We start from the raw sequence: 144,179 nt of genomic DNA on the forward strand, positions 1-144,179 counted from the left end.
TTCTAGTTTGAAAGACTGATGAACACGGATGTCATTAACTACTGCAGAGTGGTATCTGGGGCCTGGGTGCACCAGTTTGTTTAACCATTCACCTGCTGAGCAGTCTCCAGGTTGTTTCCAGTTTCTAGCCTTTATAAATAATGCTGCTATGAACAGATACATATAGGCTTTTGTGTCAACATAAGTCTTCATTTCTCTGGGATAACTGCCCATGAATGTGAGTGCTGCCTCCTATGGCAATTGCACATTGAGTTTTTTAAGAAACTGTCAAGCTGTTTTCCAGAATGGCTGTACCGTCTTCCATTCCCACCAGCCAAGTGTGAGTGATCCCATTTCCCTGCGTCCTCAGCAGCATTGGTCTTGTTACTACTTTTTATTTTAGGCATTCTGATAGGTGTATAGTGACGTGGCTTTAGTGTGCATTTTTCTGATTGCTCATGATGTTGAACAGCTTTTCATGTGCTTATATGTTATCTGAAATGTCTCTTCAGGTCTTTTATTCATTTTCAAACTAGATGATTCAGTTTCACTGCTGAATTTTGATAGTTCTTTATATATTATAGATATGAGGCCTTTATCAGACATGTGGTTTGCAAATAGTTTCTCCCAGTCTCTAGCTCCTCTTTTCATCTTTATTTTGCATTTTACATTTTAGTCCATGATCCATTTTGAGTTAATTTTTGTACGAGGTATGAGGTTTAGAGCAGAGTTCAGGTTTTTTTCCTATGAATAATCAGGTAGCCAGTAACTTTTTTTAAGAGACAAGGTCTCACTCTGTCACCCAGGCTGCAATGCAATGACAAGATCAGAGCTCACTGCAGCCTTGACTCCTGGGCTCAAGTTATCCTCCCGCCTCAGCCTCCTGGAGTAGCTGGGACCACAGGCAGGTGCCACCATGACCAGTTAATTTTTTTAGTTTTTGTAGAGACAGGGTCTTGTGCCATGTTACCCAGGCTGGTGTGGAACTCCTAGGCTCAAGTCATCATCCCACTTATATGGGGCCAGGCAGTGGCACATGCCTGTAATCACAGCACTTTGGGAGGATGAAGCAGGAGAATCACTTGAATCCAGGAATCCCAGACCAGCCTGAGCAACAGAGGGAGGCCCTGTCTCTGCAAAAAATTTTAAACATTAGCTGGGCATGGTGTTGTACACCTGTGGTCCCAGCTACTTGGGAGGCTGAGGTGGGAGGATCTCTCAAGCCTATGAGGCTGAGGCTGCAGTGAGCCATGATCGCACCACTACACTCCAGCCTGGGAGAAAGTGAGACCCTGTCTCAAAAAAAAAAAAAAAGAAAAGAAAAGAAAAGAAAAGCTAGAGCATCACCCATATTAAAGACAGGTATTGTCTTTTTGATAATTTAATTACAGTTATATAATGGACATGTAAAATATCCAGTTTGGAAGTTTGAAAAATACATAACTTTAAGTATTCTTACCTTAAAATTCTGATTCCTACCTAAGATATCTCATACTGTTTACATAAGTATCACAATGCCGGGACAACAACTAAAAATGTGTACGAGGGAGAAAACTGAGCATGTATGCCTATTAATTAAGGTATATTCCCCCTTATTACATAAAAAGGTCATCACGGCAAATCCCTGTGACTGTATCTAAGGCAAGCCTACAGTTTTACTTCTCTGTATTATAAAATGCAAGGCTAAAATTCAAATACTAAACATTTCCTGAAGCCAAGGGTAGTTTACTTAAAATAAATGCCTAGGGTCTATATAAAAAATATGAAAAAGCTAGCTACTTCATAGCCATTCCAATCTAAGTTCAGTTTTTTCTTTTTTAATTGACACATAATTGCGTACTGTACATATGTATGTAGTACACATGGTGATGTTATAATACATGTATTGTAGGTGATCAGCATAATTAGCATATCCACCATCTGAAACATTTATCATTTCTTTGTGTTGGTAACGTTCAATACCCTTCCTCCAGTTATCTGGAACTATATATATATATATATATATATATATATTTTTTTTTTTTTTTTTTTTTTTTTGAGACAAAGTCTTCCTCTGTTGCCCAGGCTACAGGGCAGTGGTGTGATCACAGCTCACTGCAACATCTGCTTCCCAGGTTCAAGCTATTCTCCTGCCTCGGCCTCCCTGGTAGCTGGGATTACACAGGCACTCACCACTATGCCCAGGTAATTTTTGTATTTTTAGTAGAGACGGGGTTTCACCACGTTGGCCAGGCTTGTCTCAAACTCCTGACCTCAGGTGATCCACCCACCTCAGCCTCCCAAAGTGCTAGGATTACAGGCATGAGCCACCGCTCCCAGTCTGAAACTATATATTCTTGTTAACTATAGTCATCCTATGTTATAGAACACTAGAACTTATTCCTATCCAGCTATAATTTTGTATCCTTTAACAAATTTCTCCCTATCTCCCTCTTCCCCCACCCTTCTCACCCTCTAGGATCCGCTGTCTACTTTCAACTTCCATGAGATCCACTCTTTTTTGCCTTCCACATAAAAGAACATGTGCTGTGTAACTTTCTGTCCCTGGTTTATTTCATAATATCTTCCAGTTCCATCCACGTTGCTGAGAATAACAGGACTTCATCCTGTGTTATGGCTGAATAGTATGCTACTGTGTATAAAGACCACATTTTCTCTATCCATCATCTGCTGTTGGACACCGAGGCTGATTCCATATCTTGGCTATGGTGAACAGTGCTGTAGGAAACGGAGGTGTGGATGCCCCTCCGACACTGATTTCCTTTTCTTTGGGTATCTACACTGTAATGGGACTGCTGGATCACACTGTAATTTCATTTGCAGTTTTCTGAGGAGCCTCCATACTGTTTGCCATAGTGGGTGCCTTAGCTTACTCTTACTCTTTCTCTTTTTTCCCTTCGAGACAGAGTCTCACTGTTGCCCAGGCTGGAGTATAGTAGTGTAATCTCGGCTTGCACACTGTAGCATCTGCCTCCCGGGTTCCAGTGGTTCTCATGCCTCAGCCACCTGAGTAGCTGGGATTACGGGCACCCGCCACTGCACCTGGCAAATTTTTGTATTTTTTAGTAGAGATGGGGTTTCACCACATTGGCCAGGCTGGTCTTGAACTCCTGGCCTCAAGTGACCCACCCACCTCAGCCGCCCAACAGTGCTGGGATTACAGGTGTGATCCACCGCTCCCAGCTAATTTTTGTGTTTTTAGTAGAGATGGGGTTTCACCATGTTGGCCAGGCTGGTTTCAAACTCCTGACCTCAGGTGATCTGCCCGCCTCCGCCTCCCAAAGTGCTGGGATGTCACCGTGCGCCCCGCGCCCAGCCAGCTGCTCTAGTGTACACCCCCCTAGAGTGTGTAAGAGCTCCCTTGTCTCCATATCCTCACCGGCACTTGTTATTTTTTGTCTTTTTGGTAATACTCATCCTGACAGGTGAGATGATACCTCACTGTGGTTTTGATTTGCATTTCTCTGATTATAAGTGATACTGAGCATTTTTCTCACATATTTTTTGGCCATTTGTATGTCTTCTTTAAACAAATGTCTATTCTGTTGGGTGTGGTGACACAAACCTGTAAGCCCAGTACTCAGAACGCTAAGGCAGGAGGACAGCTTGAGCCTAGACCAGCCTAGGCAGCATAGCGAAATCCTAGCTCAAAAAAAAAAAAAAAAAAAAAAAGAAGAAGTAGAAGAAAAAAGAAATAGCGTTGTCTGTTCAGCTTTTTGACCTCCAAAAATTAAGAGCCCATTTTGGAATCCGATGACCTGCCTGATTCAGAGACAATCTGTGTTTGGTTCTACTCTGCTACTTCCTATGTGACTTTGGGAAGTTCCCTTAGCCACTTTGAGCTCAACTTCCTCAACATTAACCAGGAATAAGTGCCACCTGCCTCTGCTGGTTAACGCTGAGGACTGAAAGGAGGACCTCCACAACGCCACTTGACAATGCCACCTGGCGGAAGCCCCTCAATGCGGGGCTGGTAGGATCATCTGAAGCTAAGTACAACTTTCCTTTCCACTTTCCCAGGCTCATTCTGCATACGATTAGCAAGGAATAGCGAATAAAGGAAACCAAAATACTTGCTTAATTTTTTATAAGAAATTTTTAAAAAGTGGGGGTGGTAGAAAAATAGGAGGGAGACGAGGGGAAGGAAAAGCAGCCGGTCACAAGTTCTAGTCCAGGGCTCATCCCTGGCCTCCTCACTCAGGCAATCACCAGTCCCCACCTCCTGGAGGGGGGGGTACTTTCTCGGCGGGCTTCACCCACATGGAAGGCACTGCCACAGGTGTTCAGAAACCAGGAGCACCTTGAAATGGGCAATGTGCTTTGGGTAGGAGACCTACAATTTCCTCAAAGAAACCACGGCACAAAAGTGACCCACATAGGAGGTAACCAACGGCTGTAAATACTTGGTGGCAAAAACTGATGTCATACCTTCTGTACAGGAGACACACACCCAAATAAAACTTGCCAAAATAGCAGAGAAAAAAATACAGCAGACATCCAGTGCCATTCTGTTACAGAAATATTTATATCCCAAAGCCAGGAACCTCTCTGGAACACTGTTTATTTCCATGTTTCATGGAAGATGTTTGAGTGCACTCACGTGTGTCTCAACAAACTTCCAGTCTCTGTTCTAAACCCTGTGGCTCCTCAGCAAAACCCAAAAACAAGTATCAGTTTTCCTTCCAAATGGGAAATTTCCTGACCTAGCGAAACCAGCATCAAATCCACTTATTATGAGATAGCTGATTACAGGCGCAGCCCTCTAGTCCCAGGATGACTCCCCTCCTGCAGGAGCGGGAAGGATGGGCATAGCACTGGCCTGCCAGACCACATCTCCAGGCAGTTCGAAACCATTGCTGCTCAGGTGAACCATGATAAAAATCGAAACCAAGTATCTCTGAAAAGTGTACATGTCAAGAGCCACACCTCGAACCAGACTCAGCAGAAATGGACGTTGCAAGGTTTGTTCAGAGACCTCCTCTCCATGCCCCCTCTCCCCGGCACCTCCCTCCTTGCACTAGGGGCCCAGGGCCAATGGACCGCTCCCTTACCTCTAGCCCAGTGCATTTTCAGGAACAGCTCCCAGACTCTACCAGACCCTGAAATGTATTCACTGAATGCACTATTTCTTCAAATGATCATAAATCACCTGACTATAACAACAATTGTTTTAAAAGTGTTCTCTCTCTCTGTTGGGAATCGTGCCATGAGTTTGAGCAAGCAGCTTTGCTTCTCTCTACTGCAATCCTATCATTTGCAAAATGTTAACAATTACTGCGTTCACCCATAGCATTGTTGTAAAAAGCCTTAAGATCCACTTCATGTAGTCTGCCTGGAGCACAGACCCTGTCACATGGCAAACGTCCACTGAAGGTGAGTTGTCTGTAGCTATTAGTACCTAGCAGTCCAGCGAACAAAAGGAGTCGATCAGGTCTCATCGTATCACCATGAAAGGATGTCCATGTAGACTGCGCCGTGGGAGTAGGGGGACTCAGTGTTTATCAGGTACTATTTTGTGTTTTACAAAGTGTACATATATATTTGTAGGTACACTGGAAAAGATCTGGAAGGAAATACACCCAGTGTTAATAATGACTACCCCAAAGACACATTCATCCAAACACACAACAGAAAAACACTCCCTATCTTTCTGTCTTCCATATCATTTGAACTATTTTCAATAAGCATCCATGGCTTTTGTAAAGTTTTTGAAAGGAATTTGTTTCAATTTTTTCCCGGAGAAACAAGCAAGAGGATGAAAAAGGTGGAAACAGAAGGTAAAATGGAATGGGACTCAATGGAATTGAGTCCAAGCCAGGCTCAGCAGGCACACGAACCACGCACCTCTCACTACAACTCAACACCAGCTCTCTCTTCTCTTGATCCAATGGCCAAAGACTTAGAGATAAAATGTTTATTGTGATCACATCAATCACACCACGGAGCTTGGAACCACCCTTCCAAACTCCTCTGGTTCTGTGTACCTGCCCGGGTCTGTTAGCTTTCCTCCTGTGTCTTTGGCTGGCCTGTAATCCCCTAGTGGTGGAAATGCACCCTGACACTTAGCCATCATCCCCACAACACTCAGCCCCGCATAGAGACCAGGGCAGTGATGTCCACTCGGACTGTGATTCTACTTATAAAGCAAAGGACTAGGGACCAGATGCGACTTGTCTTTGGTAACTCACCAGCTGTTGCTTGAACCAGAACAAACTCAGGTCTCCTGATGCCCAGAAAAGAACTAGTGCCTCTCCCACTAGAAAAGTGATGAAAATGTTTTGCTTGCTGTGAAAAGATGCACTCCTGGAGAAGATGGGTGCAAGTTCTCATGGAGGCACTCAGCCCAGATGACCAGGAAACAGGGCTGCCAGATGAGACACTCGGCCCAGATCACCAGGAAACAGGGCTGCCAGATGAGACACTCGGCCCAGATCACCAGGAAACAGGGCTGCCAGATGAGACACGGGGCCCAGATCACCAGGAAACAGGGCTGCCGGATGAGACACTCGGCCCAAGTCACCAGGAAACAGGGCTGCTGGATGAGACACTCGGCCCAGGTCATTAGGAAACAGGGCTGCCGGATGAGACACTCCGCCCAGATCACCAGGAAACAGGGCTGCTGGATGAGACACTCGGCCCAGATCACCAGGAAACAGGGCTGCTGGATGAGACACTCGGCCCAGGTCACCAGGAAACGGGGCTGCCAGATGAGACATTCGGCCCAGGTCACTAGGAAACAGGGCTGCCGGATGAGACACTAAGCCCGTCCACCGGAAAGGAAATCTGGCTGGGCAGTGGAGGGAAATTCACACAGCCCAAGGACAGCAACAGCATGAACAAAACAAGAAATACCTGACTGGAAAGCCATAGCCGGGCTAGCAAATTCAAAACAGAGCCACAATCCTAGCAGCACACATCACTGCAACACAGAGCTTCAGTCAGTGTGCGCACACTTTAAGTAGAAATGTAAAATGTCCATGTTTTTGGAACAAGTGGGCTATTTTTGTGTGTATGTGATGTCAAAGAAAACAGCTGAGAAGAAACTGTTGGCAAGGAAATAGAAATAGGCGCCCTTACACATTGACAGTAAGATAACGGTATGGCCCTAACGGAAGGGAATCCGGCAACACCCATCAATATTTAAAATGCGCAGAACCCTGGATCCCACAATTCCATTTCTAGCAATGCATCCTATGAACATATTCACGCAAATATGCAAGAATTATGTACAACTCAGCATTGATTAATCCAAACGGTTGGGAACAACCTAAATACTTACCAGTGGGGAACTGGTGGAGAACCGTGTTTATCTTATGCCAACATCTGTGTTTTTAAAAACAAGACACATATGCTGGGCACAGTGGCTCATGCGTGTAATCCCAGCACTTTGAGAGGCTGAGGCAGGTGGATCACGAGGCCAAGATATCCAAACCATCCTGGCCAACATGGTGAAACCTCGTCTATACTGAAAACACAAAAATTATCTGGGCGTGGTGGAGCACATCTGTAGTCCCAGCTACACAGGAGGTTGAGGCAGGAGAATCGCTTGAACCCGGGAGGCGGAGGTTGCAGTGAGCCGAGATCACGCCAGCCTGGTGACAGAGCAAGACTCTGCCTTGGAAAAACAAACAAACAAACAAAAACTGGCAACAGTGGTCACAGGGCAGTGATGGGAGTAGGACTGCCTTTCACTCTCCAGTACGTTTTGAATGTCGCTCATATTACATATTCAAAATATATGACTACAGCAAATATTTTCAAAGTAACTATGAAAAACTGGGAAAATAATATCTAACACACAGAACTGCTGTATAATTAAAGGATGAAAAACAGGCACTATCAGAGTTCAAAGGAAGAAAGATTAATTCTAGCTTGGATGTCAGAGCGGGGATCATGTAAAGGAAGTGAGTATTTCAAGTCTTGAAGGATGGAGAAGATTTAAAGAGGCAGAAGTGTGGAGATGATGTCCCAGATGGAGATAAGAACATAGGCGAAGACGATGTCCCAGATGGAGATAAGAACATAGGCAAAGACGATATCCCAGATGGAGATAAGAACATAGGCGAAGACCATGGCCCAGATGGAGATAAGAACATAGGCGAAGACGATGAAGAGATGAGAAGGTATAAATTCTAAGTGCAGCTCTCAGGCTGGGCTTCAGAACAGGGCTTAGGCAACAAGCTGGAGTGCAAGGCTGATGGCGGGAATGGAACCACTGAAACCCAAACTTGCATATCACGCCCTGATCATGAGCCTTGAATGCCAAGCCAGGGAACCCGTCCTTGATCTTAACAATGAAAAATCACTGGGCCGGGTGTGGCGGCTCATGCCTGTAATCCAGTGCTTTGAGAGGCTGAGCGAGAGGACTGCTTGAGGCCAGGAGTTTGAAACCACTCTGGACAACACGGCAAGACTTTGTCCTTACAAAAAATTTAAAAATTAGCTAGGCAGGATAGCACACCTGTAGTCCCAGCTACTCAGGAGGCTGAGGCGGGAGGATCACTTGAGCCCAGGAATTTAGGGTTACAGTGAGCTGTCATGGCACGCCTGCATTCCAGCCTGAGCAACAGAGCAAGGGCATGTCTCAAAAATCAAATAAAATGAAATAAAATCACTACAAGTTTGTACAGACATAAAGTATAAAATCATACCATATATGATTTAATCCAGCTATATAATATAAATTAGAAGGGGAAAAGAGAAATTAGGAAGCTATTATAAGAAAACAAGACTCAACTAAGACATGAGCAAAGGCCCTGGGCTCACAGCGTTATCTTTATATAAAGAAATGAACTACCACATTTATTTTCATGGCATCACCAACTCAGATACAGGCTACAGTATTCTGGAACCATCTCTGTATCAGTCAAATCAGATGGCCATAATACCGTAGGCAAATACCATCAAAAACACCATAGGCTGTGTGGTTTAAACATTAGTTTATTTCTCACAGCTCTGGAGGCTGGAAGTCCAAGATCAAAGTGTCGGCCAACTCAGTTCCAGGACAGGGACCTCTTCCTGGCTTGCAGACAGCCACCTTTCTTCTTGTTTCCTCACACCAGGGCAGTGCAAGCTCTCTGCTTTCTCTTTTTATTTTTGAGAAAGTATCTCACTCTGTCACCAGGCTGGAGTGCAGTGGCACAATCTCAGCTCACTACAACCTCCGACTCCCTGGTTCGAGCAACTCTCCTGCCTCAGCCTCCCCAGGAGCTGGGATTACAGGCACATGCCACCACACCCAACTAATTTTTGTATTTTTAGTAGAAACAGGATTTCAGGATGGTCTCAATCTCCTGACCTCATGATCTGCCCACCTCGGACTCCCAAAGTGCTGGGATTACAGGTGTGAGCCACCACACCCGGCCTGGTTTCTCTTCTTCTAAGGGCACTAATCCTGTCAGACCAGGGCCCATGCTCATGACCTCATCTAACCCTAATCACCTCCCAAAGGTCCTACCCCCTAATACCATCACACAGGCAGTTAGAGCTCCAGTACAAGAATCTGGGGGAGACATAAACATTCAGTTTATAACAATGTCTTTTCAATCCTGTTGAAAAAAACAACCAAATGAGTAGGCGACAAAGTACCTTATATGTAAACAAGTCAGGACTTTTCATATTTCTGCTAACACATTTAGGTCAATTTAAAATGTCTGATAACAAGAGTCAGAAGCAGAGATAAATGAAAGTTAGTTACTCTGCATTTTAGGCCCACATTGAGCTGTCTTCCAATGACATTGTGGCACAAAGAACACTGCTTTCTATTCCTGGTTTTGCCACCAAAAAAGCTGGAACATTTCCCTGTATTTCCGTTTATCTCTAAAATCACTTGGTTGACTTAGCAGACCTCCAAGGTCCCTTCCATTCACAAATTCCACAAATAACTTCCTATCAACAGAGGCTACACAAATAAACTACACTGATGAAGGGGAAAGGTAACACTAGCAAACAATGAAATACACACAAGGTAAGACGTATAGAGAACTGGATCAACCACAAACTGGTGGACGATGAGCCGGCGGTGCATAAAAACACATTCCCTAACGATGGACAGAGAGGCAATGGCGCCGAGGTAGTATTGTTGAAGATTTCCTCTTTTAAATCTTCAAGATAAATAGCCCCATTGTTTATATTCATTCTGACTCAATGTGAATGTGAAAACTTCCTCCAGGGGACACAGACATCTAAAATCTTCCCAATGTATCCAATTTGTCACTTGATATTTTTACTGACAAGAAAAATGAGGGACTGAATATACAAACAGACCATGCCTGATCATATGTATAAAGACAGAACTCAGATCACAACCTGTAGCTGCCCACCCAGGAAACCAATCCCCTATCTACAGTCAACAGCCAGGAGGCCAGCCAGGCTAGCACATCAGACAGGAAGCCAGACTGCTCTCTCTCCACAACCCAGAAACTAAACCACAACTCTGTCCCAGGTGACCAGGACTTGACTCAAAACTGACAGCCACCCTAATTTTGGCACAGTGTTTCCAGTTAGGATCATTCAGAGAAAGTCAAATATGCCCCTACCCAATCACATAGGACACCCCACTTCTGTACAGCCGCCTCCAACCCCCACAACAGCCTCCACTGGGGGCCGTTCTTTCCATCCTGAAGCTTCCTCACTCCTCATCCGCCACTCACTTGCATGTCAGTCTCTGCCACACGCAAGTGACGGTGCCGACTCTCTTGCCACAGCAACTCTGAGAAAGTCGCCTCTGCCTGTCTCATGTGGGCGGCTTTCCTTCATTTTCCCCAAAGAATAAGTCTTAAATGAGGGGCTTCTTTCTATATGGTCAAGTTATACAATTCAGAAGCCCAGCATGGCAGATTCCAAGCCTGGAAAGACCATACACCCCTCAGGTCCTCTTTCCACAAAACACAGCTTCCTTGAGTTCTTCAGTCACTCCGACCAACCAGGGAAGGAACCACGTGTTATGGAAAGATCAAGGGCCTTGAAGTCAAACTTCTGAGTTCATCCAGTACTTCATCTTTCAACTTAAGAAATTACATGGCCTTGGCCAGGCGTGGTGGCTCGCATCTGTAATCCCAGCACTTGGGCAGGCTGAGTTGGGTGGATCACCCAAGGATGGGAGTTCAAGGCCAGCGTAACCAACACGGAAAAACCCCATCCCTACTAAAAATACAAAATCAGCGTGGCGTGGTGGCGCATGCCTGTCATCCCAGCTACTCGGGAGGCTGAGGCAGGAGAATCACTTGAACCTGGGAAGCAGAGGTTGTGGTGAGCCGAGATCGCACCATTGCACTCCAGCCTGGGCAAGAACAGCAAAACTGTCTCAAAAACAAAACGAAACAAAACAAATGATGTGACCTTGAACAATTTTCTTAACTTCTCTAAGCCTCTATCTTCATCTTCAATAACATAATTTTACCTCCAAGATTGCATTAAATGGAATCCCACATGTAAGCCAGCTGACAAATATTAGGGGCCCTACAGCTGTGCGCTGCTACTGCCGCCCCACTTTACCCCAAGGGAGAAGCGCAAGATGTCCAGAAAAAGCCTGTTGATCCCTGCACCTCAGCATCCTGTGTTCACACAAGGCGCAGTGACATCCAGACTTACCGGGGTCACCCAAATACAAGACACGGTTTGATTTTTCAACTTAGGTACACATGGCTTCTAAAGTTCACCATATATGATCCATAATTTAGAAGAGATTTTCCTACACTACCCTGTGGTTCTATTTTAGTAGACTTAGATGTGCCATAATAGCTCACTCTCTTAAGCCCTCTTCAGTATCAAAAACAAAACTTTCATCTGTAACACAGTTATCAGCAGTGAAAGTGGAAAAGGTACCTAGGAGTCAAAATGATCCTCTGCCCCGCCCTGCCCCACCCTACAAAAAGCTGTTCAGGAGTATTTGGGCTGCTTATGAGAATGCTGTCTGTATTCCCAGGGACAGACAAACGCCTACCCTGGTTAGAAGCTGCGCTGCTCAGCCTCCGGGGTAGAAAGCTCCACACACCCTCTACCCAAGGAGAAGAGAAGCAAATGGGGTGGCCAGGCTCCAGGATGTGGACTGTTTAGTGTGGTTTCTGCAGTCCAGGTCACCGCCATGGGTGAAGCTCTTCCTTCCTTCTTTTCCACCCAAGTGGCCAATGTCCTACGGCTGCTGTAGGGCCTCTTCCCTGTGAGTCAGCCCAGGCATTCCCTTTCCCCTTCCTTCTGTTTTTTTGAGATGAAGTCTCGCTCTGTCACCCAAGCTGGAGTGCAGTGGCATAATCTTAGCTCACTGCCACCTCTGCATCCCGGGTTCAAGCAATTCTCTTGCCTCAGCCTCCCAAGTACCTGGGATTACAGGCACCCGCCAAAACGCCCAGCTAATTTTCATATTTTTAGTAGAGACATACTTTCAACTTGTTGGTCAGGCTGCTCTCGAACTCCCGACCTCAGGTGATCCACCTGTCTCGGCCTCCCAAAGTGCTGGGATTACAGGCATGAGCCACTGCATCTGGCCGAGTCAGCCCAGCCATCCTGACTTTTTGTTCTGGTAAAATTACTCTCTTCTACATCTACCTTCCAAGTAGCTAAATCAGAGATCTGGCCCTTGGGACAGGCTTGAAGAATCCCTGTTTTTGGTCCTCAAGAGGTCCTACCAGGGTCTGGGACAATTCCAAGACTTGTGTTCTTAAAGAGGAAAGAAACCTCACATACACGGCTCTCGCAGAGCTCAGGCAGAGCTCAGGCAAGGCTTGGGAGGCGGCCCTAAGGTTTGGGTGTGCCATCTACGATAACAGCTAAGAGATCTGAAGCCAGCTGTCTGGGTTCAAACCTCAATTCCAACAGCACTGGCTGTGTGATGTTAGACGACGTCCCCAGCCTCTCTGTGGTTCAGTTTCCTCACTGTAAAAGGGCCACAATAAGAGAGCTGCTCTAAAAATTAAGTCAATTGGTGCATATAAGGTATTCAGAATAATGCTTGGCACATGGGGGACTTCAATAGACACGTACTGGACAGAGTAACTTAGCAATTACTAAATATACTCATGCAGGCCAGGCGCGGTGGCTTACACCTGTAATTCCAAAACTTTGGGAGGTTGAGGCGAGAGGGTCACTTGAGCCCAGGAGTTTGAGACTAGCATGGGCAACAGAGCAATATTCCACCTCTAAAACTGTGTGTAACATACATGTCTATATACACTCAAATGTTCACAGTGTATTTATAGTATACAAAATAGCTGGAATACAGACTTAACTATTCACAATGGTTACTTCTAGAGAAGGGGGAATGCAAATTTCAGCTTTTTAGCCCACACATATATTCTTGTATCATCTGAAATATTTAAGCAAATTGTATGTATAAATTTGCCCCGAAACACATAGCAGAACAATGTAGTTTTCACTCAAAAATCTTCAAATCATGATGGAATTGTCCTGTGAAAGTAAAGTTAGAGAGGTGAAAAGTCTCCCTCCAGCCTAAATGCTCTTTCATATGACCTATATTACACAAACCAATGCAGACGCCCCAATCCTTTCCCCACTGTCATAAGAATTTTTCGGTGAACTTACAAACTAGATGATAGAGTTACCAGGCAAGAACGTGGATCCAGTTCTGCTTTTTCAAAGGCCAGTATTTCTCACATAATAGTAATGCATTCTTCAACCGGTCAACTGCCCCCAACACCTGAGCTCTCTGTTGTACACAACTCAGCGAGGCCTGGGAGAAAACAGTGCAAATTTCACTTAGTAACAACACATCCCGCCTGATTCCTCTGCTAGGTTAGTTCTCAAGTCGTCTTTTTCTAAGCTTTCATTCGGCTCTGCCACACGTACCTAGGCTGGGTAAAACACTTGACCAGGTTTTTTTCTTCGAGACGGAGTTTCACTCAGTCGCCCACGCTGGAGTGCAGTGACGCCATCTCGGCTCAGAAGCCAGCGCCCGGGTCCATGCAGCCCCCTCCGTGGCAGATGCGGGGAGCCGGGGAGCAGTGGGGACCGGCCCCTACCGGCAGGACGACCGGGACCCCCGCGCGGGCCCACGCGGTATCGTAGCAGGCGCGAAGCCCCCGGTACCACCCGAGGCCGAGACAAAGCCCAGGCGCAAGGACCCCGGATCCCGACCTCGGACCCTGCGGAACCCAGCTCGGAGCCGCCTCGCCCGGGGCAGAGACCCCCACCCGGTCCGGAGACCTCGTTGCCCGTTCTCACCTCAGGCCGCCGCCTCGGAGCGCTCGCTCCTCGCCGCGGCGCCTGGGCCGACTGGAGCGCAGCTGAGCAGCCGACAGAGCCGAGGCAGCCTCAACCACGGAGCCCCGGGGCGGGGCCGCTGCCGCCGCTTCAGCCCGTGTTCCACGCTCAGGATCCGGCTCGGATCAAGGAGCTGCAGCTGGCGCCGGGCTGCGGCCGGAAAACACATCATGCAGGTGCACAGGGCCCCGCCTGCCGCCCGCTACCCCGCCCCCAGCGGAGCCGGGCGCCCAGGGCCCGCCCCCCGGCCAATGGGGAGCGAGCCGCGCGGAGAGGGCGGGGCCTAGGGGAACAAATGGAGGCTGGGCGGGGCGGTGCTGGGATTGGGCGTACAGGTTTCCGCGGGAGGACGGTACCCAAGAGCTGGCCGGATCCTGGCCTCCTAGAAGACCCAGCTCTACGTCCACCTGCAGTCTGGTCTACAGGACGCGCTCATCTCAAGCCCAGAACTCAGGCTTTTAGGGCAGAGAGCGAGAGACAGGCTTGCTTTACAAAAAGTGAAACTGAGGTCCAAGGAATAGGATTGCCTGCTGCCCGAAGTCACGTAGTCCCATTCACTCGTTCACTTTGTGATTCACCAAACATTTGAAAGCACGTATGGTGGGCTTTAGGAGTGAAGTAGGGCCGGGCACGGTGGCTCGCGCCTGTAATCCCAGTACTTTGTGGGGCCGAGGCAGGTGGGTCACTTGAGGCCAGGAGTTCGAAACCGGCCTGGCCAACAAGATGAAACCCCATCTCTGCTAAAAATACAAAAACTTAGCCGATCGTGGTGGCGCGTACTTGTGGTCCCAGCTACTGGGACCTGTGTAAAACAGGACCTGCACCCTGAAGGCACTCACTCAGGGATACTGCTGGGATGGGTGGATGCACAGTTAAGGTTTTCATGGTGGCTGAGGCTGACCTCATCCCCATCGCTCTTCCCACACACACCTGAACACTCATCACTCCCACGCTCACACCCACCACTGAAAGCCTGGCCCCTAATCTGATTTGCCTAACAAGGTCTCCAGATGAACAACACATGCTTCCCTACCTCTCCCCTGCTAGGGCCCCACCGTGTTCTGGGATGTACTCAGGGATCAGGAGAACAAACCCTCAGGGAGTGAAAGGACATTCCAGGGTGCAGGCCTCTGCATCCCCCAGCATGCCCTCACCCCTGCCTGACACACCCTCACCCCGTACCTGGCCAGCTCCTACCAACCCTTAAATTCTCACCAAGTTCAGTGGTGGCAGCCACACCCTAAAGTGGCTGACCCCCCAATAACCTATGTCCTTGTATAGTCTTCCTGACCTTGGGTACGAGCAAAACCGGTGACTGGCTTCTAACCCATAGAGCCTGGCAAAAGCAATGGGATGTCACTGTCACAGTGCATCACCTTCGCAGACTTGAGAGAAAGGTTCCGCCTGCAGGGGCTGCCAGAGGGAGATGATGTGCTGAGAAAAGACCTTTGGAGGGGCCCCGTAGGCAAGGAAGCAAAAAGCTGGGCCCTTGCCAAGCGGGTCCGAGGAAATGAATTCTGCCAGTAACCTCAGCGGATGTGGAAATGCATTCTGCCCTGGTGGAGCCTCAGATGAGGATGCAGCCCAGCTGCTTAGCGTGAGATCCCAAGCACAGGACCCGCTAAAATGCGCTCAACTCTTAGCTTGCCAAAATTGGCTTAAAAGTGTGTGTTGTTTTAAGCTTCTAAGTTTATAGTTATCGCCTGTGAAAGTGTTAAAATATGAGACAATAACTTAGGTCCCTTCCCCATCACACACATTCTTCTTTCTGGCATTCATCACAATTATAGTTATTGATTGAAAATCTCCCTCTTGACTGGGTGCAGTGGCTCAGGAGTTCCAGACCAGCCTGGCCAACATGGTGAAACCCCATTTCTACTAAAAATACAAAAATTAGCTAGACATGGTGGTGCAATCCTGTAATCCCAGGTACTCGGAAGGCTGAGGCAGGAGAATTGCTTGAATCTAGAAGGCAGAGGTTGCAGCGAGCCGAGATGACAACATTGCACTCCAGCCTGAGTGACAAGAACAAAACTCCGTCTCAAAAAAAAAAAAAAAAAATTGTCTCTTGCCACTAGCTTGAAGGTCCCATGAGAAGAAAAATGGAAACTCTTGCTCATAACAGTGTCCCAAATGCCCAGCACGGTGTAGTTCTAGGGCAGTGGGTCGATGGTGGAAGCTTCTGGTTGAAGGGCCCAGCTGGCCCTCTCAGCTGCCTTCTCCCTGGTGGGGTTCCATTATAGAGAACAGAATAGTTTCTTGCCTTTCCAGAGTCCCTCTTAGTGGGGATTGGCCAAGTGACATTGTCCTGCCCCGGGACATATAAGTGGAAGTTGGCTGAAAGATTTCTAGCCATGGTGTGCTGGGGCGATTGGAACCAGGACATGAGAGCTGACTATCCATTGTTCGGGAATTCTGCAAGTTGGTTGTTCAACACATTCAGTACTTCAAAATATTAAATAATATAAACTCGCAAATTAAAAAATGCATTAGACCAGATGCAGTGGCCCACGTCTAACACATTGGAAGCATGAGGCAGGAAGATCATTTGAGCCCAGGAGTTCAAGACCAGCTTAGGCAAAAAAGGAAGACCCTGTCTCCACAAAAAATTTTAAAATTAGCTAGGCATGGTGGTGTGTGCATCCAATCCTAGCCACTCAGGAGGCTGAGGTGGGAGGATCGCTTGAGCCATCTGTTCAAGGCTCCAATGAGCTATGATAGTGCCACTGCACTCCAGCCTGGGTGACAGAGCCAGAGCCTATCTCAGAAATAAGCATATTTCATACATCAATAAATTTATAATAAATGTATATTTATATATACATTTATGTATTACAATTATATATTTAGACGTAAATATATATTTCTTGTTTTATTTATTTATTTATTTTGAGACGGAGTTTAACCTTTGTCACCCAGGCTGGAGTGCAATGATGCAATCTGGGCTCACCACACCCTCCACCTTCCGGGTTCAAGTGATTTTCCTGCCTCAGTCTCCTGAGTAGCTGCGATTACAGGCACGCACCACCATGCCTGTCTAATTTTTGTATCTTTAGTAGAGATAGAGTTTCTCCATGTTGGTCAGGCTAGTCTCGAACTCCTGACCTCAAGTGATCTGCCCACCTCGGACTCCCAAATTGCTGGGATTACAGGTGTAAGCCACTGTGCCCAGCCTATATGTTATATTTATATATTATAATTATGTATATTAATTTTATATAATTATATATAAATATAAAAACTTTCCTTGCCTTCTCTTGTTTCTACCTACAGTCAGTCCCATGACTTCAAATACTATCTACATGTAATAATTTTAAATGTATATATTTTATATATATATATATTTTTTTTTTTTTTTGAGACGGAGTCTCGCCCTGTAGCCAGGCTGGAGTGCAATGATGCAGTCTCAGATCACTGCAACCTCTGACTCCTGGGTTCAAGCGATTCTCCTGCCTCAGCTTCCCAAGTAGCTGGGCTTATAGGCCCCCAGCACCACGTCCAACTAATTTTTGTATTTTTAGTAGAGACAGGGTTTTGCCATGTTGGCTGGGTGGGTTTCGAACTCCTGACTTTAATTTATCTCCCGCCTCGGCCTCGTAAGGTGCTGGGAATACAGTGCTGGTCAAAATATTTTTCTGTTTCCAAGCACTTTACATGAGAGGAAAGCGGAGAATAAATCATCTGACACTCTACTGTAAAAAAAAATCTTTGTGCCTCTCTTCTTTTCATCTTTCCTAAGTGTACATATTACCAAAATGTCTTTAGGTTGAGGTCCCCACGTGAAAACTTTACAGGGTGTTGAGTTCTCAAACACCCTCCTGTCTTTTCCTAGTCCTGGTATATTAGAACTGTCTGGGGATGACCCAGGATACCCACAGTGGCCATGTCTGTTGGAGGGTCTAGTGAGTATCAGCCCCGGGGTCACCTCATCGCCAAGGACAGCCTGAGGTAGGGGGTAGAGTCTCTCAGGGGAGTAGCTGGATGCTCTTGGCCTTAGAGGAATCTCCTGGTATAGTTTCATCTAAAATGGTGACCCCTTAGGGTTATTAAAATTTTAGGACATTAAAATGAATGGACAATACAACGTAATGTGATTAAAGCTAGGTCATTAAAACTGTTCTTCCAGCCGGAGTTTTTATTCCTCGGAGACACATTGATGGTCTGCCAACGGGATGCTGATATTGAGAGGAAAAGGCAGAAATGGTTTCTGCTCTCTAGATTGTCACAGACTTGTGAAGAGAGAAAAACTGTCCCAAAGGACAAGGAAAACCCACCCCAGAGAGGATGTGCAACAACCTGAACATGAAAATGCACTGAAGGCGCACAGAAGGACAAAGAGCAGTGCCAGTGCCTCCTAGGTGGTCACTGAGCGCTTTACTGAACAGGATGGGTGTCCCGAGGGATAGAATGGCCTGCCGTGACACTTAGAAAGGTGTTGGAGTCTGCACTGCCTCTCCCTGAATTTGTTACCTTGAAAAGGCTTCTCCACTTATTTGAGTTTCAGTTTTTCATTGACTGTAAGATACATTTTATCTGTACAGCTTGAAAGATAAACATACTATTTCCAAAGAGGCAAGGTAAAATGATGTATTTTATTTGCTAAAAATTCGTATTTATTTCTTCCCCAGAGTGAGTGTAGTAAGTTTTAAAGGTCTGTTCTTTTCAAAGGTAATTTCAAATGGAATTGTAGGACTTAGCTTTGTCAATGCTACCGCTGAAATAAAAGTGTGATAGATAAATTGATGATTTACAAAGATTCACCAAAATGTCAGTTTCCCTCTTGCAGCATGGTGAAGAATTTATGACAGTGGACACATCTGTATCCTCTTATCTGGATACCTGAGGGTTTTTTTTTTTTTTTTTGGAGACACTGTCTTGCTCTGTAGCCCGACTGGAGTGCAGTGGCGCCATCTCTGCTTACTGCAACCTCCGCCTCCCGGGTTCAAGTGATTCTCCTGTGTCAGCCTCCTGAGTAACTGGGATTATAGGCACCCACTACCACACCCAGCTAATTTTTGAGTTTTTAGTAAACATGGGGTATTAGGCCTGGCACAGTGGCTCAGGCCTGTAATCCCAGCACTTTGGGAGGCCAAGGTGGGCGGATCATGAGGTCAGGAGTTCCAAAGCAGCCTGACCAACATGATGAAAACCTGTGTCTATTAAAAATACAAAAAAATTAGCTGAGCCTCATGGCAGGCACCTGTAATCCCAGCTACTCGGGAGGCTGAGGCAAGAGAATTGCTTGAACCCGGGAGGTGGAGGTTGCAGTGAGCCAAGATATTGCCACTGCACCCCAGCCCAAGCGACAATGTGAGACTCCGTCTCAAAAAACAAACAAACAAACAAACAACAAAACGACAGGGTTTTGTTATGTTGGTCAGGCTGGTCTCAAACTCCTGACCACAGGTGATTGCCCTCCTCAACCTCCCAAGCTGCTGGGATGACAGGCGTGAGCCACCATGCCCTGCCCACTCTATTTTCTTTTTATTCCCTAAATTTTAATATGTTTGAGTTTGTCTGTTCCTTTGTTACTGTTTTCTTACATAAAAGAAATTCTGCCTAATCCTTCGTTAAAAAAAAAAAATCTTCCTGTGACTTCTGAAAGTGTTCTGGTTTTATCTTTCACATTTGAATATATAATAAGTTGATTATGGTTCATGGAATAGAGAAGAATACAATGCATTTTCCCAAGTAGATGCCAGCCTGGTTTGTCTCATATTTTAAAATGCATGTGATTTCTTTTTCTATTCTACAGTGCCTACTCTATCATTCATCAACTTTCCATATAAATGCTGGGTCATTAACACTTTTTTTTCCCTTTGATCTGCTTGCTCATCTCTCTGCTAATACTGTGCTGTCCTGAATATTTTCGTTTGAAAATCTTAGAAGTATGTTAGACAAGCCATCAGTCTTTTTTTAGATGACTAAAAATCATTAGACATTTGTCATTTTTACTACGTAAGAAAAAGTAGTTTTTCTTGCCCAAAAACAACCTGAGTTGGGAATTTTTGTGATTTCATAGGAATAACATCTGGAAGTGGTGATATAAATGTCATTTTAAAAAACATGTGTCGCATTTCCTCTTATTCCTTTCTACCTTGATATTGTGCAATAGAAATTTTTAAAATTGTGGCATTAGTATTACCAAATATCAATTATTGGTTTTATTTACTACTCAGTTAAATCTAATGAGCCTACTCTGTCTTGGTGTAATCACATGGCATGGGCTCAACTCCTCAGTTAACAAGTGACAGCATTTGTAAAATATTGTCTACCAGGGAAACTCATTGAACACTTAGTGTTCAGACTGTGTTTTGGTGTCTGGTTCCCTAAGCACCACTGCAGTGACACAAAATAATAGACCTTCAGCAGAAAAAGTTTTGGCAAATGTAAGCCATTTAGATGCAGTGAGTCATTCTTATTACTTGGGTTGGTGGAATCCTTTTCAAAATGTAAGTTACTAATACAAACAAAGATGGAACTTTGTGAGCAGGCGTTTTTAAGAATAAGTAGTCTCAGGACTGATAATATTAACTCTCTTATGCACATCAGGTAGGACTTTATTATGACAGATACTAGAAATGTACAAAGGGAAGTTAAATGGTAACTCCTAGCAGCACATCTTACTCCCTGGATTCTCTAATAAGATGGGAGTTTCTACTTTGCTGTTGCCTTTTTGAATAGTTCAATTCTAGCATTCGTACTGCTGTGTGGGAGGGAGTATGTGTGAACAGAGTAAGAGTTGTGACAATCAAGTCACAGAATAAATGCTTGAAATTTTAGAATCATGTAAACAGCGTATGGATTGAGTATAGATTCCCAGTGCTGTCAGTCCCACCCATCCTTCTATCCACATGTGTGGGATGTTCTAGGACCCCGTGGCTTTTGAGGATGTGGCTGTGAACTTTACCCAGGAGGAATGGGCTTTGCTAGATTCTTCTCAGAAGATTCTCTGCAGAGAAGTGATGCAGGAAACCTGCAGGAACCTGGCTTCTGTAGGTGAGAATGACAACACATTTCACTTAATTACAGAAGTATTTCCCTATCATCAGTGCTATTTGTGATTTGGAATGTGGCAAGGGAATGATTTGGTGAAGAAATCAGGCATGGGCACTCTGTACAATGAACATGAAATCTAGTAATGTTTCTATAGTTTGTAATAATTTATGATAATTTTGTGGGTCTGTATTTTAGGAAACAAATGGAAAGGCCAGAATATTGAAGATCACTTTGAAAAATCTGGGAAAGAGATAAGATAATTTGCACTGAGAAGAGGAAATAAAGTCCTCTGAAGGAATCTTAGCTAGTCATGAACTTAAAAACAAGCGATCAAAACAAATAAGAGTCACTTGAAATTTATTTCTTTTTAGAAAAATTTCACCCAAAATGTAATGTGCTTCAGTGTAGCAGTCAGTGTTTGGAAAACAGTTTACTTGAAAATAGTACTACAAAATTGTGTACATGAATGTTACTAATTTGGTCATAGCCATGCAGGTGGTAGCTGTGTTTTCAGTAGTAACCCATTTACTTTCAAATAATTCAGTCATGGCAAAAAAAAAAAAAAAAAGCATTTTCCTTGGTATTGGTAGCAGTGTAAGTCAAAGACCTATTAATAAGTAGAAAGTTATTAAACCAACCAATAATAATGTGCTTGTCATTTTTTTTTTTTTTTTTTTTACAGAATTCATATGATACAGAGACTGTGTGAAAGCAAAGACGGTAGTCAGTATGGACAGTTGTCAGCCAAATTCCAAAGCTTGATCTGAATGAGAACATTTCTGCTGGATTAAAACAATGTGAATGAAGTATTTGTGGAAAAGTCTTTGTACGTCATTCCCTCCTTAATAGGCACATCCTAGCTCACTCAGGATACAAACCATATGGAGAGAAGCAATATAAATGTGAACAGTGTGGGAAACTCTTCGTTTCTGTTCCAGGTGTTAGAAGACACATGATAATGCACAGCGGAACTCCAGTTATAAATGTACGATATGTGGGAAAGCTTTTTATGTTCTCAATTCAATTGAAAGACATCAGAGAACTCACACAGGAGAAAAACCCTATAAATGTAAACAATGTGGTAAAGCGTTCACTGTTTCCGGTTCTTGTCTAATACATGAACAAACTCACACTAGAGAGAAACCCTACGAATGTAAGGAATGTAGAAAAACATTCAGATTTTCTTGTTCCTTTAAGATGCATGAAAGGACTCACACGGGAGAAAGACCCTATAAATGTACCAAATGTGATAAAGCCTTCAGCTGTTCCACTTCCCTTGGTTACTATGGAGGCATTCATACTGGAGAGAGACCCTATGAATGTAAACAATGTGGCAAAGCCTTTAGTCATTTGAGTTCCCTTTGTAACCATAGAAGTACTCATACTGGAGAGAAAGCCTATGAATGTAAACAATGTGACCAAGCCTTCAGTCGCCTCAGTTCCCTTCACCTCCATGAAAGAATTCATACTGAAGAAAAACTCTATGAATGTCAGAGATGCGGTAAAGCCTACATTCGTTCTAGTCACCTTACTCGCCATGAAAGAAGACATGATATAGAGGCTGGGTGTAGTGACTCAGCCTATAATCCCAGCACTTTGGGAGGCCAAGGAGTGTGTATTGCTTGAGCCCAGGAGTTTATAACCAGCATGGATTAAAACAATGTGAAACAACCTGGGCATCATGGTGAAACCCTGTCTCTACAAAAAATAAAATAATGCCAGGCGCGGTGGCTCACGCCAGCTACTCGGGAGGCTGAGGCAGGAGAAGGGCGTGAACCCAGGAGGCGGAGCTTGCAGTGAGCCGAGATCGCACCACTGCACGCCAGCCTGGGCGACACAGCGAGGCTCCGTCTCAAAACAAATAAATAAATAAAAATAATTAGCTGGGTATGGTGGCACATTTCAGTGGTCTTAGTTCTTTTTCAAGGACATAAAAAGCAATGTGGGGTTGGGGGAAAGCCCTGTGCATGCAGATCACAAGGTCAGGAGATCGAGACCATCCTGGCCAACATGGTGAAACCTCGTCTCTACTAAAAATGCAAAAATTAGCTGGTGTGGTAGCATATGGTTGTAATCCCAGCTACTCAGGAGGCTGAGGCAGGAGAATCACTTGAACCCAGGAGGCGGAGGTTTCAGTGACCCGAGATTGTGCCACTGCACTCCAGCCTGGTGACAGAGTGAGACTCCATTTCTAAATAAATAAATCAATAAACAAATAAATAAATAAAGCCCCTTGAATGTAAGAAATGTGGTTAAACATTTCCTCTTTCCCATTCTCTCATAAACATGAAAAGGCTCACACTGCAGAGAAACCTTAAGAATGTAGGAAATGTGGTCAAACCTTCAGATTTTCCTGTTTTTGAAGATTTGGGAGGCCTCAGACTGGAGAAAAGCCTTTTGAATTTAAATTTGTGGTAAGGCCTTCAGTTGTGGTAGTTTCATTTGAAGACATCAGCTCAGTCCTGAGAAAAACCCTATGAATGTCCAGAATGTGGGAATGTTTCATTTCTCTCATACTCACTCAAGGACATATGAAAATGCACACTGTCGCTGGCTGGACCTTGTAAATACAAGAACGTACACAGGATTAAGACTCTAATAGTTTAGAAACTGCAAGAATATTTTCAGTTTTCACATTTACTTGAAAAGTCATGTGAAAACTCCCATGGGAAAGAAGCTCTATAAGTGAAGCTTTTCTAATTTGGAAAGCCTGATGCAAATTAATTATCGTGCAGTGTTTGAAAAAAGTGTATGAAATGTTACACAAGTTACAAGTATATTGTTTTTATCAGTGACTCATTCTTAAAGAGTCTTGAGTATGCATTTCACGTTGTTTTGCAGGGAAACCTTGAGGTGAGAGCTCTGTAAATGCTCTTTAAGCAGTAGTACTTGAGTTTCATAGATAATGATATTAAGTTTGTTGGTAGAATTTTTGTCTATTCATTTGATAATTTGCTGGATTCATGGTTGAATTTTGATGTTTTTCTAATATGTAGGTAAGTTCAATTTTTTTATTTCATTATTATCTTTTTTTGAAATAGAGTCTCACTCTGTTGCCCAGGCTGGAGTGCAGTGGTGCGATCTCGGCTCACTGCAACCTCCACCTCCTAGGTTTAAGCGATTCTCCTGCCTCAGCCTCCTGAGTACTTGAGACTACAAGCGCCTGCCACTACATCCAGCTAATTCTTTGTATTTTTAGTAGAGACAGGATTTCGCCATGTTGGCTAGGCTGGTCTTGAACTCCTGAGCTCATGATTTGCCTGCCTCGGCCTCCCAACGTGCTGGGATTACAGACATGAGCCACCGTGCCCGGCCAGGTAAGTTTCATTTGTATGTATTGCCTTGTGATTAATGGACCAGTGAATAATGATTGTGAATTGTCGAGATAGTCTTACTAGCCTCATTTGGTAAACTTTGATTATACCTTGTTCATTATACACATTCCACCTTTCTTTATTAAAGGTAAAATTACTCTTGATGTAAAGATGTTTCTGTTTTGCTAATACTGAGTTGGTATTAATTCCTAAGTACATAAAGTTTATCATAGAGTATCATCTCGTGAGTTCTTTGCATCTGTTGCCCTTTATTCTTTATTATTTCTGTCTGTTATTTGGATCGTTCACTTTGAATGAAGGAGAGAGGACTGTGATAGGACGATACGTTGTAACCAATCTGAGGGAGGAAGCATTCAGTCTCTCAGTCACATATGATAGCGTTGGGCTTTTCATCGATCCCTTTGGTATTGTAGTAGATCGTATTACACCATTAAGGTATGATAGTTTATATATTGTATTTTAGAGTATTACAGTCTTACCAGTCAGTGTCACATGATTCAGTTCCCTACCAGCCAACAGACAAACCAATCACGTTCTCCTGTAGGAACAAAGGAACATCCTCAGCCGGGCACAGTGACTCACGGCTGTAATTCCAGCACTTAGGGAGGTCGAGGCGGGCGGATCACGAGGTCAGGAGATTGAGACCATCCTGGCTAACACGGTGAAACCCCGTCTCTACTAAAACTACAAAAAATCAGCCACGCATGGTGGTGGGCACCTGTAGTCCCAGCTTCTAGGGAGGCTGAGGCAGGAGAATGGCATGAACATGGGAGACGGAGCTTGCAGTGAGCCGAGATCACACCACTGCACTCCAGCAAGGGTGATAGAGCGAGATTCTGTCTCAAAAAAAAGGAAAAAAAAAAAGGAACATCCTCACTTTTTTAATGTGATACCACTCCCTGCTCCCAAGTTAATCCCTGTTTGGGCCTGTGGGAGCTTACGCCATCTTCCTGTATGTAATTAATAACTGATGTCTGGCTTATCTGTTTAGTAATAGATATTATGTGTTTAACGGTGCCAGTAAACTTAGGGTGCTCATTTCTTCCTCACCAGTGGGGTGCATGAGACGCTATTGAAACAATTGGCAATGCAACACGAATGGAATGGACCAGCCCTCATGCAGGACACCTGCTCAACTTGACCTACCTGCTGTCGGCTGATGGTTCCGTAACACATCAGCAGTCACCTGAGTCAGAACCCTGAGCTGACGATGGGCCTTCCCTTTGTTCTGCACAGTGTTTTGTGGTCTTCAGGTGTTGTCATCTTCTCCCACACTAAAATGCTCTCATCTCCTAGACATGAATGTTTAATTGCACCCCAGCATGACATTTGACCTGTGCTTAACAGGCAGTTTTGAGGCCCTGGATTATTAATGCACAGAAGTGCAGCACATAAGCCGACACTTAAGTCCTAATTAGCAAGAATCAGGCTGTATCTCTGTAGTCCCTGCATCTACTCTGGTCACCATCTCTGTATGTTTAGGGCAGCCATGTGAACATTATTAATTACTGTACACTCCAAGACAATAGTAATTATGTAGGCAGAAGTAGTGGCCTTGTTTGTTTCTTGTGCTGCTGCTCCCCTTGCCGCTGTCCCCTACACCCTCCTGATGAGGTGTACATCCATGGTGCCTCATGGTTCAAGAGAACTAGTAGATGGCTCACAAGAACACTCTGTCGCTACTGTCTGTGCCTCTGTCACAACAAATATCCTGATCCTTCAGTTTTAAGGGTGCAGGGCCATTTTCCTCCCTTTCTTACTGGTAGTTCTCAAGATAACTGTATGATATGCTGGGAATGCAATATCCTAATAATCAGGTGACATTGGTCAGAACAGCCCAGGCTCTGTTAGAGTCCCTGCTCGAAACAGAGTGGCCTTTAACGTTTGTGTCCAGCAAACCACATCGTGGGAGAAAACCCAAGGTGGGCTGCTTTCTGGGGTCCCTCGGTTGTAGTGCAAGTGAAGCGTTTACAGTCAAAACTCCATCCATCTGCTCTGGGTAGCCTTCCTGATCTTGTGGTAGCGGTTCATATTGAATCCTAGGCTTCTGTTGTCTTTTGTTTGCTATTTGTAAGTAATAAATTCACTTTATGGAATTTATGTATGGATGTGTTTGGTCTCATTGTACTCAGAAAAGTTGGTAGCCATTGCACAGTGAACCCGCTTCATAATTGGTGAAAACACCTATGCCCCCCTTGTGCCTCAGCAAGGAGATTAATTCAGCCAAACATAAACTTCATGTTCCTAAAACCCTGTAGCACAATTATTACCATGTGGGAGGCCTTTAACAATGGTGATGCTGATTTGAAGAACTCTGAAGGAAGAAATTTACACAAATAGGTTGGGTACACGGGAGTCCCTCCTAACTTAAAGCAAACCTTACTCCACTCTGCGTAAAAGGAGTAGAGAGGGCAGGCACGGTGGCTCAGGCCTGTAATCCGAGCACTTTGGGAGGCCGAGGTGGGCAGATCACAAGATGAGGGGTTCAAGACCATCCTGACCAACATGGGGAAGCCACATCTCTACTAAAAATACAAAAATTAGGCGGGTGTGGTGGTGGGCACCTGTAATCCCAGCTACTTGGGAGGCTGAGGCAGGAGAATTGCTTGAACCTGGGAGGTGGAGGTTGAAGTGAATCAAGACCATGCCACTGCACTCCAGTCTGGGTGAGAGGGCAAGACTCCGTCCCAGGGAAAAAAAAAAAAAGTGGATAAGAACTGAAACAGGTTTAAAATTTCACCTAATTGGAAATGCAAAGTTTACAAAAATAATATTTAAAATAAAATGCTAAATGAGCGCTCATTGAATTTTATGCCTCCACAAAGTAGGTTGTGAATTAACTTCCACATCTGTTGAAAGCCACCAAATTTGGGAAGCCTCCGTGTCTGAAATTCACATGTGGCTCAAATAAGAATTATACCTGGGGATACCCCAAAGTTTAAATATGGTATCCCCTGTGATATTATGAGGAATTACTGTACATAAAACAGGTTGTCTTCCTTTAACTCTGAAAATCATATTATCTTGCCTAAATTCTCCAAAACGCATCGCTCTGCAGTATCCTATAGAGGACATAGGTTTCCTGACCAATGAGCAGTAAAAGTAAGTGTGTGCGACTCACCTATGTTCTTATCAAAATGGAAATCCCCGAATCCCACCAGTTAGAATAACATGACAGAATGTCAGGTTTTTGGAATACACAGGTTTTCTGTAAGGTTATTAGGTATTGATTCCATTTTTAAAGTAGATATCAATATTTTTAGATTACCTATTTCTCCTATGTTTTAGTATTAATAGATTGTGTCTTTTAATTCATCCAGTTGGTCTAATTTACCAAGTTTGTGGGTTATGGAGATTGTAATATTCTTTATTATTTTATCATCCATGGGCTCTCTAATATAAAGGCCTCTTTTAATTCTTCTATTATTAGGTTGGTGCCAAAGTAATTGTGGTTTTGGACTGTGAATTTTAAATTTTTATAACTAGGCTGCAACACATGTTTATTAATCAAAATAGAACCCATTACAATGGACTGGGCACAGTGGCTTACACCTGTAATCCCAGCACTTTGGGAGACTAAGTCGGGTGAATCAGGAGGTCAGGAGTTTGAGACCAGCCGGACCAATGTGGTGAAATCCCGTCTCTACTAAAAATACAAAAAGTAGCCAGTGTGGTGGCAAGTGCCTGTAATCCCAGCTACTCAAGAGGCTGAGGCAGAAGAATCTCTTGAACCCAGGAGGCAGAGGTTGCAGTGAGCCAAGATTGCACCTTTGCACTCTGGCCTGGGCGACAGAGTGAGACTAGGTCTTAAAAAAAAAAAAAAAAAAAAAGAAACCATTACTTTGAACACATTTTTGCCAATGAGAAATAAACTTGTTTATTCCATGCTTTCAGGGTTCGATGAACTCTTGGAAAGCATTTTCTGCATCCTGATGGTTGTGTAAGTGTTTTCCCTGCAAAAAGTTGTCAAGATGCTTAAAGAAGTGGTAGTTGGTTGGCGAGAATTCAGGTGAATATGGCAGATGAGACAAAACTTCATAGCTCAGTTTATTGAACTTTTGAAGTCCTGGTTGTATGACATGTGGTCATGCGTTGTGGAGAACTGGGCCCTTCATGTTGACCAGTGCCAGCTCCAGGTGCTGCAGTTTTCCATGCATCTCATCGATTAACTTGGCATACTTCTCAGATGTAATGATTTCACCAGGATTCAAAAAGTGTAGTGGATCAGAAGACCGGCAGCTGACCACCAAACAGTGACCATGACCTTTTTTTGGTACAAGTTTGACTTTGGGAAGTGGTTTGGAGCTTCTTCTCAGTCCAACCAGTGAGCTGGCTGTTGTATGAAATCCACTATTCATGGCATGTCACAATCTGATCAAGAAATGGTTCATTGTTGTTTCATAGAATAAGAGAAGATGACACTTCAAAAGGATGATTTTTAAAATATTTGGTCAGCTCATGAGGCACCCACTTATCAAGATTTTTCAACTTTCCAATTGGCTTCAAATGCTGGATGACCATAGAATGGTCGACATTCAGTTTTTCGCCAACTTCTCGTGTAGCTGTAAGAGGATCGAATTCAGTGGTTGCTCTCAATTAGTCATTATCAAATTCCGGCCCAGAGCCTGGGGCTGAGGCTGCCATGACCACCCTGTTCTCTACTTTCTGTTGCACTTGGGCCCAGAGGCTGGGGCTGAGGCTGCCATGACCACCCTGTTCTCTTCCTTCTGGGGTCCCCAGGAAGCTCCCAGGACTGAATGATCCCCACAAATACAGTGGGCAGGATGGGAGGGCTGGAGGTCAACTACCCCCACCCCGCCACCACAACCAAGAGGCCCCCAAGGTGTTTGGCCCCGAGATGTGGGTCCCTGCGGAATGCAGGCTCCCACGGATACTTCAGGGGATGAGCACGGGTCCTCCTGGCTGACAGGACCTGGTGGGCACTGGGTGTGCGGGGCCTGTACAGGTGGGTTGGACAGAACTGGGCCTAACCAGGGAGCCGGAGACTGGTGTGTCTTCCAGATTTCCTATGAGATCCCCTATCTGGTCATAGATGATGGTGATTGCTCTGAATCCCTGTAAGGTGTTAGGCGCTCCATTCTTACCAAGTTTATTTTGTTACCTGGTAGAACTTGGCTCATAAAGAAGAAAATGGTGAAGAGGAGGACAGGAATCCTCATGGCTGAAGAAAGAAGAAAGTTTGGCTTCATTTCCACGAGGCAGAGAAAACTTCCGTCCGTGGCTCTCTAGCACCAGTGGAATGTCTCTGTTTGGATAAGAAGAGCCTTTCTGTACCTCATTAGGGATATTCATAGATAGAGGTGTTCTATGCATGCAAAATTGCTTTGATGGGAGGACTGATGTAGATGCACAGTTTTGGCCAGAAAACCTTGTTAAATGGGAACATAAGCTACAAACATTTTGGCAAAAGATGAAAGTTTATGAACAAACAACCATTTATATTGTTACAATAAATTAGACTGTGTTGAGAAACCAGTTGCTTTCGTTAATGACCAGACATTTTGTTAGTGAACACTTCCCAGACTTTACTAGCCCTGCTAAGAATTAATCACCCCACTTGCTCCTGGTCTGAAACCCCAAAGTGTTTGTTGATGTTACAGTGCTTATGCCTCGTATGTTAGATTAGTGAATGTATATTTGCCTCTTCCACTACTGTATGAGCTTCTTGCTTGCTAGGACAAGGCTATATTCCTCAGAGCAGAGGAGGGAGTTGAATCATGCGCCCATTTATTCTCAAATCCTCTTCACCAAGTGGAACAAAACAGAACAGCGAAAGACCACTGCACATGGAAGCAGGAGGTCTGGATTTGGGTTCTAGATCTCTAGATCGATTACTAACTGGAGGTATGGATATAGTCAGGAAAATTGTCTTCCTTAGGTGCTTCCTTGATAGCACCTATAAAGGTTGAGATCTGTTGGATCTAGATCAGGGGATTCTCAATCATTACTATGCATAAAATCAACTGGGACAGTTGCTTTGTAATACACATGCTTAGTTCCATCTCATGATATTTTTACTGTTTCTTAAAATTGATCTAGTATTTTTCATTAAATAATGTAAACTTTCTTTTTTTTTTTTTTTTTTTTTTTTGAGACGGAGTCTCACGCTGTTGCCCAGGTTGGAGTGCAGTGGCGCGATCTGGGCTCACTGCAAGCTCCACCTCCCGGGTTCCCGCCATTCTCCTGCCTCAGCCTCCTGAGTAGCTAGGACTACAGGCGCCCGCCACCGCGCCCGGCTAATTTTTTGTATTTTTTTAGTAGAGACGGGGTTTCACTGTGGTCTCGATCTCTTGACCTTGTGATCCGCCCGCCTCGGCCTCCCAAAGTGCTGGGATTACAGGCTTGAGCCACCGCGCCCGGCCTTTAAATAATGTAAACTTTCTTAGTCTACCTCTAATAAAACTCCCACCGGCATACAAATACATTGAATGATATTGGCAGCAGAATCTTTAAATAAAGTAACCATATACAACTATTAAACCACCTTTTTTCATTACTTATTATTTCATGCTGTTTGTCATCATTGTCATCATAATCAGCATCATCCTACATTGCTGAACAGCCATTATGAACCATATGGCATAAACATTTTTCCTACTCACAAGGAGCATATATTCTCTATATGCATATGAAATTAATGTCTGAACAAAGTGGCTTAAACAAGGCAGAAGTTTATTTCTTTCTCACTTAAATCTATAGTTACACCTATCATGGCTGGTACAGATGCTTGCCAAATTCATTAGGGACGCAGGCCCCTTCCAGCTGTCTGCTCTGCTGTGCTTTAGAAGAGGCTCCAGTTTGGCTGCTAAATGCCCACCTATCATTTTTTAATTCCAGGCAGCAGGAAAGAAAATAGCCAAGAGAGAAAAACAAGGGAACATCTACCCCTCCTTTTAAATTTTTTAACCAACCACCTCTGTTTTTTTTAACCCAATTTTTTGAGCTATGATTACATTTAAAAAGCTGTCCATGTCTAAGGTATGCATCTCAGTGAGTCTGGGGATAAGTATACATCATGAACACCACTACCCTTAAGATTATAGACATATCCTTCACCTCCCAAAGTCCCCCCCAATTATTATTATTATTATTATTACTGGTAAGAAATTTTGGTAAGAACACAAAATCCACCCTTTTAGCAAATTTTAAGTATGCAATACAGTATTCTTTTTTTTTTTTTTTTTTTTTTTTTTTTTTTTTTTTTTTTTGAGACGGAGTCTCACTCTGCCGCCCAGGCTGGAGTGCAGTGGCCAGATCTCAGCTCACTGCAAGCTCCGCCTCCCGGGTTCATGCCATTCTCCTGCCTCAGCCTCCCGAGTAGCTGGGACTACAGGCGCCCGCCACCTCGCCCGGCTAGTTTTTTGTATTTTTTAGTAGAGACGGGGTTTCACCGTGTCAGCCAGGATGGTCTCGATCTCCTGACCTCGTGATCCGCCCGTCTCGGCCTCCCAAAGTGCTGGGATTACAGGCTTGAGCCACCGCGCCCGGCCGCAATACAGTATTCTTAGCTATAAGCACTATGCTGTAAATGAGACCTCCAGAACTTACTTATATGGTATATCTGAAACTTTGTGCTCTAACCACATGTATCCATTTCCCCTGCACCACGGCCCCAGGAAACCACCATTCTACTCTCTGCTTTTGTGAGTTTGTCTATTTTAGATTTCAAATGCAAGTGAAATCATATAGTAATTGTCATTCTGTGGCTGGCCTATTTCATATAACGTAATGCCCTCGAAGTCCACCCATGTTGTCACAAATGACAGGGTTTCATTATTGTGTAACACTGAATACTATTCACATGCATATATGTATTACCCATTTATCCTGACACTCTCCCTCCACCTGCCTCCCAACAGGCCCCAGTATGTGTTGTTCCCCTCTCAGTATCCATGTGTTCTCATTGTTCTGCTTCCACTTGTATGTGAGAACATGCAGTGTTTGATTTTCTGTTCCCAGGTTAGTTTGCTGAGGATAATGGCTTCCAGCTCCATCTATGTCCATACAAAGGACATGATTTCATTCCCGTTTATGGCTGCATAGTATTTCATGGTGTATATGTACCACATTTTCTTTATCCAGTCTATCATTGATGGACATTTGGGTTGATTCCATGTCTTTGCTATTGTGACTAGTGCTGCAATGAACATGTGTGTGCATGTATCTTTATAACAGAATGATTTATATTCTGTGGGGAAAAGAAAGAGATCAGCCTGTTACTGTGTCTATATAGAAAGAAGTAGACATAAGAGACTCCATTTTGTTCTGTATTTGAGATGCTGTTAGTCTGTGACCCTACCCCCAACCTTGTCCTTGCAAGAGACATGTGCTGTGGTAACTCAAGGTTTAATGGATTTTGGGCGTGCAGGGTGTGACTTTGTTCCTAGATAAGCTAGGTATTGTCTAAGGTTTCTCCCCATGTGATAGACTGAAACTATGCTGCCAAAAGGTTTATGGAGATGTTTGCATATGCATCTCAAGGCACAGCATTGTCCTTTGAACTTATTCATGTCACAGAGGTTTTTGTTCATATGTCTTACTGCCGATTTCCTCTTTTTTTTGTTTAACCCTATTGTCCTGCCACTCCCCTGTCTTTAAGATGGTAAAGATAATTATCAATAAATACTAAGGGAACTCAGAGACCGGGGCCGGCGTGGGTCCTCTGTAAGCTGAGCGCCGGTCTCCTGGGCCCCGCTTTTCTTTCTCTATACTTTGTCTCTGTGTCTTATTTCTTTTCTCAAGTCTCTCGTTCCACCTTACGAGAAACACCCACAGGTGTGGAGGGGCAGGCCACCCCTTCATCTGGTGCCCAACGTGGAAGCTTTTCTCTAAGGTGAAGGTACGCTGGAGCGTGGTCATTGAGGACAAGTCGACGAGAGACTCCCGAGTACGTCTACAGTCAGCCTTGCGGTAAGCTTGTGCGCTCGGAAGAACCTAGGGTAACAATGGGGCAAACTAAGAGTAAATATGCCTCTTATCGCAGCTTTATTAAAATTCTCTTAAAAAGAGGGGGAGTTAAAGTCTCTACCAAAAATCTAATTACGCTATTTCAAACAATAGAGCAGTTTTGTCCATGGTTTCCGGAACAGGGAACTTTAGATCTAAAAGATTGGGAAAAAATTGGCAAAGAATTAAAACAAGCAAGCAGGGAAGGTAAAATCATTCCGCTCACAGTATGGAATGATTGGGTCATTATTAAAGTAGCTTTAGAACCATTTCAAACAGAAGAAGATAGCGTTCCAATTTCTGATGTCCCTAAAAGCTGTGCAGTAGATTGTGAAAAAGAGGCAGGGATAGAATCCCGGAAAGGAAAGGAAAGTTCACACTGTGAATGTGTATCAGAGCCGGCTATGGCTCGGTCAACGCAAAATGTTGACAATAATCAATTACAGGAGGTAGTATATCCTGAAACGTTAAAATTAGAAGAAAAAAATCCAGAATTAGCAGAGCCATCAGAGTCTAAACCACGATGGCCAACTGCTCTTCCAGCAGCTCAAATGCCTGTAACTTTACAACCTCAAATGCAGGTTAAACAAGTACAAACTCCAAAAGAAGATCAAATAGAAAAAGATAGAGTCTCTGTCATGGCAATGCCATTCCAAATACAGTGTCCACAATATCAGCCGGTAGAAGATAAGACCCAGCCGCCAGTAGCCTATCAATACTGGCCGCCAGCCGAACTGCAGTATCGGTTGCCCCCAGAAAATCCGTGTGGACAGCCAGGAACATTTCTAGCGCCACAGGGCAGGGCGCCATATCCTCAACCGCCCACCATGAGACTTAATCCTACAGCACCGCCTAGTACACAGGGTAGTGCGTTACATAAAATTATTGATGAGGCAAGAAAACAAGGAGATACTGAGGCGTGGCAATTCCCAGTAATATTAGAAGCAAGACCACCTGGAGAAGGGGCCCAAGAGGGAGAGTTTCCCGTAGCTGAAGCCAGATATAAGTCTTTTTCTATAAAAATGCTAAAAGAAATGAAAGAGGGAGTAAAACAGTATGGACCCAACTCTCCTTACATGAGAACATTATTAGATTCCATTGCTCATGGACATAGACTCATTCCTTATGATTGGGAGATTCTGGCAAAATCCTCACTCTCACCCTCTCAATTTTTATAATTTAAGACTTGGTGGATTGATGGGGCACAAGTACAGGTCCGAAAAAATAGGACTGCCAATCCTCCAATTGACATAGATGCAGATCAACTATTAGGAATAGGTCAAAATTGGAGCACTGTTGACCAACAAGTAATAATGCCAAATGAGGCCATTGAGCAAATTAGGGCTATCTGCCTTAGGGCCTGGGAGAAAATCCAAGACCCAGGAACCGCCTGCCCCTCCTTTAATACAATAAGACAAGGCTCTAAAGAGCCCTACCCTGATTTTGTAGCAAGACTTCAAGATGCTGCTCAAAAGTCAATTACCGATGAGAATGCCCGTAAGGTCATAGTGGAGTTGATGGCATATGAAAACGCCAATCCTGAATGTCAATCAGCCATTAAACCTTGAGTTACCACAGCACATGTCTCTTGCAAGGACAAGGTTGGGGGTAGGGTCACAGACTAACAGCATCTCAAATACAGAACAAAATGGAGTCTCTTATGTCTACTTCTTTCTATATAGACACAGTAACAGGCTGATCTCTTTCTTTTCCCCACATTTCCCCCTTTTCTTTGTTTAACTAACTGAGTTTTGAGTGTTCTATTAGTTCTTTCAACTATGGCCTGTCCTTGGGAATTATAAGGAATTCCTGTTGTATGTGTAATATTCCACTGATTTAAGAATTTTTGGAAAGCTTTACTACAATAACCTGGTCCATTGTCAGTTTTAATTTTTTCTGGAACTCCCATTACAGCAAAACAAGATAATAAATGTTTTTTAACATGGGAAGTACTTTCTTCATTATCTGGTCCTAAACAATGTAAAATCATTGTACTTTCGTACACTTCTGAAGCTGTGCCTACGCCGACAAGTCTTGTAACAGGCTTTTGTTTAGGCCAATTTTTTGGCCATTGATTTAAAGCAATGACAGAGATATCTGCTCCAGTGTCTACCAACCCTTCAAACTGTTTTCCTTGAATAATGGCCTTACACACAGGTCTGCTCTCAGAGACCAGATTTGCCCAATATGCGGCCTTTCCTGCCGGATCAGTGCTTCCGAACCCTCCTGTTCTTTTTATCTCACTGTTTCCAACTTTAATATAAGGTAGGAGTAATAATTGAGCAATCCTGTCTCCTGGACTGGCACTCCAAGGAATTGAGGAACTAATAACCAATTGAATTTCGCCTTTAAAGTCTGAATCAACCACACCAGTATGAATTTGAACTCCTTTTAGATTTAAACTTGATCTTCCTAAGATTAGTCCTACAGTCCCCTCAGGCAATGGGCCATATACCCCTGTGGGGATTTTTCGAGGAGGCTCCCCTGGAAGCAGAGAGACTGCTTGTATGGTGCATAAATCTACTGCTGCACTGCCGCTTGTGGCGGGGGATAATTGCTGTATTGTGATAACTGGCTTATTCCCTGAGACACTTGTGGCAGTGGGGGTTGTTGTTCCTGAAAACCCTGAGGAACAAAGGGCTGAATTTGGAATGCCCCAGTTTGTTGCGGGGCCTGAGGCTGGCCCCTCCTCTCGTTTCCCGACAGTGGTTGCCCATTTTTATCAAATTTAGAACGACATTGATCACCCCAATGTTTTCCCTTTTTACATCTTGGACATAGGCCAGGTGGCTCTTTATCTGTTCTTGTAGTAGCTTGAGTAGTTACATTTTGTTTATTTGAGACTAGGCAATTCTTTTTTAGATGACCAATTTGACCACAATTATAACATCTTCCCCCAAATGTTCTAACCTGTCCTCCTAAAGCAACTCCTGTGATTGCTTGAGCCATAAGCATAGCTTTATGCATAGCTCCTCCAATTCCATCGCAGGCCTTAACGTACTCTGAGATTACATCTGATCCTGCGGGAACCTTTCCTTTTAATGGCTTAATTTTTCTATTTTCTATCTGCATCCCTAAATAATGAAAAGGAGCAGAGGTTTGGATCTTATCCGATGCTATTGTTAGTCCTGCGTTGGCAACCTCTGCTTGCAGAAATGTGTAACAGTCAATTAATGTTTCTCTTGTTTCTGCAGCACATAAAATATCATCAATATAGTGAATGATATAACAATCTGAAAATTTGTCTCTAACTGGTTGAAGGACTTGACCTACGAAAGTTTGACAAATAGTTGGACTATTAAGCATTCCCTGAGGTAGTACTTTCCACTGGAACCTGGTGGCTGGTTCTTTATTATTTATGGCTGGTATAGTAAAGGCAAATTTTTCACAATCTTGCTCTGCCAGAGGAATGGTAAAAAAGCAATCCTTAAGATCAATTATAATTAAAGGCCAGTCTTTTGGGATCATGGCCGGAGAGGGCAATCCGGGTTGAAGAGGCCCCATGGGTTGAATTACAGCATTTACGGCTCTTAAGTCCATTAACATACGCCATTTGCCTGATTTTTTCTGAATTACAAATACAGGAGAATTCCAGGGTGAGAATGAAGGCTCAATGTGTCCTTTTTTTAATTGTTCCTTTGCTAATGAATGTAAAGCCTCCAGTTTTTGCTTCGGTAGCAGCCACTGATTTACCCATACCGGTTTTTCTGTTTTCCAAGTTAATGGAATGGGTTTAGGAGGCGCTACAGTGGCCGCCGCTAAAAAGGATACCCTATTCCTTTTCTTTCTTTCTTTTTTTTTTTTTTTTGAGACAGAGTCTCGCTCTGTCGCCCAGGCTGGAGTGCAGTGGCGCGATCTCGGCTCACTGCAAGCTCCGCCTCCTGGGTTTACGCCATTCTCCTGCCTCAGCCTCCTGAGTAGCTGGGACTACAGGCGCCCGCCACCGCGCCCGGCTAATTTTTTGTATTTTTAGTAGAGACGGGGTTTCACCGTGGTCTCGATCTCCTGACCTTGTGATCCACCCGCCTCGGCCTCCCAAAGTGCTGGGATTACAGGCGTGAGCCACCGCGCCCGGCCTCCTTTTCTTTCTTGATTTTTCTTAGTCTCAATTGGGACTTTAATGCCATTTTCATTTTTTCCTAACCCCTTTCCTGGTATATATCCCATCTTAGTCATGATTTTTTGACTCGTGGGGCTGTATAATGGAGCAGGCATAATGATTTCCGCACCCCATTGCTGTAATAAATCTCGACCCCATAGATTAACAGGAATTGAAGTAATCATTGGCTGAAAAGTACTTTCTCCTGTCTGGCATGTTGCCCATATGAAATGTGAATAAGTATCAACTGTTACATGAACATATGATAATTTTCCAAATGAAGGTACATGGGTAACATCCATTTGCCATAATGCATTAGGACACAGACCTCTGGGATTCACTCCTGCCTCTTGAGTGGGCAGGTGTAGTACTTGACACTGGGTGCAATGTTGTACAATATCTTTTGCCTGTTTCCATGTGACATCAAATTTGTTTTTTAACCCTGCTGCATTTACATGAGTCAAAGCATGAAGTTCTTGTGCTTTTATGAATGCAGAGGATACCAGTAAGTCAGCTTGTTCATTTGCTATAGTTAAAGGTCCTGGCAAATTAGTGTGTGCTCGAATATGAGTAATATAAAATGGGAAATTTCTTTTTCTTACAGTTTGTTGTAATAAATTAAACAACTGGTTTAACTGATCATCCATGCTATATTTAATTAGAGCTGTCTCAACATCCCTTGTAGTCTGTACTACATATGCAGAATCTGATATAATATTAACAGGTTGATTAAAATCTTGTAACACTGTAATGACTGCAACCAACTCTGCTCTTTGAGCTGATTGATACTGAGTTTTGATTACTCGCTCTTTTGGTCCTGTGTAAGCCGCTTTTCCATTGCTGGAACCATCAGTAAATACTGTCAGAGCATTTTCTAAAGGCTCATGTCTGGTGATTTTAGGTAAAATCCAAGTAGTCAATTTTAAAAACTGGAAGATTTTTGTTTTTGGGTAATGATTATCAATAACTCCCACAAAATTAGCAAGGCCAATCTGCCATGCACCAGAATTGATAAAGGCTTGCCTAACTTGTTCCTTGGTTAAAGGAACAACTATTTTGTCTGGGTCATTACCACACAATTTTATTATCCGTAGTCTTGCCTGACCAATTAATGTAGCTATTTGATCCAAGTACAATGTAAAAGTCTTAATTGTACTGTGAGATAGAAATGACCACTCCACAAGATCAGTGTTTTGAATAATGATGCCTGTTGGAGAATGTGCAGTAGCAAAAATCAAAAGTTGGAGGGGTGGCCTGCCCCTCCACACCTGTGGGTGTTTCTCGTTAGGTGGAACGAGAGACTTGAGAAAAGAAATAAGACACAGAGACAAAGTATAGAGAAAGAAAAGCGGGGCCCAGGGGACCGGCGCTCAGCTTACAGAGGACCCAAGCCGGCCCCGGTCTCTGAGTTCCCTTAGTATTTATTGATAATTATCTTTACCATCTTAAAGACAGGGGAGTGGCAGGACAATATAAACAAAGAAAAAAGAGGAAAAGGGAGGGAGAACGTTGCGGGAAGTCAGGGACCTTGAACGCAGGGACTGGCTGAAGCCACAGCAGAAAAACATAAAATGTGAAGATTTCATGGACATTTATTAGTTCTCCAAAATTAATACTTTTGTAATCTCTTATGTCTTTAATCTCTTAATTCTATCATCTTCTTTGTAAACTGAGGAGGATATATGTCACCTCAGGACCCTGTGATGATAGCCTTAACTGCACAAATTGTTTATGGAGCATGTGTGTTTGAACAATATGAAATCTGGGCATCTTGGAGAAAGAACAGGATAACAGCAATGTTCAGGGAACAAGGGAGGCAACCTTGAACTGGCCGCCGGTGAGCCGGACGGAACAGAGCCATATTTCTTCTCTTTTCATTATGCAAATAGGAGAAATATCGCTGAATTCTTTTTCTCAGCAAGGAACATCCCTGAGAAAGAGAATGCGCTCTGAGGGTAGGCCTATAAACGACCCCCTTGGAGGCGTGCCGCCTTTTACGGTTGAAGCCGAAGGGATGAAATAAGCCCCGGCCTCCTGTAGCGCTCCCAGGCTTATTAGGACGAGGAAATTCCCACCTAATAAATTTTGGTCAGACAGGTTGTCTGCTCTCAAACCCTGTTTTCTGATAAGATGTTATCCATGACTATGCATGCCCAAAAATTTTAATTTTAACACCATCCTGTGATCTCATCCTGCCTCCACTTGCTTTGTGATATTCTATTACTTTGTGTCATGATGACAGTGGTGGTTTTGTTGAAAAGAAAAGGGGGAAATGTGGGGAAAAGAAAGAGATCAGCCTGTTACTGTGTCTATATAGAAAGAAGTAGACATAAGAGACTCCATTTTGTTCTGTATTTGAGATGCTGTTAGTCTGTGACCCTACCCCCAACCTTGTCCTTGCAAGAGACATGTGCTGTGGTAACTCAAGGTTTAATGGATTTTGGGCGTGCAGGGTGTGACTTTGTTCCTAGATAAGCTAGGTATTGTCTAAGGTTTCTCCCCATGTGATAGACTGAAACTATGCTGCCAAAAGGTTTATGGAGATGTTTGCATATGCATCTCAAGGCACAGCATTGTCCTTTGAACTTATTCATGTCACAGAGGTTTTTGTTCATATGTCTTACTGCCGATTTCCTCTTTTTTTTGTTTAACCCTATTGTCCTGCCACTCCCCTGTCTTTAAGATGGTAAAGATAATTATCAATAAATACTAAGGGAACTCAGAGACCGGGGCCGGCGTGGGTCCTCTGTAAGCTGAGCGCCGGTCCCCTGGGCCCCGCTTTTCTTTCTCTATACTTTGTCTCTGTGTCTTATTTCTTTTCTCAAGACTCTCGTTCCACCTTACGAGAAACACCCACAGGTGTGGAGGGGCAGGCCACCCCTTCATATTCCTTTGGGTTTATACACAGTAATGAGATTGCTGGGTCAAGTGATATTTCTGGTTCTAGGTCTTTGAGGAATCACCATACTGTCTTCCACAATGGTTGAACTAATTTACATTCCACTAACAGTGTAAAAGTGTTCCTATATCTCAACAGCCTCGTCAGCAGGTAGTATTATTTAAAAAATTTTTGAGAAACCTTCATACTATTATACTAAATGGCCATAGTAGTTTGTATTTCCACCACGAGTATACAAGGGTTATCTTTTATCCACATCCTCACTAATACTTGCTAGTCATCTTTTCGATAACAGCTATTCTAAGAGGTGTCAGGTGACATTTCATGGTGGTTTTTATTTGCATCCCCCTGACAATTAGAGATGGTAAGAATTTTGTCATATATTTGTTGACAATTTGTATCTCTTCTTCTGGGAAACGTCTATTCAGATCTTCACCTATTTAAAAAAAAATTCAACTTTTATTTTAGATTCAGTGAATGCATGTGCAGGGTTTTACATTGGCACATTGTGTGATGCTGATGCTTGGAGTATGAATGATCTTGTAACCCAGGTAGAAAACATAGTATTTCATGGTGTAAATGTTTTTCAGGTCTTGGTCCCCACCTTCCCTTCCCCTTCTTGCAATCCCCAGTATCCATTGTTCCCATCTTTACATCCATGTGTAATCAGTGCTTTGTTCTTACTTATAACTAAGAACACATGGTATTTGGTTTTTTATTCCTGCATTATTTTAGAATAATGGCCTCTAGCTGCATCCATGTTGGTGCAAAGGACATAATTTTTTAATGGTTGCATAGTATTCCATGGTGTACATATACTACATTTTCTCTATCCAATGATAGAGAAAATATTCATGTATTTGCTATTGCAAATAATGCTATAATAAATATATGAGTGCACATGTCTTTATGGTAGAACAATTTATTTTCTTTTGGATACAAGGGTCAGTCCCCATGGCTGCTGTCAAGGGCTAGCGTTGAGTGCCTGCAGCTTTTCCAGGCTCAGGGTGCAAGCTGTCAGTGGATCTATCATTCTGGGGTCTGGAGGATGGTGGCCGTCTTCTCAGAGCTCCACTAGGCAGTGCCCCAGTGGGGACTCTGTCGGGGCTCCTACCCCATATTCTCCCTCTGCACTGCTATAGTAGACATTTGCCATGAGGTCTCCACCCCGGCAGGCTTCTACTGGACATACAGGCTTTTCCATACATCTTTTGAAATCCAGGTGAAGGCTTCTGATAGGGTTTGGCTCTGTGTCCCCCTCCCCCAAATCTCACCTCAAATTGTACTCCCACAATTCCCACATGTTGTGGGGGGACCCAGTGGGAAATAATTGAATCATGGGGGCAGTTTCTCCCGTATCGTTCTCGTGGTAGTGAATAAGTCTTACGAGTTCTGATGGTTTGATAAGGCGAAACCAGTTTTGCTTGGCTCTCGTTCTCTCACTTCCCTGCTGTGTTGTAAGACCTGCCTTTCGCCTTCTGCCTCCCCCCAGCCATGTGGAACTGTAAGTCTAATTAAACCTCTTTCTTTTGAAAATTGCCCAGTCTCGGGTATGTCTTTATCAGCAGCGCACTCCTGTACTTTGTGCAACTGCAGGTTTAATATCCCATGGAAATTGCCAAGGCTTATGGCTTGCACCCTCAAAGCAGTGACCCAAACTGTGTCTGGGGCCTTTTTAGCCGTGGCTGGAGCTGGAGTGGTTGGGAGGTAGAATGCTGTGAGCACTGTCCTGCACTTGCCCTGGGTGGTTCAGCCCTAGGCCCAGCCCACAAAACCAGTCTTCCCTTATAGGCCTCCAGACCTTTGAAGGGAGGGGCTGCCACCAGCCAAGGTCTCTGAAATGCCTTTCAGGCTCTTTCTTCATTGTCTTCTATAAGCATCTGCTTTCCTTTTAGTTATGCAAATGTCTTCAGCCTGCTTGAATTTCAGAGGATACTAATGGCCTTAAAAGTACCACATGGGCCGGGCGCGGTGGCTCACGCCTGTAATCCCAGCACTTTGGGAGGCCAAGACGGGCGGATCATGAGGTCAGGAGATCGAGACCACCCTGGCTAACACGGTGAAACCCCGTCTCTACTAAAAATACAAAAAATTAGCCGGGCGTGGTGGCGGGCGCCTGTAGTCCCACCTACTGGGGAGGCTGAGCCAGGAGAATGGCGTGAACCCAGGAGGCGGAACTTGCAGTGAGCCGAGATTGCGCCACTGCACTCCAGCCTGGGCGACAGAGCGAAACTCCGCGCCCCTCCGCCAAAAAAAAAAAAAGTACCATATGACCCCTAACACTTCCTGACTTCATTTCTGCAATGTATTTTAATTTTTTACATCATCATGAATATTGAAACTTTTTATATCTATTCACTTTCCATTTGTTTTCAAGTCCAGTTTACTTCCAAATAATTTTAGAATATAGAGTCTCCATAAGACTCTATTTTGTCTGGTTTCTTGCTGTACCCCATGACTATGAATGCTTTCTAGTACATATAATACACTCAAAAGTACTTACGAGGCTGCATGCGGTGGCCCACGCCTGTAATCCTAGCACTTTGGGAGGCCGAGGTGGGCGGATCACGAGGTCAGGAGATCGAGACCAACCCGGCTAACATGGGTGAAACCCCGTCTCTACTGAAAAAAAAAAAAAATAGCCGGACGTGGTATCGGGCGCCTGTAGTCCCAATTACTCGGGAGGCTGAGGCAGGAGAACGGCGTGAACCCGGGAGACGGAGCTTGCAGAGAGCCGAGATGGTACTACTACTGCGCTCTAGCCTGGGCGACAGAGCAAGACTCCATCTCAAAAAAAAAAAAAAAAAGTACTTATGAATGAAAAAAGGAATGAATCTTCTTATTTTTCCTTCAAAATAGCCTTAACTCTTTGGTTTCCAAGTTTACGTGGGGTTTTTAGTACTTGTCTCAAAAATCCAATCAAATTGAACCGGGTGTGTCTCCAGAATGAAGTTTTGATGAAGTTCAGTATCTGTGCAATCAGGGCATGTCTCTTGGAATGTAGTGCTGATTAGGTTTATTAATTGTTTTTTCCTATATAAGGGGAAGCCAATCAGAGGATGCGTTTTCCCAGAGAAGGAGCATCAGAAGAGTTTAAGACCTTTGGGGAAGAGAGTCTTGCTGCTTGCTTGTGGGACTTGCCTTGGAAGGTAGATAAGTTCACAGCATCCTCCAACTTTTTATTTTTGGTGAGTTCTCGGAGCACTGAGATGTGAACTGGCCTCATTCCCTTACAATGATACTGTTACCAGTAGAAGAGATTCGAGTTACTGGCAGCATATCTGCATGGGTCCATAAGCAACTTCAGTCCTTGCCTCCTCAGAAGAAAGAATTCGACTGAGGGGCATACAGCCGAAAAAGAGACTAAGTTTCAGAGCAGGAGAGGAAGTTTATTTAAAAAGGCTTTAGAACAGAAAGGAAAGGAAAATTCTCTTGGAAGAGACCCAAGTGGATGCCTGAGGGTCCAAGAGAGAAAAGAGAAGGGCCTCTAACCTTGATCCTGGGATGGGCTTGCCTCTTTCCCATGATTCTTCCTTTAGGGAGAGTTTCCGGCATGAACAGTGCTTTCCTTATCCTTTGGAATTGAGCATGCACGGTGTGTTTAGGGAGTTATGTGCATGTCCATCCGAAGTTTTCTTTCCTTTTCCAGTGGAGTGTGTCCCCAGAAGATTATACTTTGTCATTTTTGTCTCTTAACATGAATGCCCAAGAAGTTGCTTCTTCCTGGGGTCTGCATTTAGTTAACATTTTTGATGTTAACAGGTGTAGACCACCATGAAATGGCCTCTCTCTGGTGCTGCCTAATTATCATTGTTAGAGAGGCAAAGTGATCATTAACAGGCCATCACCTGACATTTCTAGTGGGTAGGGGAAGAGCCCTCTCCTGCCCTGCTCCTGCTCTTCTACCTGTAACAAGACAAGCCTTGCATATCATCAGACATGTGTCCCATCAAGGCAGCACCTCATTATTAAACTTTACTGTGTGAATTGTTACTTCACATTCTCATATTCTGTGTTCACTATTTGTGTGCCTTTTCCATTTTTGTTTTGACCATATCTCATTATTTTAACTGCCTTCTCCAAGACTCTAGATCTGCATTGACCAATAGAGTAACTACTAGTCACATGTGGCTATAAACTGTAAATTAATTATAATTAAATAACTAAATGGCATATCCTTAGTAGTAATAGCCAAATTTGTGGCCAAACTAGAAATTCTGTAACTACATATGTGTGGTAGTTACTGCATTGGACAATGTAGATACAAAGAATTTCTTTCATCACAGAAAATCATGTTGGGCATGTTGGCTGCCACTTATTTTTATTTTATTTTTATTTTTTATTTCTTTGAGACAGAGTTTTGCTCTTGTTGCCCAGGCTGGAGTGCAATGGCGTGATCTCAGCTCATCGCAACCTCCGCCTCCCAGGTTCAAGCGATTCTCCTGCCTAAGCTTCCCTAGTAGCTGGGATTACAGGCATGCGCCACCACGCCTGCCTGTTGTTTTTTTTTTTTTATTTTTAGTAGAGACCGGGTTTTTCCATGTTGGTCAGGCTGGTCTCAAACTCCTCATCTCAGGTGATCCGCCTGCCTCAGCCACCCAAAGTGCTGGAATTACAGGTATGAGCCACTGCGCCCGGCCTTACTTTTAAATTCTATTTGTGTGCTTTATAGTTAAATTATATTCTGCTTCCCTACATTCATTTCCTTTCACAGATTTTCTCAGGCAATTTTTAAATTTCATTCATTTACCTTCTTGAGGAAAGTACTTAGATCATTTTTTAAAAATAATGTACAGCAAATAATTTTTCCACGGATATTGTTTTAGCTTTATTGTGTTGGTACTTTTACATACTATATTCAGGTATTACTATTTTTCATAACTTACTTTAAAAATTGTGCCAAGTTTATTTAAAAGAGATTTCTCCCTTGACTTTTGTAGGTCAGATTGTGTCTTCCATTACTGTTATTTTAGTTTAATTTTATTTTATTATATGTAAATATGTTGCATATTCCTTTTTTTAAAATGTGAGATTTTTTCTCTCTCTTGTTACACAAACTTTGTATGCAGTGTTCATTATGCACTTTAAAAATATTTTGTTTCAGGGCATGGTGCTTTCACACATGCAACCTTAGAATAATTTTAAATTCCATTCCACTTTCACCATTCCTGAACTGCTTTGAATATATTGGATGTTGGAAGCCATGAGAGGTTTTGACTTGCAATCCAGTCAAGATAATAGGATTTTCCATTTATAGTGTAATGTGATACATATTCGTTTTGGTTTCATACTTTTAAAGAACCTATTCTCTTTTACTCTGTGGTGATCTTTGCTTTTCTATTTGTGCATTGCTAGAATGTCAGCTGCTGTTTCCCTGGCACCTGAGACGTTACTCAACACTGTATAGCGCTGGTGTTGAGAATTGAGAGAATCTACTAAATAATAGCATTTTTTTGAGACCGCAGTTCTGAATTAAAAGGAAGGGAAAGGACAGGCAAAAGAATATAGACATCAGCTATTTTTACTGAAGATCTGTTGGAGAACATGGCTTTGGTGTCCAGGAACTTGAGACCGAATACTGCATTCCTAATACTTCACTAAGATGTGCCTAAATAGCCCTGAAGGGGTTAGGAAGTCATAAGTCAGCTTCTTAATTGTTATGGGTGTCCTTAAAATATTAAGGTAATATTGAGAATGCAGAATGGCTCCTTCCTCATGACTTTTTAAGAGATCTGGGCCGGGCGCTGTGGCTCACGCCTGTAATCCCAGCACTTTGAGAGGCTGAGGCAGGTGGATCACCTGAGGTCAGGAGTTCCAGACCAGCCTGACCAAAATGGAGAAACCCCATCTCGACTGAAAATACAAAATCAGCCAAGCGTGGTGGTGCACGCCTGTCATCCCAGCTACTTGGAAGGCTGAGGCAGGAGAATAGCTTGAACCTGGGAGGTGGAGGTTGCAGTGAGCTGAGATTTCACCATTGCACTCCAGCCTGAGCAACAAAAGCGAAACTCTGTCAAAAAACAAAAAAGGAGAGAGAGAGAGAGAGAGAGAGAGAGAGAGAGAGAGAGATCTGGAGGGAGATACTAAGCTGTGCATGCTCTCATCTTGAAGTCACCAAATACGTAAGTTGCTATTCCTGCTCTGGTGAGAAGTTTGTCAATACATTTTTTCCATGAATTAATGAAAATTTTAGACCCATAACATAAATTTTAAAAAATTTATCCTAAAGATTGCTTGTGTATGTGTGTGTTTTGAAATATATTTAATCTCTACATATTGAAATAGTTTTTATAGATTCCACACAAGAGTCCTTTAGGAAAAAAGTGTGCTTTAATTTTCTTATAATATTTGTCCTTTTTTGCCCCTGACACAGTCTGTATATGACCATTTAAATTACTTTTAGTTCATGTTTGGGTTATAATCACACACAAATATTCTCTAAAGTCCAAATCTTATTTTGATATTTGAGGAAGAGTTTACATGGTAATAATATTAAGGGTTACAGCTGGTTTCACTGAAGCTTTGTAGGCATTCTCTAATACCTTATTGTTTTGAAGGAATATCTGTTCTGCTTGAATTATAGACTACATAATACATGTACTGTCAGGTACATTCATGGAAGGGACAGGCAGATGGAGTCATATGTTACTGGAGTCTCGATGAACAGATGTAGGAAATAGTCCAAGGAATAAGAAAAAAGTTGATACTGAAAAGTGCTTGTTGAAGTCTGTAAATGTGCATTAAAATGTGGCAGTAAAAATAGACACAGTGAAGTTTGGGAACTGGGGTCTAAATCCTGGAGTCCCCAGAATCATAGAGAACCTTGGTTAGGGGAGTAATTTTGTAAAAAAGCAAGAAGAGACAGTGACAAGGCAGAATATAATTAAAAGTATTGCTGTGTCATTTTCTAATTTTGTAATTTTGTCATATTTTTCAAACTCTGTTGATCATTTATTAAACTGGTAAATAAACTATAATCAACAGGGTTATTATAAGAGTTAAATAAGGAAATTTATGTATATCTATAAGCACAATGTCATAATTAATACAAAGCTACCCTTTTTATTTTTCCTGGACTTCATGTACAAATGGGTCAGTTAATTTTTTGTTTATAACACATAATTATCATTTGTACATAAAATATATTTAATTATTTTTATATTTTTAGCAGGGAAATAATACATGCATGTTTTCCCCCGTCTCAAACACATGCGTTCATATAAACATATCCATCTATATACCTACATATCTATGTATGAATATACACATGGATATCAGTATTTCTCAGCAAGTATGCATCATGATAATCAGAGATATTGCAACTAACAAACACTAATATAAACCATGATTGCAAGAATTTTAGATACCACCTTAGTAAAATATCAGATTGAGCTGCTAAATTTCTCTCAGCCCTAAGTCATTTTGTATTTTCTGAGCATCCTAGAGGATTGTGACTGTATACACAGGACAGAAACACCATGACGCAGGGTACTGCTGCGAATTTCTGATGCAGGGGATTTTAAGGGCTAGATCAGCAGGATGGGAGTGTTGACCCTCCAAGTGAAATAAATTCCTGAATTGATTATCTCCATCCTAAAACAAACTTTTTTTTTTTTTTTTTTTTTTTTTTTTTTTTTTTTTTGGTGATACAGAGTCTTGCTCTGTCACCCTGGCTGGAGTGCAGTGTTAGGATCTCGGCTCACTGTAATTGCCTCCTGGGTTCAAGCAATTCTCCTGCTTCAGCCTCCTGAGTAGCTGGGATTACAGGCAAGCACCACCATGCCCAGCTAATTTGTGTATTTGTAGTAGAAATAGGGTTTCACCATTTTGGCCAGGCTGGTCTCGAACTCCTGACCTCAGGTGATCCACCTGCCTTGGCCTCCCAAAATGCTGGGATTACAGGTGAGAGAAACCGCACTTGACCCTAAAACAGCTTCTTACTTGATTGATTTCCGAGTTCCAAGGGAAAATACAAAAGTCGAAATTGAGAGAAAGTAAAAGTGGAGTAAGGCCTCAGAAGGCTGTGATTGGTGTTGGAGAAACACTACTAGGGCATAAAGCTGGGATAATAAAATCTGAGAAATCCCACAGTGTTTATCTACAGGTGGAAATCGTATTCCACATGTGGGCGGAGTCAGGGATCCCTGTGTTTTAAAATCAGTGAGGGAATTGAATATCTGGACTTGTGTCAATTAACATACAAAACTCAGTGCTTTTGATGTTCTCATTCACAAGATATCTGTGTTCCTTCTTTGTCAGAAACCATAGTCATAGGCTTCCTAATTTTGACCTTGGGAAAAGAGGAGAGGCCTCTGTGTGTTTGTGACTGTTGGTCAGGCTGTGGTGCAGGGGGTGTCACCCTTCAGTGAAGGTCTGGCTTTTCATCACAGGTTGGTCTGAAAATTATGTACAAGGCTGGTGTCTCAGGTGTTCTTTCTCCAACCTCAGCTTTTCTTAGTGCCTGAAGTGTCTGCAAGTGGAAATCCAGAAGAAGACAGAGAGAAACTGAGTTCTTGACAATGCATTCACTAGTGAGTGGGGGATGGCTCTTTCTACTGAAATTATACCCATATTGCTGGCAAATGGGCAGTTTTCTCCAGTTTGCATGGGTGTTTCATTTTTATTCTTTTTTTGTTTGTTTTTATGATGCAAAATCCACCCAGCCTGGGTGTTCCAAATGCAATCAGGAGACTTTCAGGTATCTGGCCTCCAATTAAGTTTTCTCAGGACTCTAGGTTGGGTATCATGTGTCAATGATTCCTAAATTATCAATATAATTTCTAATATTACACTACTTTATTCCGGCCCCTATGCAGGCTATTTACAAAAAAAGACATGAGAGGTCTCATTTATGTATTTCTTTTTCTTCTATCCATCCTATAACCTCATAGGGAAATAATTGACCCATTAACTGTACCATTGGCTGACATAGACTTAGGATTGTGATGAATGCAGGCAATAGAGATGCGTGAAGAGCAGAAGATCACAGCCCAATAATGAGGCTGATGTTCTAGCAGCTGAGTTCAATAAATCCCATGTGATAGGCCTTGGGCAAGAGCTGCACAGTGCTGAGGAAAAAGGAGAGTTTGATAAAATATATTTATGCTTTTAAAAACTTTGCAAAAGGACAACTAAAGAAGTCATTATTATTCTTATCCCCATTCATTTTACCTTTTGGTAATTAACCTTTTTGCCTTCTGGTAACTGAAAGTAACATATAAGAAATACAATTACTTAATTATGGTTGCACACTCAGGAGAAGGAATATAGTAGATATAGTACAATTTAGGGTTCTGTGGAAATGCTCTATAAGGGCTGGTTAGAAAAAAACAAAACAGTAAAGAGGCCTTTTTATCCTTGAACAAGCCAAGTGACAAGGTAAAGTTAAAAGAGAGGCAGTGATAACTGATGTTTGGGTTGACCAGAGAAAGTTGAGAACAGGAGGCTTCATATCACAGGAATCATCAGACTAAGACTTCCTCAGTATAGCAGCCTCAGCGGTCTTGTCTTGTGCGGCTGGACTGTCTTTAAGCCTTGTCATGAACACCTGAATTACATAACATTAGAGTGACTCTATGTATGAATTGAGTCCTATATTCTGTGTAAAACTTGTTCAGTTCTGAAGAATGCTGGAGTCTGGTTCATTGCTTTCTACCTTTTTAATGAATAAGGGACAAATGACCTGTATTTAGTAAATATTTGCTGGATAGGAAACATGTTTTCTATTACTTCTTTAGATTATTCAAAACACATAATAGGTCTTTTAACCATTTGATTGGTGAGAAACCTGTGGTTTATCTAGAGAAATAATTCATTTAATCACGGTCATGTTTAAAAAGTAGTAAATCATGGTTATTTGCCTTGTGACAAATCTGTAATTTACTTGAAATTCATGGTAAATTTGTTTTATTTATGAAGGTTCAAGTGAAAATTTTATAATCAGTTATGTACAGGTGATTAACACATTACTGAAAAATATCTGGGCTATATTATGCCACATCTCATGCGATATTTCTTCATAGGAAAGTTTAATGGATTAAGAGTGGGTATGTCTCTGTGAGTGAATTTGAAAGGCAGATACCAGTTTAGTGTTGAGAATGAACTGGCTGGAACCTAAAACACTGAGTGTTCTGCATACCCAGATCCTACCTATGTCATCTCAGCCTTCCTCCTCTGGACATTAAAAGGGATTCTCTGTCTAAACTAAAATGTCTGATGTTTTAGAACAAAGTGACTTTTGAAAATGTAGCTATTGACTTCACCCAGGAAGAGTGGGCCATGACGGACACATCCAAGAGAAAGCTGTACAGAGATGTAATGCTGGAAAACGTGTGTCAACTGGTGTCCCTCGGTGAGTCCCTCAACATTCACATACGTATGTAGACACACATTGACTCATTCATTCAATAAGTGTTGGAACAGCTTCCCCATATCTCACTCTAATCTCTGATTCTCTCGCAGATCTTATCTGAAAAAAAATTTGAGCTCTCTAAATCTGTCTGAAAGAAATATCTTTATTTTATTTTATTTTATTTAGTTTGTCACTCAATTAGAATGTAATCTTGACAAGGATGTCATGGTTTCCTTGGTACTCAGTCTCTAATACTCAGAACAGACCTGAGAACATAATGAATATTTTCAATGTATTAAATTAAATATTTTCTAAATAACTCTTCTGCTTTAGTCGCTATGCTTATGCTGAGACCAATTAGTGAAAACAATAGCAATATCTTTTTTGTGTAGAACACCAATTATTTCTGTAAATCGAATTGTTTTTCTGTTCTGTATGAGAATAATAATAAACATATTGTGCAGAGATTTAATTAATCTCTTTCTGAAAAGACTGTGTATTACGCGTTGTGTCTTGGAACTTAGGCATGGACTCAGCATTCATAGGTCCTGACTGTTTTGAATTTCCTTTTCCTGATGGACCTTTTGTTTGAATTTATTTTCTAGTCTCACGTTGGGTCAGAAAAATCCTGGGGAGTTTTCTGTGTTCTAGGTCTTGTGGCCTGAGCTGACCTTCACTGTTTTTATTCTTCCTTGATAGCCTGCCTTACAGTTGGTGATAATGCACATTTATTGACAGTGAACTCAAAACACATGTACTGTTTCCACTAACAGGGTGCCAGATAAGCAAATCCTATGTAACTTTGCAGCTGGAGCAAGGAAAAGAGCTCTGGCGGGAAGGAAGAGAATTTCTCCAAGGCTAGAATCTGGTTAAGCAACAGGGTCCTGTGCTCTAATAGGAGGAGGTGCTTCGTCAGTGAATAATATCAGTCAAATATTAATTAGCGGTTTTATTAAATGAGTGGTAATTTCTAAAATGTAGGTTAAGTTACTGGAGCAGAATTCCTTAGATGTTATTATCATTTTGTTCATATGTCAGATGCTACTCTTGTGTCCTCTTGCCTTTTCTTTTACTTTCGGGAAAAGGATAATTCATGTACTTGTTGGGGTTAAACTGTCACATGCTGACCCTTTTCCCGATACCCCTGTGAAGACTATCCCTCTATTTACCTGCCTGATATCTCATTTCCATTTTAACTCTTTTCACGTTTTAATTTTAAAACTCTTTTCTAATTGCTGACGCTGTACAATCTGTTTCTTCTATTGAAGTATTTTCTTCAATTGAAGTATTTTCTTCATTTGACACATTTGCCACATCTAAGTGTCAATTTTTGAAAAAAGTAAACGGGCCTTGGGGTTTTTCAAACAATTTTATTACCATAATAGCAAGGTAACAATTTATTTTTCAATTATTTCAGACAAGGAAAGTGCCCTTAAGAAAAAACACACGATATTCATGCATCCTATCAGAAAAGATGCATCCACTGGTATGACAATGGTGAGTTTTATAGCTGTGTACACCAGCCATCTAAGTTAAAGACCTGGTAATGGGTTAAGTTAGTAATGACACACAGTCACCTGAGTGTAATTAGGCTGGCATTAAGTGGTTTCTAAGCAAAAAAAATTTGATAGTTTGAATTCAGTGAATAAAGTGACCTGTGTTCTAAACCATAACATGAGATCTTTAAAATAGAACAAGTGCGTGTACATTGCTCATGCTCAGACTTTGAAAGATATTGATATCATCACAATTAATAGAATAACTCTATAGTTGGGATCTTATAAAAGAGAAAATATCTGTGTCTGCAGGAGACAATGTGTATGCAAGTGTCAATCGAGAAAAATGACGAGACAAGTCTCAATCATTGTAGGAGATTTATTTGCCAGAGTTAAGGACATGCACCTGGGGGACAGGTGTATGCCTTTCTCCAAAGATGATTTTCTCTAAATTTAAAGGGGGAAAGGGTGGGATATTGAGAAGTACACAATTTTCATGTAAAAGGTGGGTAGAAAAAAATAGTAATTCGTACATTTTTCTGGCTCAGTGAATCTGGATTGTTTTTACATGAGATGACATAAACAAATGAGGCAGAGGAATAATGCAGGAGAGCTGCATTTTATATAAGACAACGTAGGCAAAATGGGGCAGGGAAACAATCAGATATGTATTTGTGTCTGGTGAACTGGGGATGACTGCGCCTGTAAAGACAAGCTATCAGTTTGCATTGCCATGGTGTAACTTTAACAGCTCATGAGGAATTTCCTTGTGGGCAAAATACGGGGGAGGCAAGTAGCTTTTCATCTTGTAGCCATATTATTTAGGAACCAGAAGGGGGAGGCAAGTTTGTGTGACCCTGTTCTCAGCTTGATTTTTCCCTTTGGTTAAATGAGTTTGGGGTGCCAACATTTAATTTCCTTTCACACAAGTAACATTGGAAAGATTTCAACTGGACTCTACTACTGAATGGTTGGTCTAGGATTCAAAGGTGGTGAAATGAACGTATAGATGTATGTCGGTAAATCAATAAGAGCTTTTAATCTTTGTCCCTAAAGGAGAACTCTCTCACTCTGGAGGATCCCTTTGAATGTAATGATTTGAGAGAAGATTGCACTCACAGTTCCACAATGACTCAGCGTTTGTTAACTCAGAGTGGAAAGAAACCCTACATCAGCAAACAGTGTGGAAAATCCCTTAGTAATCAGTTATTCCCTAAACCACATAAACAAATTCATACTAAAGGTAAATCATATCAATGTAATATATGTGAAAAGGCCTATACTAATTGCTTTCACCTTAGATGGCACAAGATGACTCACACTGGAGAGAGGCCATATGCATGTCAGCTATGTGGAAAATCCTTCACTCTGTGTTCTCACCTTAGAAGACATGAGAAAACTCACACGGGAGAGAGACCGTATAAGTGTCATCAGTGTGGGAAAGGTTTTATTCAATCCTTTAACCTTCGAAGACGTGAGAGAACTCACCTTGAATAAAAGCGTTATGAATGTGATAAAAGTGGGAAAGTCTTTAGTCAAAGCTCTGGCTTTAGAGGACACACAAGAATTCACACTGAAGAGAAACCACATACTTGTCTTCTATGTGGGAAAGACTTTAGTCTATCTTCTGACCTTAGATGATATGAGAGAACATGCACTGGAGAAAAGCCATATGAATGCCATTTATGTGGGAAAGCCTTCAGCCAGTGTACTAATCTTAAATAACATCAGAAAAGTCACCCTGGAGAGAAAATGATAAATGTCTTCAGAACATATTCTGACTTTAGATGACATGGTGTTAGGAATGACGAATGTAAGGAATATGGAAGAGACTTCAGCTGTAGTTGTAACATCTAAAAATGACAAAGGACTCACATTTTGAAGAATTACTATAATCAACATGGACGTTACTTCAGTTACCTTTATTCTTCAGTCCTCATCAATAAATTCATATGGAAGAGAAATTGTACGACATGTATGTACCAAAGACTTGTTAGTGATCTGATCATAAATGACACGAGAGAGCTGAAACTGTCAACATAATAAACTAAAAGTCTTCAGCAACAGTTTTAATAACTTAAAACGTGGGACTTTCAGGTAGAGAATCTCTAGCTCTGCATTCAGTGTGAAAATGTTTTTATGTGCAATTTGTTGTCAACTAACATAAGAAAACTTTACTTGGATGAACCCTTTATTTGTATTTTCTGTGAATAAACATTCAGCCAAGCACTAGGCTTGATGTTCACAAGAAAACACAGTGATAAAATGCTGCTAAAATGGAAAATAAGAGAGGAAATCCTTTATAAGCTAAATAAGAAGGGAAAGTCTTTCCAAGGGCAATGAATTCTCTTGGAATACCAAACACTTCTTACTGGAGAAGTTATGTCTTGAAAAATCATGAGAAATCCTTTCTTCACAGAGTAACGCTTGTGGCACATGTGAGATTTCACACTGGACAAAACACAGTTAGCATCTTGAAAGGAGAAGATTCTTAAGTGGTAATTCATTTCTTAGTTAACATTAAGTTTCTCACATTGAGAAGCTATCAAACTTGAAAATCACCGTGGAGAAACCTGATAGATTTCTCATCAGAAAAGTGAGTCAAGAAGGTGGACCTCTAGAAAAAACTCTTAACACATAGTTTAGCAAAATAATTCAGAAATTTGAGAAAATGTCTATTCATAAAAATGCAGCACATAAATGTATAATAGCAAAGTGACCTGGGCATACATTGAATGCAGAATTGTATAAGAAATCTCATTAAACATTTCCAAAAGATCAATACTTACAAATATTGAAAGAATACAATCGGATGTTGAAAAAATTTAGTGTGTTGGTGAAGTCCTTCTTTCATTTATGCAGCCCCAACAAATCGATTTGCATCTGCAATCCTCGGCTTATGGGCCGAGATTCTACCCCAACTTCTGAGTCTCCCCAGTCTTCAACGGCTCTTTCCTCACAGCTCACCTCCCTTTACTTCCATGTTCACTAAAACCACTTGTTTCCATCCAACCCTGGAACTGACACATCAGGGATCTTCGGCCCCACTTGCCAGATTTATCAGTGTGTCATTGCATAGATTTAGCAAGGAAACGGAGGCTGGATCAAAGACACCTAGTATATGCATTTGGGTGTCCCCAGCCCTTTCCTCTGTCTCTGAGTAGTTACCTGGGATCAGAGAATAAGGCAGCCCTACTCTTCTATCCCTCAGAAATGTCTTGAAATTTTGTCCCTGAAGCCTCTCTAAGTGGAGGTAGCAGTTCATCTCATGACACCCCAGAGTTTACTCAGGTAAGTCCTGAGTTATTACACAGAGACAGACACAGCTGTGTTCCTTTTACTTCTGTCCAGAAGATAAAACACCAGCATGATAAAACAGCCGAACCTGTCAGCCACCATGCAAGCCTTTCCTATATTTGATTCAATGTACTTTTCCAGAAGCAAAATGAAAGTTCTCACAGATGGGGCCTCCTCTGCCTTGTCCTCAGAATTGGAAAATGTATTGTCCATCAAGGAGCCTCAGTACTGAACCTAAAACTCAAGAGAAAACGTTTCCTGAATAATAAGTGGGATGACGACTTGAAATTTTGCAAAACAGGCACAATCTTAATACGATAGGCCTTACTAAGGCTAAATGGCCTTATCCATGGTTGAAATTGACACATCATTATATTAAAAAATCTCCACAAGTGATTGATTTTACTCAGCAGCCAGGGTTTATGTCAAGAGTGAGGATAATGAGCAAGAAATTCAAGCCCTTGGCAAACTGGTTGGAGAGGCAAGGATTGTGTCCAGGTAGAGCTCATAACATTATTTATTGTTTAATCTATTTAATTAAATATGTAATTTACCCTCAAACTGTGGCTGACATTATATGTAGTCCTGAGCCACATTAAGATGTACTATTTGTGCTGTGAAATTCTACGAGATTTGACAAATGCATGGTGGCAGATCTCCAGCATTAAAGCATAACACAGGATGCTTCTCTTATTGAAGCTCTTCTTCCCTTCACATAGAGGGAATCAATCGACTTTTGTATACTAACTTTCGAATTTGTTTCTTTATTCCCATCTTCTTTAATTAAAGCACAAGATATCGTACTCAATTTCCATTTGATCTTCCAAAAGAAAGGTACTGAATAATCCATACCTGAATTTCAGTGATTCAGATTCAGGTCCACCGCTAAGCAGTAAAGGCCAAACGTCCTGTGCTGCCACCTCATGGCCGGCAAAGGGCAATGAAATCCATCGTTCCGGCCATGCAGGGCGCATGCGCGGTCTGCTTCCCGCAGCGAGCCGGATCTCCAGGGAGGACCTGAGTTTTTTTTACCCAGGGTGAGGGAGGCGCCGCCGCCCTGGCTTTGGGGCTGGGGCCTCCGGGGAGGTTCCGGGTGGGGGCGTTGAAGAGGCAGCTCTTTTTGCAAGGCCCAAGATGGCGGGCCCTGCACAGGCCGCGCTGTTCCGCGCCCTCAGGGCGTCAGTATCCCATTGGGGCCGGATGCCCCCGCTGGGCCCGGAGCATCCTTGGCCCTGCCCTCGCAGAGCCGCACTGAGGCTGAGGTGGCGCGGGGGCCTGGGTTCCGCGAGGAGTGGCGGCAGCGAGGGCTGGAGGACCCGGGCTCCGGGGCTCCGGGGCGTCTGGCCTGGATGGGACTGAGCCCATCCAGGGACTGGGACTCCCGGGTTCTGGTGCGGGTGGATCCTGGGCAGGCTCAGGACCAAGTCCCTCTCCTTCCACCAAGGAGCGCCCAGAGGCCAGCGGGAGCTCCAGGTTCACCTCCTCCTCCTTCAGGTGTTTACTTTTCCTTTATTTCTGTAAGGCCAGAAATTGGCGCCATCCTTCACATCGGTGAATCGGGACCCTAACACCCGTTACCTCAGGTTTATTGTTATTGCCATTAACAGTGTTGGTGGCATTATCACTAAGATCATCATTGTTGTTATTGTCATTCATGATTATTAGCAGGTGGGTTCATCATTTTGTCTCACTATGCATTTTTTTTTTTTTTTTTTTTGTGATTGGTTTTATATGATGTTGAATTGAACTTCTCTAATCTTGACTAGTGTTGTCAGATTCCTGAAGAGCATTCCGGAGGACAACCCCTGCCTTTAGTGCAGCCACAGAATTTCGTGGGCACAGGAGAGCACCTAGAATATTCCCCTTTCATTGCACAGCAGCTTTGGGAAATGGTGGCTGCCTGGCTCTGAGATGAGGTGGAAAAGACCGGACACTGGGGCAAGTGATAGCACCTCCACTGGTGTTTTTATGAAGCCAGTGCACTGTCTCCCACGTAGACTTAGAATAAAATCTGATGGCTCTAAAAGGCCGTGTTTGCCCTTCCTGGACTTCCTGGGAGCCTTTAAACCTTGTGTGGTTCCTAGAGTGGCTAGGTTGCCATATCTGTGCCTCGTATGGCAGCACCAGTCTTTTCTGGGCCAACAAGGGCACTTAGAATGTTTCCAGAAGCTCAGGCATGCTGTCTCTGTTCCTCCCTTCTGTTCAATGGCAATTCACTGGGTCCCTGGCTGACATAGAACATCCTGCAGAGGGATGGGCTTGGGTGACTTCCTGGCCAGCCTTTCCAGGCAGTTATCTTTGAAAAACTTGAAGAGACTCACAGAGGCCATTCACTGGTATTTCATGACTGCAAGTGGGGTTTCTGGTTCCTTGAGTTTACTTAGAATATCTGAATGGCTCTGAATGGCCAAGAAACCCTCTCTGGTCTTGGAAGCTGCCAAAAGCTATTACTGGGCCTTGGAAGAGTCTTTAAAATTTTTCCAGGTACAGCTGAGAATAGGAAACTTTTCCAGGTCTAGCCCAACCAGCTCAGGTCGAGTCCTGAAAAACTGGTGGGTATTGGGGGAGCTCATCTTATGAAAGAGCAATTGGTGGCAAAGCTGGGTCTCCAGGACAGCTGTGTGTGTATATGTCTGCAGAGCATGCCTTGTAGTCATCTTTAGTAACTGAACACCATTTGTGAATGGATAAACTATATTCCTTGCTGTACAATAGTGAAAAATTCATATTAACAATGGTAATAATAAAAATATTGATGAATATTAACAGGAATGACGATCATCATGATACTAGTACCAATGGTTATAATACTGATAATAATACTAACCCTATGGACTTGGGACATACGAGTTTTCCCTAAGTGGATAATAGGCATAAATATTTGGTGGTGTAGGGTTATTTCAAGTCCCAGAAAGCAAGGATGAACATCTAGAACGAGAAGAAAAACAATCTGGAGGTTGGCAAGTGCACACCTGGGGACTCCTGTGTTAACTTCTGGTGTTTCAGCCTAAGAGGGAATGTTAATATAACCCTGGTCCTGTAACACCATGCTGACCAACATCTACCAGTTTTCAGGAGATAAGATAGCTGGCTGATGGAACAGGGATCCAGAGAAGTTACGTGTCCAGACCAGTACATGTTGCCCAGTGGCAGAGTTCATGACAAGCAATAAACCCCAGGATAATGTCATTCCCAGCCAGCTGACTGTCATCTGCTCTTTCATGGCCCCTCTCTACTGGTACCTCTAGGCACTGGCATGTCCTCCAGAGGCTGTAGGAGGGCATCATACTCAGTACTCACCCACCTGCAGGAGGCAAGAAAGATGGAAAGAGCTAAATACCATGGTTTCTGGATTCTTTTTGGTGGGCATGGCATATTTCGCATTTGCTTTACTAATGGTGGAACCCAGTCAACGGTTTGCAATACAGCTCTGGATGACTCTGGACACCTGTAGAGATTTTGACAATTTCCAGAAGGTCACAAGTTCTTGGAGGACTTTTTCATGAGTTCTTTGACTGAAAAGGTGGTTCAAAAAACTACTGTTCTGACTTAGAAAATGTTGCAGAGGCTGGGCGCGGTGGCTCATGCCTGTAATACCAGCACTTTGGGAGGCCGAGGCAGGCAGTTCTCGAGGTCAGGAGTTTGAGACCAGCCTGAAACCCCATCTCTACTAAAAATACAAAAATGAGGGGGGCGTGGTGGCATGCACCTGTAACCCAGCTACTCAGGAGGCTGAGGCGGGAGAATCGCTTAAACCTGGGAGTCGGAAGTTGCAGTGAGCCAAGATTGTGCCACTGGACTCCAGCCTGGGCGACAGTGCGAGACTCTATCACAAGAAAAAAAAAAAAGAAGAAGAAGAAAAAGAAAATGTTGCAGAGACTCTGGTGAACAGGTAGTCCCTCTCCTGCCACTCCAGGTAAAAGTTTCTTGGCCACAAACCTGATTTAGCAGTATCCCTTCATCTTAGGTGGGTAACAGAAAGCCATTCATGACCTATCCAAGCATGGAGGGGGAATTTGACTTAGAAAACTTTTAGGTGGACTAGTTGGTGAAAGAAAGTGCATTCTAGGGCTCACAGGCCTACACATAGAGTTGCTAGCACATAAAGCATATGTATGAATTCTTTCTGAGCCCATGGCAAGACCAGGGTGCACTTCATCCATCTACTATGCTGGTATGAATAGGTACTTGCCCGAAAAAGAAAAGAATAACTCAGGAAGCCCATTCTTCTACAGGACACCAGGTGGTACAGTAGGAGTCTTGGGGTTGCTGTGGTATGTATGTTTTAAGGTTGTCTTTTAATCATCTTCAGCAAATTCAACAGTCTTCAGAACATAAAAAAAAATTATTCAACATTGCATAATAACTACCACAAATCTATCCATGATAAAGAACTGTACCCACATAATAATAACATTAATAGCAATCACAATGGTGTGATATAAATGTCATTTTAAAGAAGAGAATAATAAAAGAGCAGATATTTAAGAGCATATTCCTGTAAGCCTGTGACATTGTTCCCATATGAGCCCTCGTGTTATTGATTACAGGGAGAGGCTTGGGGCTGCATCTTGAAATATCTTCTGTGATGGCAAAGAAGAGTGGCAGTAGGGAGAATAATTCTGAGCCACACGAGGGCTTGGGCAAAAGTGGAGATGCCTGTGCCACGTGGAAATACATTACAAATGGACTATGGAAAAGGGTCTGGCCAGAGTCCTGCCTGACACAGGTCATACAAAAGCTTTCAGTAGTTCGCCCCAAGAAATGGCTGGTCCAGGCTGTAGATGAGAAGCACTGGGCAGACAGATCCACACCCGCTTCCTGAGTCTCAGAAGTCTGGTGTGCATCGAACATTAAGCCCCCAAGCCTACTGAGACTTCACCTCCTGGCTGGTCTTCTACCATCTGATTCTTGAGCCCCATCACGTAAGTGCCATCTCCATCCTGGAATTGCTGACAATGTCTGATGGAGGGTTTCACCCTGGGTACTCAGTACCAGCAATGGATGAAATACCGGAAGGGAGGCTCCAGGGCTTCCATAGAAGACACATTCTAAAGTTGCTCGGGTGATCAAATGGTCATCTCATAGATTTTCAGCAGAACTGCAGCATTTTGTGAATACCTGAGTGAATGCAGAAAGTATCCAGACGCATGGGCATTCTAGGAAGCTCCCTGTGTAAATCAAATACAAGGAATATCTACTTCTGGGCTCAAAAGCTAACTTAGATTGCAGGGGCCTTTAAAAACAGTATGCTGAGAATAGATAGGGCTCAAGGACAGTATCTCCAATTGAACTTTTAATGAACTCCCGTAGGCGCCAAGAAGGCGGGCAGATAAGGAAGAGCATAGAAACAAGGAACTGAGTAGAAGGTTACATCTGGGAAAAGAAAGTTTGTTTTACATTGCATTCTTTCTGCTGACGTGGGGTTTATGGAGTATAAATAAAGTGAGGCGGAGGCTCTGAGCGCGGCCGCCATGTTCTCTGTGTGTCTTTGTCTTTTGTGTGTTCTTTCATTCTCCACCACCCCCGACACGGACCCCAACATTAGATAATAAAAAAAGTGAGATGCTGGCAGAAGGCAAATAACTCCACTTCAGTTCTTGAGAGAAAAATGGTTCTGTAACCTCTGAGTTTATTTAGAAAATGTTTGGAGCCTCAGGAAGACCAAGTATATCATTCCTGATGTTTCCAGGGCAGATTGGACTGCTTGGGCCTCTGGGACTATTCTAAGTCCCCTCAGATTTCCATGGGAAACCGTATCTCTACTCCTAGAGCTCACACCACCCCTGAGCAAGCTCATTGTTTTCTAAATATTCCAAGGAAGTCCATCCAGGGTATGCCTGTATTGGTGAGTTTCACCTTGGACTGGCAGGAGAACTCTGAGAATGATACATCCTGACTTCACTTGATAAAGGTAGGGGAGCCAAGAAGTCCAGATCTGGAGAGCACCTGAAACACCAGATGGCAGAAGGACAGTAAGGAGGTGAAGTCAGCTATGGAGGTGGAGCTTCATGTTTAAAGCATGTAGGATTCTGAGTTCCAGGACTGATGGGCTGGTGGGGATGAGATACATGTCTTCTTTGCAGGGAGCCAGGCCAAACCAGCCATCTGGTTGCACTACTGAAAGCTTTTGTGTGCCCAGTGGTAGGTAAGACACAAGCCAAACTCTCTTCACCTCTGGCTGGTAGTCCTTGACTAGAGAGGTTTGCACACAAGTGGTCCTATTAGCCCATGCTCTCCTGTGGCTTGCTTTCCTTTCACCTGTTTCTCATGTTTGCCGTCATGGAACACATTTCATAGTGAAATTCTTTGACTCTGACTCCAAATTACACAAGGAGGACCCAATTTGTCAACTTTTCATATATTTAGGAGAATCTCCACATTGATTTTTGTATCCTTATGTTCATATTGTCACCAGTATTAAAATTCTTACTATTTAGGTCATTGCGTTCACTATCATAATTATTAAATATTTTTCATTTATCATTTATTTTTATTGGTTAATTTTTTGTGGCAGCTGTTATATAACAATCACTAGAGTTTCTCTATTCATGAAAGATGTCCACGTTAATGGAGGTAACTAGGAGTGTTACTTTACAGGTATGTAAACACAGATAATCTTGGCTGAACTGTGGCTATATTGTCTGGTGTCCCTTTGAAGGTGAAGCCTCTTGTCTTATTCTAAGTGACCTCTGGAGACAGAAACTGTCTCATAATTGCAGAGACGACTTGAGAAGGCATCCTGAGCCTATGCAGAAATGCAGAAGCACTTCCATGATCTAAGCAACCTATGTGAAGGCCTGAAAGCCAAAGCAAAGCTGTCCAACAAAAAGTTTTCCTAGTAACACTGGAGGTCCATCAGTCACTCCTCCTGGTCTGGAAATGCCAGAAATGTCCTCCGTGGTTCTTGTGAGGGTCCAGATCTTTTCAAAATCACCTCAGAAGCCATAGAACCACTCCATCCTACCTGAAATTGTAGAATGACTCTTCTTTTGACCAGAGTCTCAAAAATATATTCATTGATAGTTTTGGTTCCTGGGAGCCGCCATTGCTTGCAAAAGATGTGCCAGAGACTAGACATTTTCTGTTTCCTCACTTGTCCGGAAAAGACTGAAGTTTTTCTGGAACACAGAAATGGGAATCTGACCCTCTGAGCAGCCTCAGAATTTTCTAAGTCTTCCAAGCAGAGTGGAAGTTCTGGTGAGGACCCTTTGTACCCCCGATGGTCTGGAATCACATAGGATGATGCGTTCAAACAACTCTAGGTGGAGATATATTTTCTGAGATATTCCAAGGAGGAGGGACACAACTGGACCAGATGTTAAAAGGGCAGCTGAGCATTAAGTGCCTGTGTAGTGTTTGCAGCTTAATGTCCCATGCAGAAGGGGACTCTGGGCTCTTGTGTTAGAATTCAATGTAATTCTGGGGTCCTGCTTTTCTTCCAGGAAATCCCACTTCCATCTGGATGTCTGGATGAACCACTGAAAGCCACTGAGTGTCCTGCAGTAGGTGAACTGTGGCCAGAGCCCAAGGATGAAGGGGGCTCCTTCTGTCTGTGACTGTGAAGAGGAAGCCTGAGGTATAGCAGACTCAGGCCCCAGAAGGATGGAAAAAATGAGGTGGGGAGTGAGGGGACCTCAGAGGAAGACTGAGGTCTGCAGAATCCCAGGGTCAAGGAGACAGTGCGGTGTCCTGGTGGTGTCCTTGATGTTCCAAGAGGGGTGATAATCCATCTCCTGAGTAAAAGCTTCATATGGGGTGAGGAGGGGAGAAGTAAACAGAGAGGAAGCAGGGAAGGCCAAGACAGCGACCAGCCTTAGAGCGATTTTAACCAGAAATGGACACAGACCCTGGACCCCATCGCGGGGTTGCAGGCCAAGGACCGTCTCTAGGCGATGCATAGCTCCCTTGTGGGGTTAGTGGGAGTAGGCATTGTGACGTCTGCAGGGGTGTGGAAGGCTGGGCGACGGGAGCAGCTTACAGGGCTGGACCAGAAATACTGAACTTCTTTTCCATCAGTGAAATCCACTTCCGAGTCAGAAAAAACTGCAAGTTCTGGAGGGGCAGGGCCTAGGAGGAGGTCAGGGCCTGAGCCTTCCTGCTTTGACCCCCCCTACCCCCCGTGTTTCTGGGTCTGTCCTCACTTCCACCCAGCGGATCTTGAGTATCCTCCTTTGAGTCCCCACGAGTGTGTTGTGTGCAGTGGGGCCAGGCTGCTTCATCCACTGCACGTTCAATGTTTCCAATACTTTCTGGCCAAAGTTTAGAGTTGTCAGACCACTGACTTTGAATGTTGACCTGGTTCCTTTTGAACAGAGTAAAATCTATTGAAGTTTAAGGTCACCTCTTTTCATGGATGGTGAAGAGGCAGGCTGTTCAGGCGCAACTGCCCTCAGGTCTGGAGGGCGGCGGAGGTCACTGTGGGTGGTGGGTGAAGCCGGAACCTCTGTGGCTCTAGACTTTCAAATATTTCATTTTTTCTTTTGTAGTTTGTGTTTGTTGCTTGCTTTTTTTTACAATGGGAACTGGAATGTAAGATGCCAAACTAGCCTGTGGGGGACATGGATTTTCACAACAGTAACCACAGAGTGTAGTTTCCATTTCTATTCCCTGTTCATGTGGGAGGCAGAGAAGGAAATCAGGCGCTCAGTTCTAGGGACATCACAGGACTAGGACATGTACAGTGAGGGTGGAAGGCAGAGGCATTGCTTTAGGAGAATAAAATTACTGCATGCACACACATATGTATGTATATGGATGTATGTACACAAATATGCATATTTATAGATTCTGTTCTTCCTCTCTCTATATAATTTTCTTTATTTCACACTTGATATGATTTTTTTTATTATACTTTGTGTTCTAGGGTACATGTGCACAATGTATAGGTTTGTTACATATATATACATGTGCCATGTTGGTGTGCTGCACCCATTAACTCATCATTTACATTAGGTATATCTCCTAATGCTATCCCTCCCCCCTCCCCCCACCCTACATCAGGCCCCAGTGTGTGACGTTCCCCTTACTGTGTCCAAGTGATCTCATTGTTCAGTTACCACCTATGAGTGAGGACATGCGGTGTTTGGTTTTCTGTTCTTGTGATAGTTTGCTGAGAATGATGGTTTCCGGCTACATCCATGTCCCTACAAAGGATGCAAACTCATCCTTTTTTATGGCTGCATGGTATTCCATGGTGTATATGTGGCACATTTTCTTAATCCAGTCTGTCATTATAGGCATTTGGGTTGGTTCCAAGTCTCTGCTATTGTGAATAGTGCTGCAGTAAACATACATGAGCATGTGTCTTTATAGCAGCATGATTTATAATCCTTTGGGGATATACCCAGTAATAGGATGGCTGGGTCAAATGGTATTTCAAGTTCTACATCCTTGAGGAATCGCCACACTGTCTTTCACAGTGGTTGAACTAGTTTACAGTCCCACCAACAGTGTAAAAGCGTTCCTATTTCTCCACATCCTCTCCAGCACCTGTTGTTTCCTGACTTTTTAATAATTGCCATTCTAACTGGTGTGAGATGGCATCTTATTGTGGTTTTGATTTGCATTTCTCTGATGGCTAGTGATGATGAGTATTTTTTCATGTGTCTGTTGGCTGCATAAATGTCTTCTTTTGAGAAGTGTCTGTTCTTATCCTTTGCCCACTTTTGGATGGGGTTGTTTGTTTTTTTCTTGTAAATTTGTTTGAGTTCTTTGTCGGTTCTGGATATTAGCCCTTTGTCAGATGAGTAGATTGCCACAATTTTCTCCCATTCTGTAGGTTGTCTGTTCACTCTGATGGTAGTTTCTTTTGCTGTGCAGAAGCTCTTTAGTTTAATTAGATCCCATTTGTCTATTTTGGCTTTTGTTGCCATTGCTTTTGGTGTTGTAGATATGAAGTCCTTGCCCATGCCTATGTCCTGAATGGTATTGCCTAGGTTTTCTTCTAGGGGTTTTATGGTTTTAGGTCTAATATTTAAGTCTCTAATCCCTCTTGAATTAATTTTTGTGTAAGGAGTAAGGAAGGGATCCAGTTTCAGCTTTTTATTTATGGCTAGCCAGTTTTCCCAGCAGCATTTATTAAATAGGGAATCCTTTCCCCATTTCTTATTTTTGTCAGGTTTGTCAAAGATCAGATGGTTGTAGAAGTGTGGTATTATTTCTGAGGGCTCTATTCTGTTCCATTGGTCTATAGCTCTGTTTTCATAGCAGTATCATGCTGTTTTGGTTACTGTAGCCTTGCTGTATAGTTTGAAGTCAGGTAGCGTGATGCCTCCAGCTTTGTTCTTTTGACTAGGATTGTCTTGACAATGCGGGCTCTTTTTTGGTTCCATATGAACTTTAAAGTAGTTTTTTTCCAATTCTGTAAAGGAAGTCATTGGTAGCTTAATGGGGATGGCATTGAATCTATAAATTACCTTGGACAGTATGACCATTTTCACGATATTGATTCTTCCTGTTCATGAGCATGGAATGTTCTTCCATTTGTTTGTGTCCTCCTTTATTTCATTGAGCAGTGGTTTGTAGTTCTCCTGAAGAGGTCCTTCACATCTGTTGTAAGTTGGATTCCTAGGTATTTTATTCTCTTTGAAGCAATTGTGAATGGGAGTTCATTCATGATTTGGCTCTCTGTTTGTCTGTTATTGGTGTATAAGAATGCTTGTGATTGTTGCACATTAATTTTGTATCCTGAGACTTTGCTAAAGTTGCTTATCAGTTTGAGGAGATTTTGGGCTGAGACGATGGGGTTTTCTAAATAGACAAGCATGTTATCTGCAAACAGGGACAATTTGACTTCTTCTTTTCCTAATGAAATACTCTTTATTTATTTCTCTTGCCTGATTGCCCTAGCCAGAACTTCCAACACTATGTTGAATAGGAGTGGTGTGAGAGGGCATCCCTGTCTTGTGCCAGTTTTTAAGGGGAATGCTTCCAGTTTTTGCCCATTCGGTATGATACTGGCTGTGGGTTTGTCATGAATAGCTCTTATTATTTTGAGATACGTTCCATCAATACTGAATTTATTGAGAGTTTTTAGCATGAAGGGTTGTTGAATTTTGTCAAAGGCCTTTTCTGCATCTATTGAGATAATCATGTGGTTTTTGTCTTTGGTTCTGTTTATATGTTGGATTACGTTTATTGATTTGCGTATGTTGAACCAGCCTTGCATCCCAGGGATGAAGCCCACTTGATCATGGTGGATAAGCTTTTTGATGTGCTTCTGGATTCGGTTAGCCAGTATTTTATTGAGGATTTTTCTGTCAATGTTCATCAGGGATATTGGTCTAAAATTCTCTTGTTTTGGTGTGTCTCTGCCAGGCTTTGGTATCAGGATGATACTGGCCTCATAAAATGAGTTAGAGAGGATTCCCTGTTTTTCTATTGATTGGAATCGTTTCAGAAGGAATAGTACCAGCTCCACTTTGTACCTCTGGTAGAATTCAGCTGTGAATCTGTCTGGTCCTGGACTTTTTTTGGTTAGTAGGCTATTAATTATTACCTCAATTTCAGAGCCTGTTATTGGTCTCTTCAGGGATTCAACTTCTTCCTGGTTTAGTCTTGGGAGAGTGTATGTGTCCAGGAATGTATCCATTTCTTCTAAGTTTTCTAGTTTATTTGCGTAGAGGTTTTTATAGTATTCTCTGATGGTAGTTTGTATTTCTGTGGGGTCGGTGGTGATATCCCTTTATCATTTTTTATTGCATCTATTTGATTCTTCTCTCTTTTCTTCTTTATTGCTCTTGCTAGTGGTCTATCAATTTTGTTGATCTTTTCAAAAAACTAGCTTCTGGATTCAATGATTTTTTGAAGGGTTTTTTGTGTCTCTGTCTCCTTCAGTTCTGCTCTGATCTTAGTTATTTCTTGCCTTCTGCTAGCTTTTGAATGTGTTTGCTCTTGCTTCTCTAGTTCTTTTAATTGTGATGTTAGGGTGTCAATTTTAGATCTTTCCTGCTTTCTCTTGTGAGAATTTAGTGCTATAAATTTCCCTCTACACACTGCTTTAAATGTGTCCCAGAGATCCTGGTATGTTGTATCTTTGTTCTCATTGGTTTCAAAGAACATCTTTATTTCTGCCTTCATTTCGTTATGTACCCAGTAGTCATTCAAGAGCAAGTTGTTCAGTTTCCATGTAGTTGAGTGGTTTTGATTGAGTTTCTTAATCCTGAGTTCTTGTTTGATTGCACTGTGGTCTGAGAGACAGTTTGTTATAATTTCTGTTCTTTTACACTTACTGAGGGGTGCTTTACTTCAAACTATGTGGTCAATTTTGGAATAAGTACAATGTGGTGCTGAGAAGAATGTGTATTCTGTTGATTTGGGGTGGAGAGTTCTGTAGAAGTCTATTAGGTCCGCTTGGTGCAGAGTTGAGTTCAATTCCTGGATATCCTTATTGACTTTCTGTCTCGTTGATCTGTCCAATGTTGACAGTGGGGGGTTAAATTCTCCCACTATTATTGTGTGGGAGTCTAACTCTCTTTGTAAGTCTCTAAGGCCTTGTTTTATGAATCTGGGTGCTCCTGTATTGGGTGCATATATATTTAGGGTAGTTAACTCTTCTTGTTGAATTGATCCCTTTATCATTATGTAATGACCTTGTTTGTCTCTTTTGATCTTTGTGGTTTAATGTCTGTGTTATCAGAGACTAGGATTGTAACCCCTGACATTTTTTTTGTTTTCCATTTGCGTGGTAGATCTTGTTCCATCCCTTTATTTTGAGCCTATGTGTGTCTCTGCACGTGAGATGAGTCTCCTGAATACAGCAAACTGATGGGTCTTGACTCTTTATTCAATTTGCCAGTCTGTGCTTTTAATTGGAGCATTTAACCCATTTACATTTAAGGTTAATATTGTTATGTGTGAACTTGATCCTGTTGTTATGATGTTAGCTGGTTATTTTGCTCGTTAGTTGATGCAGTTTCTTCCTAGCATCGATGGTCTTTACATGTTGGCATGTTTTTGCAATGGTTAGTACTGTTTGTTCCTTTCCATGTTTAGTACTTCCTTCAGGAACTCTTGTAGGGCAGGCCTGGTGGTGACAGAATCTCTCAGCATTTGCTTGTCTATAAAAGATTTTATTTCTCCTTCACTTATGAAACTTAGTTGACTGGATATGAAATTCTGGTTTGAAAATTCTTTAAGAATGTTGACTATCGGCCCCCACTCTCTTCTGGCTTGTAGAGTTTCTGCCAAGATATCTGCTGTTAGTCTGATGGGCTTCCCTTTGTGGGTAATGTAACCTTTCTCTCTGACTGCCCGTAACATTTTTTCCTTCTTTTCAACTTTGGTGAATCTGACAATTATGTGTTTTGAAGTTGCTCTTCTTGAGGAGTATCTTTGTGGCATCCTCTGTATTTCCCGAATTTGAATGTTGGCCTGCCTTGCTGGGTTAGGGAAGTTCTCCTGGATGATATCCTGCAGAGTATTTTCCAACTTGGTTCCATTCTCCCCATCACTTTCAGGTACACCAATCAGATGTAGATTTGGTCTTTTCACATAATCCCATATTTCTTGGAGGCTTTGTTCATTTCTTTTTACTCTTTCTTCTCTAAATTTCTCTTCTTGCTTCATTTGATTCATTTGATCTTCAATCTCTGATACTCTTTCTTCCAATTGATCAGGTCGGTTACTGAAGCTTGTGCATTTGTCATGTAGTTCTTGCGTCATGGTTTTCATCTCTATCAGGTTGTTTATGGACTTCTCTGCATTGGTTATTCTAGTTATCCATTCGTCAAATCTTTTTTCAAGGTTTTTAGTTTCTTTGTGCTGGGTTTGTAGTTCCTCCTTTAGCTCTGAGAAGTTTGATCAACTGAAGCCTTCCTCTCTCAACTTGTCAAAGTCATTCTCCATCCATCTTTGTTCTGTTGCTGGTGAGGAGCTGCGTTCCTTTGGAGGGGGAGAGGTGCTCTGATTTTTTGAATTTTGAGCTTTTCTGCACTGCTTTTTCCCCCTGTTTGTGGTTTTATCTACCTTTGGTCTTTGATGATGGTGATATATGGGTGAGGTTTTGGTGTGGATGTCCTTTCTGCTTGTTAGTTTTCCTTCTAACAGTCGGGACCCTCAGCTTCAGGTCTGTTGGAGTTTGCTTGAGGTTCACTCCAGGTAGGCTCCTCCCAGTTAGGCTCTCCAGTTAGGCTACTCGGGGGTCAGGGACCCACTTGAGCAGGCAGTCTGTCAGTTCTCAGATCCCAACCTCCATGCTGGGAGAATCACTACTCTCTTCGAAGCTGTCACACAGGGACATTTACATCTGCAGAGGTTTCTGCTGCTTTTTGTTTAGCTATGCCCTGTCCCCAGAGGTGGAGTCTACAGAGGCAGGCAGGCCTCCTTGAGCTGCAGTGGGCTACACCCAGTTCGAGCTTCCTGGCTGCTTTGTTTACCTACTTAAGCCTCAGCAATGGTGGGCACCCCTCCCCCAGCCTCACTGCCACCTTGCAGTTAGATCTCAGACTGCTGTGCTAGCAATGAGAGAGGCTCTGTGGGCTTAGGACCCTCCGAGCCAGGTGTGGGATATAATCTCCTGGTGTGCTGTTTGCTAAGACCCTTGGTAAAGCACAGTATTGGATGGGAGTGACCCAATTTTCCAGTGTTCTGTGTCACAGTTTCCCTTCGCTAAGAAAAGGAATTCCCTTCCCCCTTGCACTTCCTAGGTGAGGCGATGACTTGCCCTGCTTCGGCTCTCACTCGTTGGGCTGCGCCCACTGTCCTGCACCAACTGTCCAACATGCCCCAGTGAGATGAACCTGGTACCTCAATTGGAAATGCAGAAATCACCCATCTTCGGTGTTGCTCACGCTGGCAGCTGGAGGCTGGAGCTGTTCCTATTTGGCCATTGTGGCACCAACCTCACTTGATATGATTTCTAAATTTAAATGCCTTTGAGACAAACATGAATTGTGAAGGGATTTAAAAATGTCAGTGAAAAATCGAATTAAAAATAAAAATATAAGTATCAACTTTATTTCTCAATATAATCTCTACTGAGGTCAAGACACTGCATTAAGGGATGATCCCAACCATTCAGTCCATTGCTAAAGAACTGAGGGTCATGGGAATTTAACCATGTCAATGCAATCTTCTACTATTAACTGAAGAAAAATGGGTGCCCTTTACAGTTATTTTAAGATTAGGAAAAATAAGGTCAGAAGAAACCAAATCAGGACTGTAATGTTGATGCCTAATAATTTCTCATGAAAACTCTTTCAAAATTACCGGTGTTTGACGAGAGGAAGGAACAGAAGTGTTGTTGTGGTGCAGAGGGACTCTCTAGTGAAGCTTTACAGGGCACTTTTCTGCAAAAGTATTTGCTAATTTTCTCTAAGAACTCTCCTACTAAGCAAATATTATGGTGCTTTGATCCTACAGAATGTCAACAAGCAAAATGCCTTGAGCATCCCCAAAACCTCTATGGCTTTTGCTTTTGAGAAGTTTGCTTTTGCTTTGACTGGACCACTTCTACTTCTTGGTAGCCATTGTTTTAATTGTGCTTTGCCTTCAGGATCCTTTTGATAAAGTCAGTTTCACTCCCTGTTATAATTCTTCAAAATAATGATTCAGGATCTTGATTCTGCTTGTTCAAAATAGTCACTAATAGCTCTACTTTTGTCCATAGCTGATCTAGGCACAAGGGTATTTGGGACTCATCAAATGTAAAGTTTCTCAACTTTCACGTTATAGTCAGTATTGTGTAAGCTGAACCAATTGAGATGTCTGTGGTGTTGGCTATAATATCTCTCGTTAATTGTCAGTCCTCCTCAATTAGGGCATAGAAACAATTTTTTTTCTCTCAAAAATTGGAATGGATGCCCCTCCTCTGTGGGCTTCATCTTCAACATTGTCTTATCTCTTCTTAGAATCAGGTATCCCTTTGTAAACGACTGATCCTTCAGGTCATTTTTCCCATAGACTTTTCTTAAAGAATAATTTATTTCACCGTTTTTTGTACCCCAGCTTCACCATAAATTTGATGTTTGTTCTTGTTTCAGGTTTGGCAGAATTCAAGTTTGGCAGAATTCATGTGGTTCTTTTCAGACTGATGTTTTAAATCCTATTCACATATGTTAAAACACGGCCGGGCATGGTGGCTCACGCCTGTAATCCCTGCACTTTGGGAGGTTGGGAAACATGGCAAAACCCTGCCTCGACAGAAAATACAAAAATTAGCCTCTACAAAAAATACAAAAATTAACCAGACAAGGTCCCAGCTACTTGGAAGGCTGAGGCAGGAGAATCGCTTCAGCCTGGAAGCAGAGGTTACTTTGAGCCAAGATTGCTCCACTGCACTGCAACCTCGGTGAGAGGAGTGAAACCCTGTCTCAAAAATAAGAAAAAGTTAAAATAAACTAGTATATGTGTGTTTTGATGCAAAAGCTAAAAGTTCACGCATAGTTTTTTCATAATTGTTATTTTGCATGAACTTATGAAGCCCCCTATTATTTGCCATAATTTTCTCATCTTATTAATTTCTGTATACATACAGAATTTCCAATTTGTGTAAACCTTTCTTCCCAGTTACTGAACAATTATTTTAAATTGGAAAAATATGAGCTATTTTAATCTATATTTTTGTTTTCTACTTCTGAATATTTTAGAGAAAAAATGGATAATGAGACTTGTAAGATGGAGATGTTTGGAAGTTTCTATTACCAATGACAAATTAATTTTTAAATAATTTCAGGAAAATTTAGGTGAATGTCTGTACTTTCATATGAACATTCATAGTAAAACAGATTTTTTAATTTCTACCCTTGATAAACTTTAGTATAAAATATGTGAGTAAATGTGTACTTTTCCGTTCCTCATGAACATTCTCAAGTTTATGCTATCTGGATTTTCTCAGGATGAATTACAAGCTGTATATGCTGCTGAAGTGTCTCAAAGATTATGTCCCAAAGAGAGTGCCCTACTGTTTTTCCAATATTAATTTCTAAGTTTTACCAAGTTACAAGTTTTTTTTTTCATAAAATATAAAACATAACTTTCCTGTGGTAAGGGGTACAAAGGAAGCTTGGATTTGTTCTGAGAAAGGGAGAGGGTACTTCTGCCCATTGCCATGCACATCTGATTTTAGAGCTGAATGCCTTTCTGAGCTTGGCTCACTCCTCTCAAACTTGCTGGTAAATAGACACAAATTAAAGAGAAATAATTGTACACCATTTGGGATCAACGAATCCAGATATCTGAACCATTGTTTATTATTTGCCCCTCCCACCCTCTCACCCTCCCAGATCTCTAGTGTCTATCATTCCACTTCTATGTCCAAGTGTACAATTATTTAACTCACACTTACAAATGAGAACTTCATGTGTTCATTTGTACAGATTCTCTTCCACCTAGCTACCTCTGAGACTGCAAGAACAATCACTCCTCCCTCTCCTCCTTCTCAGCCTACTCAAACAGAAGACCAGGAGCATTATCTATCTATCTATCTATCTATCTATCTATCTATCTATCTATGCACACACACACACGTACACATATATATACACACACAAATATATATACACACATATGTGTACACATACACACACACTCATAAAGAATTTGCATTTTAAAGAATGGCAGAACCATAGTTGTTCAAAAATCAACTATATAATGCTATATATGATAAATGTCTACTAGAAAATTCACGTTGAAAATTGCAAACACGACATAGAAAAAATAAAGTTTAAAAAAATTTTTTTTAATTTCATTTTAATTTCCAGGATACATGTGCAGGACGTGCAGGTTTGCTACATAGGTAAGTGTGTGCGATGGTGGTTTGCTGTACCTATCAACCCGTAACCTAGGTATTCAGCCCCACATGGATTAGCTATTTATTCTGACGCACTCCCTCCTCACTCACCCCCAGACAGGCTCCAGTGTATGTTGTTCCCCTCCCTGTGTCTATGTTTTCTCATTGTTCATCTGCCACTTATAAGTGAGAACATGTGTATTTGGTTTTCTGTTCCTGCATTAGTTTGCTGAGAATAATGGCTCCCAGCTTCATCCATGTCCTTGCAAAGGACATGATCTCATTCCTTTTTATGGCTGTATAGTATTCCATGGTGTATATGTATCACATTTTCTGTATCCAGTCTGTCACAGATGGGCATTTGGGTTGATTCCATGTCTTTGCTATTGTGAAGAGTGTGGCAACGAACATATGCATACAAGTATCTTTATAAAACAAGAATTTATATTCCTTTGGGTATATACCCAGTAATGGCATTGCTGGATCAAATGGTATTTCTGATTCTAGGTCTTTGAAAAATCACCACACTGTCTTCCACAGCGTTTGAATTTACATTCACTCCAACAGTGTAAAAGTGTTCCTGTTTCCCCACAGTCTCACCAGCATCTGTTGTTTCTTGACTTTTTAATAATCACCATTCTGACTGGCATGAGATGACATCTCACTGTGGTTTTGATTTGTATTTCTCTAATGATCAGTAACGTTGGGCTTTTTTTTTTTTTTCATATGTTTGTTGGCTGCATAAGTGTCTGTTCATATCCTTTGCCCACTTTTTAAAATATTTTTATTTTCACTTTTTAAGACAGAGTCTTGCTGTGTCACCCAGGGTGGAGTTCAGTGGCACAATCTCGGGTCACTGCAACCTCTACCTCCCAGATTCAGGTGGTTCTTCTGTCTCAGCCTCCTGAGTAGTTGGGATTACAGGCACCTGCCACCACATCTGGCTAATTTATTGTATTTTGAGTAGAGACTGAGTTTCACCAGGTTGGCCAGGCTGATCTTGAACTCCTGGCCTCAAGTTATCTGCCCACCTCACCTTCCCAGACTTCTGGGATTACAGGTATGAGCTACTGCACCCAGTTTTTGCCCACTTTTATATGGGGTTGGATTTTTATAGTTTTGGGTTTTACATTTAAATCTTTAATCCATTTTCAGTTCACTTTTGCATAAGGTATAAGGAAGGGGTCCAGTTTCAGTTTTCTGCATATGTCTAGATAGTTTTTCCAGCACCATTTATTATTAAATAGGGAATCCTTTCCCCATTGTTTGTTTTCATCCAAAATAAAATGGTTGTAGATGTGCAGTCTTATTTCTGATATCTCTATTCCATTCCATTGGTCTATGTGTCTGTTTTGTACCACTACCATGCTGTTTGGGTTACTGTACCCTTGTAATATGGTTTGAAGTCAGGTAACAGGATGCCTCCAGCTTTGTTATTTTTACTTAGGATTGTCCCAGGTATATGGACTCTTTTTTCGTTTCATATGAATTCTGAAGTAGTTTTTTCTAATTTTGTAAAGAATGTCCATGGTAGTTTATGGGAATAGCATTGAATCTATGAATTACTTTGGGAAGTATGGCCATTTTCATGATATTGATTCTTCTTACCCATGAGCATGGAATGTTTTTCCATCTGTTTGTGTCCTCTCTTATTTCCTTGAGTAGTGGTTTGTAGTTCTCCTTGAAGAGGTCCTTCACTTGCCTTGTTAGCTGTATTCCTAGGTAGGTATTTTATACTCTTTGTAGCAATTGTAAATGTGAATTAATTTGTGATTTGGCTCTCTTCTTGTCTATTGTTGGTGTATAAGAGTGCTTGAGACTTTTGCACACTGATTTTGTATCTTGAGACTTTGCTGAAGTTGCTTGTAGCTTAAGAATCTTTTGGGCTGAGGTGATGAGATCTTATAGATATAGGATCATGTCATCTGCAAGAAAAGAAAGTCCGACTTCCGCTTTTCCTGTTTGAATATGCTTTATTCTTTCTCTTGCCTGATTGCCTTGGCCAGAACTTCCAACACTATATTGAATAGGAGTGGTGAGAGGGCATCCTTGCCTTGTGCCAAATTTCAAATGGAATACTTCCAGCTTTTGCCTGTTCAATATGATAATGACTGTGGGTTTGTCATAAATGGCTCTTATTATTTTGAGGCAAGCTCCATCAATACCTAGTTTCATAAGAGTTTTTAGCATAAAGGAATGTTGAATTTTATCAAAGACCTTTTCTGAGTCAACTGAAATAATCATGGGGTTTTTGTCTTTAGTTCTGTTTATGTGGTGAATTACATTTATTGATTTGCATATGTTGAACCAGCCTTGCACCCAAGGGATGAGGCCGATTTAATCTTGGTGGATAAGCTTTTTGATGTGTTGCTGGATTTGGTTTGCCACTATTATATTGAGAATTTTGCAACAAAGTTTATCAGAAATATTAAGCTAAAGTGTAGTAAATACATTGAAAATAATAACAGACTGATTAAAAGACTAAATAATATGAATCCTAAGTGTTTTCACAACTGATTTATAGAGTAAAAGCATTGCCAAACTAAATGAGCTTGGCCAAAGACTGTACAGGGTCTGAGATGTTGTCTCAACTTCTATTACTCATTGTGAGGTGGACCTACAGTAACTATATTTGATGCAAAATTTCATGTTGATGGAAGCTGAGATGTCCTGCAGTCTCAGAGGGACAGTATTCTGGTGTGTCTCCCTTTGCCCTGTCAGGAATAAAGATCTAGACTCTACAGGTTTTGTCAAAATATACAATATGTAGGAAATGGGGCAGGGTTTAGGTTGTGAGGCAAAGCCTAGAGATATAAAGAAACAGCTTCTGACCCAGGGCTCATGAAGTCAGGTTAGTTTCAGAGATGATGGTGGAGTGAGCATAGTACAGTCTTTGGAACCATTCCTTCCCCTTATTTGTTCATAGGCCAGATGTGCTCAACTAGGGGGCATCTCAGGTCTGATGAACAGAGTCCTGGAGAGACAAAGGGGCAATCCTGAGGAAGAGGCTCAACAGGGAGGAAGGAGCCACCATTTTCTCTCCTGAGAAAAATCCTTCTCCCTAGGAAACCATAGGATTTTCTTTGGTCCCAGTGAGACTTTTTCTGAGTGAAGAGAGCAGAGAGAGCAAGGGACTGATGTGTTATCTGTTTCCACCTCCTGCAGTGATTCTGAAACCATGGGGGACAGAATTATCTTCAGAATCATGAGCAATCCAGATGCCATGGTTTCACACAAGACACTGGAAGTTCTTATCTCTGGGGGGTAGGCACTGGTCACTGATACTCTTTAAAGCTCATTCACTGATTACAAAGTGAGCCAAATTAATAATCTACTGCAAGTTTTACTAAACTCACTTTACTCGACACACAATTCACACACATTGTTAATATACACATTTTGATGCTTGGACAGGGTTGGACCCAAGATTCTGTACTTCTATGGAGCCCTGTGTTCTGCCCAGGTGTAATTTACTCTCAGGTAAGTAAACTGATCACATAACTAACAAGAGATTGATCTGTGATGATTAGAAATGAGAAGATCTGTTGGTTATGTTTTATTGGGATGGATTCTATTAACATTTAAATACAGTTTAAAAACACAGCTTTACAATGAAAAGTAAGAAGCAAATATAAAAAGTGAAGGGGCTATTCCCCAAAGTAGTTTCTACTGAAATACCACCAGAGAAAAACAACTCTCAGGACAGGGATACTGCTTCAAAGACACAGATTTCACGGCTGGATGGTTGATCTAGAATTTCCGAAAATTCCATCCATTACTCATGAAATGCAGTTTATTTAAGAACTTTCTAATTTGACTGTAGTTTCATACTCACACACTTCAGTGTGTTGTGTATTATTCCATTGATGATAAGAATAACTTATTTGGAAATGAATTACATACTGGTGAGGAAATTTTCCCTTTAAATTAAACTTAAACTCACACCATAAAATTAGCAGCATCTGTTTGTCTGTTCCAAGAATTAAATAGGTTCTACCCAGGGCACCTGAGGTCAGTTGAAAACAAAAGCAAAAAAAGTTGGAATAAAAAGTAAGAACACCCTTCCAATGTAACAAATGCATCCCAGTCTCAATTATTCACATTCACGAGAATGATTCACCTATATCCCACTTTAGCAAAATTTCACCTACTCTCGACTACCAATTGACTAATCAAAACAAACCAAGACAGAATAATAAATTCAAATTCATCCAGTACACTGAGGGGAAAACCTACACCTCAAAATGTAGTATACAGATATTCACACAGGATGTCATCTACTGTGAAAACACGTGCACAGAGACAGTCCCTTCACATGATCAGAATACTCACAACTCCACAAGAATATATTAGATATAGGATCATCTTGAAATGCGGCCATCACTAACCAGTTGTCCCTTTTACATAGACAAAAACCTGAGGACCACATTATGTTATGTAGGAATGACTGTACACTTGTGTGCGTGTGTGTGTGTGTAGGGATCCGGGGAATCCAATAGACATTCCAGTGATAACCTTTTCATGTTCAGCCTCTTGATTCTATATCCGAGTGAAATGACTTGCCAGTGGGGAACAAGATAAGTCTTTGCAGGAAGTGCTCTGGTGGGAGCTAGATACCCAAATCATAAAGCATCGAGTGTTGGAAACATGCACTGAAGTTAGACGAAATACTCCACGCACAATTTAGACGGTGAAAGACTTTCGGGTAATCATGCAGTCACCGAGAGGCTGATTGATGACATTCCCCGAATTTATGATTGCAAGAAGAGACAAATATTCATGACATTCTATTTCCGGTGGTTGGGGACATACGATGGCAATTTAAGAAATCATGAAATCAAGAAACTTGAGTAATCGGAAGGTATGCCAACTAAAACCTTCGATTCCTTTAACAAAGGATGAAAACAAAAACCACATATCACACAGCATGGGAGATGACATTTTCATATGTATGTGATAATGGATCAACATTTGAGAGAGATGCAATAAAAAGTTGTAAATTTGAGGGGGGGCGGAGCAAGATGGCCGAATAGGAGCAGCTCCAGTCTCCAACTCCCAGCGCGAGCGACACAGAAGACCGGTGATTTCTGCATTTTCAACTGAGGTACTGGGTTCATCTCACTGGGGAGTGCCGGACGATCGGTGCTGGTCAGCTGCTGCAGCCCGACCAGCGAGAGCTGAAGCAGGGCGAGGCATCGCCTCACCTGGGAAGCACAAGGGGGAAGGGAATCCCTTTTCCTAGCCAGGAGAACTGAGACACACAACACCTGGAAAATCGGCTAACTCACACCCCAATACTGCGCTTTAAGCAAACAGGCACACCAGGAGATCATATCCCACACCTGGCCGGGAGGGTCCCACACCCACGGAGCCTCCCTCATTGCTAGCACAGCAGTCTGTGAACTACCGGCAAGGCAGCAGCGAGGCTGGGGGAGGGGTGCCCGCCATTGCTGAGGCTTAAGTAGGTAAACAAAGCTGCTGGAAAGCTCGAACTGGGTGGAGCTCACAGCAGCTCAAGGAAACCTGCCTGTCTCTGTAGACTCCACCTCTGGGGACAGGGCAATAACAAACGCAGCCTAAACCTCTGCAGACGCAAACGACTCTGTCTGACAGCTTTGAAGAGAGCAGTGGATCTCCCAACACGGAGGTTGAGATCTGAGAATGGACAGACTCCCTGCTCAAGTGGGTCCCTGACCCCTGAGTAGCCTAACTGGGAGACATCCCCCACTAGGGGCAGTCTGACACCCCACACCTCACAGGGTGGAGTACACCCCTGAGAGGAAGCTTCCAAAGCAAGAATCAGACAGGTACACTCACTGTTCAGAAATATTCTATCTTCTGCAGCCTCTGCTTCTGATACCCAGGTAAACAGGGTCTGGAGTGGACCTCAAGCAATCTCCAACAGACCTACAGCTCAGGGTCCTGACTGTTAGAAGGAAAACTATCAAACAGGAAGGACACCTACACCAAAACCTCATCAGTACATCACCATCATCAAAGACCAGAGGCAGACAAAACCACAAAGATGGGGGAAAAGCAGGGCAGAAAAGCTGGAAATTCAAAAAAGAAGAGCGCATCTCCCCCTCCAAAGGAGCGCAGCTCATCGCCAGCAATGGATCAAAGCTGGATGGAGAATGACTTTGACGAGATGAGAGAAGAAGGCTTCAGTCCATCAAATTTCTCAGAGCTAAAGGAGGAATTACGTACCCAGCGCAAAGAAACTAAAAATCTTGAAAAAAAAGTGGAAGAATTGATGGCTAGAGTAATTAATGCAGAGAAGGTCATAAACGAAATGAAAGAGATGAAAACCATGACACGAGAAATACGTGACAAATGCACAAGCTTCAGTAACTGACTCGATCAAATGGAAGAAAGAGTATCTGCGATTGAGGATCAAATGAATGAAATGAAGCAAGAAGAGAAACCAAAAGAAAAAAGAAAAAGAAATGAACAAAGCCTGCAAGAAGTATGGGATTATGTAAAAAGACCAAATCTACGTCACTATTTTCAGGAGCATGATCCCCAGAAGCATGAGAAATCCAGATGCCGTGGCTTTACACAGAATGCTGGAGTTTCTTTCCTCTGGATCCGGGAACTTGGCCTCGGTGTTCTGTAATGCCCATAGCTGATTTTGAGGTGAGTCCACTTGATAACCTGTCTGCGTGTCATGCTCATTACACCGCAATTCACACACACGTCACACCGAAACACTCTGAATGAGCATATTTATGTGCTTGAACAGTGTTGCGCCCAAGATTCTGTGATTCTACAGAGTCCTGAGTTCTGTCCTGGACATCTCTACTCTTGGGTAGGTCAACTTTGATCACTATACCTAATTATAAATGTACCATTAAATCTAATCAGCAAATACACTAAAGGAAGGGGCCATTCTCCACAATTGTTTCACTCTGGTTGATCAACTTTAATAACTGTACCTAAGAAGAAATGGATCTGTGATGATTCCACATCAAAGAACCTGTTGATTTTTTGCCATTTGAATGAATTGTGTTAACATTTAAATAGAGTTTAAAACCCCAGATTTCCCATGAAATCTAATCAGCCATGAAATCTAATCAGCAGATACACAAAAGGAAGGGGCCATTCCCCAAAATCGTTTCCACTGAAACACCACCACCAATAAACAAGTCTCATTGCAGGAAAGGGATCCTGCTTCCAAGATCCAGTTTGCACAGTTGGACGATTGACCCAGAATCTCCCCTAATGCCATTTTTTTACACCCCAAGTGAGATTTATTTCTGGGTTTTTAAATTTTATTTCAGCTGAATACACACACTCCTGTGTTTCAATTTCTTTCAAACACCTTTTAATAATGAAGTACCTTGCTGCTTCACCCCTTATATAACTAATGCCCACCCACCGGTTCCACTACATTTACCCATCAATTACCCAATTTACCAATGAAATGTCAGCAGTCAATTAAGTTTTGTGTCTTAGGTTGTATCCTTTTGCATTCCTCAGGGAATTTAATGGACACAGCTTAAATTGTGATTATAGAACAGCTGAATCAGATTTACTAATCAGTGTTATGGGCAAATATGATAGGAGTGGAACTGGGTTAAGACAGTGGCTACACATTTGCCTTACTTCATGTAAAACAATGCCAGTTAACAATTGTGTACATATTAAACAGTTTGTGTCTGTGTGTGTATTTGTATCTTTGTGTCTGGATGTGAGTGTGTGTGTGTGTGTGTTGAGAAGTACTTCCAAGCGTGTGCATCTGGGAGATAAGATCATTCTTTCCGTGATAGAACAACAAGAAGTTGGGACTACACTTTCTGATTTGAGAATGTGCAGTGATGTTATGTAATTAACACAGCATATTCTGTCTTAATTAAAATGGAGAGATCAATGGAGTCAAATTGACATTCCAGAGATAACCTTCCCATTTTTGACCGATTGATTCTATATCATGTTGCAATGATCTGGCTGTGGGGACAAGACAAGTCTTTGCATGAAATGGTCTTGTGGAAGCAATATATGCAAATAATAAAACATCAAAAGGGACTATGCCTTCAATTTGTAGAAATATTCACTTAAGTTTGATGAAATTCTCAATGCCCAAAATAGACTGCAGAACACTTTCAAGAAAACATGCTATAACCCAGAGATTAATTGATGACATCCACCGAAGTTATGAGTGCAAGAAAAGAGAAATATTCATGGAATTTTATATCCAAGGGTTTCTTGTATATGACAGCATATTTTGAAAAGTCAAAATCAGAAAAACTTGACAAACAGGAAGATATCTAAGCTAAAACCTTTTGTTCATTAAAGGAGCGATGAGAGGCAGTTCCAAGATGGCCGAATAGGAACCGATCCAGCCTCCAGCTCCCAGCGTGAGCAACACAGGAGACAGGTGATTTCTGCATTTCCAACTGAGGTACCGGGTTCATCTCACTGGGGCTTGTTGGACAGTGTGGGCAGGACAGTGAATGCAGCACACAGAGCAACAACCGAAGCAGGGCGAGCCATCACCCCACCCAGGAAGTGCAAGGGGGAAGGGAATTCTCTTTCCTAGCCAAGGGAAACCGTGATACATAGCACCTGGAAAATTGGGTTACTCTCACCCTAACACTGTCCTTTATCAAGGGTCTCAGCTAACGTCACACTAGGAGATTATATCCCACATCTGGCTTGGAGAGTCCCACACCCACAGAGCCTCCCTCATTGCTAGCACAGTAGTCCAAGATCTAACTGCAAGGAGGCTGCAAGGCTGGGGGAGGGGCGCTCGCCATTGCTGAGGCTTGAGTAGGTAAACAAAGTGGTGGGGAAGCTCGAACTGGGTGGAGCCCACCACAGCTCAAAGAGGCCTGCCTGCCTCTGTAGACTCCACCTCTGGGGAGAGGGCATAGCCAAACAAAAGGCAGCAGAAACCTCTGCAGATTTAAATGTCCCTGTCTGACAGCTTTGAAGAGAGTAGTGGTTCTCCCAGCATGGAGTTTGAGATCTGAGAACAGACAGACTGCCTGCTCAAGTGGGTCCCTGACCCTGGAGTAGCCTAACTGGGAGACACCCCCACTAGGGTCAGATTGACACCTCACACCTCACACAACCGGGTACCCATCTGAGACGAAGCTTCCAGAGGATTAATCAGGCAGAAACATTTGCTGTTCAACAATATTCACTCTTCTGCAGCCTCCGCTGCTGCCACCCAGGCAAACAGGGTCTGAAGTGGACCTTGAGCAAACTCCAACAGACCTGCAGTTGAGGGTCATGACTATTAGAAAGAAAGCTAACAAACACACAGAAAGGACATCCACACCAAAACCCCATCTGTACATCAACATCATCAAAGACCAAAGGTAGATAAAACCACAAAGATGGGGAAAAAGAAGTGCAGAAAAACTGAAAATTCTAAAAATCTGAGCACCACTCCCCCTCCAAAGGAATGCAGCTCCTCTCCAGCAATGGAACAAAGCTGAACAGACAATGACTTTGACGAGTTGAGAGAAGAAGGCTTCAGACGATCAAACTTCTCCGAGCTAAAGGAGGAAGTTCGAACCCATAGCAAAGAAGCTAAAAACCTTGAAAAAAGATTTCCTGAATGGCTAACTAGAATAACCAATGTAAAGAAGTCCTTAAATGACCTGAGAGAGCTGAAAACCATGACATGCGAACTACATGACAAATGTGCAAGCTTCAGTAACCGACTCGGTCAACTGGAAGAAAGGGCGTCAGTGATTGAAGACCAAATGAATAAAATGAAGTGAGAAGAGAAGTTTAGAGAAAAAAGAGTAAAAAGAAATGAACAAAGCCTCCAAGAAATATGGGAATATGGGAAAAGGCAAAATCTACGTCTGATTTGTGAACCTGAAAGTGAGGGGGAGAATGGAACCAAGTTGGAAAACATTCTGCAGGATATCATCCAGGAGAACTCTCCCAATCTAGCAAGGCAGGCTGACATTCAAATTCAGGAAATACAGAGAACGCCACAAATATACTCCTCTAGAAGAGCAACTCCAAGACACATAATTGTCAGATTCACCAAAGTTGAAATGAAGGAAAAAATGTTAAGGGCAGCCAGAAAGAAAGGTCGGGTTACCCACAAAGGGAAGCCCATTAGACTAACAGTGGATCTCTCGGCAGAAACTCTACAAGCCAGAAGGGAGGGGTGGGGCAATATTCAACATTCTTAAAGAAAAGAATTTTCAACCCAGAATTTCACATCCAACCAAATTAAGTTTCATAAGTGAGGGAGAAGTAAAATCCTTACAGACAAGCAAAGGCAGAGAGATTTTGTCACCACCAGGCCTGCCCTACAAGAGCTCCTGAAGGAAGCACTAAACATGGAAATGAACAACCGGTACCAGCCACTGCAAAAACATGCCAAAATGTAAAGACCATCGATGCTAGGAAGAAACTGCATCATCTAATGAGCAAAATAACCAGCCAACATCATAATGACAGGATCAAGTTCACGTGTAACAATATTAACCTAAATGTAAATGGGATAAATGTTCCAATTAAAAGACACAGACTGGCAAGTTGGATAAAGAGTCAGGAGCTCTTGTAGGGCAGGCCTGGTGGTGACAAGACCCATCAGTTTGCTGTATTCAGGAGACCCATCTCACGTGCAGAGACACACATAGGCTCAAAATAAAGGGATGGAGGAAGATCTACCAAGCAAATGGAAAACAAAAAATGGCAGGGGGTGCAATCCTAGTCGCTGATAAAACAGAGTTTAAACCAAGAAAGATCAAAAGAGACAAAGAAGGCCATTACACAATCGTAAAGGGATCAATTCAACAAGAAGAGCTAACTATCCTAAATATATATGCACCCAATTCAGGAGCACCCAGATTCATAAAGCAAGTCCTTAGAGACTTACAAAGAGACTTAGACTCCCACACAATGATAATGGGAGACTTTAATACCCCACTGTCAACATTAGACAGATCAACGAGACAGAAAGTTAAGGATATACAGAAATTGAACCCAACTCTGCACCAAGCAGACCTAATAGACATCTACAGAACTCTCCACTCCAAACCAACAGAATATACATTCTTCTCAACACCACATCGCACTTATTCCAAAATTGACCACATAGTTGGAAGTAAAGCACTCCTCAGGAAATATAAAAGAACAGAAACTGTAACAAACTGTCTCTCAGACCACAGTGCAATCAAACAAGAACTCAGGATTAAGAAACTCAATCAAAACTGCTCAACTAAATGGAAACTAAACAACCTGCTCCTGAATGACTACTGGTTACATAACGAAATGAAGGTGGAAATAAAGATGTTCTTTGAAACCAATGAGAACAAAGATACATCATACCAGAATCTCTGGACACATTTAAAGCAGTGTGTAGAGCAAAATTTATACCAATAAATGCCCACAAGAGAAAGCAGGAAAGATCTAAAATTGACATCCTAATATCACAACTAAAAGAACTAGAGAAGCAAGAGCAAACACATTCAAAAGCTAGCAGAAGGTAAGAAATAACTAAGATCAGAGCAGAACTGAAGGAGACAGAGACACAAAAAACCCTCCAAAAAGTCAATGAATCCAGAAGCTGGTTTTTTGAAAAGATTAACAAAATTGATAGACAGCTAGCAAGACTAATAAAGAAGAAAAGAGAGAAGAATCAAATAGATGCAATAAAAAATGATAAAGGGGATATCACCACTGACCCCACAGAAATACAAAGTACCATCAGAGAATACTAAAAACACCTCTACATAAATAAGCTAGAAAACCTAGAGTAAATGGATAAATTCCTGGACACATACATTCTCCCAAGACTAAACCAGGAAGAAGTTGAATCCCTGAAGAGACCAATAACAGGCTCTGAAATTGAGGCAATAATTAATAGCCTACTAACCAAAAAAGTCCAGGACCAGAAAGATTCATAGCCGAATTCTACCAGAGGTACAAGGAGGAGCTGGTACCATTTCTTCTGAAAGTATTCTAATCAATAGAAAAAGAGGGAATCCTCCCTAACTCATTTTATAAGACCAACATCATCCTGATACCGAAGCCTGGCAGAGACACAACAAAAAAAAGAGAGAATTTTAGACCAATATCCCTGATGAACATCCATGCAAAAATCCTCAATAAAATACTGGTAAACCAAATCCACAGCACTTCAAAAAGCTTATCCACCATGATCAAGTGGGCTTCATCCCTGGGATGCAAGACTGGTTGAACATACACAAATCAATAAACGTAATCCAGCATATAAACAGAACCAAAGACAAAAACCACATGATTATCTCAATAGATGCAGAAAAGGCCTTTGACAAAATTCAACGGCTCTTCATGTTAAAAACTTAATAAATCCAGAATTGATGGAACCTATCTCAAAATAATAAGAGCTATTTATGACAAACCCACAGCCTATATCATATTGAATAGGCAAAAACTGGAAGCATTCCCCTTGAAAGCTAGCACAAGACAGGGATGCCCTCTTTCACCACTCCTATTCAACATAGTGTTGAACTTCCGGCCAGGGCAACCAGGCAAGAGAAAGAAATAAAGGGTATTCAATTAGGAAAAGAGGAAGTCAAATTGTCCCTGTTTGCAGATGACATGATTGTATATTTAGAAAACCTCATCCTCTCAGCCCAAAATCTCCTTAAGCTGATAAGCAACTTCAGCAAAGTCTCAGGATACAAAATCAATTTGCAAAAATCACAAGCATTCTTATACACCAATGACAGACAAACAGAGAACCAAATCGTAAGTGAACTCCCATTCACAATTGCTTCAAAGAGAATAAAATATCTAGGAATCCAACTTACAAGGGATGTGAAGGACCTCTTCAAGGAGAACTACAAACCACTGCTCAATGAAATAAAAGAGGACAGAAACAAATGGGAGAACATTCCATACATGCCATGCTCATGGATAGGAAGAATCAATATAGTGAAAGTGGCCATACTGTGCAAGGTAATTTATAGATTCAATGCCATCCCCATTAAGTTACCAGTGACTTTCTTCACAGAATTGGAAAAAACTACTTTAAAGTTCATATGGAACCAAAAAAGAGCCCGCATTGCCAAGACAATCCTAAGTCAAAAGAACAAAGCTGGAGTCATCACACTACCTGACTTCAAACTATACTACAAGGCTATGGTAACCAAAACAGCATGGTACTGGTACCAAAACAGAGCTATAGACCAACGGAACAGAACAGAGCCCTCAGAAATAATACCATACTTCTACAACTATCTGATCTTTGACAAACCTGACAAAAACAAGAAATGGAGAAAGGATTCCCTATTTAATAAATACTGCTGGGAAAACTGGCTAGCCATAAGTAGAAAGCTGAAACTGTATCCTTTCCTTACACCTTATACAAAAATTAATTCAAGATGGATTAGAGACTTAAATGTTAGACCTAAAACCATAAAAACCCTAGAAGAAAACCTAGGCGATACCATTCAGGACACAAGCGTGGGCAAGGACTTCATGTCTAAAATAACAAAAGCAATGGCAACAAAAGCCAAAATTGACAAATGGGATCTAATTAAACTAAAGAGCTTCTGCACAGCAGAAGAAACTACCATCAGAATAAACAGGCAACCTACAGAATGGGAGAAAAATTTTGCAATCTACTCATCTGACAAAGGGCTAATATCCGGAACCTACAAAGAACTCAAAGAAATTTACAAGAAAAAAACAAAAACAAAAACAATCCCATCAAAAAGTGGGCAAAGGATATGAACAGACACTTCTCAAAAGAAGACATTTATGCAGTCAACAGACACACGAAAAAATGCTCATCATCACTAGCCATCAAAGAAATGCAAATCAAGACCACAATGGGATACCGTCTCACACCCTTTAGAATGGTGATCATTAAAAAGTCAGGAAACAACAGGTGCTGGAGAGGATGTGGAGAAATAGGAACACTTTTACACTGTTGGTGGAACTGTCAACTAGTTCAACCATTGTGGAAAACAGCATGGCAATTCCTTAAGGATCTAGAACTAGAAATACCATTTGACCCAGACATCCCATTACTGGCTATATCCCCAAAGGATTATAAATCATGCTGCTATAAAGACACATGCACACATATGTTTATTGCGTCACTATTCACAACAGTAAAGACTTGGAACCAACCCAAATGTTCATCAATGATAGACTGGATTAAGAAAATGTGGGCACATATACACCATGGAATACTATGCAGCCATAAAAGAGGATGAGTTCATGTCCTTTGTAGGGACATGGATGCAGCTGAAAACCATCATTCTCAGCAAACTACTGCAAGAACAGAAAACCAAACACCACATGTTCTCACTCATGGATGGGAATTGAACAATGAGAACACCTGGACACAGGAAGGGGAATATCACACACCAGGGCCTGTTGTGGGGTGGGGGGAGGAGGGAAGGATAGCATTAGGAGATACACCTAATATATATGACGAGTTAATGGGTGCAGAACACCAACATGGCACATGTATACATATGTAACAAACCTGCACTTTGTGCATATATTCCCTAGAATATAAACTATAATAAAATAAAATAATAAAATAAAAAAGTGACGATGAAAATAAATGAAATGTAACACACAGCATGTGAGATAATGTTTTAATACATATCTAAAAATGCCTTAAAATTCAATAGAAATTAAATAAAATCTTCTAAAACTTGACAAAAGGAAACAACAAAAATTACAGACTGGAAAAGCCTGGCTGACTGGAGTGATGTCCTGTCTCAAGAAAGAACAAACAAACACACAAACAAGCAAAGGATTCTGAAAGCAGAGAATCAAACAGATATTTGTACACCGTTCTTCCTTCTTCCTACTAGCACTCTTCATAGTAGGAAAAGGCAAAAACAACCCAAATGTGTCACGAATTGCTTCATCAGTTTTTTAGGATCTGAAATACTGCCTCAATTTTCAGTTTCTCATTGTGGGGTGGACCTGCAGTTACCACATTTGGTCCAAAATTTTATGCTGATGAAGGTAGACCTGTCCTGCATTTTCAGAGGGACAGAATTCTGGTGTTTCTCCAGGTTACCAGGAATGAAGATCTGGGAAGAATGTGTGTGTGTGTGTATGTGTGTATGTATGTCCATAAGTATTTCCTGTTTTTAAATTTAAAAAATGCGGGATACATGTGCAGAACATACAGGTTTGTTATGTAGGTATCCTTTGCCATGATGGTTTGTTGCACCTATTGACTCATCCTCTAAGTTCTCTTCCCTCATCCCCAGTCCTCAGCGGGCCGTGTTGTGTGTTGTTCCCCTCACTGTGTCCTTGTTTTCTCAATGTTCAACTTTCACTTATTAGTGAGAACATGCGGTGTTTGATTTTTTTGTTACTGTGTTAGTTTGCTCAGTATGATGGCTTCATCCATGTGCCTGCAAAAGACATGATCTCATTCCTTTTTATGACTGCATAGTATTTTATGGTGTATAGGTACCACGTTTTCTTTATCCAGTCTAGCACTGAAGCGCATTTGGGTTGGTTTCATGTCTTTGGTATTGTATATAATGCTGCAATAAACTTACATGTGCATGTGTCTTTAGAGTGGAATGATTTATATTCCTTTGGGTATATAGCCACTAATGGGATTACTGGGTCAAATGGTGTTTCTGGTTCTAGATCCTTGAGGAATCACCATACTGTCTTCCACAATGGTTGAACTAATTTACAGTTTCCCCAACAGTGTAAAAGCGTTCCTCTTTCTTCTCAGCCTCACCAGCATCTATTGTTTCTTAACTTTTTAATAATCACCATTCTGATGGGTGTGAGATGGTATCTCATTGTAGTTTTGATTTTCACTTCTCTGATGATCAGTATTGTTGAGCTTTTAAAAATATATTTGTTGGTTAGATAAATGTCTTCTTTTGATAAGTTTCTGTTCATATCCTTTGCTCACTTTTGATGGGGTTGTTTTTTTTTTTTGCTTGTAAATATGTTTAAGTTCCTTGTCAATTTTTGTTATTAGACCTTTGTCAGATGGGTAGATTGCAATAACTTTCTCCCATCCTGTAGGTTAATTGCTCATGCTGATGATAGTTTCTTTGCTGTGCAGAAGGTCTTTAGTTTAATTAGATCCGATTTGTCAATTTTGGCTTTTGTTGCAATTGCTTTTGACATTTTTGTCATGAAATCTTTGTCCTTGCCTGTGTCCTGAATGATATTGCCTAGGTTTTCTTCTAGGGTTTTTATGGTTTTGGATTTTACATTTAAATCTTTAATCCAGCTTGAGTTAATTATTGTATAAGGTGTAAGGAAGGGGTCAAGTTTTGGTTTTCTGTATATGGCAAGCTAGTTTTCCCAACATCATTTACTGAATAGGAGATCCTTTCTCCCTTGCTTGTTTTTGTCAGGTTTGTCAAAGATCAGGTGGTCATAGATGTGTGGTGTTATTTCTGAGGTCTTTGCTCTGCTCCATTGGTCTATATGTCTGTTTTGGCAGCAGTAGCCTGCTGTTTTGGTACCATAGCCTTCTAGTACAGTTTGAAGTTAGCGTAATGCCTCCAGCTTTGTTATTTTTGTTTATGATTGTCTTGGCTATATGGGGTATTCTTTGATTCCATATGACATTTCAAATAGTTCTTTCTAATTCTGTGAAAAATGTCAACGGTATTTTGATGGGTATAGCATTGAATCTATAATGTTTGGGCAGTATGGCCATTTTCACAATGTTGATTCTTCCTATTCATGAGGATGGAATGTTTTTCCATTCGTCTGTATCCTCTCTTATTACCTTGAGCAGTGGTTTGCCGTTGTCCTTGAAGAGGTCCTTCACATCCGTTGTACTCCTAGTTGTATTCCTAGGTATTTTACTCTCTTTGTAGCAATTGTGAATGGGAGTTCATTCTTGATTTGGCTCTCTGCTTGACTATTGTTGGTGTAATGGAATGCTTGTGATTTTTGCACAATGATTTTGTATCTTGAGACCTTGGTGAAGTTGCTTATCAGTTCAAGAAGTTTTTCAGTTGAGATGATGGGGTTTTCTAAATAGGAAGTCATGTCATCTGCAAACAGAGACAAGTTGACTTTCTCTCTTCCTATTGGAATACCCTTTATTTCTTTCTATTGCCTGATTGCCCTGGCGAGAACTTCCAATACTATGTTGAATAGAAGTGGTTACAAAGGGCTTCCTTGTCTTGTACCGGTTTTCAAATGGAATGCTTCCAGCTTTTGCCTATTCTTTATGATATTGGCTGTATGAAATAGCTCTTATTATTTTAAGGTATGTTCCATCAATACGTAGTTTATTGAGAGTTTTTAACAGGAAGGGATGTTGAATTTTATCAGAGGCATTTTTGCGTGTATCAAAATAATTGTCTGGTGTTTGCCTTTGGTTCTGTTTATGTGATCAATTACATTTATTGATTTGTGTATGTTGAATCAGCCTTTCACCCCAAAGATGCAGCCCACTTGATCGTGGTGGATAAGGTTTTTGATGTGCTGCTGGATTCGGTTTGCCAGTATTTTATTGAGAATTTTTGCATTGATGTTCATCAGGGATAATGGCCTGAATTGAGCAGGTGTGTGTGTCTGTGTGTGCTTTTACCTCGGTTTGCCAGTAGGTTGATCTGTGTGTGTGATGTGTGTGTGTGTGTGTGTGTGTGAGAATGTGTGATAGAGAGCCAAATTAGGGCAGAGGAGGCTCCCCGGCCTGTCATGACATTGAATGTTCTGAATTCAAGATGCTCTAATGGACTGTGTCAGTTGGCCTTCAGCCAGGAGGTGGTGCTTGCAAAAGACCGCCAGCTGTGGTGGTAGTGGTGAGATTTGGACTTGCCTTATGTTACCCATGGGAGGTACTCTGGTGTCTCAGGGAACGGGTAGAGCCAAAGGGCTTCTAAAAGTTTCTTCTGTTATTTGTGTTAATCTACCAGGGTAGGTGGTTGAGCAAAACCAGGTGGGAACTAGGTCAGGTAAAGTGATGCTCTGGCTCTCTATGTGTGGGACAAGCAGTGGCTCCAGTGGGAATTGGAAGGCAGTTCTTAGGCCACTGGGGTAATTTTCCAGAGAGAAGTGAAGCTGCCTCTGCCTCTGTGCAAGGAGAGTCCATATGAAGAATGGGGAGTAGCTTGGCAGTAAGCCCCATCCAGCTCCCACACCCTTGGCGAGGCAGGTCTCACACCCACAGTGTTCCACTGGGAGTAGTTAGCTAAGTTTCAAGAAGTCTAAACTCAGAGCTCAAAACTGACCCGTACCATAAGCCTCTCCTATTGAGACAGTAACTGCAACCTTCAGGCCAAACCCCTCCTGATCCACCTGCAGAGCAGGGGCATCCAGCTCCCGTGCTTGCTGCTGCATCACACGTCCCACTCGCCTCTCAGTTCTGGCCTGGGGAGTTTGTCCCCACAGAAAATTATATCAAACATTTCAGTTGGGAGGTTCTCTCAACCTGTGACCACCATTTGAGTTAGCTGGCAGACTTCTGGGAGGTCCTCTCTGAGGTAGAATCAGAAATGGCTTCCCTCCATCCTGCCAGAAACTGGGAACGTGCTGGAGACTCAAAGCACATCCCAATGCCACTCCTCATATACTCATCACTCTTCACTGAATCAACTCCAGCCCTGAGTACGATTAAGGCCTTCCCCCATGGCCTAGATTGATAGGTTTCCCAATGGAAGTGTATATCTTACAGTCAGTTTATCCCCATCTCACACCCTGGAAACTCAAAATTTTCTGCCTAGCTTATGGTGTAAGCTGCATCCTGCTGCTTCTTTCAAATGGTCTGTGGCTTATTTCAATTTTCCTGTTAAGTTCCTGTGTTGCTTCTTGAAAGAAAGTTCAGTGTGAATCTCTACACACCATTTTGTCTTTCCAAGTGCAAGAGGCAGGCTAACAATGCCTTCAATCCACCATCTTGGAAAACAAAAGTAACAGTTTTCTCATTTTTAAAGGTTTTGTTAAGATCTGTTAATGACTCACAAAGAAATAGTATTGGGTATATTTGAAATTAGTATTTATTCATTTATGTTGATAAGTGAAAACACAAGATGGTTATCAAGATGGAAGTACTTAATATGTATATTTCAATATTCTTAGATGCAAATAACTTCACTTTTGATGTATTTTTATTTTACATCAGTTTCATTTCAACTTAGGTTTAAGGGGTTCTTGATAATCTGACATGATAAGTGGTGTTGGAATTGGCATTAAAATCCACCATGCTCTACAGCACTTCATCCTTCTTCGGCAGGCACCGATTTGATCTTCTACTACTTTGCAGACATCTCTTCTGCAAACACCAGACCAATTGAGACAATGACCTTCAGCAGCACCCAAACCACCTCTCACTGCAGGAAAGAAGATCCAGTGAGATAGTCCACAAATGGAATGTAAATCCATAAACACTCTTCAGTAACAGAATACATTTAGTATGAGCATTTCTATGTGGGAGCTTTTGAAATGGTTGCTGCTCATATGTCAGTGACACATGCAGATTAAGAAAGGTAGTAGTTCCGATCCTGGTTTGGCACAACAGTCACGGTATTTTTGGTGGGGGAAAAGGGATGTGGGAGGGGATGGTACATCTTCATCTTTTCCTCTGGGTTTTCTCTCAGAAATGGCTGTTGCTTACTGCGGGGCAAAAATGCCAGTGAGGGTTACTGAGGGCCATAGTGGTTCCACCTTGTGGCTGATACTGATAGTCCCTTTCTGCTTTTTTCGTTCCTAGCCAGAAAAGATGTTTCTGCTGTCTCAGGTATGCCGATTTCAGGAGTTGTTTTTTCTATATGGCTATTCATTTTTGTTTTTTTGTTTTTTTGTTTTTTCTTTCACTCTTTCTCTCTCTCTCTCTTTTTTCTTTCTTTTTTTTTTTTTTTTTTTTGGCTTCACTGTGTTGCTGTAGTTTCTTAAGTGGTCCCTTGAACCCTCCCAGCGCTATTTTGGTTTGTACATAGCTATCTATAAATTTTTTCTTGGGGGAAGTGTAGAGTTAAAGGCTGGTATGTCCTGCTTTTGCTCCCCCGAGTGATTTTATTCCCCCAAGCTAATATTTCAGGCTTTCAATTTATTCGTGCTTTCATCTGTTCAAACAAGTGGAAATTACTTTTTCTCTCCACATTTAGATTTGCTCTCTCTACTTTAATTGCTAATAGTGTCTTAGTCATAGGATAGATTAGTTAGAAAAAAGTATATTTTTGACATTATAAATGATCCTTTCAATTTGTGTCTAAAACTGGAAAATATTAGAAAACTTGACATTTATTATTGTGTCCAGACCAGTATTTCCTCCAGATAACGTTTATTAAAACAAAGATAATTTAATGAAGATCTCTCTAATGGTAAAGCTGGTGGCTTTGTGCTATTATAATATCCTTAAAGTGACAGTCTGGTGGAAAGACCAACTAAAGCAAGGGTTAGGAGAAAAACAGTTATTACTTTCATTTTGGTCTCACTCTGCATTAAGAGTTTTCATTGTGTCAAAGATTTATTATTCATTAAGTAGCCTAATGTTCATTTAATAATAAATGGATCCTATTAAATATGATTTTTAAAATTATAATCACATTACTTTTATTCACATCTGTCTACTGATGCCATTCACAGATGAGAATGGTATAACGTTATTTTATTTTTTTCATTTTGCCACATCTTTATTTACTTAGGTTTATGCTGTATCGAACAATGTATGTGTGGGAGTAATGGGTGATTCAGGAATGCATGAGGGGGAGGTTTAAGCTCTTTAACTTTGAACAATTAAAATTAGCAATATAATGTTGAAATACATGCATAACACTCAAGTGATACTTTCAAAATAGTGTATATTTCCTCTGTTTATTTGTAGCTTTTAAACCCAGCTAGAAGTATTCTATTTCTTTTAGGCACCATAAGTCTGAAAGTCTGTAGTGAAAGCTATGAGTAGTAAATGATGCTAATTCATGTACTCCCACCTGTGGAAGAATTGAATGTCTTAGATAAAAAAAGATGGTGCAATTGGTGTACCAAGTATCTTAGAATATAATTTGGTGGTGGTTTTTCTGTTTCTGTAGCAGAGTAACATATATACTATATCCACGTCATCAAGTTATTTAAATATGCCTTTAAACAGGGAGAACTGAAAATAATACTGTGAATCCTGGTAAGCATTTAAAAATAATGAGGAGAATATTGCCTTTATAAAGTCAAAATTTATCTGAATACAACCCATATAGCAATTTCATAGCAAAACACTTCCTTTAATCCTATTTAAGTCAGAAGGAAAAGAATTCCCACTGTCAATGCTGTATTGATATAGTTCTAAAAGTTTTGAACAATGAAACATATTGTAAGAAGAGAAGTCAGAGGGGATTTGAGCCCATTGTTTTTCCTCTCCTTCTATACCTCCCAACATACCATTGGAATGTTGTAACATTTTGAAGAATCTATAGTAGTTTCGCAAATCATAGAATACTATGAATGCATCTGAATCTGAGATATCCCCAAAAGATACAAAATAGGTGTGACTAGAATGAAAGAAAGATTTAGGCTTTTGGCCATGACTGCAAGTGAGCTGCTCTCAAGTGACTGCTGCTATAGAACATATATATAGTAGAGGATCTCTTTGAAACATTTCTATCCCTGAAAATGGTTAGGCAAGTTCTTAAAATATCTCCTCTTTCAAACACAAAAATAGTCTGTGAACTGGAGCTTGAGCAGTGGGCACTTTGTATTGGATAACTGATGGAGGGGGGTGAGGGTTTCCCAGATCTTCTGGGATGATCTGCTATGATCAGTAATGCTAATGATGGTACTACTGACTCTGGGGCCATCAGAAGTTCCAGTTTGTTAATGCTGAAACTTCTATATTGAGTTAAAGCATTGGGTCGGCTTCACAGAGGAAGTCTGGATAATAGCATTCTCATTTCAGACCATAAAATGATGTCAGGTTAAGGATGAACAATGAGTTCAGTATTAAAAATGATCAGGTAAGCAAGACACCATGAATAAAAGTTAATGAAATGAATAGCATATCTAGACCCTTTAAAACTAGATGTATTGAAATCGTCAATGTGGAGAAATAATTAAGCAGGTATGTATCAATTGTTTAAAGAAACAATCTACTATTACAAAGATGTAAAAACAATAGTAAGACAATATAGATGATAGAAAAAACGGGCAGGTCTGGCTGGGCGTGGTGGCTCATGCCTGTAATCCCAGCATTTTGGGAGGCCAAGATGGGTGGATCACGAGGTCAGGAGTTCAAGACCAGCATGCCCAAGATGGTGAAACCTTGTCTCTACTAAAAAATATATATATAAAAATTAGCCGAACATGGTGGCAGGTGCCTGTAGTCCCAGCTACTCAGGAGGCTGAGATAGAAGAATCGCTTGAACCCGGGAGTTGGAGGTTGCAGTGAGCCAAGATCGCACCACTGCACTCCAGCCTGGGCAACAGAGCGAGACTCCACCTCCAAAAAAAAAAAAAAAAAAAAAAAAAAAAAAAGGCAGGTCTGAAACAAAAAATAATTTAAAAATAAATGCAAGTTATTAATGATATATTAGACACAGGTAAGAGGATAACTAGTGAAGAAAAAAATGTTTAAATGATATACCCAGAATGTAGCATGGAAACACAAGGTCTAACATTTATTTAATTCAAATATGGGGGGAGAGAAGTGTAAAAGGATTCACCATTTCAAGAGATTCTCAAAAAGAAATTAAGAAAAGGTATAAATCCATTGATTCAAACAATATATTTCTAACAGATGATATAAAAATAAACTCACTTTAGTTAAATTATAAAACATTAAAACCAAACACCAGACCATACAAACATTGAAAAAAGGATAATTTATAATGAAATAATATTTATCTGATTATTATAGTAAAGCAAAAACTAAAAATGAGTAAACTAGTATCAACAAATGTCGAGAGCAAATAACTGTTAATATAGAATTGGGTACTCAGTAATGCCGTCTTTCCAGATCAAAAATCACAATATGAAATTGACAGAGAAAAATGAAAATTGTTCACTACCAAGAGATCCGCAGCAAATAAAATTTCAAAGGCTACATATCAGAAAGAAAGAATTTAACCCAAAAGCTGATATTAGAGTCAACTTGGAATTCCATAAATATCACTGAACTGATGATAATAGTAACACTTTCTGACACATGGGGATTCTGAAAAGAAGTGAACTTTTACTTTTGTTTAGAATTTAGAAAGTTATAGAAAAATGCTCTTGCCCTGACAAAGAGAATAAGCTGGATAAACTATAGATCATAGATTTCATTTTAAAACACAGTACTGAGGTCTCAAAAAAAGCTAATTAACTTAAATTCAGAGCGATGAAGCCCTGCTGAAAAAAGAACGGATCCACAGATGCTTTGTGCCTAGCTGAGTTGCAGCAGCAGAAGCAGGAGGAAGCTGCCCTTGGTGGAGATAACAAGGAAACAAGTGAATCTCCAGCAAATGTTGAAAGGCTGAGTGTGGGCTTGTGATAGTTTAGCATCATCAGTAGGGGCCCAAACACACTCACTCTCACTCACTCTCCCTCACTAATGCTTTCTTTCTTTCTTTCTTTCTTTTTTCTTTCTTCTTTCTTTCTTTCTTTCTTTCTTTCTTTCTTTCTTTCTTTCTTTCTTTCTTTCTTTCTTTCTTTCTTTCTTTCTTTTCTTTCTTTCTCTTTCTTTCTTTCTCTCTCCTTCCTTCCTTCCTTCCTTCCTTCCTTCCTTCCTTCCTTCCTTCCTTCCTTCCTTCTTTCCTTCCTTCCTCCCTCCCTCCCTTCCTTCCTGTCTGTCTGTCTCTCTCTCTCTCTTTCTTTGGAGTCTCACTCTGTCGCCTAGGCTGGAGTGCAATGGCGCGATCTTGTCTCACTGCAACCTCTGCAAATATAATAATAAATGCTGCTGAAATTCAATCCTGTCAGATCTAACTGCCTGCATATAAATTTCCAGGTCCCACAAAGACATCTCATTGAGGTCACATTCTGTTGTATTCTTACTTTGTATCTTGAGATGCCTTGGTGGGACATGGAAATTTATATGTAGGCAGTTTGATCTGACAGGATTGAATTTCAGCAGCATCCATTATTATATACACTCACTAGATCAAAAAACATGGATGGAATCTTATCAACAGGAGCTACTGCTAAATGAGTCTCTTTTCTATTTTTCCCTATTATTATCCTAGTGAAGCTGTAAATATTAGGTTCTTGAACTCACAGGACTGATTCTAGGATCTTGTCTGTCCAGGGATATAGCCTTCTAATCTGCAGAACCTTGTAGTAATCAGCTACTAACTTACCTGAGGATAAAAGAATTGAAAAAAGAAGGAGAATAAGAAGAAGCAAATGGAGTCTCATGGCTGAAGGGCCAGCATCTATGTAGGTTGAGCCTGGAGTCTCTGGACATCGTGGGTCTGGGCCTTTTTATGATGCTGTCTGAGTCTGTGATTTGTTCTTGGTTAGTAGAGCCTAACGAAAAGAGAATAACTAAATCTCCCACAAGAAACTTCCAGGGACACACAAGTACATAAATGTGGTGATATCTCAATGGATGAGAAAGCAGGTGAATGCTGTTTATTTCCAAAAGACTCAGGATGTCTTATTGTCACCTGCTTTCTTTATTATTTTCAACATACACATGCAATAGTCATTGCTCTTACTTTAAGTATAAAGTATTGTTTGCCAGGCAATATAGTAGGAACTGAAGTAAAATTGTTATACAAAAACTGTACGTAATTAATGGATATAGTTTGGCAAATTTGCACATAGATATTACTCTTGTTACCACAACCAATATCCAGGTAATAATATATCCATCACCTCCAGGTGTTTCCTACGTCCCTTTATTGTTGTTGTTGTTGTCAGAACCCCTAAGATCGACCCTTTTAACAAATTGTTAAATACAAAATACCTCAGTAATAACTATAGGTACTATGTTTTAGAGCCTATCTTTGTAATTGACAAATTTTGCATAGCTTTAACCCTTGAACAATAACTCCCCATATTGCTCTTTCCCACTCAATAAAATACCAAACTTTTTAAAAGCACATTCTATGTAATCCACTTTATGAAGCTTTTTCTAACATTCTTTTGTCTGCTCCCCCTCAGTAAAGGGAACAACTAATATAACAATTACCTATTTTGGATTTTTGTGTCTCTTACATATATTCCTGCATGAACCCATGTAACACTTTATCTCCCATTATCTTAATATGAAGTAAAATAAAACTTGAAATGATTTTAAAAATGAAATCACAGAAGGGCTTTGTAAAAGTATGATGTACCATTGCTTAGTTGTAAGAATTCAAGTGACATTAGGGGTTTTAAAACATCTTTTGTTTTGATTTGTTCTTTGCTTGTAAACCTTGTGTCTTGCATATTGTGGGCACAGTGTCTTTCCCAGCTATTTGCTTGGGGAAGATCAGTTAGAGTTACAATGAACATCAAAGGCTATCTTGTCTAGTGACTTACCTTCCAGATGAGGAAATGAGCTGAGGGAAAGGAAGAAACTTGCCCAAGATCACCCAGTGATCAAGTGAGGAAGGTGATAGGGACAGCACTAACGCTTGGTATTCTGAGCCTCATTCTAGTTTCCACTCTTTCCCCTTCTCTGTTTCCTCCTCTCTTCCCCAGCCTTCTAAAGAAAACTTTGCAGTTCTGCTGCAATGTCTACCTAAGGACATCCTGAGGAGACCCCACTTTTCATTAGACTGCTTTTTTAAGCACTGTCCTGCATTTTCTTCTTCAGTCTTGTTGTATCCCATTTTTGGCGATAAGTAATGCTTCTGCTGTGCTGTTCTATCCAATTAGTTTTTTACTATTTTCATTGAGTGAAAATTAAAACAACAAAAAACATGAGTTTATCTAAATTTGAAAGTTTTAAAACTTGATTAAAATTTCCTGGAGATATGGATGTAAGACATATATTTTAAAATATTTTTCATTTTCAAAATTAAAAATCAAACCTATATATTTAGCCAGGGTGACTACTTGATAACTACTAATCAGATAGGTCTTCAGTAATGCCACAAGGTTAATACACTTATAAATCAATTCCCTGGTGTTTTGTGCTACTGAGTTAATACAATTTGATACGGTATCACCTTTAACCAGGCTTTGAGGAGTCACACAAAGGAACAGCACAACAGAACCATAGGGTAGGATGTGTGGGAAAAACGAGATGTAAAACACAGCCTTGACTCTGACATTTACTCCACTGTTGGGAAAAGTACTTCAATTCCCAGGGCCTTAATATTTTCCTGTATAAAACAGGAAAAATGGAGCCATCTTTAACGTTTTGTCAAATCTTGTTGCTGAGTGATTTTATAGTGTCTGCAGCTATCCTCTCTGCTAATCACAACAAGGTTAACTAACTGTTCTTTTGTTTAGGTAAAGATATTTCTGCATTTGTTTACAAATACTTATTCCTCCCTTCCCAAGAAAGGAAACATTTTAAAGATAATTTATAAGATGTTCAGAGTCTCTTACATATCAACCCTTCACAATGTGGTAGAGTAGCTTAACCCCGTCCCTAAGAGTATAGATTCAGATCAGCCTGTTTGTAATTAACCCCCAAACCTATGGGGAGTGTGGTATAGATAATATATTTCAAATACATGAAAAGGCGCATGTGCACACACACACACACACACGCACGCACGCACACACACAGACAGTATTACTAAGGCAGAGGTGCAGATGAAAATATTGGATAGACAGCTCAAAACTCTTAGTACTAAAATAATCCTAATAATAACTTTCCTTCCAAAGTCATCACCGACAATCAGATCTCTTAAAGGTTGGTGCCTTAGGTTTTTGAACTTTGTGTAACTTTTGGCTTTCTTATTTGGTTGTATGCTATTTATCTCATAGAAAGAATCTTCTTCTTCATCCTATGCCAGTGCTGTATTGTAGGGGCTTGTGAACGTTTTTCTGGTCTATAGCCATCCAGGTTACTGGCCTCTGGCTTCTTAGGAGCAAGGCCATCACATGCTTTTGTTCTTTGCTTGCTTCCTTGTAAGGGCCCGACATACTTAACAAATATTTGATCAACTGAACTCATTTTCCACCTCCGTTCTCTCCCACTTCAATCTCTCCCTTTTACTTCTTCCAGATTAGTTTTCCTACAGCAAAATGAGAATTGTCCAAAAACTTCCCTTCATCTTTACAACTTGAAGGATTCATTACCCTAAGCAGTCTTTCGAAACTGACTATCACAGACTAGATAAAAAGTCTGGGTTCACCAAGAATAGGCATGTGTGCCATTATATTTTCTGTTGAAAGCTTTGGAAAGTGTCTTTTAGCAAACAACATAAAGCATAGAATTTAACCGTTCCTGACAATGTAAAAGGATCATCCACATTCTCACATGTCCATGGCTACTTTCCCACTCCTTCCCCAACCTTGAAATCCTGAATTCAAAAGAAAACATAAGAAAATAGTATGCCTCATGTAAGGCAACAGGTTGCTTAATCTTTCTTGCCTATACACATTCAAGAGCTCCAGAAAAATTTCTGAGCTACTTAGGATGTCTGATCCTCTTCTTGGGTAAAAGCAGTAAGTCCTACATGTAGTCACCAAAATCATGTCTGTTCAAGGGGTCTTATACCTGTGATTCATGATTGCATGCTAAATGTAGAAGGATATGCTCTGTTGCAGGGCCATGTCTGGTCATTGTTTAAGTTCTACTTTGGAGGACTAGTTGCTGAGAAAGAAGAGGAAATGATAATATTATAAATTGGAATAAAACTTAAGGGGAAAAATCAAGTACAAGGGACCAACAGTACTGAGGGGCAATAGGTTGAAGATTTCTTCGATTATTGTAATATTTTCAAGGAGACCCCCATGAATCCTTCCTGGCTGACCCCAACATAGCTTTGGCATAGCCCTTATGCCAAGTGTCTTAGGCTAACTAGCTTTTCCTAAAGAAAATAGAGGAGTTATGGAGAACAATATTTAGTAGAATAATGCCTGATTCTCTTGCTTTTGAGGTCTAGTAACTGCTAGTAAACTTGCCTAATTAATTCACATTAAGAGGTAGAGTAATGAGGGTTTCAAGTACTTGAACCACCACTGACTTCATTTCACGTGAGAGTTCTTATGGAGAGCTAATGAACTATGAGGCTACAGGTCTCTCGGCCAATAAGTCTTCTAGATTTCCTGTGACTCCGTTTTCTGGTCATAGGTGATTTTGCTTTTGCTTTGAGTATTATAGCACCATAAGGTGTCAGACACTCTGCTCTTACCAAGGCTTACACAAAGTTTATCTTGTTATTTGGTAGAGTTTTGCCCATTCAAAAAAAAGAGAGAGAGAGAATGATAAAGAGGAGGACAGCAATCCTCACTGCTGAAGGAAGAAGAAAGCTTGCCTTTATTTCCAGTAGGCAGAAAAAACTTCTGTCTGTAGCTCTCTAGCACCAGTGGAATGTCTTTGTTTGGATAATAAATGTCCTTCCATACCTCATTATGCATATTCACAGACAGAGATGTATTATGCACGCAAAATCACCTTCATGGGATGACTGAAAGTCCATGTTTTATTGGACACTAAGTTCATTAGAAAGATGTGGGTGCACAGTTTTGACCAGAAAACCTTGTTAAATGGGAACATAAGCTACAAATATTTTGGCAAAAGGTTAAGGTTTATGAACAACCAACAATTTATATTAAGTTACAATTAATTAGGCCATGTTGAGAAACCATTTGGTTTAGTTAATGATTAGACATTTTGTTAGTGAACACTTCCCAGACTTTACTAGCCCTGCTAATCCCTGCTTTGCTCCTGGTCTGAACCCCCACAGTGCCTTGTTTATGGTACAGTGCCTACTGCTTGTATGCTAGATTAGTGAATGTCTATTTGCCTCCTCTACTACTGTGTGAGCTTCTTGTTTGCCAGGACAGGGCTATATTCCTCAGAGCTGAGGAGAGAGTTGAATCATGTGGTCACAACAAAACAACTATGTATAGCTATTAAACCACTTTGTTTCACTGCTTTTTATTTTCTTTTATTTATCACCATTGTTTTATTTATAAACATTGTTTCTGCTCATAAGGAGTATGTATTCTCTACATGTTTATAAAATTAATGCCTGAATGAAGTTGCCTAAACAAGACAGAAGTTGATTTCTTCGTCACTTAAAATTAACCTGTAGTTACACCATTCAGGGCTAGTACAGATACTTTCTAATATCATTAGGGATGCAGGTCCCTTCCAGGTATCTGCTCTGCTATACTTTAGAAAATACCCCAGATTGGCTGCTAAATTCCCACCTATTATTTCTGAATTCTAGACAGCAGGAAGAAAAAAGGTGTAGGAGAAGGGCAAAGGAACATCTACCCTTCCTTTTTAAATTTTTTAACCAACCTCCCTTAAAAACACTTTGTTGAGATATGATTACATTCAAAAAGCTGTACCTATTTAATGTGTATATCTCAGTGAGTTTGAGGATAAGGATACATTGTGAAAGCATCACTACTATCAAGATTATAAACATAATCATCACCTCCTGAAGTTCTCCCTCCCATTCTAATTATTATTTCTATTAGTAAGAACAATTAACATAAAATTCACCCTCCTATTATATTTTAAGTATGCAATACAGCATTCATAACTATAAGCACTATGCTGTAGATTAGACCTCCTGAACTTATTTATGTTTGTATATCTAAAACTTTGTACTATAATCACACCTACTCATTTGCCTGCACCAGAGCTCCTGGCAACCTCCAGTCAACTCTCTGCTTCTGAGTTTATTTGAGATTTCAAATACAAGTGAAATCATACAATATTTGTCATTCTGTGTTTGGTTTATTTCACATGACTTCATGCCCTTCAGATCCACCGATGCTGTCACAAATGACAGGGTTTCATTATTATATAATACTGAATAATATTCCATTGTGCGTACATATATATATAAAACGTTAATTCATCCGTCCGTGAATGAATGATAACATGTGTGTCTTCTTCATATATCTTGATTATTGTGAACAGAGCTGAAAGGAACATATGAGTGCAGATATCTCTTTCACATAATGATTTCAATGACTTCATATATATATTATATGTTATATATATATATATATATATATAAATAAATGGGATTGCTGGAACAAAATGGTATTTTTATTGTTAATTTTTTGAGAAACCTCCATACTATTTTCCAAGATGGCCATACTAATTTACATTCCCACCACCAGTATACAAAGGCTCCCTTTTCTCCACATCCTTACCAACACTTGTTATCATCCATCTTTTTGATAATAGTTATTCTAACAGGTGTGAGGTGATATTTCATGGTAGTTTTCATTTGCATTCCCGTGATGACTAGAGAGGGTAAGAATTGTTTATATATATATCGTCCATTTGTATCTCTTCTTTTGAGAAATTCCTACTCATATCTGTTAGTTCATTTTAGTTTTTTAATTTTAATTTTATACACAGAGGATACATGTGCAGGTTTGTTCCATGGATGTCTTGTGTGACGCTGAGGTTTAGAGTATGAATGATCTCATCACACACATAGTGAACATAATACCCAATAGACAGTTTTTAAGGCCTTGTACCCAACCCTCCCTCCTCCCTCTAAGAATCTCCGGTGTCTATTGTTTCCATATAAGTGAGAGCTAAGCAATGTATAACCCAATGTTTAGCTCTCACTTATAACGGTGAATATGTAGTATTTGGTTTTCTGTTCCTGCACACAATACCACACTGGGCTAATTTTTGTATTTTTGGTAAAGACGGAGTAGCTTCAGCATGTTGGCCAGTCTGGTCTCAAAATCCTGAGCTCATGTGATCCACCCACCTCACAAAGTGCTGGCGTAACAGGCATGAGCCACTGTACCTGGCTTTTCTGAATTTTTTTTAGCTTATATTAGGTTTGTCTGTTCTAGAATTTTGTGCACATTTATTTATATTATAGGACACTTTTTAGCTTAGCTTTCCCCACTCAGGGTGAGAAAGATTATATTGATCCAAGATGTTGATTAATAGAGTTGATCATCCCCCTTTATTGCCCAATATTACTCTATAATATGCGTATAATTTGTTTATCGATTTCCTCTCGGTAGACATTTGAGTTGTTCCCAGATTTTAGCTATTGTTAATAGAACTCAAGGACATTTTTTAAAATAAAAAAATTCAATCCAAAATGTCCTTTCCTTTTGACTCTCCAATATTGTGTCAGGGTTACATTTTTGTTGTCATGAAAATCCAATTACATTGAACAAGATGTGTTTCCAGAATCAAGATTCAGTATATGTGTGGTCTAGCTGTGTCCCAAGAATGTAGCCCTTATTAGTTTTATTAAGCATTTTCCTATATAAATTGAAATCAAGTAGAAGATGCGTTTTTCCACAGTAGGAGACATAGAACAGTTTAGGACTTTGGAGAGATAGCAACTTGCTGCTTGCCTGTGCAACCCACCTCAAAAGATACAACTCCTCCAACTTTTGGTTTCTGGTGACTTGTCCAAACAATTAGATGTGAACTGACCTTATTCCTTACAATACTACAAGTCGGTCTTCTGCACCTGGCCAAATACAGTATAAAATTGATGGGCATACGTTTCTTTTGTTTTCATGCTTTCTATTTAAAGCTATTCTCTTTGGCTGGGCACTATGGCTCATGCTTATAATCCCAGCACTTTGGAAGGTCGAGGTGCAGGGATCACTTGAGACCAGGGGTTTGAGACCAGCCTGGCCAACATAATGAAAGCCGTCTTTCTGAAAAATACAAAAGTTTTCTGGGCATGGTGGCACATGCCTGTAATCCCAGCTACTCAGGAGGCTGAGGCAGGAGAATCGCTTGAACCCAGGAGGCAGAGGTTGCAGTGAGCTGAGATTGCGCCTCTGCATTCCATCCTGGGTGATAGAATTAACCTTCATCTCAAAAAAACAAAAAGCTAATCTGTACTTTTCTTTTGGTGCATAACTATTGTGGGTATGTGAATGTGTATCTGTAGCACCTAGAATAGTGCCTAGCCCATCACTTGTGTTGAAAATTGAGAAAACCTTCTTAATATAACTTTTCCACACTCTAGTTCTGAATTTAAAGACAGAAAAAGATAGGTTAGCAAATATACGTATCAGTTATTTCTATTGACAGATCATTTGGAGAACACGTTTTTGGATGTGGGAGAATAAAGGTCCCTAACTCTCCACCCCAGAAATAATTTTGCTGATACAAAAATCAGTCAGACATGGTGGCACATGCTTATAATCCTAGCTACTTAGGAGGATGAGGTGGGAAAATCACTTGAACCCAGGAGGCAGAGATTGCAGTGAGCCAAGAGTGCCCCATTCCACTCCAGCCTAGGCAACAGAAAAAGACTCTGTCTGAAAGAAAAAAAAAAAGTTGTTACTATATAGGAGACAATTTTATTGTCATCTCATTTAAAATTGAAGAGTACATTTGGGTCGAATTCTTATGCCTGCAGAGACATTTGCCTCTGGCTTAAAATCACTGGCTCCAGGAGGAAACTCCACCAGAGGGCATCGTAAGGATTTCATAGTGTCTAAGTCATCTTGGTAATTCTTCAAATAATTCCTGGCAATTCTGTTAGGTCTTGAACTTCACTTACTTCTTATATGTTTAATAAAAAGAAGTTCAAAACCTTGCCATGGCTGTTGAATTCCCACAGGCTTGTCTTCCCCTTAAAATTCATTACATGGTTTGTACTCTTTTGCGAATATAATACATAAGTTTGGAGGTGGATGCTTTCAGCCATTAAGTTCAAAAGTACTGCTACATGGGCCGGGCATAGTGGCTCATACCTCTAATCCTAACCCTTTGGGAGGCCAAGGGGTGCAGATCACAAGATCAGGAGATCGAGACCATCCTAGCCAACATGGTGAAACCACATCTCTACTAAAAATACAAAAATTAGCTGAGTGTGGTGGTGCGCAAGTAGTCCCAGCTACTTGGGAGGCTGAGGCAGGACGATTTCTTGAACCAAGGAGGCGGAGGTTGCAGTGAGCTGAGATCACACTATTGCACCCCAGCCTGGTTATAGATCAAGATTATGTCTAAAAAAAAAAAATACTGCTACATGGACATCCATCATTCCGGCATCTCTGCCATAACAGCTGAGTATCGACAATGTCTCTTAGTTTCTTTAACTCCAAATTTGTGTTGTGTCCCTTGGTCTCCTGTCGTACCATAAAGTGTATTATTTACAAAAAGGACAATTTATCTATTGTTATTTCCTCTCAGTATGCTACATCCTTTTAGAATTTAAACATAGTGTCTCCCAACCTGAAATTTGATTTTTAAAAAACCAGAAAAATGTTTTTGGACATCTTTTATTTCCAGCTGTTTTCATCTTCATCTCCTCTCCTGAAGTCAACTGAGGGTAAAGTTCATTCGTCAAAATTTCTCCTCAACTCACAACAACTTCATCCCACTCCAATATGATTTTTGTCCCCATGAATTGATGCACATAATTTTTGCTGGCAGTGGTAATGTCCTAATAAAAAAAATCATGAGATGGCATCAGACTTTACCTTATGTTCTAGCTCAGCAGAATTTGATCCCTGTCTGATAAGGAAACCATATTTTCCCTAGAAACTTTTCACTTTTGTCACAGGTTTGGTTCCCAGGGAGCTGGATATAGATGAAGTTTAGTGTGCAGGATGTTTATTAGGAAGTAATGTCAGGATCCACATCTGTAGAAAGGATTAGAGGGAAGCCTTCTGTGCAAAGGGACAAGTCTAATGGCAACGCAGCCTGACTTTGTCAACTGGCCGCACAGACAGAGCTGTTCAGCTAAGAAGGCCTCCCCTATTTGTCCCAATTGAATCAAATGGCAAAGTCTATGCATCCCTTGCCTCCATTAATAATTGTGTGCTTGCCACTTGTGGAGGGTGAGACTTTGAAGCAGGTGGCTTTCTGTGGCTGAAGAAAACCTTAAATGTGCTGGCAAAGTTTTCCAAAGAGACAGAGAATGGCATCTGCCATGTATGTTGCCCCTTTCCAAAGAGGAAGCAACAAGGATAAAGTCCTCCAATGGCGCTGTATGCAGATGGGTGGACAGTAATATCTGTCCCTCCTGTGACCTAAGAAGAACAAGTGGCAGACATGCAGCCAGGTAGTTAGAGGTGCCACAGTGTTAGGAGATAAACATCTGTCATAAGCAGTGCTTCTTTGAATCAGGTGTGACACAAGTCTTGCATCCCTTGCATGGACTCCTTCCCCGTTATCCTGCTGTCCTACCTCATGAAGGTGAGTGGGGGCTAGGTGGTGGGCAGTCCCAGGATGAGGTACACTTTGCCTGCAGTGTTCCCACATGAGTTCCAAGGTAGCCCAGGTGATCATCCATGAACTTTGTATTTTCCTTATGCTTCTTGTCTTTGCCTTTGAGGAACAAGTTTCATTGGACTCTGAGTCCAAACAACTCATGTATCCCTATATCTTCACATTGTCCTTCACCTAAGGGAATCTCTAATCTCTAATGCCTTTGTTTTATTATTACTATCAATATTATAATAATTAACATTGTCGTTATTAACTCCATTGTTGGTTTTCAGTTATTTTTATTCATGGAGTTAATATGAATTATTCTTTTGTGGCTACTTACACCAAGATGAAGATAATGTATTAGTTCAGGAAGAATCTGCATTCTGAAGGTGAATAGAAGTTCACACTACAGATGGGCAGACACATGCCCTCCCAATTCCTGATGGACCTCCTAGTGCCTCCTAGACCTAAGGGGTCTCCTGCAATGCTCCAAGATGCCACCAAGGCAGGGATCTGCTTGTGCATGCCTGAGAGCATTCAGGATGAAGTGAGGCTCTGGAAAAATGCACGAGTTTCCACATAATCCCCAAAAACCTTACAGGTGAACTGGATGCCACAGAAACAGGAGTGGTCATTGACACAACAAAGTCACCAAAATTGTTTTGAAGTCAATTAGGAAACCCAGGAATCACTCTTGCTGCCATTAAGTGGAAGAACAGGAGCCTGTGAATGGCATCCTTGTCCTGCCTGAAACTCCACAGATATTTCTATGTGGCCTCAGGTACCAGGAATCTCCGTGATTTTCAGAAAGGCAGGGACAGCTTATGCCAGCCCATCCCTCTGCAGAATGTGCCCCAGCGGATCAGAGGATGGAACCATCATGGACTGCACAAAGGCTCAAGGCCAGCTTCCCAGACCTGCCTGTGACTCTAGGTAAGTTCTGAGTCCACGTGGGTGCCAAGGAAAGGTTAATGATGACCTGGAAAGATGGGACAAGCAGACACCACCCCTAAACAATCTACAGGATTCTAACTTCAGCAGGAAGCCAAAGACCAGCTCATACCACACTAGTGCACCTTGAAAACCCCTGAATGCAATGCCGCTCTGCAGAGAATTCAACAAAGAAGTTTTTGCATTCTAGGCTGCATTTTACAGTGCTTCTGGACACGTGATCAGAAATTGAACATTGGTATATCTAACTCTGACATTTTTCACAAAATAGTTTTTTTAAATGAGGTAATATAGACAAAATATAATATAACCATATGTATTATATGCCAAAATATGCTTCACTGGCATCAAGTAGACTCACTTTGAAATACAATCTAGGACAACCTCCATTTTCAGAGTATTTTCTTTTCGAAAGTGAAACTCTCCCACCAAAAACCAACAACATCACAGGCTTTTGCCTCCAACAAACCGACAAAAAACCAATACATTTATTCTACCACTGTGAAATGGACTGCGGTGCAACACATACGTGTGAAACCCCACATGTGGCATCGCCGTGAGCCAAATGGGGACTCGTGGTGTAAGCAACACTCCTCACGTGTTAGTGTGCGTGAGATTCACTTGGCGGAATTTGACTAGGTGCGTGTTGGTAGAGTGGGGCTGAGGTTCTCTTGCCCCTGTGGATGCTTCAGAAGTCACAGGTCCTGCGAAGACCTGCGGTCCCCTCAATCAACTCTGTTTCGGAGACAAAATGACTTGGATTGCTGACAAGTCAAGAAATTTTCAAGCCCTTGGAAAATCAGTTACACACAAACACGGAATGAAAGTCAAAAGAGAGTACGTCATCTTTTTGAGAATTTTATTCACTTCAAAACAAATTAAACACACCTATTTCCAATGGCATTCCAGAGCCCAATTTTCGAGGCTGAGGAAACACCCCAGGAACGCTTTGTGCAGAACGCTTCACAGCGTCCAAAACACTGCTGTCAGGGCGGGGCACAGCTGAAGGCCTGCATCTCTCAGGGTTCCCTAACTGTTCCCTGATTCAGTCATCTAGAGAGCAAATGCACAGTCATTCCCCAGTTTCCTACTGACATCACAGCGGAAGTCTGACTCCCACGCGTCACCGTCACCCAGTTTCTGAGGCAACGAATCATTGGCACAGATGCTTCTGGTGGCGGGTTTCCGGAGCGCCCTGCGAACTACAATGTCCCTCACCAGAATTCGATGAGGCAGAGTCTCTGCATGTGGTCCCTGCCTGGCCTGGGCTCCAACATCCCCAGAAGCACCACAGCTGGGGAGTTTGGGAGTCACCACACACAGTCTGCTCTCTGCTCTGTGCTCCTTAGTCCCACAGACCCCTCCAAATCACGGGAGCTGGATGCAATGGAGCCCTGGCCACCTGTAGTCTCACTCCAGGTCAGAATCGCTGTCCTCTGAGGAGGAGGAAACCTGAAGGTCCTCATAGAGGACACTCAGGGGGACAGGAACACAGGGAGCCTCAGACTTCTCTGAGACATGACGGCTGTGAGCGAGGAAGGCTCCCGGCTTCTCAGGAGAGGGAAACAAGGGAGCTGTCAGGAGGCTGGAGCTCCACCATCCGTTTTCCAGTCTCCAGAAGAGCATTCTGAGAGGCTGGGCCCCATCGTGGCTGGCCGCTGGGTGATGGGACATGGTGCAGGCCTGGGCAGTAGGCAGGCAAGGTCTGCTGTGCGGAGGCTGCCGGTCGCTGCTGGGCACCTGGGCGGGTGTCCTCCTGCTCATCTGGGGCGACGGACTTGGTCTGAGTTCGGTTGCAGCTGGCGGAGGTTGGAGAGTCTCCGGGGCCCCCAGCTCACCTCCCTGGATGGCATTTTCGGGCATCTGGAAGGGACCCATTCTCGGTTTCTTGGGGAAGTTCAGGCAAGCCTGAGTCGGAGCCTGGGCAGGTCTCTTGGCTCCTGGCCTGAAACTGAGATTGGAGCCGAGGCCCAAGCTGTGTGTGTCGGCTGGTGGGCAGGGCTGTGAGGTCACCGCAGGACGTTTGTCTTGTGCCTGGGGGCTGATGACCCGGATCAGGCCGTGGGGCTTGGAGGCAGCCTGGGGAACTTCTCGACGGCCACCCTGAGGCCTGCTGTGTGTCGGCTTCCTCACGACGAGAGGCTCCGGGCCCTGCTGCCTGACTCCAGGCTGAGGGATGTCGGCCACAGCCCCTGTCTGTCGTTCCTTTGGTCGGAGACTTGACGAGGAGCTCAGACTGGCTTTTCTGAGGGGAGACAGTGAAGCCAAGATGGATACCGTGTCAGACATTTTCGTAGCTGAGCCATCAGTGAGGGCACGGTCCACGCGTGGCCTCTTATTAGTTGCTTGGACCGGCATTGGCCTGCTTGCAACCTGAAAGAAAGGAGACCACACACGTTAGAAGTTCCTCGGCATCGAGCCAACATGGAAATCAACCACATCCAAAGACAAGGTGTACACAGCAGGAAATTCTTAATACGGTAAGTACAGGCGGTCCTTGGAAGTAGGGACAGATCCTCAAGGTGAGTGCTGATCGGGGCAAGACCCATGAAAAATGCACTCTCGAGCTATGATCTGAGAATACCATTTTTCTAAAGACTGTGTCTTGGGCATTCACTGGATCAAAGCGCCTCCACTCAGCCTTCCATGAAGTGGGACGGACTAATGCCCTTCTGAAGGCAGGTCGGTGGCTCAAGGGTTCCCAGGACGTCTTTTCTGAAAACATGCATGTTCCTGGGGTGAGCCGCCTCCATGTTTGGGGCCCCTGAGGGACTAATTTCCTCACGCCGCTAGGAAGACGTTGTTGGCAGGCTTGCCATCATTGCACAGAGAGAAAGCAACAGGAAATACGGCATCTTCAGATGCCTTCATCTGGAATCAAATGGACCTGGAAGGATCATGGAGTCCCTGACCCCAAGAAGGCAGGAAGAAGGGTTCCCCGATCCCCTCACACACACGGGAACCTGAAAGGAAATCAACCAGGGTGACCCAGAGGAGAAAAAGACCAGGGGCCCAGGGTGACACTCACCCTCAGATAATCACAAGATTCCATGGATTCTTTTCGATTTGGCGGCAGCTTCTCCGGAGGTGTCCCGGAAAAGATCTGCAGGAGAGCCTTCCTCTGCAGGTCTTGTTGCCTGCAGAAGAGAAAAAGTTCAGGCCCTGCCCCCTGGTTCTCCCCAGGAGACAGGGAGAACCCTGTCTGGGGCCCAGTCCCGTTCTGTGTTTTGTGATACATAAATGGAACTTTTGCGCCCTTTCCGCCTCTGCACCTTCCCTCATGTGCCAACCTTCCCATCCTGCTGGTGGCCCTCTAGGCTTCCCAAGTAAGTACTGTCATTTGGATTCCGTTGCTTTTCCCCCTGTCATGGGGAACCCGCACGAAGCGCCCCCGCCTCTCCACCGTCCCTGAATCTCCCAGAGCCAAAGGAGCTCCCGGATGGGGAACCCGGGAGGACACGGAGCTCTGGTCTGTTTCTCTGCAGCGTTCCTTCCCTGTCCCAGAGACGGAAAGGCACACGGTGTGCGGGTGCAGAGACACTGTGTCCTTAGGTGGCAGTACCCTAAGGGTGGTGAAAACCCCTCCCACTGCTCACCTTGGTCTCGCTTCCTTCTCTCCCTTTTCCTTGTTCAAGGGCCCAGGGTTCCTTCGAACCTGGGGCTTCCATGGTTTCCGGTTTTCCTTCCCTTCCTTTCTCCCAAAGGTCTGGGGAACCAGGGCTCCGTTCCAGCACTTCATGGGGCACCTGGTACTTCTGGCCGTGTGGCCAAAGGCCCGCAGTTTTTGCACTTGACCTGTGGGTGGAAAGGAAGTGATGCCAGTGAATGAGCTGAAGCCACAGGCAGTGATCCAATGTCAACATTGAGACGGATTGTGAATTCAGAACTGAGTGAGGATTCCAAAGCGGGGACACCGGCATGGGGGCCCTTAAGTGGCGGGAGGGTTCGGTTACGATGTTCCCTCCCAAAGCCCATGTGACGGAGGAACTCTCAAAGGAAGGACTCAGGGTTCTAGCGGGGACGATCATGAACCCGATGTCCACAACACAGCCCAACCTGGCTACACAGGATTCTGAGTGGAAAGGGAGGTTACTCCCAAGAGTCTCTCCAGGGACCTGTCGGGCCGGGGAGGAGGTCCCAAGCCAGGCCCACCTTGGATGGGAAAAGCAACCCGGGTGGTGCTGGCAGAACTCTTTGGAATCCAACCCAGTCTCTGAGGACCGTGTGACACTCGCCCCCTCCTCCCCCCTCGATACCCAAAAGATTCCAAGGCTAGACATACCCTGGGATCTTCTTCATCGGGTGGGGGAGCCCTTGGCCCAACTGGGGCCCTCTGCTGCTTCTGGAGGGTCTGGGCTCTCACGAGTCCGTTTGCCCCACTTTTGGGGTCACGACGTGCCATCTTCTTCGTCTCCTGGGCGTTTTATGGCCGCCTTTTTCAGGGGTTGATGGTTGGGTCACCTGAATCACACACAAACACACACAAAGCGATGGTTAGGCACATTGGATATTCACACACCCACAAGAAACCCTCAGCTAATTCCATGACGGTGTGGTCATGAGGAGACCTCACCACCCGTCGGTCAAATCTGTGGATCACAATGTGGTGTGTGCATCCTCAGATATTGTGTGTTCCTCTGCCGTGACTACCTGGTCCAAGAGTAAACTTTGCCTGCCACATGGCCCACGGCCTAGGTATGTGGAGTTGGAGTTGAGATTTCAATCCCAACCAAACAACTGATTCTGGAGACTGGACTTAGGTCTATCACCATTCACTCCAGTAGAAGACACAATGATTCTCTCTCCCCTGAGGGACAAAAGAATAGAAGCTACAGGGCATGGCCGATGTCACCCCTTGGCAGGTCTGCTTGAAGGCAGGGATAAGGGATGCTTCCTATCAGAACTCAAATCACTACTCTTGCCGTTTCATTAGGCAACTTCCAAACACAAATTCATCGAGAGAAGTTATCTCCCTCTCTACCACACTAGCAGGTGATGGTCTTTCCTGCTCTGTCTTTTTGGCTTTAGCTCCAGCCCCTCTTTATTTATTTTTCTGGTATTTTACACACGCCATACGAATTCATCTAAACAAACGCTGAACAAGTGGCATATGAATTTCTTACATGGCTAAAGGGCAAACCACCCCTTTTCCAAAGTTCTTTTTCCATTTACCCACCAATTCAGCATGCTGGAATAAATTTCTTTTTGCATTTCCATCTGGCTCTTATCCCAGGCACGGAGATGGAAATGTTTTCTCGCTTTCTGTTCCAAGAATTACGGGTAAGGAGAACACATCCTACCACATCAGCGAGCCCCATTGTGATCTGTTTCTTTCACTCTCCTTTGTCTCTTTTCCCCCAACCCCTCAGGGATTGCGTGAAACAACCAGTCGTTCAGGGAAACTAACCTGAAATTACAGGTCTACTTTCTTTCCTCGGCTGGCGCTCAGATGGACAGGTGAGCTGGCGCTCAGATGGGCAGGTGCTGGAGCAGCCCTGCTGGAAGCGGTGCAGCCTTCAGGAAGCCGGAGGAACGGTCAGAGAGGGACCTTTGCTTTCCAGGTTGCCTTTTATACTGCCTCTGGACCCCTGACGCGAAACGGACCCTAACCTAATCAACTTAATCCAATTACATGACCTGGAAAGGTCTATTTGCCCAGCCCACTCTAAGATGATGTTCACTATGGACAGACATTCTAATACCTACCTGTACAGCTGCAAGCTTTGAAGAATAGATGTTTCCCGTCAGGTATGTAGCACTGGTGCAAGTACCCCTGTCTGGTTTTACATCTTTTTTTTTTTTTTTTTTTAAACAAGGTGCTAAAATAGACACAGTGTAATTGGACCATATTTACTCTATTTCAACGTAGGCCACAGTGTCATCAAGAAGGTACACCTTGACATGCAATCTCGGTCGTTATCCATCTTCAGAGCTTCTCCTTCTTCCCCACAGTAAGTGCGTCAGCAGAAAACCCTGACCACACCCTCACGTGTTTTCTCCTCCAGGAGGCCCTTGGAAACCACCGTGAATTGGACTGTACTGGGAAACCCAGATGAAGAAAGTCAACACCGCTTTGTCCTTCGGTGCCTGGCTCCTTTTTCAGCTCGTCCTGCGGCTCCAGGCATTATGCCTGAAGAGTCTCCAGGACACCGGTGCGGCTCTATTTCCTTGGGTCCCGTTGCCATTTCTCTGGATTTGCGAAGATCCAGCGGACTTTCTGTGGAACTCTCTTGTCGGGGAACGTGGGTGCCACGTCCCCTCATTCTGCCCGTCGTCATCTGCACCTGCACGAGTTAGGGTCCAAGTTCCCTGGACGAGAAGAGACAGGCAGGAGTCGGAATGGTGAACCAGCACACTGGGGGCATTTTCTCACTTGGTCCAAGTGACCCCATGGTCTTCTAGAGCTTTGGAACCAGTCGCGTCCCACTTGACACTACACCCGACTCTCAGTTGCTGAATGTTGTTGGCCCTCTGGCGATCTCCTGTTGGATGAGTTGCACCTGCTGAAACTCGATTTCCCCTGGATTTGCGCTTCATTAATTATTCATGATTCAGGTGGGAACGCCTGCTTACATCCCCCTGTGGCTGTTCTCTGAGCTTTCCGGTCACATCGTTTCCTGCCATGCTCTTTGGTTCATTTTGGTCATGCTCCTTCTGCTGTCAGAGGAGCAGAGAGTTGATCTTGTTGATTCTGGATACTGATAGTTTCTAGGTGATCTGGATAACCAGGGTACGACCCTCAACGGCGGCGGAAAGGGAGCAGCCATTTGGCGTTGCTCAGAAAATCCCACTCAGTTCCCAGGCCTCCTAGATGTGGAATCCTGGTCAGAGTTGTTCCCAGGTCAGAGAACGGAGATAGCCTGTGCATGGTGGGATATCTTTACCTAGAGCTTTCAGTGAGTCTCGACCTCAGCTACTCTTAGGATCGGGGGAGAAGCATGGAAAGGCCCTGTGCTCAGGCATCTGGAAAGAAGACGGGATGAATATTCTACCTCTGAAGTACGTCCCAAATCTGGGAGTTTACTTCCCAGATTAATAGTGTCATCGATAATTATTAAAATTGGTCATTAGTGTTTAATAATTAATCATATTATTACTCCTAATACCGCAGGGTGTGTACACCTACCTTTGATGTCATTCCTAATATCCAGGGAGGGAGAGCATGGTTTTAGTTTTAATATCGCAATAAGCGCACACTCACCCTGTGACACAAATCCTAATATCCAGTGTGGTAGAGTATGACATGACTCCCAACATAGCAATGAATAGACAGCCACCCGGTGATATGGCTCCTTATATTCACGGAAGATGAGTATGATATTAGTCCCAATATCGCAGGGAGGGTACAGGTCTTCTGTGTTATGATTTCTAATATCCAGAGGAGGAGAGGATGATAATAATCCCAGTGTCGTAGGCTGTGTTCACCGGCCCTGTGACATTGTTATTAATATCTTCGAAGGGAGAGGATATTACTCCCAATGTGGCAGGGGGTGTACATCCACCCTGTGATATTCTTTATATTCCAAGGCCGAGAGGTTGATATTACTCCTAGTATCACAGACACTGTACACCCCCGTGTTTTTAATCCCTGCAATATTCGGAGTAGTATCATCCTCTCTTGGGTGGAAATTGGGAACAGTATCACCGGGGGCGTGTACACACCCTGCGATATTGAAAGTAATATCATCCTCTTCCCTCCTGGATCATGGAAACAACATCACTGTGGGGGTGTACACTTTCTGCGATATTGGGAGTAACATTATCTTCTGTGCCTTGGATTATTAAGGATAATATCACGGGGGCATGTGTACATCTTCTGCAATATTGGGAATAATATTATCCTCTCTCCCCCTGCATATTAGGAAAGATATCACAGAGTGGGTGTTCACCTCCTTCGATATGGGGATTAAAACCATCTTCTCCTGTTCCGGATATCAGGAGGAATATCACACGGGGATGTACAGTGTCTGTGATACTGGGAGTAATATCAACCTCTCGGCCTAGGAATATTAAGAAGAGTATCACAGGGTGGATGTATACCCCCTGTCATATTGGAAGTAACATTAGCCTCTCCCCCCCATGGATATTAGGAACAATATCCCAGACTGGGTGTATGCCTCCTGCTCTACGGGGAGTAATATCATCCTCTCCCTTCTATGATATAAATAACAATATCACAGGGCAGGTGAACACAGCCTGCGATACTGGAATTATTATCATCCTCTCCCCCTCTGGATACTAGGAACCATATCACAGATGAGTTGTACCCTCCCTGCGATATTGGGAGAGATATTATACGCTTCTTCCGTGAATATTAGGAGCAATATCACTGGGCGGCTGTCCATTCATTGCTATGTTGGAAGTCATGTCATACTCTACCCCCTAGATATTAGCATCACTGCACAGGGTGAGTGCACACCTACTGCGATATTAAAACTAAAATCATGCTCTCCGTCCCTGGATATTAGGAACAACATCACAGGTAGGTGTACACCCCCTGTGGTATTAGGAGTAATAATATGATTAATTATTAAACATCTTTGGTCGATTTTAATAATTATCAATGACACAATTAATAGGATACCATTATTAGCTATGGATAATTATTTTAAATATACGATTATGTACTCTTGAAAATAATTAGTAATATTAATGTCATTTAACAATATTATTAGTTCTTAATATTAATAATTATTTTATTACCAACATCACTTAGTATTGATTTAAGTAACATTAATTGCTGATATCATTATTTTATTAATAGTGATATTATGATTAATTGTTATACTAATCATTAACATTTTTTACCAGTATTAATTTATACTATCTTTATTGTGATTATTAATATTGATGATTGCTATCAATTTTTATTGTATTTATTAATATTAATAATTAACAGACTTGTTCCTGATATCCGACGGGGAGAGGATGATATTACTCCCAATATCGAAGAAAGTGTACATCCCTCTGTGATATTATTTCTAATAGTCAGGGGGTAGAGGATGACATTATTGAAACTATCGCAGTGGGTGTCCATCCCTTCGGTCATTTTGTTCCTTATATCCTGAGTGGGAGAGGTTGATATGACTCCCAATATCACAAGAAGCGTACTACCGCCTGTAATATAGTTCCTAACATCTAGGTGGGAAGAGGATGATATTACTGCCCATATCGCACGAGTTGTAAAACCCCTTCGATATTTTGCCTACGATCCTGAGGGGAGAGGATGATATTACTCCCAATATCGAAGAAGATGTATAACCCCCTGTGACGCTATGTTCAATATCCACTTTGGGAGACGATGACATTACACCCAATATTGCAGGGGATGTACATCCACCTTGGGATATTGTTCCTTATATCGAGAGGGGGAGAAGATGTTATTACTCCCAATAACGCAGGGGCTGTGGCTGTACACCCCTCCTGTGTAATTGTTTTTAATATCCTAGGCAAGAGAGGATGACACTACACCCAATATCGCAGGGGGTGTACATTCACCCAGTGATATTGTTCTTAATGTACTCCACCTCTGTCCGCCAGGGATATCGTTTCTAATATCCAGGGGAAGAGAGGATAACATTATGCCCAATATCGCAGGGGAGTGTACACACCCTCTTAGATGTTGTTCCTAGTATCCAAAGATAGAGACGATGATGTTACTGGCCATATCGCAGCGGGTGTACAACCTTCTGTGATACTGTTTTTGACGTTCAGTGGGGGAGAGGATAACATTAATCCCAATATCACAGAAGGCGTACAGACCCCTGTGATGTAGTTCCTAATGTACAGGGGAAAGAGAAGAATATTGCTCTCAATATCGCAGGGGGTGTAACCACCCTGTCCCCTGTATATTGCTCCTAATACGCAGCGGCATGGAGGCTGATAGTACTCCCAATATCCCAGAAGGTGCACACACGCCTGTGATGTAGTTCCTAATATCTAGCGGGAAAGAGGCTGATTTTACTTTCGATATTGCAGTGGGTGTACACCGCCCCCAACCCCAGGGTATCATTCCTAATATCCAGGCGGGAAGAAGATGACATGGCTGACAATATCGAAGGGGGTGGACACCTCTTCAGTGATATGGTTCCTCTTATCCAGGGGGTAAGAGGATGATATTACTCCCAATAAAGTAGGAACCGTACAGCCACCCTGGGATTTTTTCCTTAATAACCACAGGGGATTGGTGACATTACTACCAATATTGCAAGGGGTGTACACCCCTCCTGTGATATTGTTTCTCATATCCAGGAAAGGAGAAGATGGTATTAGTACCAATATTGAAGGGATGGACAGCCCCCATGGGATATTGTTCTAAAGATACATGTGGAAAGAGGATGAGATTCCATCCAATATAACAAGGGGTGTACACCCCACCTGTGATATGAGTCATAAAACCTAGAAGAAGAGAGAATGACATTGCTTCCAAAAACACACGGATTGTACACCCACCGTGATATTGTTCTTGTCATCTAAAGGAAGAGATGATGATACTACTCCCACTACTGGAGAAGGTACACACCCCCCTGTGATATTGTTCCTGTAACTTGTGGGGGAAAGCATGATATTACTTCCAATATGACAGTGGCTTGGCACCCAGTCTGTGATATTGCTCCTAATTTCCAGTAGGTAAAGTATGATGTTCCTGCCAAGAGAGTAGTGGGTGTACAGCCACCCTGTGATATTTCTCCGAATATTCAGGGAAACACGGGATGAAATTAACCCAAATGTCCCAAAAAGTGTACACCCATTGTGTGATATGGTTCCTAATGTCCGGAGCTGCAGAGGATGGTATTCGTTCTCCGATCGCAGGCTGTTTACACACAACATGGGAAATTGCTCCTAATATCCTGAACAAAAGACACTGCTAATAATAGACACACATTGCAGGGGGGAGTAATTGGCTATTACGATCCACATCGCAGGGCGTGAGACACTCCCCGCGATATGGGGAGTAATAACAACCGCCTCTCCCCCCTGGCTATTATGATCCACATCGCAGGGCACTTCAGGACACCAGTTCTGTCCCAACCTTGACTGAGACAGTGGGTGTCATGGGACTACCTCAGGGTGGGTGGCAGTTCAGCTCAAAGGTTTCCCTGCTGCCAAAGACCAACTGTTCCTGCTAGTTTGAATCTGGCCACAGGGTCTCTGTTGGTGAGACAGATGACCATGAGTCAGATACCCTGAAATCTAGCACGACAGAGCTCAACGCCCCATGACAGGCACCATAGCACGCAAACTTTGCAGACATACTAGCAAAGGCCACAGCAGGCGCTGAGTGAGGAACAAGCTGACCAAGATCCTGAGGTTCTGCCACACAGCCCTTAAACCAGGGACTGGAAACTGTTTCCCTAAAGAGCCAGGAGTCAGTATTTTCAGCTTTGCCAACTGATCTTTGCCTCAAGGATGCAACTCTGCCATGGCTGCACGTGCACGACAGCAGCCTTCTGCAGGTGGCCTGTGAAGAGATGGACATGACTGCACCCCCCATCAAACTTTACTTATGGACATAGAAGCTTCTCAGTGTCATGAAGTGTTAGTTTTTTATTTGTTCAACCTTTTGGAAATGTAAAATCCATTCTTGATTCACGGGCCACAAGAGCAGGCAGGGACAGGCTGTCCCTGGCCGACCTCTGGAATGAACTTAGAGAAGGAAATGACCGGCTGGGCCAGCGCAGCCTCCTCACAGCGGATTCACTGCAGGAGGGTCCTTCTTAGCAACCACTTCTCATCCTTCGTCTTGGCTTCAAGTGCAGTTCAGGTGGAGAAAGAAAGAACAGAACTGGCCTCGGCAACAAGAAGGAAGGAGATGCAGGATCGAGCAGCCATGTGGATCCATCACACTCAACATTCACACCAAGTGAAGCACAGGCAGCACCAGCCCGGGGGGTCGAAGTGGAGGCTCTCTGGGGTGCGGAACCTCTGGGTGGGCAAGATTCTCTACCTAAAACTCATATAGAAGATCTACACAGCAGTAGTTACAGAAAACACACACTAAGAAAAAGGCCAAAATAAAAATAGGACACCAAGTTTGGCCAACCGGGTCTCACAAGCCAGTAGGTAAAAAAGCCCAGGAGGGCCCACCAGAGGAGCTGGGGGTGGGTTCCTGCCTGCAGGGGGCCTGGGACACCCCATTCCCACAGATGAGGACCCAAGTTTTAGGGAGGAAGCTGTCAGAGTCACCCAGTGAGCTGTTCAGAGCTGGAGCCACAGAGCAGGTGAGGAGTCCTGGCCATGTCCCCGTGTGCGCTGAGAAGCTGGGGTGGGGGCACACCCCCAGGGGCAGATGCAAACAGTGGACCTCGGGCCCTCCTCCTGCCCAGAGGATGCTCAGCTCCCAAGGGACTACCAAGACCTGGAACCCAGGGACAGACCCCCTGACCATCATGCCCAGGCCTCCTGGATCAGGCAATGTCCAGTACAGGCAGGCAGTCTGGGCTTGGGGCCAGGACAGGGGTGGATGGTCCTGCTAGGCAGGCCTCCTTCTCCCTACCAGCTGGGCTGGTTGCACTGTAGTTTTGGTTCTGGCAACATATTGCTGCCCACTTTGGCCACACCAGTCCCCAGTTCCCTGGCTAGGCCCAGTGCTGTCCAACCTACCTACACAGGCCCCACACACCCAGTGCCCACTAGGCTCTGTCAGCCAGGAGGACCCATTCTCATCCCCTGAAGTTTCCATGGGAGCCTGCGTCCCACAGGGACCCACAGCTCAGGGCCAACCTCCATGTGGGCCTCTTGGTCATGGTGGTAGGGGCGGGGGGGAGTTGACCTCCAGCCCTCCCATCCTGGCCACTGTATTTTGTGGGGATCATTCAGTCCTTGGAGCTTCCTGGGGATGCCAGAAGGAAGAGAACAGGGTGGTCATGGCAGCCTCAGCCCCAGGCTCTGGGCCGGAATTTGATAACGACCAATTGAGAGCAACCACTGAATTCGATCCTCTTACAGTTCCACGAGAAGTTGGTGAAGAACTGAATGTAGACCATTCTATGGTCATCTGGCATTTGAAGCCAATTGGAAAGCTGAAAAATATTGATAAGTGGGTGCCTCATGAGCTGACCAAATATTTTAAAAATCATCCTTTTGAAGTGTCATCTTCTCTTATTCTATGAAACAGCAATGAACCATTTCTTGATCAGATTGTGACATGCCACAAAAAGTGGATTTCATGCAACAGCCAGCTCACTGGTTGGACTGAGAAGAAGTTCCAAACCACTTCCCAAAGTCAAACTTGTACCAAAAAAAGGTCATTGTCACTGTTTGGTGGTCAGCTGCCGGTCTTCTGATCCACTACACTTTTTGAATCCTAGTGAAATCATTACATCTGAGAAGTATGCCACGCCATTCGATGAGATGCACGGAACACTGCAGCACCTGGAGCTGGCACTGGTCAACAGGAAGGGCCCAGTTCTCCACAACGCCTGACCACATGTCATACAACCAGGGATTCAAAAGTTGAATAAACTGGGCTATGAAGTTTTGCCTCATCTGCCATATTCATCTGACCTCTCGCCAACCAACTACCACTTCTTTAAGCATCTTGACAACTTTTTGCAGGGAAAACACTTACACATCCAGCAGGATGCGGAAAATGCTTTCCAAGAGTTCATCGAACCCTGAAAGCATGGAATAAACAAGTTTATTTCTCATTGGCAAAAATGTGTTCAATGTAATGGTTTCTTTTTTTTTTTTTTTTTTTTTTTTTTTTTTTTTTTTTTTTTTTTTAAGACAGTCTCACTGTCACCTAGGCCAGAGTGCAAAGGTGCAATCTCGGCTCACTGTAACCTCTGCCTCCTGGGTTCAAGAGATTCTCCTGCCTCAGCCTCTTGAGTAGCTGGGATTACAGGCACTTGCCATAGTAGAGATGGTATTTCACCACGTTGGTCAGGCTGGTCTCAAACTCCTGACATCCTGATTCACCTGCCACAGCCTCCCAAAGTGCTGGGATTACAGGCGTAAGCCACTGTGCCCAGTCCATTGTAATGGATTCTATTTTGATTAATAAAGATGTGTTGTAGCCTAGTTATAAAAATTTAAAATTCATGGTCCAAAACCACAGTTACTTTGACACCAACCTAATAATAGAAGAACTAAAAGAGACCTTTACATTAGAGAGCCCATGGATGATAAAATAATAAAGAATATTACAATCTCCATAAGTCACAAACTTGGTAACTTAGACCAACTGGATGAATTAAAAGACACAATCTATTAACACTAAAACATAGGAGAAATAGGTAATCTGAATATATTGATATCTATTTTAAAAATGGAATCAATACCTAATAACCTTACAGAAAACCTATATATTCCAAAAATCTGATATTCTGTCATGTTATTCTAACTGGTGGGATTTGGGGATTTCCATTTTGATAAGAACACAGGTGAGTCGCACACACTTACTTTTACTGCTCATTGGTCAGGAAACCTATGTCCTCTATAGGATACTGCAGAGCGATGCGTTTTGGAGAATTTAGGCAAGATAATATGATTTTCAGAGTTAAAGGAAGACAACCTGTTTTATGTACAGTAATTCCTCATAATATCACAGGGGATACCATATTTAAACTTTGGGGTATCCCCAGGTATAATTCTTATTTGAGCCATTTGTGAATTTCAGACACGGAGGCTTCCCAAATTTGGTGGCTTTCAACAGATGTGGAAGTTAATTCACAACCTACTTTGTGGAGGCATAAAATTCAGTGAGCACTCAACCTTTTACTTTAAATATTATTTTTGTAAACTTTTCATTTCCAATTAGGTGAAATTTTAAACCTGTTTCAGTTCTTATCCACCCTTTTTTTTTTTTTTTTTCCTGAGACAGAGTCTTGCCCTGTCACCCAGGCTGGAGTGCAGTGGCATGGTCTTGACTCACTTAAATCTCCGCCTCCCAGGTTCAAGCAATTCTCCTGCCTCAGCCTCCCAAGTAGCTGGGATTACAGGTGCCCACCACCCCGCCCGGCTAATTTTTGTATTTTTAGTAGAGATGTGGCTTCCCCATGTTGGTCAGGATGGTCTTGAACCCCTGACCTTGTGATCTGCCCACCTCGGCCTCCCAGAGTGATCGGATTACAGGTCTGAGCCACTGTGCCTGGCCTCTCCACTCTTTTTAAACGGAGGGGAGTAAGGGTTGCTTTAAGTTAGGAGGGACTCCTTTGTACCCAACCCATTTGTATAAATTTCTTCCTTCAGAGTTCTTCAAATCAGCATCACCATTGTTAAAGGCCTCCCACATGGTAATAATTGTGCTACAGGGTTTTTCGAACATGAAGTTTATGTTTGGCTGAATGAACCTTCTTCCTGTGGCACAAGGGGGGCATAGGTGTTTTCACCAATTATGAAGCGGGTTCACTGTGCAATGGCTACCAACTTTTCTGAGTACAATGAGACCAAACACATTCATACATAAATTCCATGAAGTGAATTTATTACTTACAAATAGCAAACAAAAGACAACAGAAGTCTAGGATTCAATATGAACCGCTACCACAAGATCAAGAAGGCTACCCAGAGCAGATGGATGGAGTTTTGACTGTAAACGCTTCACTTGCACTACAACTGAGGGACCCCAGAAAGCAGCCCACCTTGGGTTTTCTCCCACGATGTGGTTGCTGGACACAAGCGTTAAAGGCCATTCTGTTTCGAGCAGGGACTCTAACAGAGCCTGGGCTGTTCTGACTAATGTCACCTGATTATCAGGATATTGCCTTCCCAGCATATCATACAGTTATCTTGAGAATTACCAGTAGGAAAGGGAGGAAAATGGCCCTGCACCCTTAAAACTGAAGGATCAGGATATTTGTTGTGACAGAGGCACAGACAGTAGCGACAGAGTGTTCTTCTGAGCCATCTACTAGTTCTCTTGACCAGAGCATGGCAGCTGATCTCTTTTCTCTTTCCTTTCAATGGAAACTGTTTCAGAATATTTTGAATATTTTGAGTTTCTACATCTACAGAGTTGAGGCACATGATCGCTGGCAGTGTACACTCTCTGCATGGTTACAAGAAAGAGTTCAGGAGCCCATCAACCCACATTGCAGGAGACCACCTAATCCTCCAGAGAGTGCCACTCCATCTTCCTGGGGTTAGCTCCACATTCAGTAAGGCCATTATGTCTAAGGCCATCAAGACTTGCAGTCCGAAGATGAGACTTTTGACATGCTGATAAGCAGCAGTGATAAGAAAAGCCCACACACTGGCTAGGAATTTTTCAATGCAAGCAGCTGAGATGCTTCTTCATATTCTTCGGTAGGGGCTAATATCAAACTCTTTCTTCCCATTTTCTTTACTCATCAGTGCCTGAACCATGAGGCACCATAGATGTACACCTCATCAGGAGGGTGTAGGGGACAGTGGCAAGAGAAACAGTAGCACAAGAAACAAACAAGGCCACTACTTCTGCCTACATAATAACTATTGTCTTGGAGTGTATAATAATTAATAATGTTCAATGGCTGCCCTCAGCATACAGAGATGCTGACCAGAGTAGATGCAGGGACTACAGAGATACAGCCTGATTCTTGCTAATTAGGACTTAAGTGTCGGCTTATGTGCTGCACTTCTGTGCATTCATAAGCCAGGGCCTCCAAACTGCCTGCTAAGCACAGGCCAAATGTCATGCTGGGGTGCAATTAAACATTCATGTCTAGGAGATGAGAGCATTTTAGTGTGGGAGAAGATGACAACACCTGAAGACCACAAAACACTGTGCAGAACAAAGGGAAGGCCCATCGTCAGCTCAGGGTTCTGACTCAGGTGACTGCTGATGTGTTACGGAACCATCAGCCGACAGCAGGTAGGTCAAGTTGAGCAGGTGTCCTGCATGAGGGCTGGTCCATTCCATTTGTGTTGTCAATTGTTTCAATAGCGTCTCATGCACCCCACTGGTGAGGAAGGAATTCGCACCCTACGTTTACGGGCACCGTTAAACACCGTTAAACATAACATCTATTACTAAACAGATAAACCAAACATCAGTTATTAATTACATATAGCAGAAAGGTGTAAGTTCCCACAGGCCCAAACAGGGATTAACTTGGGAGCAGAGAGTGGTATAGCATTAAAAAAGTAAGGATGTTCTTTATTTTTTATTTTTTTTTTTTTTTTGAGACAGAATCTCGCTCTGTCACCCTTGCTGGAGCACAGTGGTGTGATCTCGGCTCACTGCAAGCTCTGTCTCCCGGGTTCATGTCCTTCTCCTGCCTCGGCCTCGCTAGAAGCTGGGACTACAGGCGCCCACCACCACGCACGGCTAATTTTTTGTATTTTTAGTAGAGACGGGGTTTCACCGTGTTAGCCAGGATGGTCTCGATCTCCTGACCTCGTGATTCACCCGCCTCGGCCTCCCTAAGTGCTGGGATTACTGGCGTGAGCCACCGCGCCAGGCCGAGGATGTTCCTTTGTTCCTACAGGAGTATGTGATTGGTTTGTCTGTTGGCTGGCAGGGAACTGAATCATGAGACACTGACTCGTAAGACTGTAATATTCTAAAATACAATATATAAACTATCATACCTTAATGGTGTAATACGATCTACTACAATACCAAAGACAGCGATGAAAAGCCCAATGTTATCATATCTGACAGAAAGACTGAATGCTTCCTCCCTCAGATTGGTTACAACGTATCGTCCTATCACAGTCCTCTCTCCTTCATTCAAAGTGAACGATCCAAATAACAGACAGATATAATAAAGAATAAAGGGCAACAGATGCAAAGAACTCACGAGATGATACTCTATGGTAAAGTTTATGTACTTAGGAATTAATACCAACTCAGTATTAGCAAAAAATAAACATCTTTACATCAAGAGTAGTTTTTCCTTTAATGAAGAAAGGTGAAATGTGTATAATGGACAAGGGATAATCAAAATTTGCCAAATGAGGCTAGTAAGACTATCCCGACAATTCACAATCATTATTCACTGGTCCATTTATCACAAGGCAATACATACAAATGAAACTTACCTGGCCGGGTGTGGTGGCTCATGCCTGTAATCCCAGCACGTTGGGAGGCCGAGGCAGGCAAATCATGAGGTCGGGAGTTCAAGACCAGCCTAGCCAACATGGCGAAACCCTGTCTCTACTAAAAATATGAAGAATTAGCTGGACGTAGTGGTGGGCGCTTGTAGTCCCAGGTACTCGGGAGGCTGAGGCAGGAGAATCGCTTAAACCCAGGAGGTGGAGGTTGCAGTGAGCCCAGATCGCACCACTGCACTCCAGCCTGGGCAACAGAGTGAGACTCCGTCTCAAAAAAAGATAATAATGAAATAAAAAAATTAAACTTACCTGCATATTAGAAAAACATCAAAATTCAACCATGAATCCAGCACATTATCAAATCAATAGACAAGAATTCTACCAACAAACAATTTCATTATCTATGAAACTCAAGTACTACTGCTTAAAGAGCATTTACAGAACTCTCACCTCAAGGTTTCCCTGCAAAACAACGTGAAATGCATTCTCAAGACTCTTTAAGAATGAGCCACTGATAAAAACAATATACTTGTAACTTGTGTAATATTTCATACATTTTTTTCAAACACTGCACGATAATTAATTTGCATCAGGCTTTCCAAATTAGAAAAGCTTCACTTATAGAACTTCTTTCCCATGGGAGTTTTCACATGACTTTTCAAGTAAATGTGAAAACTGAAAATATTCTTGCAGATTCTAAACTATTAGAGTTTTAATCCTGTGTACCTTCTTGTATTTACAAGGTCCAGGGAGCTACAGTGTGCATTTTCATTTGTCCTTGAGTGGGGATGGGAGAAATGAAACGTTCCCACGTTCTGGATATTCATAGGGTTTTTCTCAGGAATGAGCTGATGTCTTCAAAAGGAACTAACACAACTGAAGGCCTTACCACAAATTTAAATTCAAAAGGCTTTTCTCCACTCCAAGTCCTCCCAAATCTTCAAAAACAGGAAAATCTGAAGGCTTGACCACATTTCCTACATTCTTAAGGTTTCTCTGCAGTGTGAGCCTTTTCATGTTTATGAGGGAATGAGAAAGTGTAAATGTTTTACCACATTTCTTACATTCAAGGGGCTTTATTTATTTATTTATTTATTTATTTATTTAGAGATGGAGTCTCACTCTGTCGCCAGGCTGGAGTGCAGTGGCACAATCTCGGGTCACTGAAACCTCCGCCTCCTGGGTTCAAGTGATTCTCCTGCCTCAGCCTCCTAAGTAGCTGAGATTACAACCATATGCTACCACACCCAGCTAGTTTTTGTATTTTTAGTAGAGACGAGGTTTCATCATGTTGGCCAGGATGATCTCGATCTCCTGACCTCGTGATCCGCATGCACAGGGCTTTCCCCCAACCCCCCATTGCTTTTTATGTCCTTGAAAAAGAACTAAGACAACTGAAATGTGCCACCATGCACAGCTAATTATTTTTATTTATTTGTTTTGAGATGGAGTCCCGCTCTGTTGCCCAGGCTGGAGTGCACTGGTGCTATCTCAGCTCACTGCAAGCTCCGCCTCCCGGATTCACCCCATTCTCCTGTCTCAGCCTCCCGAGTAGCTGGCGTGAGCCACCGTGCCCGGCATTATTTTAATTTTTGTAGAGACGGGGTTTCACCATGAGGCCCAGGTTGTTTCACATTGTTTTAATCCAGGCTGGTTATAAACTCCTGGGCTCAAGCAATACACACTCCTTGGCCTCCCAAAGTGCTGGGATTATAGGCTGAGTCATTACACCCAGCCTCTATATCATGACTTATTTCATGGCAAGTAAAGTGACTGGAACGAATGTAGACTTTACCGCATCTCTTACATTCATAGGGTTTTTCTCCAGTATGAATTCTTCCGTGGAGGTGAAGGGAACTGAGGCGACTGAAGGCTTGGTCACATTGTTTACATTCATAGGCTTTCTCTCCAGTATGAGTACTTCTATGGTTACAAAGGGAACTCAAACCACTAAAGGCTTTGCCACATTGTTTACATTCATAGGGTCTCTCTCCAGTATGAATGCCTCCATAGTAACCAAGAGAAGTGGAACAGCTGAAGGCTTTATCACATTTGGTACATGGATAGGATCTTTCTCCAGTGTGAGTCCTTTCATGAGTCTTAAAAGAACAAGAAAATCGGAATGTTTTTTCACATTCCTTATATTCATAGGGTTTCTCTCCAGTGTGAGTTCATTCACGTATTAGACAAAACCGGAAACAGTGAACGCTTTACCACATTGTTTACATTTATAGGGTTTTTGTCCTGTGTGAGTTCTCTGATGTCTTTCAAATGAATTGAGAACATAAAAAGCTTTTCCACATATCGTACATGTATAACTGGATTTCCACTGTCCGTTATCATGTGTCTTCTAATACCTGGAACAGAAACCAAGAATTTGCCACACTGTTCACATTATATTGCTTCTCTCCATATATTTTGTATCCTGAGTGAGCTAGGATGTGCCTATTAAGGAGGGAATGACGTACAAAGACTTTTCCACAAATACTTCATTCACATTGTTTCAATCCAGGAGAAATGCTCTCATTCAGATCAAGCTTTTGTATTTGGCTGACAACTGTCCATACTGACTACCGTCTTTGCTTTCACACAGTCTCTGTATCATTTGATTTCTGGAAAAAAAAAAAAAAAAAAAAGACAAGCACATTATTATTGCTTGGTTTAATAACTTTCTACTTATTAATAGGTCTTTGACTTACACTGCTACCAATACCAAGGGAAATGCTTTTTTTTTTTTTTTTTTTTTTTTTTTGCCATGACTGAATTATTTGAAAGTAAATGGGTTACTACTGAAAACACAGCTACCACCTGCATGGCTATGACCAAATTAGTAACATTCATGTACACAATTTTGTAGTACTATTTTCAAGTAAACTGTTTTCCAAACACTGACTGCTACACTGAAGCACATTACATTTTGGGTGAAATTTTTCTAAAAAGAAATAAATTTCAAGTGACTCTTATTTGTTTTGATTGCTTGTTTTTAAGTTCATGACAAGCTAAGATTCCTTCAGAGGACTTTATTTCTTCTTCTCAGTGCAAATCATCTTATCTCTTTCCCAGATTTTTCAAAGTGATCTTCAATATTCTGGCCTTTCCATTTGTTTCCTAAAATGCAGACCCACAAAATTATCACAAATTATTACAAACTATAGAAACATTACTAGATTTAATGTTTATTGTACACAGTGCCATGCCTGATTTCTTCACCAAATCATTCCCTTGCCACATTCCAAATCACAAATAGCACTGATGATAGGGAAATACTTCTGTAATTAAGTGAAATGTGTTGTCATTCTCACCTACAGAAGCCAGGTTCCTGCAGGTTTCCTGCATCACTTCTCTGCAGAGAATCTTCTGAGAAGGATCTAGCAAAGCCCATTCCTCCTGGGTACAGTTCGCAGCCACATCCTCAAAAGCCACGGAGTCCTAGAACATTCCACACATGTAGATAGATGGATGGGTGAGACTGACAGCACTGGGAATCTGTACTCAATCCATAAGCTGTTTACATGATTCTAAAATTTCCAAGCATTTATTCTGTGCCTTGATTGTCACAACTCTTACTCTGTTCACACATACTCCCTCCCACACAGCAGTATGAATGCTAGAATTGAACTATTCAAAAAGGCAACAGCAAAGTAGAAACACCCATCTTATTAGAGAATCCAGGGAGTAAGATGTGCTGCTAGGAGTTACCATTTAACTTCACTTTGTACATTTCTAGTATCTGTCATAATAAAGTCCTACCTGATGTGCATAAGGGAGTTAATATGATCAGTCCTCAGACTACTTATTCTTAAAAACGCCTGCTCGCAAAGTTCCATCTTTGTATTAGTAACTTACATTTTGAAAGGGATTCCACCAACCCTAATAAGAATGACTCACTGCATCTAAATGGCTTATGCAATATATTTGCCAAAACTTTTTCTGCTGAAGGTGTATTATTTTGTGTCACTGCAGTGGTTCTTAGGGAACTAGACACCAAGACACTGTCTGAACACTAAGTGTTCAATGAGTTTCCCTGGTAGACAATATTTTACACGTGCTGTCACTTGTTAACTGGGGAGTTGAGCCCATTCCATGTGATTACACCAAGACAGAGTAGGCTCATTAAATTTAATTGAGTAGTAAATAAAACCAATAATTGATATTTGACAATACTAATAGAACAATTTTAAAAATTTCTATTGCACAATGTCAAGGCAGAAAGGAATAAGAGGAAATACGACACATGTTTTTTAAAATGACATTAATGTCATCACTTCCAGTTGCTATTCCTATGAAATCACATAAATTCCCAACTCAGGTTGTTTTTAGGCAAGGAAAACTATTTTTTCATAAGTAGTAAAAATGACAAATGTCTAATGATTTTTAGTCATCTAAAAAAAGACTGATGGCTTGTCTAACATACTTCTAAGATTTTCAAACGAAAATATTCAGGACAGCACAGTATTAGCAGAGAGATGAGCAAGCAGATCAAAGGGAAAAAAAGTGTTAATGACCCAGCATTTATATGGAAAGTTGAGGAATGATAGAGTAGGCACTGTAGAATAGAAAAAGAAATCACATGCACTTTAAAATATGAGGCAAACCAGGCTGGCATCTACTTGGGAAAATGCATTGCATTCTTCTCTATTCCGTGAGCCATAATCAACTTATTATACATTCGAATATGAAAGATAAAACCAGAACACTTTCAGAAATTACAGGAAGATTTTTTTTTTATGAAGGGTTAGGCAGAATTTCTTTTATGTAAGAAAACAGTGATAAAGGAACAGACAAACTCAAACATATTAAAATTTAGGGAATAAAAAGAAAATACAATGGGCAGGGCATGGTGGCTCATGCCTATAATCCCAGCAGCTTGGGAGGCTGAGGAGAGCGATCACCTGAGGTCAGGAGGTTGAGATCAGCCTGGCCAACATATCAAAACCCCGTCTCTTTGTTGTTTGTTTTTTGAGACGGAGTCTCCCATTGTCGCTTGGGCTGGGGTGCAATGGCAAGATCTTGGCTCACTGCAACCTCCACCTCCCGGGTTCAAGCAATTCTCTTGCCTCAGCCTCCCGAGTAGCTGGGATTACAGGTGCCTGCGATGAGGCTTAGAGATTTTTTTTGTATATTTTGTAGAGACAGGGTTTCACAATGTTGGTCAGGCTGCTCTGGAACTCCTGACCTCATGATCGGCCCACCTTGGCCTCTCAAAGGACTGGGATTACAGACCTGAGCCACTGTGTCAGGCCTAAAAACCCGTGTTTACTGAAACTACAAAAATTAGCTGGGTGTGGTAGTGGGTGCCTATAATCCCAGTTACTCGGGAGGCTGACACAGGAGAATCACTTGAACCCGGGAGGCGGAGGTTGCAGTAAGCAGAGATGGCGCCACTGCACTCCAGCCGGGCTACAGAGCAAGACAGTGTCTCCAACAACAACAACAAAAAAAACCCTCGAATATCCAGATAAGAGGATACAAATGTGTCCACTGTCATAAATTCTTCACCATGTTACAGGAAGGAAACTGACATTTTGGTGAATCTTTGTAAATCATCAATTTATCTATCACACTTTTATTTCACCAGTAACATTGACAAAGCTAAGTCCTACAATTTCATTTGAACTTACCCTTAAAAAGAACAGACCTTTAAAACTTACTACACTCACTCTGGGGAAGAAATAAATATGAATTTTTAGCAAATAAAATACACCATTTTACCTTGCCTTTTTGGAAATAGTATGTTTATCTTTCAAGCTGTACTGAGAAAATATATCTTACAGTCAATGAAAAACTGAAACACAAAGAAGCGGACAAGCCTTTTCAAGGTAACAAACTCAGAGAGAGGCAGTGCTGACTCCAACACAAGCCTTTGTAAGTGTCACGGCAGGCCATTCCATCCCTCGGGACACCCATCGTGTTCAGTAAAGTGCTCAGTGACCACCTAGGAGGCACTGGCACTGCTCTTTGTCCTCCTGTGTGCCTTCAGTGCATTTTCATGTTCAGGTTGTTGCACATCCTCTCTGGGGTGGGTTTTCCTTGTCCTTTGGGACAGTTTTTCTCTCTTCACAAGTCTGAGACAATCTAGAGAGCAGAAACCATTTCTGCCTTTTCCTCTCAATATCAGCATCCCATTGGCAGACCATCAATGTGTCTCCGAGGAATAAAAACTCCAGCTGGAGGAACAGTTTTAATGACCTAGATTTAATCACATTATGTTGTATTGTCCATTCATTTTAATGTCCTAAAATTTTAATAACCCAAAGGGGTCACCATTTTAGATGAAACTATACCAGGAGATTCCTCTAAGGCCAAGAGCATCCAGCTGCTCCCCTGAGAGACTGTACCCCCTACCTCAGGCTGTCCTTGGCGATGAGATGACCCCGGGGCTGATACTCACTAGACCCTCCAACAGACACCCATAGTGGGTATCCTGGGTCATCCCCAAACAGTTCTAAAATGCCAGGAGTAGGAAAAGACAGGAGGGTGGCTGAGGACACAGCATCCTGTCAAGTTTTCACGGGGGGACCTCAACTTAAGGACATTTTGGTAATATGCACACTTAGGAAAGACGAAAAGAAGAGAGGCACAAGATTATTTTTTATAGTAGAGTGTCAGATGATTTATTCTCCGCTTTCCTCTCATGTAAAATGTTTGGAAACAGAAAAATATTTTGGCCAATGTGGCTCACGCCTGTATTCCCAGCGCTTTAGGAGGCCGAAGTGGGTGATCAGTTAAGGTCAGGAGTTCAAAACTAACCTAACCAACATGGCAAAACCCTGTCTCTACGAAAAATACAAAAATTAGTTGGACGTGGTGGTGGGCTCTTATAAGCCCAGCAACTTGGGAGGCTGAGGCAGGAGAATTGCTTGAACCCAGGAGTCAGAGGCTGCAGTGAGCTGAGACTGTGCCATTACACTCCTGTCTAGTGACAGGACGAGACTCCGTCTCAACAACGACAAAACAACAACAACAACAAAAAATATATATAAATACATTTAAAATTACTACTTGTAGATATTTGAAGTCATGGGACTGACTGTAGGTAGAAACAAGAGAAGGCAAGGAAAGTTTATATTTATATTTATATATAATTATATAAAATTAATATACATAATTATAATATATATCATATGGGCTGTGCACAGTGGCTTACACCTGTAATCCCAGCAATTTGGGAGGCCGAGGTGGGCAGATCATTTGAGGTCAGGAGTTCGAGACTAGCCTGACCAACATGGAGAAATCCCGTCTCTACTAAAGATACAAAAATTAGCCAGACGTGGTGGTGCATGTCTTTAATCCCAGCTACTCAGGAGACTGAAGCAGGAAAATCACTTGAACCCGGGAAGTGGAGGTTGCGGTGAGCCCAGATTGCGTCATTGCACTCCAGCCTGGGTGACAAGGGTTAAACTCCATCTCAAAATCAATCAATCAATCAATAAAACAAGAAATACATATTTATGTCTAAATATATAATTATAATACATAAATGTGTATATACATACATTTATTATAAATTTATTAATATATGAAATATATTTATTTCTGAGACAGGGTCTGGCTCTGTCACCCAGGCTGGAGTGCAGTGGCACTATCATAGCTCATTGGAGCCTTGAACAGATGGCTCAAGCGATCTTCCCACCTCAGCCTCCTGAGTGGCTAGGATTGCATGCACACAACACCATGCGTAGCTAATTTTAAAATTTTTTGTAGAGACAGAGTCTTCCTTTTTTGCCTAAGCTGGTCTTGAACTCCTGGGCTCAAGTGATCTTCCTGCCTCAGGCTTCCAATGTGTTAGACGTGGGCCACTGCATCTGGTCTAATGCATTTTTTAATTTGGGAGTTTATGTTATTTAAGATTTTGAAGTACTGAATGTGTTGAACAACCAACTTGCAGAATTCCCGAACAATGGACAGTCAGCTGTCATGTCCTGGTTCAAATCGTCCCAGCACACCAAGGCTAGAAACCTTTCAGCCAACTTCCACTTATATCTCCTGGGGCGGGACAATGTCACTTGGCCAATCCCCACTAAGAGGGACTCTAGAAAGGCAAGAAACTATTCTGTTCTCTATAATGGAACGTGACCAGGGAGGAGGCAGTTGGGAGGGCCAGCTGGGCCCTCCAACCAGCAGCGTCCACCATCGACCCACTGCCCTAGAACTACACCATGCTGGGCATTTGGGGCACTGTTATGAGCAAGAGTTCCCATTTTTCTTCTCATGGGACCTTCATGCTAGTGGCAAGAGACAATTTTTTTTTTTTTTTTGAGACAGAGTTTTGTTCTTGTCACTCAGGCTGGAGTGCAATGGTGTAATCTCGGCTCACTGCAACCTCTGCCTCCTGGATTCAAGCAATTCTCCTGCCTCAGCCTTCCGAATAGCTGGGATTACAGGATTGCACCACCACGTCTAGCTCATTTTTGTATTTTTAGTAGAGATGGGGTTTCACCATGTTGGCCAGGCTGGTCTGGAACTCCTGAGCCACTGCACCCAGTCAAGAGGGAGATTTTCAATCAATAAGTAGAATTGTGATGAATGCCAGAAAGAAAAATGTGTGTGATCGGGAGGGGACCTAAGTTATTGTCTCATATTTTAACACTTTCACAGGCAATAACTAAATACTTAGAAGCTTAAAACAACACACATCTTTAAGCCAATTTTGGCAAGCTAGGAGTTGAGCACATTTTAGCGGGTCCTGTGCTTGGGATCTCACGCTAAGCAGCTGGGCTGCATCCTCATCTGAGGTTCTACCAGGGCAGAATCCATTTCCAGGTCCGTTGAGGTTTTTGGCAGAATTCATTTCCTCGGACCCGCTTGGCAAGGGCCCAGCTTTTTGCTGCCTTGCCTACGGAGCCCCTCCAAAGGTCTTTTCTCACCACAGCATCTACCTCCTGCAGCGCCTGCAGGTGGAACTTTTCTCTCTAGTGTGCGAAGGTGATGCACCGTGACCGTGACATCCCATTGCTTTTGCCAGGCTCTATGGGTTAGAAGCCAGTCACCGGTTTTGCTCGTACCCAAGGTCAGGAAGACTATACAAGGACATAGGTTATTGGGGGGGTCAGCCACTTTAGGGTGTGGCTGCCACCACTGAACTTGGTGAGAATTTAAGGGTTGGTAGGAGCTGGCCAGGTACAGGGGTGAGGGTGTGTCAGGCAGGGGTGAGGGCATGGAGGGGGATGCAGAGGCCTGCACCCTGGAATGTCCTTTCACTCCCTGAGGTTTTGTTCTCCTGATCCCTGAGTACATCCCAGAACACGGTGGGGCCCTAGCAGGGGAGAGGTAGGGAAGCCTGTGTTGTTCATCTGGAGACCTTGTTAGGCAAATCAGATTAGGGGCCAGGCTTTCAGTGGTGGGTGCGAGTGTGGGAGTGATGAGTGTGCGGGTGTGTGTGGGAAGAGCGATGGGGATGGGGTCAGCCCCAGCCACCATGAAGACCTTAACTGTGTATCCACCCATCCCAGCAGCCTCCCTGAGTGAGTGCCTTCAGGATGCAGGTCTTGTTTTACACATGGAAGTGAATCAGAGTGGGACACTGCCTTGCCTTAGAGAGGTCACACTTCTTCTCCTTCTCCTCCTTCTCCTCCTCCTCCTCCTCTTCCTCCTCCTCCTCCTCCTCCTTCTCCTTCTTCTTCTTCTTCTTTTTTAAATTTGTGGCAGAGTCTCACTCTGTTACCCAGGCTGGAGTTCAGTGGTGTGACCTTGGCTCACTGCAACGTCTGCCTCCCAGATTCAAGCAATTTTCCTGCCTCAGCCTCCTGGGTAGGGTAGCTGGGATGATAGGCACGCATTACCATGTCTGGCTAATTGTTGTATTTTAGTTTCACCATATTGGCTCGGCTGGTCCCAGTCTCCTGGCCTCAAGTGAACTGCCCGCCTCAGCCTCCCAAAGTGCTGTGACTACAGGTGTAAGCCACCACACCGGGCGAGAGGTCACACTTCATGCCAAGTGGGTGGCAGCCACTCAGACAGCACCGTAGTTGGTGCTGGGAGTGAGAGGTGCTCAGCGTCCTAGGAAGGCAGAGGGCTGCATGAGATGTTGGGGGAGGAAGGACTGGAGGAGGATTTGAGATTTTCACCTGAGCAACTGGGTGGATGGAGGGGCTGTTTACAGAGAATCACAAGAATGTGGATGACCAGGTTAGGGCACTAATAAACCACTCTGTTTTGGTCCACGGAAAATTTGAGATGCTTCCCTCTGTCCAGCTGGGGCTTTGGGAAAGGTCAGGGTTGGCATCTGACTGGGATGGATGTCTGGCAGGGAGCAGAGCATGTGGATGGTTTGTGAAGCCTGGAAGGGCATGAGATTTCCTGTAGCAGCGCCCACTGCAAATGGAAGGACATTTGGCCTGAGCCCAGACATATACCAGTTGGGCAGAGAAGGGGGTGGGTTCCCGGTACCCACAGAGGAAGCAGCTATGGAAGTACAGGAAAACCAAGGGTGTGGGGGCACATGATGGAGGAAGCTCAAATAAGATGAGGAAAGAGGTTTTAAAGACGATCAGGGCTGGAGACAGTGGTTCATGCCTGTAATCCCAAGACTTTGGGAGGCTGAGATGAGAGGATAGCTTGAGGCCAGGAGTTTGAGACCACCCTGGGCAATATAAGGAGACCCCATTTCTATAAATAAATAAATACCATTGGTACTTGGCATTTCAGGCGGGGAACAGCAAACACATGAAAGCTCTGAGGCAGGAAAGGGTAGTGATTAGTGCTCGCTCCTGGTTCCTTTATCAGACCTTAAAGAGATGCAGAGACATTTCAGGTACTCCTTGGCCGAGCTCCTTCAGGGAAGGCCTAAGTTCGCTTCTACTTCCCATCTATTAATTTTTTTTTTTTTTTTTGGAGACAGTCTCACTCTGTCGCCCAGGCTGGAGTGCATGCAGTGGCACGATCTCAGCTCACTGCAACCTCCACCTCCCGGGTTCAAACGATTCTCCTGCCTCAGCCTTCCCAGTAGCTGGGACCACAGGTACGCGCCACCACGATCGGTTAAGTTTTTGTATTTTTGGCAGAGATGGGGTTTCATCTTGTTGGCCAGGCTGGTTTCGAACTCCTGGCCTCAAGTGATCCACCTGCCTTGGCCCCACAAAGTGCTGGGATTACAGGCGCGAGCCACCGCGCCCTGCCCTACTTCACTCCTACTTCACTCCTAACGCCCACCATACGTGCTTCCTAATGTTTGCTGAATGACAAGGTGAACGAGTGAATGGGACTACGTGACTTCGGGCAGCAGGCAATCGTATTTCTTGGAGCTCAGTTTCACTTTTTGTAAAGCAAGGCTATCTCTCGCTCTCTGCCCTAAAAGCCTGAGTTCTGGGCTTGAGATGCGCGCGTCCTGTAGAGCAGACTCCAGGTGGACGTTGAGCTGGGTCTCTAGGAGGCCAGCACCCGGCCAGCTCTTGGGTCTGGCCCTCCCGCGGAACCCCGCACGCCCAGTCCCAGCGCCGCCCCGCCCAACATCCCTTTGTTTCCCCAGGCCCCGCCCTCTCCGCGCGGATCGCTCCCCCGGGGCGGCGGGCTGCGGGCGGGGCCGTGTGCACCTGCACTGTGTGTGTCCCGGCCGCAGCCCCGCGCCAGCTGCAGCTCCTTGATCTGAGCCGGATCCTGAGCGTGGAACACGGGCTGAAGCGGCGGGGGCGGCCCCGCACCGGGGCTCCATTGTTGAGGCTGCCGCGGCTCTGTCGGCTGCTCAGCTGCGCTCCAGTCGGCCCAGGCGCCGCGGGGAGGAACGAGCGCTGCGAGGCGGCTGCCTGAGGTGAGATGGCGCGACGGGAGACGGGGTCTCCTGACCGGGTTGGGGTCTCTGCCCCGGGCGTGGCGGCTCCGAGCTCAGCTCCTCAGGGTCCGAGGTCGGGATCCGGGGTCCTTGCGCCTGGGCTTTGTCTTGGCCTCGGGTGGCACCGGGGGCTTCGCGCCTGCTGCGATACCGCGTGGGCCCGCGCGGGGGTCCCGGTCGCCCTGCGGGTGGGGGCAGGTCCCCACTCCTCCCCGGCTCCCCGCGTCTGCCGCGGAGGGGACTGCATGGACCCGGGCGCTGGCTTCTGCCCGCTCCCGCGCTGCGTGGCTGGTCCCCGCGTGCGGCAGAGGGAGCCCTGCGAGGACCCACTCGTGGGGTGGGGTCCGGGTCACCGCGAGTGGGAGACTCCGCCGTCCTCCCCGCCCTCTCTCGCAGCGAGACCTCTTCGCTAGACTCAAAGAGGGGACTGAGCGGACCCTCCGACGAGGGAGTCCGTGACTCTGGGTGGGGGCTCTTTCCCGACGCCGCATGACGGCTTCCTGAGTGTTTTGTCACCTATATAGGTGGCTGCGTGGACCCGCTCGCGTGAGTACTGGCTGCCCTGTTAGTGGGGCTATGCGCCGCCCCGTGGCTCTTCTGGGTCGACCCCGCCTGGGACGCGCGTGTATGGGGGTCCGTGCGCGGGGGGCGCGGTTGGTGGGGGCGCACTGCCCCCGCCGCATGGTTTATCCTCTCACTTGCCCGGCGGGAGGAAGCGGGAGGCGCGGGCCGGGAGTTGTCGCGCAGCGGCCGCACCGACCTCTGCCCTGGCCAGCGGGTCCCAGGGGGCGAGGGGCTGTCACCGCACGTCCCACCGCCGCACTTCCTCCTCTGGCCCCGAACTGGGCTCTGATTGGAGGGAGCAGGGCCCTTCTGCCCTGCGCTTCTTGATTTCTTCCGTTAGTAATGGGAAGAAAAAAAATCTGGAAAGCCGGATTGAACTTTGTAGCTCTCAGCGCTTGCAGAGTGGAAGAAACTCTCCCAAGAATTTGGCCGGCTGGAAAATGCGTTTCAAGCAGGAGCATCCACACCCACGGAATGAGGCCAAGGCAGTTACAGTTAGAGGTCAGATTTATGAGGGGAGAGCGAGGGTGAGGTCCGTGGGTGGGGAGACCTGATGCTGCCCCTCAGACGCTGTATTTCTCAGCCACCAGAGAAAGTGGAATCACTCCTTAGTGAATGCTTTCATCAAACTTTTGAAAAACCTGTAATGTCCCAGGAAGGAAAATCGAACTGGACAGTTTTCCCCTTTTAAGAGTGTTAAACGTCCCGGAGACAAACAGCAGAAGGCTCAAGGAGTCAAAATACTCAACCTGAAGTTCTTTCTGAACAAGAGGTGGTGTATAAGTAACAGGCATACGAGACAAAACTGAACTAATCACCGCAACTGTGGCTCCAGCCCTGTAGCGCGTCATGTAGGCCCTTTAGCCTTCTCTGCCCTCCCCTGTCCCAGACCCCAACGCTACCACGCACCTCCAGTCATCAGCTCCTGCCAACCCATTGCTATGAACTCTGTTTCGGTGGCTCCCTTCTCTCTGAAGTTTTGCTTGTTCTCCTGAAGTCCTGGTCTTTAAGAGCTTATGATCTGCAGGGACAGATTGGCTTTGGGCAGTACATAGTTAACTGTAGCACAGCTTGAAAAATGCTCTGATAGAGGTGGACAGGCAGTTTGTACATGCGGGTAAATGCGAGGTCCTTTTTCAATACCATGAATCCAAGTATTCATGCTATTTTAAATCTGCATTTCTTTGACTCTCCAGAGGGTTTTTAGATTCATTTTTTTTCTATTACTTCCTAGTGTTCATTGCATAGTTCAGAGTACTTGATTAAAACTTACCAGGTCGGCCAGGCGCGGTGGTTCACGCCTGTAATCGGAGGACTTTGGGAGTTCTAGGCAGGCAGATCACTTGAGGTCAGAAGTTCAAGACCAACCTGGCCAACATGGTGAAACCCTGTCTCTACTAAAAATACAAAAATTAGTTGGGTGTGGTGGTGGGCGCCTGTAATCGCAGCTACTCAGGAGGCTGAGGCAGGAGAATAGCTTGAACCCAGGAGGCGGAGGTTGCAGTGAGTGAAATGGCTCCACTGCACTCCAGCCTGGGCCATAGAGTGAGACTTCCTCTCAAAACAAAAACAAAAACAATGTACTGGGTCTACCTCCGGCTCTGGAATTTTCCTGGAAGGCCTTCTCTTCTGGGCTTCATTTTTCTCACTTTTGAGGATTGTAAACTACATAATTTCCAAGAATTTTTGTCCTACACCTTTAATTCTTCCTAGCAAATATAGCAGAGAAAAATTCTTTTCCCCGCAAAGGTGTAAGGAAGTCTCTCACAGAAGGGAACACATGGGTATGGAAAAGACAGAGGGTATAATATATATATATATATATATATATATATATATATGAGATGGAGTTTTGCTCTGTTGCCCAGGCTGGAGTGCAGTGACAGGATCTCGGCTCACTGCAAGCTCTGTCCCCTGGGTTCACTCCATTCTCCTACCTCAGCCTCCCAAGCAGCTGGGACTATAGACGCCTGCCAGCACGGCCAGCTCATTTTTTGTATTTTTAGTAGAAACAGGATTTCACTGTGCTAGGCAGGATGGTCTCCATCTCCTGACTTCATGATGTGCCCGCCTCAGCCTTCCAGAGTGCTGGGGATTACAGGTGTGAGCCACTGCGCCTGGCCGACAGAGGATCCATTTTTGAGCTCTACTTTTCAGAGTTCTTTTCTCTAGCCCTGGCCTGGGTCCCAAACAGGGAACTGAATTCACTCTATCACTGAAGTATACTCTTGTTTTGATGCCATTGGTATGTTGTCCTAGAGATTTGCTGTGGCTGCCAGGAGTGTTTCATAGTTAAGAACTGATGCAACCTCTCTTTTGTCAGTTGATGAGTCTATAAACCATCTTGTTTCCTTTAGTATTATCTCCCTGGAACTGGAAGGTCAGAGATGAAGTTTTCTTAGATTATAAGTCTCAGTCTTTGCTATCTACCTTTGTGTCCCATGTCACCTGCTGTTCCCCCCCCCCCCGTTTTTCATTTTAATGTTTTTATTGGATAGGTGTCTATTATTGCAGGCTACCTCAAAACATTTTTGGATATTGACAGGATACAAGTATGAATAATATGTAAAAGATAACTTCTTCTAGTTCTTTTGAGCAGAGGATTTGGTTTCGATATGTGGCCCTATTCAAGCTTTTGTTAAGTCCAAGTACTTTCTGAACTTCAGTTCCCTTACCTGTAAAATGGAGTTAGTTGTTAGTAATACCTGTTCTGCCTAACTCAGGAGATTGTTTTGGGGATCAAATGAAATCATGAATGTAATGGAATTTTGTAAATTTTAAATGAAATATTGTAATACCTCAGATTTTTTTTTAAATGCCATATTAAGAATGGAATGAATCTGAGTTTTCCTTTCAAATCCCAAATGTTTAATGTACAGAGAAATTTTAATGTATCTGTTGGGGAACTTCATTAGGATTGTTTTCTATCTTTAATTGGCCAGTATTGTTTTATATTTTAACATTTTTGGGGAACATCAAAATTTGTGTTTCAGTTATTAATGTTTTACGGTTATTGAATGTGCATGATTTAGTCTTTAACAATCTCTTCAATTATTTACATTCCCATGTAAAAAATGCAGTCATGAATGTCCATGTAAATAACATTCCCATGCGTTAATGAAGCATAATTTCTTGACATTGCAGTTTCTAAGTGCCCTGTCTTGAGGTTGGGAAAGCTAAAGGGCAGTCAGAGGTGAAGGTCAGAAAAGCATCACCTTTGACATTTGAAATTCGGCAGCAGGTATCACAGTGAACCCCATTCCAGCATCCAAGAAGTTTCTCTGCCCTGCCTCTCCTCCAGCCACCTCAGAATCTGTGTCTGCGGTGTTGGTCCTGCTTTCCTGTCTCTCCTCTGCCTTTTCTTTCTCTTCACCAACTTCTACCGAGTGCCTCTGATGTCCCAGACAGTGGCAGTGGGAGTACAGAGGCTAATAAACCCGGCCCTGGTCCTCAAAGAATTGATGTTTTCTGTGCAGATATTAAGTGACACTGTCATATATAGTGTTGACAAACATTGATACAGATTTCTTGTGAAGTGCAGAAGCACCATCCTAGAAGCAGAGATGCGGAGGCAACACTGGTGACACACATGGAGAGCTGGAGTTCTTGATCTAGTGGGATACACTGACCTGGACATCATTTCAGTGCAGCGGAGTGAGTGCTGGGATGGGCTCCCTCGGGGCATCTGGGGCTGGGTTTGTCTGGTGTTCAGTCTCCTGCGTGGTACTTAGAGTTTATCAGTAAGATGAGCATTGGGAGGTTTCTAAGTGAAAGGAAAGGCAATCACTTACCTGAAACCTGAAATTTGTAGGTGTTCTGGGCCATTTATAATTCACTGAATCTCTTTTGTCAGAACAAGTCTATCATCTATTGTTTTGGAAGGAGTGTGGCCAGCCCTGCCTTGTGATATAAGGAAATCAGGAAATGCTTGTCAGGTGTCAACACCGTGCCAGACACTCTTCTAGGGGTTTCCACGTAAATCACCATATTCATTTCTGTTGCTGCTTTACCACATTTCCACAAATTTCGTGGCTTAAAACAATTGAAATTGTATCATCTCACAGTTCTGAGGGGCAGAAGTCTGACGTGGGTGTCACTGGGCAAAAATCACCATGTGGGCTGGGCTGCATTCCTCACTGGAGAATTGTTTCCAAGCGCTTTTAGCCAAATATAGTTCCTTGCGGTTGCAGGGCTGAGGTGTCTGTTCCCTTGCTGACCATCTGTTGGGGGCTGCCCTCAGTTCCTGAGGCCTTTATCTGGTCTTTGCACGTGGTCCCATCAGCTCAGGACTAGCTAGGCCAGGGACCTGGTCAGGCTCTCCAGTTCCCCTGTGTGCATTTCTCTTCTTCCACTCGGAGAAAGTTCTATGCCCTATTTTAAAATATTTTTTGAGATGGAATCTCACACTGTCGCCCAGGCTGCAGTGCAGTGGCATGATCTCAGCTCACTGCAACCTCTACCTCCCAGGTTCAAGTGATTCTCCTGCCTCAGCCTCCTGAGTAGCTGGGACTACAGGTGCCCACCACGATGCCTGACTAATTTTTGTGTTTTTAGTAGAGATGGGGTTTCACCATTTTAGCCAGGATTGTCTCCATCTCTTGATCTCGTGATCTGCCTGCCTTAGCCTTCCAAAGTGTGGAGATTACAGGCGTGAGCCACCGCCTGGCCAGTTCTATGCTCTTAGAGGCTCATGGGATTAGATTGGACCTCCCTGGATAGCCCAGGATGCTCCTACTAAGGCCTGTGGCAAAGCCTTTTTGCTGCGTGACATAGTCACAGGTCTCGGGTATTGGAATCTCCCACCACAGTTACCGATCCACTTACCACAGCAGCCTGAGAGGTGCTTTTCATTGCCTCTGTTTAACAGATACAAATTTTTTTTTTTTTTTTTGCAAATTGGCAGGAACATGAAGATCCCTCTTTTTCTTTTTCTTTTTTTTTTCAGACGGAGTCTCATTCTCTTGCCCAGGCTGGAGTGCAATGGTGTAATCTTGGCTCACCACAACTTCCAACTCCCGGGTTCAAGCAATTCTCCTGCCTCAGCCTCCTGAGTAGCTGGGACTACAGGCACGTGCCACCAAGCCTGGCTAATTTTTGTAGTTTTAATAGAGATGGAGTTGGCCAGGCTGGTCACAAATTCCTTACCTTGTGATCCGCCCGCCTTGGCCTCCCAAAGTGCTGGGATTACAGGCGTGAGCCACTGCACCCAGCCATGAAGATCCTTCTTAAATGAGAAAACCGTTCCTCTGACTTGATGTGAGGCTGTTGGTGAGACTGATAGCAGTGGCGACAGGTCCATCAGAAACGGAGCTAAACTTTGTGTTTTGGAGTATTTTGATGGCCTGCCCTGATTATGTAAGTTTTGCTAAGAAGTCATTAGAGTAATTCCTCTACTGGAAGAAACACCCATATGGGGAATTTG

At 42.9% G+C, this 144,179-nt stretch overlaps 2 protein-coding genes, 1 long non-coding RNA gene and 1 pseudogene across 5 annotated transcripts; 2 read left to right on the forward strand and 2 right to left on the reverse strand.

The window, feature by feature from the left end:
* Positions 1-50,454: 50,454 nt before the first annotated feature.
* On the forward strand, positions 50,455-72,288 carry LOC135966766 (zinc finger protein 705A-like). 2 transcript variants are annotated; one of them, XM_065526747.1, is made up of 4 exons: positions 50,455-50,846; positions 52,264-52,343; positions 63,085-63,218; positions 71,623-72,288. In XM_065526747.1, the coding sequence occupies exons 1-3, from the start codon at positions 50,774-50,776 to the stop codon at positions 63,196-63,198; spliced, it is 267 nt and encodes an 88-aa protein (XP_065382819.1). In that variant the 5' UTR covers positions 50,455-50,773; the 3' UTR covers positions 63,199-63,218; positions 71,623-72,288. The 2 variants fall into 2 exon arrangements, with proteins under 2 accessions (XP_065382819.1, XP_065382820.1); XM_065526748.1 differs by lacking the exon at positions 71,623-72,288 and adding an exon at positions 70,288-70,386.
* Positions 72,289-79,872: 7,584 nt separating this feature from the next.
* Positions 79,873-92,836, forward strand: LOC135966768 (uncharacterized). 2 transcript variants are annotated; one of them, XR_010580358.1, is made up of 3 exons: positions 79,873-80,006; positions 81,666-81,747; positions 92,435-92,836. It is a non-coding gene; the product is annotated as an uncharacterized lncRNA (long non-coding RNA). The 2 variants fall into 2 exon arrangements; XR_012421742.1 differs by having other exon boundaries at positions 92,509-92,836.
* Positions 92,421-97,616, reverse strand: LOC135966767 (beta-defensin 109-like). Its single transcript, XM_065526749.1, has 2 exons — positions 97,559-97,616; positions 92,421-92,626 (listed from the first exon to the last, which is right to left on the reverse strand). Exons 1-2 carry the CDS (start codon positions 97,614-97,616, stop codon positions 92,421-92,423), a joined length of 264 nt encoding a protein of 87 aa, XP_065382821.1.
* A 12,241-nt stretch (positions 97,617-109,857) lies between these two features.
* LOC135966942 (protein FAM90A5-like) lies at positions 109,858-112,849 on the reverse strand (annotated as a pseudogene).
* Positions 112,850-144,179: the final 31,330 nt, after the last annotated feature.

This window comes from Macaca fascicularis, chromosome 13 (genome assembly GCF_037993035.2).
Source record: "Macaca fascicularis isolate 582-1 chromosome 13, T2T-MFA8v1.1".
NCBI lineage: Eukaryota > Metazoa > Chordata > Mammalia > Primates > Cercopithecidae > Macaca > Macaca fascicularis.

Coding starts and splice junctions, on each gene's coding strand:
- LOC135966766 (XM_065526747.1), top strand. CDS start 50,774: ATGACGGACACATCCAAGAGAAAGCTGTACAGAGATGTAATGCTGGAA. Junction 50,847..52,263: donor GTGTCAACTGGTGTCCCTCG/GTGAGTCCCTCA, acceptor CAATTATTTCAG/ACAAGGAAAGTGCCCTTAAG. Junction 52,344..63,084: donor CATCCACTGGTATGACAATG/GTGAGTTTTATA, acceptor CTTTTCTTCCAG/GAAATCCCACTTCCATCTGG.
- LOC135966767 (XM_065526749.1), bottom strand. CDS start 97,616: ATGAGACTCCATTTGCTTCTTCTTATTCTCCTTCTTTTTTCAATTCTT. Junction 92,627..97,558: donor TTCAATTCTTTTATCCTCAG/GTAAGTTAGTAG, acceptor TCTTTCCTGCAG/TGAGAGGTGGTTTGGGTGCT.